This window comes from Ambystoma mexicanum, chromosome 11 (genome assembly GCF_040938575.1).
Source record: "Ambystoma mexicanum isolate Mex_15411 chromosome 11, UKY_AmexF1_1, whole genome shotgun sequence".
In the NCBI taxonomy this organism is placed as follows: Eukaryota; Metazoa; Chordata; class Amphibia; order Caudata; family Ambystomatidae; genus Ambystoma; species Ambystoma mexicanum.
The window spans coordinates 1231580961-1231725139 of record NC_090934.1 but is presented as its reverse complement, the minus strand read 5'-3'; positions in this window follow the sequence as shown (position 1 = coordinate 1231725139).

The window sequence follows — 144179 nt, the reverse complement described above, 5'->3', positions numbered from 1 at the left end:
CACCAGTCACAAGGGCAGAGTAGTGATCAGCGGGGAATGGAAAGAGGTAGAGAACAGCAGAGTTTTGAGCAGTTTCGGGAACTTGAGGGGGTCCGGCTCAAGTCTGAGAGGGGCAGGGAGGCTGTTGCAAAGGGAGGCGCCAGCCGAGGGGAGAGACCTGCCCCCCACTCTCTGCTTGGAGAAGCGTTTCACAGTCAAAGAGTTGGAGTTAGAGTAGCATAGGGCTCTACCAGGGGAGTATTTAGGGAGGGAAAGTTGGAGGTAGCATGGTCCCAGGCCCCAGAAGGCCTTGTGGATGATAAAGAGTGTCTTGAATTTGATCGTTGCAGCCACCGGGAGAGAGTGGAGAGATTTTAGGGCTGGGAAGATACTGTGCCTGAGCTTGAGGCCAGGGGAAAATCTTGCAGCCCTATTCTGGATTAGCTGGAGGGGGTAAGAGGGAGATTGAGAAAGAGGCTGTTGCAGTTGGCCTGCCTGGGGAGGACCAGAGCTCTGGAGAAATGGAGCTTCTGGGGGAAGGTGACGAAAGGAACAATGCCTCTGAGGAGGTGGAGCTGGAAGTGGGACTTCTTAGACACCGGGGGCTGCCCTCCAATATGTAACCCGCTAAATGAATACGCTGCAATAGGGAGCTCTGGAAGTTACACAATGAGACTCGTGGGCCATAATTCGGGGGCAACAGCAGCAAATAAACATAAGCTGCTGGTCGCATTGACGTGCCCTGCATTTTTTGTGATAAGGTTGCTTCACCGAAAATGTAATGTGTAACATGCTACAGCTAAAGTACATATATGTCCTGTTTTTTCGAGACGTGATGAAGTGATCTCTTTCATAGGGCAACTAATACACATGGCCAGAAATATTAGATCACACAGTCTGGGGATGCCATTGTAATAGCTCCCAAAAATGTTACTATAGGCACACATAGTAGGGCACTATATGCATATTTCTGAAAGACACCATTCTTTATATTCTTACAGAAATATCCAAAGCCGGTACGCAGAAACAATACGGCGGTCTCTCAATCAAGTTGCCAATTCCTGGCCAATGCAGATAGGCTTTTTCCTGCTTTTTTCTGTCTTTAAACTGGATAGTTTAAAAACACAACACTAAAGGAAACATGGTCTTCTCTGTTATTTTAAACAGCACAAGACCGTTTTGCAAGTTAACGCAATACTGTATTCAAGACAGTTTCCCATAAGAAATTTCCCAAGACACTCCAAGCAACCACCAGGTATGTGGTGCACCTAAAACATAAGGTTTCAGTTTTAGGACCTTACAGGTATATTGGTTTGCAATGCATTTTTATCTTGTTTTTAATAGAAATACCACCATTTGGGTCACCGTCTTGAATCAATCGGCTTACCAAAGAGCGTTTTTCACTTTGTCACCAGTCTTGAAGAAAGCATGGCAGACAGAACATACACAAATAGTCTGTAACTTTGTCCACAGACATCTCCCATGCTGGAAACACGAGCTGTGTCGACTTATAAGAGTGTACTGAAGTAAAACTGGCACTGAATTTATGTGTTACTAACCCCACACATTTGATGTATAGACAAACTACAAAATAATTGTACGAGTTGCAGGCATCAAAAATGTTCATTGTATTTCCAATAAATCTGTGTTTTTTAACGTTGAAAACAAGTACCTGATTACAGACTATTTGTTAAAGCTGTACCTGTAGGTGCATCACCATTATTACTGACGCGTAACAAAGAGAGGGGTATCCTATGTCTCACTTGCCTTATTTCTACTGGAATCGCAAGTCAACGAAATCACCAAGTAATTCCTCTTCCTCCTTTGACTTCTGAGAAGATTACTCCCCTAACTCTCCTTCCCCCTCAGAACCCTCAAATCATATCCCTGATTTTCACAAGAATTGACTACGCAAACATCCTCTACCTAGGAATGCCAGAAAGACTTACCAAGAAACTCCAAAGGGTGTAAAATACAGCAGCCAGGATCCTATTAAGACTAAGCAGAAGAGACCACATCACTCCAACACTGAAAAGCCTATACTGGTTTCCAGTAAAAAAGTGCATCAAATTCAAAGCACTCTGCATCGCCCCCAAAGCCTTGCACAGTAAAGGGACGGAATTCCTCCAAGACAAGATTAGCGGTATCGCCCAGGAAGGCAACTCAGATCCAGCAACGACCCACAAATAGAGGCAAAACACTACGAAAAAAGGAAATTCAGCAGAACAGTGTTCTCACGTCTAATTGCTAACATTTGTAACAACATGCCCAAAGAAATTAGAACCACAGAAGACCACATCACCTTCAGGAAACTGCTCAAAACCTGGATATTCAGAAGACAATGACAACCTCAAAGGGACACCCGCAACAACAACACCACAGACAAACAACTAGAGAGGAGACAGGATGGGCCAAAGAACCACAAATAAGAACCTGGCTAGATACCATCAAGTGGCAACCAAAGAGCTGCACCAGAGGCTCCAACAAATTGACTGACTTACTAACCCATTTTCCCTTCCTGCTCCTCCAACATAATTGACGACACTACATCAAACCTTGGACTAGCCACACTACACATAAATAAACAGGGAATCAATACTATGTTCACAGCCAGCATCTCTAGAGGCTGAAGCACACTTAGAGTGAACCACCCACATAGTCCATAAAACCATAAAACAACGCAACTACAAACCAAGATACCGGATTATTTTACAGCTACAGCCACCCATGTCTCTGGACCCCTTATGGACACTATCTACCCAGTGCGCACAACTGAAGCCCCCATAATCCACACAACACACTAACACCAACACAAAACACTACTACACACCAGAGGCACTAAATCTTACCTATACGGTTACAATGCTCGAGCCCTCTTGCACAAACTACCACATGCAAAACAACACTCACAGATGCCAGTTCCTCCTGGTTCTGAACCTATCCTCTCAGCATATCCCCACTAACCTCCCCACCCCGTTCTCTTGCAGAGCCACGTGAGCCTGGAGACGGTTTCTGGGTGGCAGCAGTGCGCAGTATGATTCAACATAACATAACAAAGGGAGCCATGAGTGTGGCTGGGTAGGGATTTGACAAAGTATCTGTGTAGCTGGTCCTAGACCCAAACCTGTGCTGCGCCTTGTGGTTTGTGGTCTAATGAGGCTTGCTCAGGGATTTTTCAATTAGGCTAGGCCTGTGTATAGGGCAGTGGGCAACATTTGCACTCGCCACTGGCTAGTGATATTTGACTTTTGGCGAGTAAGAAATGGTGTAAAGTGTTTATATTATTGAGATGCCAAGTGCTTTTTTATGGCTGACTAGTAGCTTGCAACTTGACTTGTTGCCCACTTGTATAGGGCATTTTAGTAATCTGTCTGTACGTCACCACTGGCAGTTTTAAGAACATTCTATCATTGCGCTGCACACGAGGGAGGAACCCACATAGTTGAAGCACTTTTCTTTATTCAACACTAATGCACTAACACCTCTATTGCGCCACATTCCTATATTTACCAGTAAATAACCAGTGAGTAATTAAGCAATTCTGGAGAGAATCATCACGTTGTAACCTAATGTCCGTTATGACACATAACACATGAAAATATGATCAGAGTTCGTAATATTTTTCCTTATGTTGCGTTTATTTTCACCAATTGGACAACCACTTGATCCACAAATAAATTCCTCCAGACAAAATGGGCCGACACGTGTTTCGCATAGCCCCCAACTTTACTTTAGTGGAGGCTAGGGAGCTTCTTCATGGCTATAACAATCGTGTGTATCCGAAGACGTTTTCATCATGTTGCATGTCCTATTTTAGTATGGTCACAACAAGTGCTGGTTAATAGCAATTAGCTGAATACACGAAAGTTGAATGGGCAGAATTCCAAACTTGATTGTTGTAGTCTGTGCCTCATAGTAAAGTACACTGTGTGATCTGTAAATGAAAAGCATATCTTCACGGGAGCTGTAACATATCCCCACAAGCAGAGCCTTTCAGCGTTCATCAGTGTTTTGGGGTGTTTCTATATCGACTATATTTACCTGTTGGATAAAAGAGGCCACTGGCTAAGAGTACTCCAAGGCGGCCAGGGTCACATAAAATTAGCTTGCACATTAGTAAAGAAGTGGCCCACAGTCGCTAATGGCAATTCATTCCTTTTGTGGCATGCTGTTTGAGTATTACCCAGGGAGGGTTGGGAGGGGGTGGGTGAGGTTGGAAAACCCTATTGCAAATTGGGCATTTGACAGAATATTTGTTTGGTAACACTGGTCAAAACAACTAGCTGTACTGAAGTAACTGGTAAAAGTGACCCACATAGACCAACATCAAAAATGGCCCACAGTAGCTTGTTGGGTTTGCACTTCAGGCATTGCCCTATAGGCTAGTCAAAGCTTGATGGTAGCGGACCTTCTCTGCTGATTTTGTCAATGGTCCCAGTCAGGGGAAAAATCTCGCGAGCTACTAGCCAGACATAAAGAATTTCCTGCCATCTCGATTCAACAGATGTATATAGCACAACATTTCTTGCTCGCCAAGAGTCAATTATCACCAGCCAATGTCTAGTGGTGAGCTCAGATTTTGAGGCCTGAGCCCAGTGATCCAGGCCAGACAGAAACTGCCATAGTCTGCGCGTCTCGTGATGAAGGTCGGTCCAAAATTCAAATCAGCCGGGCCAGGCTTTCATTGTTGCATATAAATCATGTGGTATGGGACCTAGACTGTGTCCCCGATCCCGGTTTGGGTTTTTAGTGCAATTTTGTATCATCCAAGTGGAACAGGATATTGTTTATGTTTATCATGTGTATAATTTGGCTATTAATAAAAAAAATTACATTTGGTTCTTATATCGCGCGTCGTGCCAGTGGCCAGCCTCTAAGTGCGGGACCAATTCTTTTAGCCCATGCTGCGCAAGGTTCTCTTGCTTCATTAGACACTCCCTTTGCCCCTGGTCTACCCCTGGTCTATCCTCCCGGCCAGTGTGAATGTCAGAGGGTCTGTAGTGGTACGGCTCATTGAGGGAGGATTTACTGGTGGTGGGTGTTTACTAGGTGTGTGTATGTCTGTGTGTGTGGTTATTAAGGAAGGACTGGAGTAAAGTGAGGGCTTTGTGACCCAAGCTGCCACACCTTTCTAGGTGGTATAGCAACCCTGCATGAAGCATGCTCTTGCATTTAGATTTAAGTCAAATTGGAACAATGGAATGACCTAGTTATCACACAGTTAGTAATCCAGCAGGGTGGATTATGGTTCAGGGGAGCAAGAGATAACCAGATTGGTAATCACGGAATAGCCCAATTCTAATGCTTTGATGCCATTTTCCAGAGCCCTGGTGATACGAGGGAGGCTAGGTATGTGTGATCTTTTCATATGGTCTGAGATGGTGACCCTGTGGTTATGGTTTACACTGAAGGTGTCCGTTCCATAGGAAGACATGAAACCCACCTATACCCACATCTTAGACGTCCTTGTCACTGATGGCTACAGCATCCAACACAGAGAGCAGCCGAACAAGACAGGTGGAGGCCTTGCAGCAAACTTGACGTCGACAACCTTGGCTCCTTCAAAGTCCTCTCCTGCCACTTCCCGCTCTCCCCGACAAACACAGTCACCTTTCCTCTTATCTACAGACCACCTAAACCCAACACTGCCTTCATCAGAGACTTCAACTGCCTGGTCACCAGCATGTCCCTCACGCATGCCAACAACATCTTCCTAGACGACTTCAACCTGCCAGGTAACAAGACCACCAAACCGATGAAGGAAGCTCTCCTCAGCCTTCTCGACACCCTCAGTCTCACAAAGCACACAAAAGACCCAACACACGAGAAAGGTAACATCCTCAACATAATCATCACTGTACTACAGCTCTCCTCTCCCACTTGACTGGTCTGACCACCTAGCCTTTCAACATCCTGCAAACCACCCCAGTTAAGCACTCCCAGCAGGAACCCAGCAGACAAACCTTCATGTCCTTCAAGAACTTCCCAGTGGAAGCCCTCAGAGAAGACTTTGCAAGCCTGCCCCTTACATCGACCAAACACCCCCAACTGAACAGCAACTCTCTACTGGAAGCACTCAACACCACTCTCTCAGCCTCCATTGACCAACATGTGCCTCTGAAACAACACAGCTGCAAACCAAAACCATCAGCACCCTGGTACACACAAGAACTCAACCTCAGCAAAAGAGTCATCATGAAACAAGAGAAAACCTGGTGCAGCTCCAGGACTGAATCCTACCTGGCGCTCCTCAAGGAACTCTAAACAACCTGCCGACAACTAACCAACACAGCCAAGGCCTCCTACTATCAGAATAACATAGAAGAAGCCGACAACAAAAGCAGAGCCCTCTACAAAGAATTAAAGCAGTGCATCAACCCGCTACCCAACCCTGCCAAGCCTCACTGCATCGAAAAATCCAACACCATCAACACCCGACAAAATCAGCAAGATTCATCAGCACATAGACATCATCTCTGCATCCACAGACCCACCTCATGCCCCTTCTTGCAATATGGCCACACCCTGGCCAAAATTCAAGACACCTTCGACAGGACCTTGTAGAAACCCTGGCAGCCCTCAACGCAACATCATATAAAGATGACATCCTCCCAGCATCCATCCTCAAGAGCCTCCCCACAGAAGTTCTCCTTTCCTACCTGGAGATAATCAACAGCTCCCTAACTCAAGACACCTTCCCATCGACCCTAAAAACAGGACAAGCCTTCCCTCTACTAAAGAAACCCACTCTGGATCCCAACAACCTAGGTAACTATCGCCCTATCACCCATCTTCCCTTCCTAGGTAAGATAATCGAGAAAGCGGTAGCCACACAACTGCAGCAAAAGATCGACACCAACAATCTCCCTCAAACCTACCAATCCATATTCAGACACAGATGCAGCACGGAGACAGCAAGCATACAGGTGGTCGACGACACCCTGAACATCCTTGATGACGGCCACCCCTGACTCCTGGTTCTACTTGACCTCTCGCCCGCTTTCGACACAGTAGACCATCATGTGCTTACGGACATCCTACATTGCTGCATGGGGAACAGCAACATTGTCCTACGCTGGTTAAAGTCCTGCATCGCCAACCGCAAGCAGTTTGTCAGATGGACTCCTCTAGATCGCCAATGCTATCAGTCACCTGTGAAGTCCTGCGGAGTTCCATCCTTTCCCCAGTGATCTTCAATCTATACATGGAGCCGCTGGGAGCCCTCCTAACCACACACAACATCCACATCCACCAATATGCCACCTATAAGCCAAACCGATTGAATTAGCGTACAGATAGAGAGAATTGCATATGAAGAGGGATACAAAGCTTGTAGGTGTTCTTTGGTTATTAACTCACCCATTGACTGCCCTTGGCCATTCTAATCCCTATGGCCATTCCCACCCTGTTCCTGCCCCTCCCTGCCCAAAACACCTCTTCGTGGGAACTCTTTGAGCTCCCTATAATCAAGCCGTACCATCAAACCTTGTGCTCAAAATGCCTGCCAGACTTTTTTCAAAGCAGTTTTCTGTGAGTTAATTACTTAATTGGAATTGTAAACATCACACTACTGTTATAATATAAATGTCTTAACCAGGTCTGTCTTCAGCTACTCGATTTATAAGCACTCTACATGTCCTTCACTGAAGTCCCGCTAAAAACAAGCATCAGCAAAGCCCACAGTTTGGGCGTGTGTGTAAATATTAGGTATTTAACAGGCAATGCTATTAGATGCCCAGGCACTCACATTATTTTGCACCTGCTACCATCAACCAGTTAATACCACTACATCTGTGCCTGACTAGTATATTTCCCATGCCCACACAAAACCCAAACTGTTGGCATTGCCAATACTTGTTTATATATGACATCCACCATGCTTCTTGAAGCCGAAGGACAACCCCCTGAGGTGCATGGCAACATAAACGTCAACTAATCAGCTATTATTGACACATGAGTCTCTGTCAACATGGTGCCAGATGCAAAATTCTGCCAGTTATCTCCAAGCCCAAACTACAGTGCACCATCATGTAGAACTTTGCATAATGCAGCAAAACCACTATTCTACTCGAAGGCATGTTCGTCCCATCAGTCGCCCATGGTTTATCCAACATATCCGAAAGGGTATTAGTTGCTGCGGTTGGCACAAACGTGCTGCTGAGCTACATAGCCGCTGAAGCCTTGGACTTCATTCATTTCACCTCCCAGCTACTTTCATGCCTCTGACCTAGAAGACCTCCTTGATACATTCAAATCACTGTTCTCAGGCATAGGATGCGAAAAGATTAAGCCTATCAAACGTACATCTGTCCTTCCTGTCTGCTTTCGCCATCGGCAATAACCCGTTTCACATGTGTCAAAAAGCCAAAGGAGCGCTCGATAAACTTGAAGCATCAAGGTGCTCGCTGGAGGATAGCTCAGCGGCAACGTGCTCGCCTTGGAAGCAAGACGACGCAGAGCAACACAGGTTCAATCCCCGGGTCCGCACATAGAAACCTCTGGGTATTAAGTACGTTATAAATAACCTATCATATCATATCATATCATTGGACATCATCGAAAGGGTTTCTGGTTCCGGTCCCACACCCTGAGCCTATGCAATCGTGATTGCATAAAAAAGCCAAGCAACCTGGACAGGTGCAGCTTCCAAGCAAAGCTATCAAGTGAGAATAGCGCATTGCCCTAACCATCAATGATATTGCAGCAGATGGGGCTGGGGACACATTATTTTCCATGCTCAACCACAAGTCTGGGTTCCACCAACTCAAGCTACAAAAGAGCCCCAGTGCCACTACCACATTCACTACCCACAGCAGAGTCAGGCATTACAAAAGATTGAATTTTAGCACTTCATCTACTGCATTGGTATTACAAAATGTGACCCGGAGTATGTTTGTTGGCCTAGAAGGCGTTTTTAATGTTAACAATTACATTCTGGTCTATTCTACCACAGAATATGAACATTTCCAAAGACTACAGGGTATTTCAGTGCAGCCTCATTCTCCACTGCGACACTTGTGAATATTTCAAGACTAGTCTTTGAATTCTGGGGTTATATCTTTGTCTGTGACTGAGTCAAACCCAAGCCAAAAAAGGTAAATGACATCAAGTCACCTCTGCACACGCAGTCTGGTTCATGAACTTTGCAGGTTTCTCCACATGGCCAACACCTGTGGCCAATTCATTCTAAGGTCGCCATAATCACATCACTGAACATCTCATAGGCCTGACAAGTGCCAGCTGTGAGGATATCTCGGAGTAAGACACAGGCAACAGATTCTGAATTATAAATAAAACACTTTATTAACTTAAAAGTCAGGATGGAAAAAGGCCTAACTTGTCCAATACTATGGTGGGATTTCCCTACCAAAATAAAACTGAGGAAAGTCAGAGTCAAAGAGGTCAATTTAGGAATCTGTGTGCAAAAACTATACTTGCCCTTACAACTAATCTATACAATGTGAACGATGTCAACAATCAACAGAAACAGTGTCCAACACAAAGTTCCTAGCTCCGTCCAGCTTGCAGCTTCCTTTCAGCTCCCTTCCCCAAGTATAAAACAGTTCTAACAAAAGTCCCAGAATTGCCTTCCTTAAAGTCAGGATTATATAGTTGTAACCAATACTTGGGTTCCATCCACCAAATTCCATATATCACAGTTGCAAACACCAAAAGAGTCTTGAGACTCAGTCCTCACGTCAATAAATGGGTCAAGCCTCAGGGTTCCTTCCCCAAGACTCAGTTTCAATGTCACAATAGTAATTTCAGTCTTCTTAAAGTTCAGCGCCACACTTGCGCCCTCTTGTTATTGTTGATCTTTGTACAAATATCTTGACTGATAGTTAAACTTCAGAGTTGCAGTTCATTCAGCTTTCAAAATATTTTCTTTATTATGTACGATTTTTTACCACTTTGTTATTAAACATGCCTTTCTTTGATTCACTGTTAAAGTTCACCTTCAAGGCTCCATTCACCCTAAGGTTCAGCACATAGTGGTGTTTACTTGCATTGTTAAAGTTCTGTTCACCTTAAAGTCCAGTATGTACTGGTTTCACTTAAATTCAAAGTTCTGTTCACTTGAAAGTTCAACATATATGGATTTTACTTGGATTGAAGTTTCATTCATTTCTGAGTTTGGCAAGTGGTGGTTTTATTTGAGTTTAGAGTTCTGCTTATTTATTAAGTTTTCATTCAGTTCGGAATTCAATAACTATGAGGTTGTATTTGTTAAGGCTTTCATTCGGTTATAGAATTCAATAACCATGAAGTAGTATTTGTTAAGGTTTTCATTCAATTCTGCCCGTTGTGTTTAATATCTTTGTAGGTTGCCTTTAATGAAGTGCCCAGCACTCAAAGACTTTCTAAAACCTGCTTTCTTACGCAGACGACCACTCCGCTACAAAGCATTCTTAATAGTTCAAAAGTTAACAAGGATTCAAATCAGAGATTTACGAAAAAAAGGTTTATGTCAAACATGTGCCCACTCTGGTACAAAGTAATCCTCTACGAAATTTCAAACACTCCCATACCGGGTTTCTCCTTTGATAGAAATGTACTGGTTGCGTCCATGGGTTTTCCAGCACCGCAGCTTGCTCGGCCTTCTGCTCTCTGCATCAGGGTGCCACCTCTTGCCCCTCAGGCACTCCTGTGTCGGCTCCTATCCACAGGAGGACAAGCACTGTGAACACCAGAAAAAGGGACAGCCACCCTGCATGTCTCCCTTCCCAACGTTTGATCATTACCATGGAGCCCCAGCTCCCAAGCTTCACTTCCAGGAACCATCAGCATGCTTCACAAACACAGTTCCCTGCTGCTTCTCTTGCCCTCTGTGCTGCTACTTCAACACCATTGCCACCGCCTCTCTCTTTGCTGTTGGATTTGAGCTGCTTTTGTACACCTGCAGCCCCTTGACAGGCTACAGGTGCGAATATCCAATTGAACCTGCTTGGCCATAATCAAAGGGACATGCTTGAACCTGACAGTTCTTAGCAGGCATCTTCCTCGTCCAAGTACCAGAATGGTAAAAGCACCTAGTCTTCATTACTCTTGGTTGCCTCTTATTCGTCCCAGTACTATCAATGGTCATATATGAGGAAGTGTTACGTTCAGGTATGGCCGCCGCCCGCGCGGCCCACACCACGTACCTGACAGTTCTTGGTGTTTGTATCCCAGGTGGTGCGGGCAGGCACCACGGCTTCTGGGGTCATTCCGATGCTTACAGTCACGGAAGGCACCGGTGGAGTGTCCCGCGATTGTTACGCCATCCTGTTGATTGTTTCTGGGGTCCAGACCACATCGTTCCTACGTCACGGCATGCTGCATCTCGGTTGCCTGGCAACCGCTGTTGCCGGAGACTTGTGCACTATTTAAAGTTGCCTATCCCCCGATTCAGTGCGTCTTATCTCTCCCATGGTTAGGTGTGCTTCGGTGTCTCTCCATGCTCTTTAGCCAGCCAGACTGATTCCAATCTGCTTCCTGTAATCTAGCAGCTCTTTTCTTTCTGCCCTATCTGTTCCCTCCTTATTTCATTACAACCAGTCTGCCTTCCCTCCTGCTTGGTTCCTGTTCCTTTTTCTCCTTAGTACCTTTCTAGTCTGTCAGTGTGTGGCAGATCATCGTCATCTAAGGCACTTCCTGGCCCAGCGGGACCCCTGTGGTTCTGCTGCCTTCGCACCACGTCAATTCCAGGAAGCAGCTAAACCCATGGTGTGGGGGACCAATCCCTTACCCTACCCTGGTCTACATCAGCTTGTGATGGAAGGTGGCTGGGTCTCCTGCCTGCATAGACTCTGATTCATCCTGGATAGCTTGCAAAACCCAATGCCTCCAAGAAGAAAGGGAAAGGATCATGGCAGCCAGGAACCGGTAAGCAATGCCCCAGTGATCAGGTCCTTGACAGGAAGTCAGGGGAGCTGATTCACAATAACCCACGCAGGCTGGGTAAGGGTTGGGTTTGTCATTACTAGGGAAAGGGGGATACCATGTCTCTCCCAAGGCATCCCACTCCCAGTCCCCAAGGGCCCTCCACCAAGGGGATCCTCCATTGCTTGTTCACCCCCAGGTTCAGGATCCAAAAGTGATGGCCGTTCCCTGGCCACCTGTGCAGAGGATCCAAGGGGTCTAGGAGTGAGAATACCCTCAGGTTTCTCACACAGCAAAAAGTGGAAATGGACTGAACACCCTCAAGAGGCATTTCAATGCACCAAGGATGCCCTCTTGTGGCACACAACCATGGCGCATTTCGACATGAAGAACCACAAACCTAGTAGCTGACCATGCCATGTGGTCTAGGGACAGTGCCCACAGAAGTCATCAAATAAGGATATTGCCAGACTGTAGTCTCCTCTAGCAAAGCTTATGTCAATAGAGTACAGGTATTCCCAAATAGAAATGGAGTCAGTTACAAGGCACTTTGCAGCCTGTGAGACCGAGTTAGTGGTGGGAGACAGCTGCAGGTACCAAGCGGCAGGCAGTTTCGCAACCAAGACTGGACAGAAGTCTGCAGGCTGTCCGGCATGGTGGCCTGGGGCCAAGAATCGTTGCTGCTGTGCTGGTTGGCGGATCTGGAATGCTGGTCGAGGCATCTCGGATGGCTCTAGTGACTGCAGCGTGACAACAGTCAGCGGTGCAGCGGGATGCAGTTCGAGGACTCAACTGTCGAAATTGTCCTTAAAAAGATGGACGCTGGATGATGCTTGTGTGGCACTCCCCCTAGCCTCTTCACAGTGCCTGTGTCCTTTCAATGCGGACGGCCCAAAGCTCAGGAGAGTGATTGCAGGCAACGGCGTTGTCCTTTGTCCAGATACTCTCTGGCACTTCCCTTATAGGAAGCTTGCTATCAGAATCTAGCTGGGCACACTGTGTTCTGGCTGGGTACCGGTTCTGGAGCTACTGGATGGGTTCTCTGAGCCCGGTATCTCCCTCTGTTCCCTGGGAGATGTTTTGGGGAGGGATCTTGCTTCCCTCTTGGAACTCCTGGCCTTCCTTCACTGGTGGACTGTACCTTCTGCTCGGGTCCAAATGAGTCCTTCTTCTTAATCCTTGCGAAGTCTTCAGATGATTTGATCAGTGAATGGCTCAGCCCTCTTTTAAAGCCAAATGGACCCCAGTTATTGGTGCAGGCTAAGCCCACCTTAGTGAACCAATTCTGGGTCCCCACCAACAATCTTCAGTGATGCTTCAGGTCAGAATCAGAGCACTTGGCAACAGGCAGGGGAAGGATGACAAAATCCACCCATCTCCCTGCCTGCTGTACATCAAAGTGTCTCCGTAATGAACTGAGCCCTATGTGGCGCTTGGTCACAACATGGGCCTCGTTTGAAGTAGGGGGTTGTAGGCAGACTTTTGTCTCCTACAATTCACATACTTCCCTGCTGCGAAAGTGGTTCCAGACAGGATATTCACTGCCCTTTCATACCAAGGAGGGGTGTTAGTACCAAGTTGATACATTGCATTACATTGAGCTGTTGGTAGCTGGTCTCCATTGTCACTTCCTGCACCGCGGCCTTCCCTGAGGCCTGCTAATTAACATTCTTCAGTATTCGCCACCACCAGCAAGGTGTAAAAATGGAGATGCAAATCCATGGGGTTATGAAATTCTAATCAGGCTGCCGATGGCCAATGGCTTTTGATGTACACACATCTGTCAGGTATCAGCTACACATGACAGTGGAGGGCAGCGCTGGTAAACTGTGTCCTCCCATAGTACATGACTATTTTTCTTCTGTGTGGTGAGCGTGGAAAATATGTGTGGTAATGGTTCTAGATATTTTCTGGAGGTTGATCTCCCATCATTCATTCTTTTAAATAAACAAAAATCAAAAAGGCCAGGTGAGCGCAATCGCCCTGTGCGGATGGTCGAAATTCCTCACAGACGTCTGCCCTAAAGGATGACACAAGTGCAGCGAAGAAGCTAGGAGGAGTGCCACAACAAGACTCAAACAGCATCCATCTTCTAAGAACATTTTCGAGGCAGTCGAGCGCTCAAACCGCGACCAGCTGCACCACTGACTGTTGTCATGCTGCAGTCACTAAAGCCATCCGAGACGCCTCAACCAGCATTCCAAATCCACCAACCATCACAGAGACAACAATTCTTGACCCAGAGCCACCGTGTAGGCCAGCCTGCAGCCGTCCGTCCAGCCTCGCTTCCCGAACTGCCTGCCGCCTGATCCTCGCAGCTGTCTCCCATCTTGAACTCTGTCACAGGAGCTGCAAAGCGTCCTGGAACCAACTCGACCCCGTCTAGCATCAAGATCATCTCAAGCACTAGGTACATTGTGATTCTGTCCCCCTGGTCCTTCTCCAAAGGCCCCTAGTGACGTTTATGACCTCTTGCTCTTTTGGTGCTGAAACAAAATAACCTTGAATAGTTAGGATTTCTTTACCGAAACTGTCTGTCCTCTGTGTTCCTTTACAGGGTAGGTTGTATTTTTTAGTGTGCTAGAACTATCTCTTGTAATAATAATAAAGTAGATATTTGTATACAACCTTGACTGGAATGTCCCTTTTATCATTGGGTAATAATCAGATTTTCTCTATGATGCAACTAACCAGCGATCCATGACCTTGCGGAGATAAGCCTGCCATTCCATCCATGTTACCAAAATGTGACAAGGAGGTCTGATAATTTACTTGTATTTCAATCTGTTTGGATCCCTTCTTTTCACATTATCTTGGACTTGAACTGATGCATTTAACATCTGCACAAGCAGTACTTCTGAAACTGAAATCAAGTCATAGCAACCCATGGAATAGTACAAGAATTTAAAAAACGACAATTGATCACCATTTCAAGGATATGAATTCTACGACTACATTGAAAGGCTAGGATTCGGTCAGATAAAAATAACTTCATGCTGGCCACAAGCTAAAAGCGACACAGAATACTTGATTTGTATCATTAATAGTTTGCAACATCACAGAATGACATATCTACAGATATATCAGCTCCGCTGCATCTTTTAGACCACCCAACATTCCTCCACTGGGTGCTGCTATATAGCCAAGTGGTCCACAAGAGTTGAAACATAATATCATTTAACAACGGGTTTCAATTAACCCCTCCTCAGGCCAAAACTCGATGTAAAGCGTCAAGACAGACTTTTGTTAACAGTTCAACTAGGCCAAGTTTCTCCTTCTAAAGTTACCAAGATTTCGGGGAACCCCCTCAGCACTCAGGTTTTCTATGTTTTTCTTTCAAGAGACCTCGTTCTGATCTCTTGTAGATATAGGATGAGACCACCTCCGGTCCTTCCTGCAGGTTCTTTAGATGCCACTGTGTCTCCTCCACAAGTCATAAGAACAGCTGGAGCTTCCCTTCTATTTGCAGACCGAATCAACTGAATTTGCCTGCCCCAGGTTCCAAAGAAGTATTTCTTTATATATTTATTGGGCATTTCTTAGGAACCTATACAACAAAATGGTGTTTCCATGCGCCACAAGGTAAATGGGGAGGGAGCAAGGGGAGTAAATAACAGTGGCAAATGACAGTAAACAATCGTGGTCCTACTAGGCTTTGTGGCATTCAGACATGCAAATGCAGCAAGGAGAAGTGCAGGAATGAAAGGGTGGGAGCAAGGTAAGGCAAGTGCTGGTGATAGCCCGGGAGAGAAGTGCCAGGGGGTGCCACGATGGGAGGTCACTGGCTAAGTGCTAGGGCAGAGGAATCCCAGGGGAGGGATGCACAGCTGCTAAGTGCAAGGGCAGTGCGGAGGGGGGGAGGTTGCTGGTGTCGACTAAGTGGAAGGCCTGGTAACCTATGAGATTCATGAGGGACCAGGCCGCCAATCTCAGTGGCAGTGGGAGGATTAGCAGGGATGGGAAGGAGGGAAAGATTTAGGGAAAAGCAGAGTCTTTAGACATTTCTGGAATTTAAGGAGGTCCAGCTCAAGCCTGAGAGGGGTTGGAAGGCTGTTCCAAAGCAAGGCACCAGCCGAAGAGAGAGACCTGCCCCGACTCTGTGTTTGGAGAAGCGTTTGACAAGCAGGGAGTTGGAGTTAGAGAAGCAGAGGGGGCTCTAGCAGGGAGGTATTTGGGGAGAGAAAATGGAGATAGCGTGGCCCCCAGGCCCCAGAAGGCATTGTGGGTGATGCAGAGGGTCTTGAATTAGATCCTTGAAATCACTGGGAGCCAGTTGAGATATTTTAGGGCTGGAGGCCAAGAATAAGTCTTGCATCCCTATTCTGGATTAGCTGAAGGGGCGTAGGGAAAAAAGGGGGAGGTTGAAGAAGAGGCTATTGCAGTGGTCTAGCCTAGAGAGGAGCTCTGGAGACATTGAGCTTCTGGGGGAAGGTAAGGAAAGGGAGAATGTCTCTGAGAAGGTGAAGCTGGAATGGGTCTTTTTGGCAAGGTCCAAGATGTGAGGGGTGAATGACAGAAAGGAGTCAAAGATGACCCCAAGGTTTTTGGCCTCACAGGATGGTGAGGGTAGATGGCCCAAAGAGGGCAGCCAGAGGGTGGGAAGGAAACAGGGCACTGGTGTCCCGATAAGAAGGATCTCCGTCTTGCTGGCATTGAGACAGAGATCGTTGTCTACACACCATCCCTGGATGGTGGTCAGACAATCAGGGATGAGAGAGGAGGAGGAGGAGGTAGTAGAGGGAAGTTTATCAGTCTTAATTCTCTTTACACCTCCTCTGTTCCTGGCACTTCTCAGCTCCATGCCACATGCTCATTTTTCCCCCCACCATGGGTTTTACCCATTCTGATCAGGGTCCCTGCCCTACAAGCTGCCTTGGGCTAAGCATTCCTTAGCCCAGAAGACCTCTCCGGCGAGGCAGATGCATGCTAAATACAGGTTCAGAGCGGAACCAGCCGGTACACCTGAAGCCAGCATCACCCACAAAGGACCCAGGTATAGCCTACAATGTAGCGGGCTGCTTCCCCTAAAGCGAAGAGGCTTTGATCCCAGCAGATAAACAGGGCATCCGAGGCTTACAAGACCACATACTCATGTTTTCTTTGCAATTCACACTTTGTTCATGTTTTGGCAGGGATGTTGTGTGCAGTGGCTCTGGTCCTGCCAGTCTCCCATAGGAGTAACTCGGATGCTAACATGCAAGCACACCAACACGAATGCCCCCCCGCCCTCCCACGCCCCAGCCTGCCCTTACAGCCACTGCTCATTCAGATAAAGTGCCTTCCCCCTTTACAGGAGCTGGAGAGTCTGGAACAAGCAAAGAACAAACACGTCACTCGCCTCCTTACTTATGCACCAACAAGGCCACATTGGAGCTGCATGTGTCGCATAGACAACACAGCAGTCCCCGACACTTCTCCAGGGAGGCTGTTCCGTGTATTCACTTCTAATACATGACAAAATACTTTAGCGCGCTTAGTACCCAGAGTTTTCTAAGCGCGGACCCGGGGATGGAACCTGTGTTGCTCCACATCTTCTTGTTTCCAAGGCGAGTGCATTGCGCCTAAGCTAGCCTTATACAAATTCATACTGTCACCTCTAAATGAAGGAGCACTTTGTACTGGAACACAACCGTGCAACTTCTACTGTGTTTGTTTCCTGTCAGAATGTGGCAGTCCTTATCATAGCCCTTCTTTGCCACCTGTGAATGCGTGTTTCCCGCTCCCGAGGCACTCCTCCTAGACTTGTGGTTTAACCACAACACAAGTGCCTTACTTAGGAAGGCATCCAGAGGCCCGGGGGGAGATGCTTTTATCAAGGGAAAGGTCTCATGACGTGAATTACTTCTTCGGGGAGTGACATGCTGAGCCCGTGGAAAGATATCCCTACCAGGAGACGGTACAGCTCTGTGTCAGGTTTTTATTGCTGAATAGAAATGACTGCTGCGCGCAGAGCCTGGCGCGTGGAGCATAATTCTCTGTGCGTCCTGCCCATTACAATTCCCTGCAAAAATGTGCATGTCAGCCTAGTAAGTCGTCTCCTCGTCTCTGTGTGGTTCTCGGGGATTTTTTTGGCCTCTGCTCCCAGCGCTGCCCCAGGGAAGCCGTGCCTGACACGCGCTAATAAGCTGTCTGTCACAGTTCTCTAAACATGTGTAAATCTGTCTGTCTTGTCAGAATGCTAGCATTGGAAAAGACGTGGGGAGGAGGGTCACATTTTACTCTTTGCGCCCTCTGCTACATACATTTTTTCTATGTGTTGAGTCTCCGGGGAGGGCGAAGTCCAATGTTGCGGATGGTGGTCATTTTTTGGGGGAGGGTGTTGACATTTTTACAAGGATTGAGTCCACATTGGAGCGTATTGTAAACATTGACCTTGTTGAGACGGTGATATTAGTCCAAGACTAGTGTTTGGTGTTGCAATTTATTGCCACCACCCTCACAAAACCGCAGAGTCATATCTCGCCCCAATTTCCCAAAAGGGCAAAGTCAACGGCCTATTATTCGTTAGTGTGGGGTACTGCTCCCTGCACTGTACTCAGAGAGCTGACCCTGCACTGTACTCAGAGAGCTGAGCGTCGAGGGGAGGAGGCATATACCTCTCGACTGGGAGGGTGTCACTCAGGAGGAGATCCCGGCAAGGTCAACTTGCCATCATACAAAACAAATCTGAGCACGATCAAGGCAGAATCCGTGACTTGTTTTTAAAACAGTTGGGCGCCGAATATTACTCGGGTGATTCATTTCGTCCTGCGTCACTGCCGCCTGCGGCCTGCTGACGCAGCACAAGCCCGGCGCCTTCACCTCTCGGTGTATGGTGGACGAAGTTCTTCCAGTGAAAATCTGCAGCTCTTGAGAGGGCCTCCTTTTGGAGCCCTTCTTTTATTTCTCATGCTGAAGCCTTAAATTGGCCTTGTTTTATTCTGTGTTTCGAGGGCAACCCATAACTGCACCTTGTGGAGTAGATTCTTATATTTGAAATAATTCAGAACAGACAGGTATAGAATAAAGCGTGGCTAAAGTTTGAATTATACAATTGTTATCCTGCAGTTGATTCCACCGCTGCCTGCTTTAAACAATGTTTTCCTTCCAGTTGACAAATGTAATTTCCTGCCCTTACTTACTCATAGTTGTCAAGTCTCACAAGTCCATGCAGAATCATTGAGCCAGTCCTGTTTTTTTCTCTCACACTGCATACTGGGACTTGTAAGCCCACCCTTGCAATGGGAAAAACGAAACTGGCATTGGGGGTTGGATGGCCTTCACGCCCACATTGGCTGCTGGGCACCCATGGCCGGAGGAGGGAGGATGACAGCAGATGGGGGTGATCCTGGCCCTCTGGCCTTGAGGTGTTAAGAGCTTAGCTTTTGGTAAAAGTATAAGGCATCTGGGGGGAGGGTCAGCACCCCCGATCAGCAGTGGTGTGTTAGATATTTTCTCTCTGGAGTGGGGCGGGGTGTGCAGTGACCTCCAGCATGGTTGGGTGGGGGGCAGGGAGGGAGCACTAGGGCTTGGTTCTTTTAGGATGCAAACCCGGAATGCCCCAGCCAGCCTCAGGAAGCCCTAGCCGGGACTCACACTAATGCCTTCCTATACGAGTGGGTGCCCAGCTGCTGGGTTTGGTGGAACTCTCATTCTGCTCTTGCCCTCCTGGTCCAGTCACTTTAGGCCTGACTCTGGGATGCCAAACCAGGGGGCCCTGGACTGCCTTGCAGAACCCTGGTAGCTCTCCCCTGTGACTCCCACTGGACCCCAGTTCCCGCCCAGGCCTCAGATGCTGGCCTCGCCCTGCGCTCAGGCTTGTTGGGCACAGCGGCACAGGTGCCCCCGGCCACCTCGGGGGGTTGGCTCACCGCCTTCCGGGGGCACCGGTCCGGGTGAGGAGGAGGAGGAGGCATCTGCCGCCTGTGCCACAAAGCCTCCCTGCAGGAAGACACTTCCCATCGACATGGCCGGGGCGATCGGACCAGAGGACTTTGTGGAACCCATGCGGATAAAATGTAGGAGTCAGCCAGGCCAGCCGGAACTCGGGCCATTTGATCCGACCGTCCGGCTAGATGGCTAGTCGACACAGCCACAGGACCAGATGGCCTGGTAGGCCCACCCTTACTAGATGGCCGAGTGGCCATGAGGTAGCGCCTGTCTTAAGACTACCATTCAGGGTCCAGGGCTTAAGTCGCCACCTCCACACCCTGGGGCTGTGGCCTGAGCCGCCATCCGCAACCAAGGCCCAGCCTCTCTTCCCTGCCTCCCACAGGCTAGGTCCTGCTACTCTGCCAACGGCTGGGCAAAGGCCATCTAGTCTGCTAGGCTGACTGGGAAGGGAGACGAGAGCTCCCAGCCCACAATTCAGCTGGTGCACTGATCTCATAGTCTGTATTCATACTGAATATTGAAATCAAGCAAGCTTTTGCCCTTCTGCTCCGCATGAGGTTTCTGTCCCCCCCTGAGCTCACCATAGGACACATGCATTATCGTTTGATAGGTGCACCACCCTAGTCAATCTCTCCACCTGCCACTGTACCCATAGTGGGTTGCACCCGGGTGCTTGGAGCCATAAGTAATACGAGTAATGTTATTTCACTGACGGACCGAGGGCCTCCCACTCATACTACACCTCTCATGTCTCTTCAAAGTGCCAAATTGGAGTCAAACTCAGCGGGGTCTTCTATCCCTGCTGATTCTGCCAAGCCCATTCCCTTGGTTGTGGGTTTGCTAGATAGTAGGTAGGGACAGCGGGAATCTCGTTAATCCATTCATATGTCACTAGTAAGATGACAAGACATTTGGCTACCATAAGAGAGTCATAGTTGCTCTTGCCGTTTACCTGCACTTCATTGAATTTTTTCACGTTGACATTCAGAGCACTAGGCAGAAATCACATCAAGTCAACACCCGGCGCAAGCCTTTGCAATGCATTGTTTTAATGAAACAGTCGGATTCCCCTGGTCCGCACCAGTTCTAAGTCAGCTGCTAGCCATCAGCCGAGGCAGAATGGTAGGTCCGAACGGAGGGAGGTGACTACCACAGCTGGGACGATCCTCAGGAAGGGATCTGCTCGCAACGAGAGTCAGTGCTGCCCCCCAAAGGGGGAGATGCCTCGTTTAGCTACGGCGCACACCAAGCCACGCTTTGTATCCCAGGCCAACCGACCGACCATGCCCTTAGAGACAATCCTTATTCCCAAGTTACGGATCTGACTTGCCGACTTCCGTTATCTACATAGTTCCAACATGTCAGAGGCTGCTCACCTTGGAAACCTGCTGCGGATATGGCTTAGGCATGGACGTGAGATTTACACCATCTTCCCGGATTTTCAAGGACCAGCGAGAGCTCAGCGAGCGCAACCGGAATTACGCTGCTTTCCAAGGCTCTCTCTCGGGGCAAACCCATTACAGGGTGCCCTGCCCTTCACAAATAAAGGAGAACTCTCCAAGGGCTCCTGCCAGCTTCTCCATGGGCTCCTGCCAGCTTTTCCAGGATCATTTGCGCTAACACACTGGACGCTGCAAGGGCACCCATCTCTGCCACTCCAGGTATCTGAACCCGACTCCCTTGCGATTGGCTGATGGCAACAGAGGCCATCACTGGTCCCTTCCAAACAGCGTACGCCCAGCTCTCAGGACCGACTGATCCATGTTCAACTGCTGTTCGCTTGGAAGCCTTCTCCACTTTAGTCTTCAAAGTTCTCGTTTGAATATTTGCTATTGCCACCAAGATCTGCACCTGTGGTGGCTCAACCTCAGCCCTTGCCATGGGCTTCCATGTGCACTGCAACAGCCATCCTACTCGTCGTGGCTTACCTCCTGCAGTTCTCAGGAGCCAGCGCGGCTGCGTCTGGGCCCAACGCTCCAGTGGCATCCATTTTAAGGGCTAGTTGATTCGGCAGGTGAGTTGGTACACAGGTCTTAGTGGATTCTGACTTCCATGGCCACCACCCTGCTGTCTATATCAACTAACACCTTTTCTGGGGTCTGATGAGTGTCAGCATTGGGCGCCGTAACCCGGCGTTCGGTTCATCCAGCGCACCATGCCGCGAGTCGGGCTTCATACACATTTTAATTTAGAGAATAGGTTGAGATTGTTTTGGGCCCAAGACCTATAATCATTCGCTTTACTAGATACAACTGGGGTTTCTGAGAGCCAGCTGTCCTGAGAAAAACCTCAGAGGGAACCAGCTACTAGATGGTTTGATTATTCTTTCACCCCTATACCCAGATCTGATGACGAATTTGTACATCAGGACCGCTACGGACCTCCACCACAGTTTCCTCTAGCTTCGGCCTGCCCAAGCATAGTTCAACATCTTTCTGGTCCGATCACAGACCCTGATACTTCAGCTTCCCAACAGAATGGGATAGACGGGCCGGTGGGGTGCCCGCTGCGATACTGCGATGGGATCCCACCTTAGTCGGCACGCCGTGGCGCTCATCTTCATTGCGCCTCCAGGCTTTGTTTGGCCCTGCGACTCAGGCACGTGTTAGACTCCTTGGTCCATGTTTCAAGATGGGTCGCGTGGGCCTCCTCGCCTGGCGGCACGAAGCAATCAGGACGCACTGAGGTCAGTACACCACAACCGACAGTTGCACTGGGAGCAGGGGGCCCCATTGACCACTCTTGCTTTATCAGCATCCAGTGCTTTTAGAATTCTTCTGTTGTTCAGTGTGATGCTTTCTCATTGGACTACAGGTCACATCTCCTTTGTCACCTGTTTTACGCCAGACCTATCTAGTGCTTTTATTCTGCTGATCATCTTTTTCTGTTTTCCAGTACTTGTCCAGGTGCAATTTTTCTTCCTCCGTTTTTCATTTAGCATGATCTTGAAGTCACAGACTTTAAAGCGTGAGAATGTTACCATCTAATAATGGCTTGTATTTGCGTGTTTAGTTTTCCAATTGCATTGTTTGTTGGTGGTGATCTGTTCATGCCAAGGAGTACATTGACACCTGCCTGTTTCAGCACATTTGGCACCCACACAATTTATTTTTCAAATACCTTTTTTGGGGTTTTCACAAAAAATAAGCCCCCCTCACAATACAAACAGCCACGTCCTGGGTGGTTGTAATGATAATGTTGTTTTATTTACTTAGTGCTTTCACCAAAGTGCTAACATAGAACATATTTACATACAATATCACCCAATCTAGTTGTTACTCATTTATCGACCTCGAAAGGATGAATGGCTGAGTTGGCTCTGCCGGGATTCGAACCAGTGACCTGCAAATCACAGACAGATCGCAGCAGTGAGCACTTGACCTGCTGAGCTATCTTACTGGCACTGGCTCCATCTCACAGGACAATAATAATCAAACAAGTACATGATTTGACACATATACGTCTGATTCCACCTTCCCGCCCCACGAGCAACACTCTAAGGTTCACTCGTCCCTGTAACCCCTACTTTGCCTCTCCCCTCCCCAACCCCAATCTCCCACTCTACTTTACATGATTAACAGTGGCCTTTTGCTGCTTAAGATGTCGTTCCCATTGTCCCCTCCCTGTCCACTTGTCTTGCCCTTCCTCCTCTGGCGTGCTTCTCTAGAAAGGCCAGCCACTCTGAACCCAAGATCCTTGGACGCTCCTGTAGCAAGGTGGTTAAGTTATCCATTTTTGTAGATTTCATGTGCCTTTTCCACCCATTCCCGGAAACAGTGTAACAGTGCCCTTTTCCATTATATAGTGATAGCTGTCCTTGCTGCCAGTAACAGGTTCCTAGACATGTGCAGTATATACCCACTAACCCATCCTCATCCTTTTCCCTGCCAAACAGTACTAGCAGAGGCGTTAGGGGCCTCCCCATCTCCTTTTGTAGCCCAGCACCTCTTTCCAGTATGATTGAACTCCTGGGCAGCTCCACACATGTGCCAGTATGGCCCCATCTTGCTGCCTCTCCTCCAACACATTGGGTTCACCCTGGAGAAGTTCTTGCCAATTTCTGCAGGGCGTATTGCCACCTATTCAGCAACACCATTTTGTTTTCGATCCATCTAGGTTTGAGGTTTACGATTGGGGCTGTACACTTGCTGGTTTTATCTCAGGCTATCCTTTGGTTTTACTCTGATTTATTTTTATATAATGGTACAGATTTGTTGCCATTATTTCACTAAATGTTTGATCAGCCTGATGTTGGGTGTTCGTCTTTGGAAGCCGCATGTTACTTACAGTCAGGAGCAATGGATGTTCTTCGCAACATCACATGATTTAGGCAATTGGAAGAGGCAAACAGGATGGTTGGGAGAACACATATAGGGCCTAATTCACAGAAGCATTTTATAATGGCAAAATCAGATTGAAAAATGCTTTGTGTATAAGGCCATCATTTGTTCCGAAGAAGATACAAAGAGGAGATCAAGGGTCAATGGGCAAACGTACCTCAACTTCTGGCCTTTCAATGATTGCTTGAATTGGTCAGGTAGCGTTATTGTCACTTACAAAAGCAGTGAAGGGGGAACCCTTAGGAATGGTCTTTGTCCTAACAAGTCCCAGCAGTGAGGAACCCAGAACCCTTTGTACAGGCGACTCCCTTGTCCGAGGTTGACAAACCAATGCTGACTAGGCTTCGGTCGATGAGATTTCTTCCTCGTTACACTCTGATGCCTCAGGGTTGCATGTGGATCACACTTGGGCTTAGCATTTTGGGTTTCTCGTGTTGACCACTTCCCAGGTGTATGGTAAAATGTTGGTTTCTATGACCATAATAATGGTTTGTTCTTTATGTAGTGCCTTCACCAAAGCGCTGTACATAGAACATTTACATGCAATTATCACCCAACCGAAGTTGGTACTCATTTATCGACATTGGACGGGTGAAAGGCTGAGCTGGCCTTGCCGGGATTCAAATCTGTGACCTGTGGATCACACACAGTCCGCAGCAACGAGCGTTCAGCCTACTGAGCTATCTTACTGGCTCACAAGTTCGTGAACCAGTCCAGTGCTTCTTGTCGTCTTATTGAACTGCTTCTCTCAATTTCGAGGTTGAACACCAACAACAGTGGCAGCTGGTGACATTTTTCAGTAGAGGGGCGTAACCATTTCCCACTAATTTGTGGGTCTGACAAGTGTAGCAAGGAAGCTTGAAAAAACCTATAGAGATTTTGGGGGCTTTATCCTTTTGCGAACATTTTTAAAATATGGGTTTGGAATCGTGCATCTTTACAGCAATTTATTTTTTTTGCAAAAAGAAAAGGTAAAACGACATACAAAATATAACTAGTCTTATAGCGTTAATGCATGAAAAATATTCAGTAGTTGCCAAGTAACCAACAGAACATAGGAGTATTTTACAGGACATATTCATTACACACACTATATGCCAGGACTATCACTGTAGAGCAAATAATCATGATGCATGTGTCAATATATAGCATACATCTTATTGTAAAACACTTTCATGAATTCTGGTGAGCACACTACATGCCATCATTGCCACTGTAAAACACTTTACCGAGGCTGGCGTCCACTGGCTTCACTGTCCCTGTTATTCACGTTCATGGCGCTGCTTCCCATAGTATATATGTTAGCATTGCCACTGTAGGTCAAATTCAGGATGCTGGTGCCGCAAAGTGGCCATCACTGTCACAGTTCTGCCTCACTGTCGCTCTCTATCTTTACACACAAGTATTGCTCAGTAGTTTAAAGGTGTTCCACTAGGTGCTATGCCTGGGGTAGCAGCTCTGCATTTATGTCTGGAGAAGCTATATTTATTTTCATTATTATATTAATAATATGATTTCATTAATTTAGACAATTTGGGCATAAAGTCACTTTCTCAAAGTCGCACAGCTTTTTGGTACCAATTTCGATTGGGTAATATTAGTAATGTATGTTAATATGTCGTAGGTAAAGCACTTTCTATTTAAACGCTATATACAAATCAAATTATTATAAGTGCAGAACTTTGGCGTTGAATGGTCACTCTGAAAATAAATTAAGGACATTCATAATCGGGACTATGTAAGGGCAGTGCCAACTTGATTGAGCAAATGAAGATCAAGGCAGGCATTTTTTTGAGTCAGCATTGTCTATGTCCACAGACACAATAAAAGTGCCACTAGGTTTCTGTTAGGCAATGGATTTGGCTATCCCGGCAACTCACAACACCCAAAACAAGCAGAACAATGGTTTGCTTAAATAAATGCTGTGTTTTTAAAAACATGGGTTACCCCCCCCCACAGACATACACAACCACTTCATGTATACCATATTATAAAAGTGCTATAACTTTTTGACAGTTAAATGTATAGGGCCTCATTACAACCCAGGCGGTAAGTTCCCTACTTTACCACCATGGTGTAAACTCTGTTTACACCATGGTGGATGGCGGATTTACCGCCCCATTCCAAGGTGAGTGGGGCGGTAAATCCCCATTCCCTATTTACCCTTCCCCATTCCCATTTTTGCCCCATAGGGCATAATGGGAGTGGGGAAGGCGCTAATTACGGCACCGTAAATTACGGTGCCGTAATTAGCACCAAGGCGGGTTAGCGCCTTGCATTTTAACGCCTGCTAATGGTAATCAGGCGTTAAGGGTTGTAATGAGGCCCATAGTCTCTGACATGCAGATTACATGCACAACGCTGCTGCTTGCATGCAAAGGACTGATATATTTACTCCCTTATGCAGAGTCTTTCGGGCTGTGAGGCCAGGGCAGCAGAGACGCAGAACCACGGGACAAGGGGACAGCCCCAGTGATGACGCAAGGACAACCCAACAGGGTCACAAGAAGTGATTGGTTCTGAGGTATCAGACTGATACGAGTGTGTATAACCTTAACCTCCGGGAACCAATGGCACTTGTGAGATCCTGCCTGTGTGAATGTGGGGGATTATGGAGGGTACTGTATTTGGTTAGTGTGCGAAGATAATGTGCACAAGCCTGTGGGTTCTGTGCAGTGATGTGTAGAAAATGTGCCTATGCAGATGGTGTGGCCATGGACCTCAGTTCCCCCTGCCTGCAAACCTATCTACATAGAGAAGGCCGAGTATTTGTGCAACGGTGGCTGCAACGTTGTCGTGTTTATAATGCTGTGATCTTTATTGTGCGATTTAGCTTTGTTGTTTGTGTTTTCACCCATTCAGTGCATGGTGTAGTGCTGTTTTCAGTGCAATGCCACTCTCAATGAATAATTCCACTTACCTGTTGGCTTTGAGTTGGAGTAGAATCTTTCTTTTTCAATGATTTCCTATGTATACTAGGACAAATATATATGGTCCCTCAGCTCTTTGGGCTACTGGGACATATGTCTTGTGGCGAATGTGATGAAGTCACGTGGTGCTCCACCACTTTTGAACCTAGAGGGGCTTTTGAGGCAAGGGATGTCCACTGGCTACTCATACCTTTACCTATTGGGGTAAATAGGGGATACCCCAGACCTTCTGCTCTGGTCCCAACCTTTCTTTTACCCTGCAACTACAAATTAGCACTGCACAAAACATCTCAGAGGAACAAAAGCTATTTAGGAAAAATGTGTCCTTTTTATTATAATTGCCTGTGCAAACATTCAACTCCATCATTTGTTAGGCATTCAATTCTTACAGTATTGATAACCAAGAAGCGAGGTGGCCAATATATCCCACAGACTGAATATCAGATTCGGGTATCGTGAGAATATCAGAACTTCTCCAGTTAGACTGTAGAGGAGCAGCCTTGTTCCAGCATTAGTGGTTCCTCAGAGTGACCTGAACATTGGAGAATTTCCAAAGTAGATGCCCATTTGAGAAAAAGAAGAGCGCTTGAATTTCTCAATCGGACCAGAAGAGATAATTACTTTTCAGCCAAGTCAATAGAAGCCTTTGAGTCCATTCCGTTTGAACATGGGTTGTTCAGCAAGACTGCTTCAATATTCATGATTATCTTCATTCCTGGGATCCAGATGATGGCCAGTACCAAATGGTTGCAAATTACCAGAAGGGAGCTCCTGCAGACAATTAACACTACCATAAAGGGATTCAATGCTATCAAAGAAGAGCTGAGGGCCATACGACTGATGACCCTCTAGAACAGATATGTCCTTGATATGATCACAGCGATGGAAGGAGGAGTTTGTGCCAAAATCGGGCCACCATTTTGCACATTCATACCTTCTCATGATGACGAGAATGGGACCTTGACAGAGGCCATAACGTTGCTGACGAACCTGCATACCCAGATGGAAGACGAGACAGAGGACATTGCAGATGACATTTGGTTTGCTTCCATATTCTCATGGATTCCGCAGTGGATTACAAACATCTTCAAGTTTCTTGGAACAATATTGGTGATGGTGATGTTTGGATTATGTGTGATCAGGATAATAATTCCCCAATATAAGAAGACAGTGAAGAAAGTAGTAGGAATGAAGATCATGATTAATGCCAAATCAGGGTTTGGACCCAAGGAATTGACTGATGAAGATGTCAGAAAATACATAGAGTCCAGCATTGTAGCGCAGCGCCTGTAGGAACAAAGTTTCTGTATCTAAAGAATCATAAGAAGTATGTGGAATGATGGCTCTATTGTAATCTGAATGGACAATGCAGCTCCATGACCTGTAGTGTGGATGAACATGTTAAATCAGCCAGCATTCTGAAGGGGGTGATGAAGATCTAGACTCCAAAGAAGCACTTTTTCAAGAGAAAATATCAAGATGTGGAAACCAGTGAAGAGGTGGTCGATAAATTGACCAGAGGGGGGAGTGTAGAGGAGCAGCCAAATGCTTCTGCCGCAAGTCCCACCCCCTACCTCCTGTATGTTGGAAGCCTGAGATTTTGCTGTGCTTGACACCTGCAGTTGTGACCATACACCAGAGAATATTCAAAAGAAGGTACCCTCTGAGAAAGACCTACCAAATGTATTCCTGAAGAGATGATAATGTAAGGGAGGAACTCCCTGAAGGAATATGAAAAGAGTTAAAGAGGAGCTGGTGATGTCACAATAAACAAGCATGACGCACTAAGAACACTGAATTAAGAGGATGCATGAAGCTTCTAGAAACTGATGACGAAGTTAAGAATGAAGTAAACCTTTGTATGCAAGAAGAAGATTGCACATGTGTAACGCACTGCAGAAAATGCAAGCCGTTCAATAACTGTACAGATGCTCTAACGCAAGTAGACTAATTGATCATAGAAGCCGGCTATACGTAGTGAAATACTGCAGACGGAGCCGCCATTGTATAGAAGCTGGACAACGGTGTCATGAATTTAGTAAGCCCAAACCCATGGAGAGGAAAGGCTGAGAGCTGTGTTGCAGCAAGAATTAGCTGAGATCACAGACTTGAATTATGAAGCTGTCTGGCTTGGCGTCAAGGCTAAAGGCAGCCAAGACTGGTTATCTATTCTTGAAGGCGGTAAACGTGAGAAGCTGAATCATCCCTTGTTAAGGTGCAAAGAAAGAACACCAAGCGTGTCAAGTTTTATTCATAAAAAGACATTTAAATACTGCAAAATGGTCCAAATCATGGCCTCCTGTCACGTGAGCCAAGGATTGAAAGAGAGTTGAGCTTGGAGTCCTAGAACAACGATAGTGTGAGGTCACACTCCCTTATATTCCCAGAGACAAGAATACTCCGCAAAGCCAAGTTCAAAGACAATCTTCATGGCAGAAGGCATGGGTGATGAGAGACATTGGGCTAATTGGGTGGGGAGGTAAAGTCAAGACCACCTCGTGGCACCTGCCACCTGGGAATGAGCTTACGTGCTGCGAAGTGAACCGAATGTTCCAGACATGGCACAAGCATGCCAATCAATTGTAGAGGACCCTATAACAAAGGGCCTTATAGTTTGAGAGCGAATGATATACCATGTACTTAACAGTGCTGAAGATGACTTGCTTTAGCGGTAGGCATAGAGATCCAATCACAATCCCACCCCTTATAGAAAGTATACTTAGATGATCTCCTTGAGCCTATCACAACCCTTAGTAGATTGTTCTCATTTGCCACATACTATGACATCACGTAGGACACATTTTTAATATATGAATGTGTTTTTATTTGACATGTACGAGAGCTCAAACAAACGTCCATCGATGTCCGTTGTAACTCCCTGTTTTAGACAATTGATAATAAAACAGCAAACTTTGCCATCTTCCTCAGTTGGTTCGAATAGTTGGTGTCAGAGTTATTCGGCATCCCCAACCACTGCATGTGTACTATCCAAAGGGCTCTAAGCTCAAGACCCATGTGATACCTTAGGCTGACCCATCCTGGCACCTTTACCCTAGTAGCTTTCATCATCTCTTTAAATTCACAAGTAACTATAGGAACAGCTCCCATCCATCTTGACAAAGTTATTAAGGCTTCTTTAAAAGTGATACTTATAACTGACGGGCATTCTCTTGGTCCATGCCATAAGGGGGAGTTTTACTTTGAGCCCAAAATCCTTTCCTGTAGGCCTGTGTTCCCATTCGGTCACAGGGTACTGCTGAAATATGAGCCTGTGATCTGCAAGCTGCACACAGGTCTCAGCAAGCGCACTTAGGAAAATGTGCAGAGTCTGTAAAACTGGTGAAAGCATTGGGCACACATCTATTTCTATTTTATGTATCCTTGTTGGTAAACCAAAGCTGTACTCCTGGCGTCATATGCGTGGCACCGTCACACAGTCCCTTGAGAAGAAAGAAGTGGCTGCAACAACCTTTGATGCAGTTTCTTTTCATAGCAAACTAAGGCCCCCAACGTTAAGTACCGTATTTCAGTAACCTAAAATTCTTGATTCTGGATTCAGTCAGAGCTAAATATCTCTTTTTTTCTTTATACGGGATACCATTTTGCCCATTTTCAAAAAGGTTTTTTGTAGGGCACAATTTGAAAACCTCCTACAGGTGTCTGACATGCTCCATTCCCTCACCTCAGATTGGGGCAGATTTGTATCTCCTACCTTTTTGGAATTTCACTAGCCACTGCGGCTGTAAATAAAGAAGGCAGTATGTTACCGCTGAGGTGATCTTGGCTTCTTCTGGATCTGTCATTTATTTCTTATATAAGTGCAACACGCCCATATTTGATTTTGAATTATTTATAGTGCGCACACAACAAACTTAATCGTATCCTGGCGCAGACGGAGCACAAGCTGAGTATAGTAGAAAAATTCAGCCAGAAGCTACTAAAGCCAGTGAAATTCACCAAGGACAGTGAAGCAAGACCTATTTAAATGAATAGGTCTTTAAACCTGCTCTAAAAGTCGATAGGGAGTTTGCCCTTCTTAGGTTGAGTTGAAGACTGTTCCACAGTCTTGGTCCGGCAACTGAAAAACTGCGATTTCCTCTTGAGACACAGTTCGTCCTAGGAATAGTAAGCAGTCATTGGTCTTCCGACCTTAAAGCCTGAGTAGGATGATACTGCTTCAATTTGTTCGTTAGGTAGATTGGTGCCAGCCCATTGAGGCATTTGAACACCAGACATCCTATTTTGAATTTTATGCGTTCCTCTACCTCTAACCAGTGTAGAGGCCTGAAGTTGATGTGTTCTCAGATACACCAAACGCCAATCTTACTCCAACATTTTGTGCTTTCCGTAGATAGTGAATCTGTTTGGCCGGGGCTCTGGCCAAAAGTTCATTACAATAATCTAGTTTAGGCTTCACTGTGCTGACAAAACATACGCATAACATAAGTATATATATAAGGATCAAAGTCAAAAAGCTAAACAATTAAAGTCCAAAAATGAGGGTCAATGATTCCTACAAATGAAGCAAGATATCCATCCAGAGTAATTTTCAACTTGGTATAGGATGACATATTACACAGGATGTGTTTGCACCTAGCCACTTTCTAACCACTGATCATTTTTGAAGATTGTTTCTGCAAAGCGCTATTTTGTATGGTGTAGCTGAAGCGGCTTTTGCCTCTTGAAAGCCATGTTTTCACTCCGTCACTTTCTACTTGTCGACACTGTTTGATGTACAATCACCAGGGCTCCAGATGGACATGTGATTTCAAAGTTTTGTGTAATTGGGATATGAATTGGATTATCGATGATGAATTTTACTGTATTGTATTATCTATGACGAGTGCTTTTGTTGCTGATGAGATGTACCGATTTGTATTCATTGTTTGTATTCTTGCTGTTTTTCACTTTGATGGTTCACAGCCGAATAAAGTATGGCTTTGATTTACAAACTGAAGCTTGAATTGTTAAGACCAAGAAATAGCGACTGCTTTGTTGCATTTGCTAAGTTTGGCCCAAGCCTGAACATATTTGTAATAAGCCAAGGTTCAAATATGTTTTACTGAAAACAGGTATCATTATTACTGTAGAACGCTTTCAAGACCCCTGTACCTACTGCAAAACACTTATGATGCTGGTGTCTCCGGGATATGTCAGTATATGTCTCCAATGCCAATGGTAAACAATTTCAGGATGCTTGTGCCCACAGTTTATTTATTTATTCTTAGCATTTTTGTAACACCCAGACCCTGGTTTATCACAGCGTTTGTTACTTAGACCGAATACATTTGATACAAGCATTATTAATATTTCTCAAAAAGTTACGTTTTAACAAGTATGTCATCATTACCACTGTAAAATGGTTCAATCAAAATACACATTATATGCCAGCAATGCCACTAATCAATGGACCCCAACAATGAATTGCCTTCGACCAGGAGCATACACATAAGCACATACACATGTATGGTCAATAAACACATGCATTTGCTGACACCCACACCATACACAACCATTAATTTCTGTTTTCATTTACCAGACTGCCAGTTAAGCTTGATCTCTTTGCTCCATTTCCATTGGATCCTACCAAGCACAGAGCACACTAGGAAGGAATTGGGAAGCTTTGAGGAATCAAGTTTCAAAGAACCAGGCATCCAAACGTTGCACATATCTAGGTCTCTAAAATGTTAGTGACTCAATGCTGTCAATTGGTTTTACTGTGAAAATGCAGCAGAGGAGCAACCCCTCGGGCCGCAGGGACCCAGCCATTATGCCCTACGGCTGGGATCTGCAACCTGTGACTCTTCTAATGCTTTGGACTATGACTCCAATGGTCCCTCACCATTGACAATATTGCATGGTGTTAGTAGGAGTTGTAGTCAAAAACTATGGGCATGCAAGGCATGTTGGGATTCCTGCGATAGAGTGTGCTCCTGTGCACGTATTTTGCTCTGATTTTGTTTCGGTACCAGCTCCCCATAATGGTTGCATGAGTGGCAGGGCACCAGCCAGCTGTCTATTATGGAGGAGCTTCCCCTGCTCATGGGTGCTTCAGAAACTGATGGATGGATGGATGATTTACCAGGGATAATTGTATTCATCATTGTTGATTCAGGTTTCAGAGGCCGGCGAGCACCTAGGGAATGCTTCAGGTTTCAAGACTTGTTCTGGATTCCATTGTTGACTGTGGTTCCTTGAGGTGGTTATTTTCTTCGCTTAGGTATGTGGAAGTGTCTTTGCATATATGAATGGTCCCACCCCTGGAGCTGGTTTGTTTCTCTGTTGATGGCACTAGAGGTTGTTACGCCTCCATCAGCTCCCAGGAGATGTTTACGTACCCATTTTTGCTGGATATTATGGCTGGTAGTTTTGGTCCGTATGGCAAGGCATCCTGCAGAGGTTCACGTTCTCCAAGGATGGTCCTCCTTCATGGCAAGAATATTGATTGCTGTAGTTGGCCATGGTCCCAGCAAGTGGGTTTAGGCTCCTTGGTCGGTCCTGTTTATGGTTTTGCCATTTGTGGTTCTGGGCCCCAGACATGGCTATTGTCTAGCTAGATGGCCCTGGTTTAGGTTTGGTTTCCATGGGGGTATTCAGCTCCTGGCAGGTGGTTATGGTCATTGTATATTTTCACTGTTCCTGCAGGTGGTCTTGTTCTCAGTGGCTGTTCCTTGTTCTTGGAGGTTGGTTTTATCTCAAGTTCTTCTGGATTTCAACAGCAACCCTTTTCTGGATGTGTTTTGTTTCTTCCTGGTTGGGGTGGCTGCAGTCTATCCAAATTGGTTGCGATCTTTCAAGAGTGGTGGTTCTATCCCCAGTGGGTAGTTCTAATCCCCAATGGCGATTTTTGTTTTGAGGCAAAGGATGCTTAAGCTAGTAAACACTGCTTTGGTGTGAGTGGTGATTTGTTTATCTCATGGCTCTGTCTCTTTGTCCTAATTTTACAGTTCTTGAATGCCTGTCTTCACTTTATCCAATGCTGAAAGCCCAGAACTTCAAGTCATGGAGGACCATCGTTTCCTTCTCATAAAATGCAGACATTCGAAGTCATGTTAGTTGATTGGTGAAGCTACGTAAAGCGGACAACTCAATATACTTTTCAGCACTGACGCATTTCTGTCATGTAATGCCCTATGTTACATATGTGGAAAAATGAAGGTGTGGCGAAAGTGCGTCTTATTACTGGTGTCCCCGGCTGTTCATCTAGCAGTGATAAAGCTGCCATGGTCTTCTCATAGAGACTGGCAGGGTTAGGAATCACGCCTTCCTTGTATTAAGTGGAAGGAGGTGTGGGCGTCCTCTACCTCAAATAGAAAGTGGCTTACTAAAAAATCTATGTGAACAGGTGTTCGGAATTGCAAATTACTCTTCACCAGCATAATTTCAGAGGTGCACAATGTTCTCACAGACGCACACGCACACACACACGTACACGCACACACACACACGCACGCGAACATCTTTTTTGTGTAAGATTTAAGGTTATTACCTATAAAAAGGTCAAGTCTACAAACGGTGGCAATGCCAGTGTTAAGGCACCAACATTCACTTAATAGATTGAAAAAAAGTCTACAAACGTTTTGGATGCTAAACACTCAGTCTCAATGAAGTAAGTTGATCCCACCATAACCTAAACCTCACCTTACTATGCACTGCTACTTTACAAGACACACTTTAACTATTTATTTGTTTATTGTGCATTTATAAGGCGCTTATACATCAAGTAAATTGGTTTCAAAGCGCCCCCAGGGCAATAGGGAGGAAACATGGGAATGAAAATGAAATATAACAATGAAAGATATAGACGGACCTACTAGGCCTTGTGAGCATTCAGAACGTGCAAGTGCAGGGAGAGAGAAAGAATGAGGAGTGAGGGTTGGGGGTAAGTGCTAGGTATCTCAAGAGGGAAGTGCTAGGGAGTGAGAATCTGTAAGTGCCTAGGTGGAGTGGTCAGCCACCAATAAATGAGTGTAGGCCTGTGGTGGCATAGGCCAGTGGGTGCCAAGGCAAAGTGCTGGGAGGGGTGGAGGCTATTGGCGATTGGGTGTGGGAGGTCAGGACCCAGGAAGACACATAAGGGCCCTGAACACCAATCACAACAACTGTGGGATTTAACACAGATGGGAGGAAGGGAAGGAGGAGGTGAAAAGGAAAGTCTTGAGGAGATTCTGGAATTTGAGGAGATCTGGCTCAAGTCAAAGAGGAAGGGGGAGGCTCTTCCATAGGAGGGAGCCAGCCAAGAAAAGAGATCGGCCACCAGCTCAAATTTTTGAGAAGTGCTTAACACACAGAAAGTTGGTGCCAGAGGAACGTAAAGTTCTGGAGGGAGAGTATTTAGTGACAGCAAGTTGTAGATAGTGTGGTCCCCGGCCCCAGACATCTTTGTGGATGATGCAGAGGGATTTGAATTTGATCCAGGCAGCCACCAGGAGCCAGTGGAGAGTTTTTAGGGCTGGAGAGCTGCGGCCTCTGGGCTTGTGGACAAGGATAAGTCTTGCAGCCCTATTCTGGATTAGCTGGAGGGGACGTAGAGAAGAAGAAGGTAGATTAAGGACAAGGCTATTGCAGTAGTCTAGCCTACAGAGAACCAGAGCTCTAGAGATATTGAGCTTCTTGGGAATGGTGAGGAAAGGAAGAATTCCTTTGAGGAGGTGGAGTCGAAAGTGGGACTTCTTAGCAAGATCCTGAATGTGAGGGATAATTCAAAGAGAGGAGTCAAAGATGACTCCAAGGTTTCTGGCTTCAGATGAAGGAGAAGGGGGAGAGCCTATAGAAGAAGGCCAGAGTGAGGGACAGAAAGAAGGAGCAGGAGTCCCAACAGGAAGGATCTCGTCTTGCTGGCATTGCAGGAGAGAACATTGGAAGTACACCAGGCCTGGATGGCTCATAGGCAGTCAGGAATGATGTAGGAAGTAAGGAGAGGATCAGAGGGAAGTTTGAAGAAGAGTTGTGTGTCATCTGTATAACACTGGAAGTTTGGGGAGAAGGTGGAAATGAGGTGTGCAAGTCTAGCAAGGTAGTTGTTAAAGAGCCAGGGAGAAATGTTGGAGCCCTGGGGGACGCTGCAGGTGAAGATATAGGTGGGGGACGAGAAAGAGCCCAGAGTAACCTGGGACGGACGGTCGCCGAGGAAGGAGGTCAGCCAGTCCATTGCACGCTCCAAGATACCTAGAATATCATGGAGCCTTTTTATGACGATGGAGTGGTTGACCATATCAAATGCAGTGGAGAGATCAAGTAGACTGAGAACAGCTGGAGAGTTGGAATAAAGACGTTAGATGTAAACTAACTCATATTAAAGTGGGGTTTGCCTATAATGCACTAATCTATAGCTCTTTGTCTGTCTGTCTGTCTCTCTCTCTCTTTCTCTCTCTCTCTCCCCTCTCCCTTTCTATCTCTCTCTCTCTCTCTTTCACTCTGTCTCTATCTGTGTGGGTGAGAGCCACATAGTCAGGTACGGGTTTAGCCACCCAGCCGTTGCTGACAGTTAAGAAACCAGAGAACAAACACAGAAATCTTGTGGGACGCAGGTGTTTGCAAAAGCAGATACTTAAAAAAGAGCATTATCTAATTTTACTAACATTGTAACTGCCTCTTTTTAATGTTACAATGCTTATTTCTAATTATCAACTCCAGTATATATTGTAGGCATATTAAGAATGTCACACTTAACGGTTACTGAGCAAAGCTCCTTATTGAAACTAGAGTAACAATTTCAATACATTTCTGATAGAAGGTTATCAGGCTTGCAGTCACAAAACTGAACAATGCATTTGAAAATCCAAAGAAGGAAAAGAAGGGGTTAGGGGTAGAACCAAGGAAGGCATGGTGGTGGAACTCCTCATTAAGAAAAAAGAAAAAATGTTGTGAAAAAAAGAAAGTCTATCCTTTTGCTCATTTTCAGGGAGTAACAAACATTCACACTTCTGACATGTAACCAGGTTATCATTCCGAGATGTAGAGTCTGGTCAACTTGCCCTGTACTCTTATGAATAACCCTATGAAAAAGGGGAAGGGGCAGATAAGACCAGGTAAGGTTCCAGCCTGCTTTGCATAACATCAAAGAGCGTTTTGGGAAAATAAGAATGACCGCAGAACTGTATATGTGACAATATGTCTGCGATAAAAGATTAGCTTTTTCGAATCACTAAGTTCACAATGCACTCTGGGCTTGGAGCTCATTTCATTTTGCACAACGCTCACCCTAACATTGACATGCTGGTAACATTGTCGCATATCTACTGAATTGGACAGTTGTAGGGTTTGGGTGTGAGGGTAAATTGGCTGTGGCTGTGGCATCAATCACTGGATTGGGGTTCTCTGTCGCCAGCCCTGTACTGAATTTCAGGGGGATCTTAGGGTAAGGATGGCTGGGCTCTTGCTCTTTCACAATGCACAGAGCTTCTGAAAGAATTTCATAAGGGATATGATTTTCAACATGAAATGTCTTTACCTTTACTCATGGGAGTAATTTTAGGGGGGGGGGAATGGGTGTTTGCCCCCCCCACTTTCATGGCACACCATTTTGTCCCCATTCAGTTGGCTGGGGCACCTTTTCTTCAGATGTCATGTCCCCCCCCCGCCCCAACTTTCTCAGCATAGTAACTCCACTGCTTTTACTGTCAGAATGGCATTTATTTTCATAAAGTCTCATGGTGATTCATGTGGTGCAGACACTCCATTTCCCAAAATGCAATTACAGGGATTTCTTTTTATCTAAGTCTTGGGGTAATTCTAAGTAGGGTGGTGCAGGGAAAAAGTGGTGAACACAGAATGATTGGCACTTTTAGCGCAATGCTTTTGAAGGTTAATTGGAGTAAATTCTTACAGCTCTTGGCTAGAGGTATTTTCTCAATTTTCCCACCAAAAACTGATGTTATTGTCGCAGGCAGAATTACCCCCCCTATGGTAATTCCCCCATAATCCCCATGGAGCCGGAACTCTGTGAATGGGGACTAACACTGACTTATCACTGCTTGTAAAGTTCGGGATTAACTGTCAGACTGAGTGGCAGTAACAGTAATAGAGTTTGGCAGTAATTCCACAGTTATTCCTAGCAAAGGTGTAATGAGGCCCATGTCTTTCCGGTGCTCTGGTACTTTCACTATTTCCCCAAATGCAGTGTCAAGACTTTCTTCATCTAACAATTTCCTTTTGATTGTTTGGAACTGAATGCAGCTTCAAGGCTCTGAGTTTGGTGGTAATTTGGCAGTTAATCCACCAACTCACTGCCAAACCCAATTACTGTAACCACCACTTGTTCCTGTGGAGTTTCATGGGGATTTTTGGCAGATTTAGCGCCGGCAGGATTATTGTATGGTAAATCTGCAGATTTATGGAGGTAAAGTGAAGGGTTTACCTCCAGCAACAAGGTGGTGGTGAATCCACCACCTTTCCTCCAAATATTGTCCGTAATGCTGCACAGTAATTCTCCATGCAGTAAATCCACCAAAACATATAATCTGGTGGTGCAGGAAAAAGGGGAGTAATTCTGTTATCACCAAAAAAATGCAGTTAATGGATTTACCTCCTGCAAACTTGTAATGAGGCCCTTTCTTTGAATATCTTTGGTTAAGTATTTCAACTCACGAATTCACTTAGTTGTCTCTCTGTCGTTTCGTAGCCCTCCACTGTTTCAAAATGTCCATCACATCTTTTCAGTTCTCTCAGGGGCGCTCCAAGCTCCTAGAGTGGGATCTCCATGTCTTACTCCTTCAGCAAAGCTCCCATGGTCACAGTTTCCCATCACTGTTACCAGATCTTAGACAGGGCCGTCATTTCACCAAAATTCCAGGGGTAGCAGAAGTGAAATCACGTGAACCTTGGCTTCTGATGACATCACAGGAAGTGATGTCATGACACCACCCCGAAGTGAAATCACGCGAAGCGATGGAACACAACCGTTTACCCCTTGACAAAACAGGAAGTGGCATCAAATAGCAATTTTCCTAAGTACACTATGAACAATATGGTTACGATATCACTGTAACTAGGTAAACATTTCATACAAGAATGGATCTAAAAAAAAATATCGGCAGACAAAACATGCTAGAACTGCAACTTGCGAAAAGCAAAATACATAGGCCCTCATTACGAGTTTGGTGGTAACCATGCCGCTATTGTCGGCATGGCTGCCGCCGAAATCGCATTGGGGTCCAGGTCCTCGGATTGAGGATTTACTGGGCCATTCCGAGTTCGGAAGGCCCGGTAATTCCTCCCTCTGAGGAATCGGTCACGGTCTTTCCCCATTCCCATTCAGCCCCCATAGGGCTGAATGGGAATGGGATAGGGAGCAAACAACGGGCCATTACGAGATGGCCCATTGTTTGCTCCCTCTTCCCCTCGCGGGACCCGGTAAGCATGCCTGGTTTTCCCAGGTGTGCTTACCGTGTCCCGCAAGGGGAACTCGTAATGCGGCGGTACGGAGTGAACGGCGCCGGCACCTTTTACGGCGCCGTTCACTACATACCGCCAGGGTCGTAATGAGGCCCATAGTCTGAAATGGATGCTTATTTTACTCTAAATGCTTTTTGGAGTATTTTATCCGAATTGTGAATTTGAGGTATTTATGAACAGACTAAATCAATGACTCACCCCGTGAAGTGTGCCTGAAATAAACCTGTAATGAGTCTAGCAATTATTGTATGGAATTCCAAAAAGACAAATTATATGTTATACCTATTCTTTGTTATTTAGGGTCACTGCTCAAAGTGTTACACTTGTGGAACCCCCTGTTTTTTATAAGAAGCCTGAGCAAGAAAGCCAGCCACTCTACAAACAAAGAGCCACCTGGCATTGGCCACAGCCTGTGAGCTTTAATTTGTAAAAAAAAAAAAAAAACTATTTTTTGGGGGTAGCAAGGGAGGCCACAGGAGTAGCAAGGGAGACCTGAGGGGTTGCATGTGTGACCCCTGGCAACCCCTAAACAACATCTCTGATCTTAGAACCTCATCACCAACCAAGGTCGAACTGGATCATAAAATTGTCTCAGGCACCAATGAAAAAGTGGCCCACAGTTGTAAATGGCTGTTCATTCCTTTCATGACACTGTTTGAATAGTAACCAAAGGGGAGTTTTTTTGATAAAGTGACATGCAAATTGTGCATTTTAAGGAATATTTATTCAGCAACACTGGTCAAAACTACTAGCCGTAGAGAAAATTAACTCATCAAACTGGCCCAAATTGTTCAAGAAAGTGGCCAACTTTGACCAAAGAAACTGGCCCACACAAGCATTTTGTGTTTTTGGTTTAGCCATGGGCCTTTTGCCCTACAGGCCAGTCCGAGCCTGCCACCAACAAGAATTCTCCTGTGTAGTCCTTCACCCAGGTTACGCAAGGTCAGAGCTCCTCATGCAGCACTGGCTTGGCCCACTCTTCTCTAGTCTTATGCAGCTTCCATCTGTGTCTGGTCTCGTCCAGGTCTCCAAGACTTCGGCCTCTCTGCTGTGCCACTTCTCGTAATTCTCCAGCCTTTACTACATTGGTGGGGAATCCCATAACATGCCCTCACTCTTCTCATTTTTTTCTGGTCTCTGTTTCCTCCTCTTTCCTAAACATTCGGAGTCTCTGACCTCTGACCACATGGTCTGTGGAGCTGGGGTTAAATAAGATCTTCCTGCCATCTTGGATTTCTTTACCACTGTTCTCTAGCGAAGCCTGGTCCGAGGTGCAAGCTCATTGTACTGGCTTAGCCAGGCTAACTGGCTCTGGTTTTGTTTCCACCAGGCCATTGTGCAACAAATACAGCCACCCCTCTTGAGTAGTTAATGTGGTGTAGGAAATTGTGTGTGCGTTTGTGAGGTCATCAGGCATCAACCTTTCCTCCTCTATGGCACTGTTATTCTGCTTCTTTACTAAAGTACAGTCTCCCTCCTCATCCTTAACAAAATCCCACTCCTTCTCTGCATCTTTTGCTGTCATCTCTTCCGTCACCTCCTTAATGTCCATCCTTTTCTCTTCTTCACTTCCTTCTACCACCTCCTCTTTCACATCCTTGACGTTCCACCACTCCTCCGTTTAATTTCTTCTACCACTCCATCCTCCACATTTCCCCTCTACTGCTCTCTATCACCCTCTCATTCTCATTCCAGAGGTTTCTCCACACTTCACCTCTTTAAACAATCCTTCCACCAACTCCTTATCTCCTTTCTGTAACTTCTTCTACTTTCTTGTACACCTCTCCCAGTCTGATAACTCTTCCTAGACCTCTCAGACTTTCTCTCCACAGCATTCTGGGTCGTCCTCCTCACAACTCTTTGGACCTTTCCCATCCCAGCCTCTGGGCCTTTCTCCACCCAGTCATCTGCGCCTTTCTCCTCTCAACCCCCTGGGTCTTTCGTCTCTTAGCCCTCTGGGTCTTTTTTCCTCTCAAACTTCTGGACATTTGCCCCCCCAGCCTTCTGGTTGTGTTTCCTTCCAACTCCCTAGGCCTTTCTTTTTCCATCCCACTCGGTCTCTAAATTCCCAACTCCAGGGTCTGTATTTGTCCAGCCTGGTGGACTTCTCTTGCAGCAACCTGTCTCCTCAGCCCCGGCCTTATGGCCCTCTCCTCAGGCTGCAGAGACTCCGCTCCAGTTTATTGCCTCCTTCCCCGGCACTTTCTGTTCATAGACTCCTGTCGTTTTTAGGGCTTTGGCCTCACCTTGCTTTCTACTTCAGACTATGATGCCATCCTCGTCGCCAGTGTGAAGTTCCTCCCTGACGGTGTTCCCGACAGAGAGAGAATCAAACATGGCCTGCATCGGATGGCCCAGCTGAGGGGATATGGGCGCTCACAAAAGGATACAACACGATGGGCTCGTGCTCGGAACTGCCTGCCTTCCTGCAGGGCGGGTCTTTTATTTGACGGGCGCCTCACGTCACCGCGTATGCGAGATGTGAGGCGGATCCAACATGCATCACAGGTGTCCTTTAGTAGTTAGAATGGGGAGTATTATGCCCTGTTCCTCAGAATGGCTTTTAGCCATGTTGTACAACTTAGGGGAGGCTTTTACCTCCGCGTGGTTGGTCCACTCTTTACTTGCCGCACTATGACCGCCCCTCAGAGTTGAATCTCTCAGTTTAACCAGTTCTAACTGCATGAGTGTTAGCCATTGGAAGGTGACTGGTAGATTGCTTGATTTCTATGTCCTGGTTCATGCCCCAATCTTTACCTCCATATTGGATTTCTGTATTTGCGTGAGGGGAGCTAAGTGGGCAGCCTCAGTTAGGCCCCTGCAGAATCACTGCTTCTTCTCGATTCCCTTAAAGGGGCAGGAGCATCTATGGTGGTAATGTGACAAGCCTCTGCCTCCAAACATGATATGGTGAGTATACCCCGGGGAACCTGCCCCACGCCATTCACCAGCCCAAGATCACGTGGCGTGGGGTCCCACCATCCACCACAGAGGTCAGGCAGGGGACTTAGTCACAGGGCATGTACAGCTGCAGCTATGGGGGGCACTGTCTCAACTCAGAGTGGATGTGGTTGGAGTCTTGCTCCTGGGCGATGGAACGTGTCCTCCTGGCTTTTCTAGGAACGTAGGTGGCAGGACCCACGGGATCGGGCACTGTACATGCCTGTATGTCCCTTTACTGCTAAAGTGACACAAGGTGTCGTCAGTCTCCACAGACCTTCATTGACATCTGCAGGCCCCAAAGGCACTTATTGCCAACTAGAGGGCTCTCTGGGCACTCTGGCTAGGGGCACTGAATTACTGCCAAAAGTATCCCCAACACCCAATATCTGAATATATGCTGTTGGGAGGTTGCACTGGATTCCACTTAAGGACTAAACTTCCCCTTACAGCTCTTACTTTGCTTCATAAGGCCTTGTAGGACCACTGCCCTATACTTGCAAAATAAAATAAAATGGCACTGGGCTAACAGGGAGCTTGGTTCTAAGAATAGATGTTTGCATTACAAAAGTCCTACATCTGTGGGACACTCTTTTCAGGTGCTGGTAGGAAGACTTTGCTACTATCTTCTTGATTAAGACTGATACATTTGTCACGTGATTATGCCAAAAAGAGGTTCCCCATTCTCAACTTCACTTCCTCTCCTATGTCATTTATGCCTAACTCCCAGTGTTTAAATGCCTTGACACAACTTTAGTAGCACAATAAACAACGGCTTTTAAGGAAGGAAGTCATTCAAATGATCTGTCAAACATGAAAAAACTGAAACAGAGTTAGAGCATATGCTAACATTCCGATACAAAAGAGAAGGGCCACCCGGCTCAGCGTATCTCACCCTAGAGAAGAACACCCTGTCCCTGGCAGGGATGCCTGTCCCTGGGTGGCGCGTGATGTAACGCCTAAGCCTGAGGCAGACAGAATGGTCCAATGAGCAAAACAGTAAATACAAAACTCCTAAAAATGGTGCTCTCCACATAAAAGCTTTTATTGCTTAACCCTCCAGTGGGTTCTACAGCCGGACTGTTTTGCACCCCTAACATAGTGACCTACGGGCTGTATTAAATATGAACACTTTGGATGATAAACAGTTGACCTGCTCCTCAGGTTGTACTCAAGTTTAAGATCACAGCAGTCACAGAATCTAATCCACAGCTCTGCGGAATACTGCTATACCACTCTGGAGAGCACCATTTTTAGAGGTTTTGTATTTACTGTTTTGCTCATTGGACCATTCTGTCTGCCTCAGACACTGCCACTAGTATAGAAGGTTGAGGGACAGTTCTCTCCTCTATATCTGTTAGATAGGCGTTACATCATGCGCCACCCAGGGACAGGCACCCCTGCCAGGGACAGGCACCCCTGCCAGGGACAGGCACCCCTGCCAGGGACAGGGTGTTCTTCTCTAGGGTGAGATACGCTGAGCCGGGTGGCCCTTCTCTTTTGTATCGGAATGTTAGCATATGCTCTAACTCTGTTTCAGTTTTTTCATGTTTGACAGATCATTTGAATGACTTCCTTCCTTAAAAGCCCTTGTTTATTGTGCTACTACATGCTTCTTTGTAAACGGTTAACAGGACGATCACGGCTTGACCGTGTTTTTCAGCTTTCTAAAAGCTATCCGTGTGTTTCTTTACTTGACACACCTTTAATCATAATACAGTTCCATGTCATTTCGCCGACCCCCTTTTTTCCGACGAGTGTTTTGCCGAAAAACCTTTTTTAACCTCCCTTCATTTAATAGTTTTTTATGTACCTTCCCCACTAACCCTTTATTTACCCTTTCCCAAGGCCCCCCCCTGCACCCTCCAGAAATGTCGATGGGAATTTTCAGCAAAACTCCTGCAGCAAAACACCCGTCAGAAAAACGTGCATCGGCAAAAGGACGCGATACCCATAACACAGTAGACTATGCACGCAGGGCATGGCTACAGTCTATGCCATGCTAGCTCTGCAGAGAGGGGAAGTGTGCTTGAGTGATGTTCCGGCGTCAAGCCTTTAGGCGCTGTACCTGGGGCCATTGAACCAGAGTATGCCTCAAAAACATTGCCAGCAGGGCCTGGCTTCCTGTAGGGCATGATCCTGGTACAGTGCGAGTACTGCGTCTATGTTATGTTATGTTGACTTACACAGCACACTGCTACCACCCAAGGGTAGTCTCCAGGCGCTCATATGGCTGCAGATCTTTTATTAAAGAAGTTGTAGTTGTCTGGAAAAATAAAAAAGAAGCATTGTAATGGTGCTGTGGCCAGGGATTGGGCAGATGGTGAAGGGCTTTGGTGATTTTCAGACACAGTGCCCAGAGGTCCTGGCCATAGGCCATGCCACTTGTATACTGTGCGGGTAGTGCAGTGAGTAGCCTGGAGTACCGCTGTTTTCCTTAGCTGTTTTTAGTCCTCATGCCCTGTAGGAACTGTCGCGACATGGCTGTCTTCTGTATGTCATGTGTGGCATCATGAGTGAATGCCGGTGGATAAATTATGATATCTTTAGGCCTGTGAGCATGGGCCTGTGACCATGCCCAGTAGAAACTGGGACCCAGGCATGGTCATCGGCCATGCCTTGTCTCCTCCAAGAGCCACAATGTGTAATTTGAGGAAGGCCTGCTTCCATGTCCAGGGGACACCATGCTTTTGGCACTGTATCCCCTCAAAAACACGTCCAACTTCTCAGCCATGTCCAGTTGACACGTTGCCACTGGCATTACCTTTAGCCATGCTCAGGGGCCATCACGGCTCCTATTTGCTCACTTGACCATGACACGTTGATACTGTGCCCCAGGCTATTCCTTTGGCAACTCAAAGATGTCCAAGGTGCCCACTAAGGGTAACAAGATAACATTTTTACCCACCGGGCAAGTCCTGTGACCATGCAGGTGAACACTTTGCCAGAAGCATGCCCTCCATCCCTCCAGTGCACCCATTTAGCCGGATCAGCCATGTCTGCTACTATACCCAGTGGACACTTCACCCAGGGCTTGGTCTTCAGCCTGCCCACAGGCCTCTCCAAGTCACCCATGTTGCCCATAGCACGGCTTGTGGACCTGTATAGTTGCCAATTTGCCTGGGGTGTGGCCATGGGTACCTGCATTACACCCAATGGCTCAATTGGGATAGAGCCAGCTCCACACCCCTAGACCCAGCTGAGACTCCCCTCGGGTCTATAGACAGATTGTGGCTCATCATCTCGTGACCTCTTTTTCTGCTCACGTTTCCGCCTCCCCCTTTACTGTTCAAGAAGGGTTGTTTGTGGCCCTTGCTCCCATTGCATGGGGACTCTGCCTTGACTCCTGTTTTTTAAAAAAATCGGAATGCAAAATCCACAAGGCACAGGTCTGAGTCCACAGATATGATTGTACCCCAGCTCCAGGTGCTCAGACCTGCCTCGGACTCACAGACCCTGCTTGGCACCTGTGGGCCCCACTCCCGGTTCTGTGGCCAGCACCGACCTGGTCTGGGTTTACAGACCTGGCTCTGTGTCAGTAGATATAGCTCAAAACTGAGTCCTGGTCCATAGACTGGGCTCCCATTCTCCAGAGCGAGCTCAGACCTTGCTCCCAGTATGTAAACCCAGCTCAGACTCCGCTCTGTGTCCGCAGACGCAGCTGCTCGAGACTGGCTTCGGGCCAGAAGATTTGGTTCCCTTTCCTGAGGCCTAGCTCAGACCCAGCTCAGGGTCTGCAGGCACACTGCCAGGCTTGCAGATCAAGTCCCTAGGTTCCGGCACAGACCGAGTTCTGGGTCTAAAGACATGGCTCAGGGACTGCAGACCCTACTCCAGGTCTGCAGCCCACCTCCAGGCTATCTGGTGCCAGGTCCCTAAACGCTGGCACAGAGCTATTTCTGGGTCTAAAGACATGGCTCAGGGTCTGCAGGACCAGCTCCAGGCTTGCAGATTAAGTACCAGGTCCCTAGGTCCCGACACAGAGCTAGTTCTGGGTCTAAAGACATGGCTCAGGGGCTGCATGCCCACCTCCAGGCTTTCAGATCAAGTACTGGGTCCCTAGGTCCCGGCACAGAGCTAGTTCTGGGTCTAAAGACATGGCTCAGGGCCTGCAGACCCTGCTCCAGGTCTGCAGCCCACCTTCAGGCTATCAGGTAACAGGACCCTAAGCCCTGGCACAGAGCTAGTTCTGGGTCTAAAGACATGGCTCAGGGTCCTCAGGGCCACCTCCAGGATTGCAGATCAAGTACTAGGTCCCTAGGTCCCAGCACACACCTAGTTCTGGGTCTAAGGACATGACTCGGGGGCTTGCAGACCATGGTCCGGGTCTGTAGACCCACTTGCAGGCTTGCAGATCAAGTTCCAGATCCCTAAGTCCTGGCACAGAGTTAGTTCTGGGTCTAAGGACATGGCTCAGTGTCCGCAGGCCCAGCTCTGGGTCTGTAGGTCTACCTTCAGGCTTGCAGATCAAGTACCAGGTCCCTAAATCCTGGCACAGAGTTAGTTCTGGGTCTAAAGACATGGCTTCGGGCCTGACGACCCTGCTCGTTGTCTGCAGGCCCACTTCCAGGCTTGCAGATCAAGTTTCAGATCCCTACGTCCTGGCACAGACCTAGTTCTGGGTCTAAAGACATGGCTCGGGGGCTTGCAGACCCTGCTCGGGGCCTGCAGGCCCACCCAGACCCGTCTCTTTCGGCCTGTTGATCTGGTGCTGGGTCCAGGGAGCCAGCTCTCAGTCCACTTTAGTCCACTTTGGGGCTGCAGACCTAGACATGGGAGCAATAAGTGGCTGTTACTTTTTTGCTTTTTTAGAATTATTCCAACCATCTGATACCTTGCAGCCCTGCCAAGGGTTGGAGTGTGCACCAGACGCAATTGCACAGTGGAACGCCTGGACCCACTGCTTAATCCTCTGAGCGCGATGGCGGCTGGCTCAATGATATTCAGCTTGGCCCAAACCAGGCAGAATGGCTCTCTTGCAAGTAGCTGGCATTGTGTTAGCTGTCCAGTGATTTTTGCTGAATAGGTGATTTCATAAGGGAGTGTGTAGGGGAAACACAACTTTTGGGACTCTTCTTTATAACTTTGATACCCCCCCAACCGAAGGAACTGCACGAAACCTTCCCAAAAAATAAGATTTGGGTCTATTTTCTTTGGGGAATGTTGTGTGCATATTTGTCTGTAAAGTTATAATCATCTGAAAAAAGTGCTCTTTTTATGCAATGCCCAACTTACCAATAAGTACATAGTTGCTATATATATATGAGCAAATATATTGAGCAATGATCAATATATTGAACAATAAAAAGTTTAATGCATAAGGCATGGAGCAGCGAATTTCCCCTGTGATAATGTTAGCACTGAAAATAAATTGGGGCGACACAGGATCTCTAAAAGAGCAACAAGCCAGTTGTGAAATGGTGAGCCGACTGCAACAGATAATTGGGGCTCAACTAGTGAAGTTGGTCCACAGGGATATGGGTACACAGCTATTATAAGGGCATAAGGAAGCATAAGCACGCCATCATTTCTACATGCCCTGCCTGGATCAAAACAGCGTTATCCTTCACGCTGTTTAATTTGCATCCAGAGAAATGGCAGGACATCCCTGAATACTCTCAACTATCTGAAATATATGTTGCATTTCCCTGGTAAGAAAAAGAGCAGCAGCCGTGTTCTGCATCAGTGCCCTGGCTTCTTTTCAGGGGACCTCTCGTGGTCGCTGCCCAGCAGAAGTTTGGGTCAGCCTTTATAATCGCCCAAAAAGAAGGCAAGAGAGAGGACATCCTTGTCTCATTCATTGTTGATTCCCATTTGATCGTTTGGAATTCATAATGATACTGACCATGGTCTCTTGCAGTGAGTTATTCCATCTATTGGCCACAGGTGGGATCTGTTTCGACGCTAGTATGTGCTTTAAAATCGAGATTTGTTATTTAATAAGCCGGCCTCTATCCTCTGCCCCAGCTCCTGGCATCCTCAAGGGTCTTGCTTCCCAACTGATCCCCTGTGTTAAAGGGTTAATATAGCCTCGGGGCCCCTCTGTGAACAGGCCCAACTCACTTATACCTTAGTAAGCACACAGAAACAGGTCTGCTCGTTACGGGTTCAAAGCGGCTTCTGATCCTCATGGGCTGCCCCTTTATTCACAGCGCATGCAAACAGTGCCGTCACGCACACGTACAGACACGTGACTCCATCACACCTTGGGCAAAGCCATAAACATCTGTAAAGATACAGCAAAAAGGACACTACAGTTTGGTTTCTTTATTGACAACTTTGCCAAACATTGGCACACATGTACTGGTGGGTTTCCACTGACATCATGTGATGCACAGTTTGTTAATTGCTTTTTCTTCAGTATCAAGCTTGATGGGGCATGGTGATGCTCTGGAAAACCAGTTGCTAATATTAGCCAATTTGTTGGTACTCAGTTTCTCGACCTCGGAAAATTAAAGGGCTGAGTTGGCCATGCTGGGATTCCAAACTGAGGATGATCACAGGAGAGAGCTCTTAACCTGCTGAGCTGTCCTACCTTCTTATGGGCACATATCTGCACATTTGTACTACTAATTATTTTCGAGGAATAGCTGAGCCACTGGTAGAACCACTTGTCAGCCTGATAGCTTAAAACTCCAGAATAACAAAGGTACTCATATCACCTCAGTGGATGCAGTACAACTTATGAACAAACATGTATAGAACTTCAACTGTCTCATGAACTCAAGCAGTGGGGGCAAGGTCATTTAAGGGCTCATTTTGGGAACATCTATTACCAGCTAAGCCAGTGAAACTGATAATTGATTTTATGCCTGGTATGCTGGGTTGTTTGTATTTTTTTGTATATTGCTAGCATGCGGTCTTCCGTTGCTTCTAAGCGATTTCAAGTATTAAAGAATGCTGCAATTCCATAGAAAGACCAGGTGAAAATAGATGTAATAATCTGTGCAATCATCAGTGCACCATAGGGCTGTTGCTGGGTATCTGCACTGGATGCCCATGAGAGAACTGAGCGCCCTAGAATGCCCTCCATGTCCTGTTCTAGATGGTAACTGGGTGACCCTGAGAACACTTGCGGGTTGGTGGCCTTCACACTGTAAGTTCCCAGCATAGTGCTGTCACCTGTGTCTACTCTGGTGGGTATCTGGTAATATTGTCCCTATATATATGGTTGCCATACATATGGTCACTGTGAAAAGGTTGTGGCAACATTATATATGGTGAACATATATATGGGGTCAAGGGGAGCGGGAGTTGCGGGGGTTTGGCAGGCGAAATTGTAGCAGGGACATTATCACATGGAACTCTCTGGTGGCAGTCTCCCATCCTGCCAGTATCCGTTTCAGTGTGGTGTTATGAAGACCAACCCCATTGTAAGCCAGTGCTCCCCGTGGCATCATCTGCATGCGCTACGGATTCCCAAACTCTATCCAAGGAACCACCACTGAACTCTGCATTAGAAGGACCATAATTGCTGGGGTAAATCTCCTATTTGTATGAAAAGCTGCAGGGTTGAGAAGTTTCCAAGTCTGCTTAGGGGGCAGTCACAAGTAAATCTAAGTTAGTAGTATTTCCCAGTCCAGGCAAAGACTGGGAATGACTCCTTAACTCTAAAGCTTGAGAAAAAGCCAGCAAGGCCAATACCTATGCTCTGGTTCTACAATAGAGCAATTCTAGGCAGTTGCTTCAGGCACCACCAGAAGGTGGGCACATTGAGTTGCTAGATATTAGGCAGGGTTCTAACATTTGATTACCTATTGATTACCGGTAAAATGTCTCAGCAGGTTACAACACTTGTTGCTGTGATCCGTGTTTGAGCTGCAGGTCGCAAGTTCGATACCGGCAAGGCCAACTCAGCCTATGATCCTTCCGATGTCGATAAATGAGTACCAATTTCGATTGGGTAATATATGTAAATTTTCCCTATGTAAAGCGCTATATAAAAACAAACTATTATTAATGGCCGAGGGATCAACAGCAATCTTGCCATAAAAGAGAATCAGGGTTGACTAGTGCAAGGGATATGGTAATGGGTATGTTACAGCACACGGGATGGCAGCTCCCCTTGCCTAATTATCCTTTAGGTCCTTTGTCCTCAGCCATTCCCTCTCTTCCTTGTTTCCTTGCTACCTCCAAGGTAGTCCAAAGAGTTGCTCACAGTTTCTGGGTTTTTATAGTATCTGGAGCGCTTATTTCTTTACTCTACGTCTTTCTGGGCTTCTGTTGTGGCCGTTCGGGTCTCACGTTGGTCCATACTGGACATGGTAACGATGCACCTTATATGTACCCTTTAGTTTTCCATCAGCGGTCGGGCATCAGAATAGGCAAAACAGTTGGACAACATGGCACTTTAGCCTTTTCCCTCATGTCTTAAGCTAGGGATGGTTTAGGAAATGACTCTGCCCTGCTGCTCAAGAAGTCAGGCAAAACATATTCAGTCTCACTGAGTTCCAGAAACAAACCAAACAATCCAGGCCATTGTCGGGTGCAAAGCAAATTATTTTAAACGTTCCTCAAAGTCCGGACAATAGATAAGCAAAAGATAAAGGTGCAAATGAAATAGTTCCTTTCTCAAGGAGGATATCACTGCTCCCTCAGTGTCGTACCACAGGGGGTCATCTGGTCGTATTACAACCCTTGGCTCAGGCATACACTTTCTAGTGGTTAGCATTGCCCTACACTCAAAGTTTACCTCCTGCTCCTCTCAAATCTCCTTGGGCTGCTTTTCCATACTGATAACTTCTAGGCTATCTCCATGTCCCCTGGTGTAGTTGTGCCATCTCATTCCTCTGTATTCTTCCTGGGACAAATGTGGTCCTCCGACACCTCCCTAGCCTTGGTACCTAAGCGGGTGGTCCCTCTTTCTTTCCCGGGTTACGACTGTTCACCTTATTACCCTGCCTAGTTCTTCAGTCCCTTCTCTCTCATGAAGTCTTTTTTCTTTCTCTCTCTTAAATCCTCCCTTGTCTCCAAGTCTTCTCCTTTCCCCTTTGCGCATAAAACTGCTCCTACTAGGTCTTGACTCTCTTCTTCCCTCCAGGCATTATCCATCGATTTCCTCTCAAAGATGAAACACTTCCCTGTCTTTGCTCCCAACCACTTTGTCCCGCTAACAAGCCAGGACCTCACTCCAGCTCCGCACAATGTTTATTCTCCTGCTCTAACATCAAGATCTACTTTCCTAAGGCAATCTCTCCCTCCATTTTTCTGTGTCCTTACCATGCACTTCTTTCTCCTCCTGTCTAAGGGTGGACTGACCTTTAGAGAACTCAGGAGATTTCCCGGTAGACCTCTGCACCCTCAGCCTCTTTTGTGTGGTATTTCCACATTTTCCCATAGGAAAAGGGTTGGACTTGCTGAAAATATGAATATGGGGCCACTTTTAAAATTATTTCCAGGGCCTCTTTTTGCTCCCAGTCCACCCCTGTTCCTGGCTGGTCTCTGCCATTGTACACTGCTGGCACAGAGCCTCCAAGGCACGATCCACCTATGGTCTGTTGCTCTCGATCTGCCAGATCTCCCAGGACTGTAAAATTACTCACTGGGCCTGCTGTCTTTTAAGGTATTACCCAATTTGATTGATTCCAATTGATTGAATGGTACATCTGGCCGAATTCGGCCAGTACCATTCGATCGATAAAAATTGATCAAATTGGTTCAACACTACCAAACATGGAGAGTGGGGGTTGCGAGGGTGTCCCCTGCTCCCCATATTTGGTAGTGACGGCCTTTGGGGGTAGCAATGATGTCCCCTGCTTCTGGGGGATTGGAGGCGGGGGACGGGAAAAAAAGGAAGAAAAGCGGACCCTGCAGCATCGAATCTGACCCACATAGGAGGGACGGAACTATGCTGCAGGGTCAGAAATAAAGCAGACGTCCAAAAGGTAAGTGGGGGAATGTATTGGTGGGGACAGGGGGTCAATGTTTTGCCAGATTTGGCCGTGGTAAAATTATCTTTGCGGCAAAATTGACCACAGTAAATTCCACCACAAAGATTTCTTGCATGTCCAAATTATATCCATCCATCTTTTAAAGGCTAATCAGTCCTCCTCCTGGGTGGTGCTTGCCAACATGACTTACACCTTTGTTGGTTGGGCCACATGCTCAGGTTCATGTTGTCTACAAGGGAGCTTGCCTGATGTTATATCAAGGCCAGCCACCATTTTGGATTTGAAACTTGGGTGTCGACCTCTCCCCCTGAAAGCTCTGCTGAGGTTTCTCACCTGCTTCTGAGGCTGCTTATCTGTACAGCGTGTCATTTTAGAAGTCACACAATGCTTTGCTAAACCCAGGAAGTCTTTTGTTACATTTGTAATTCCATCGGTGCACAGAATTGGATACATTTCTTCACCCATAAGACTTCCCAGAGCGCCAAAGCAATGCTTGTTTAAATGTTCCTTTGTGCAAGAGATGCAACATTGTATTCGCTGGGATCTCTGGGATCTTACGAATCGTGCAAGTTCAGCAAGCTTTCATAGATGATTTCTCTGGTAGCATTTCCCGGGGTAAAATGTGTCCAACCCATTGTTCAGGTTGTTTAAATGTGGCAACTACATTCCTTTAAAGAAAGGAGTTCATTTGATCTGTCATTAGTTTGGGTCTTGCTGGTGGGAGTTTCAGGCTTCCCCCACCGTTTAGGGGTCCCCTACCCTGGCTCCTCTTGGGGTATAGGGTCTGAGTGTGACATCCCCCTGCCCACAGGCAGAGGCTTCATCACACATTACACATCCTCTTCCTTGTGGCACTGCACCAGGGTGGTGGTAAGTGTTGGTCGAGGGGGTAGTGAACCTGACCCTTCTGGTATTCCTTTTCTCTGGTGTGTGCCTACGAGAACCCTGGGACTGGGGAGGTCCGTGGCACCTTCATATTCCTTTGGGTAATTGGGTAAGGGGAAAACTAGAGTCCCTAAGTGAAGGTCATCATGGAGTTTGGGCCTGATGAGTCCTGGGAGGATATGATATGATATGGCATTTGTAACGCGCCTATACGCAAGTGTTCCAAGGCGCGAAGATCGAGATAGAAGGGGATTAGGTTTCAGTAATCCCTTGCCTTCCAAACCTTGGCACAGTCCCCACGCCACCTAACACAAAGTAGAGCCAGTGGATTCCTCTGTATTCGGGTCTTTCAACACTTTCTGGGTGTTCCTGCCTCTTATGTCTCGGTTCTGGACAGGCCCTTCTCTTTTTCGAAGGCTTGTTCTTCTTGGCTGATCCAGATTTATTAGGCTGCACAAGCTTGCACCTGCTTTCGGGTTGAAGCTTCAACTTCCTGTAGGATTAGGTTACAGCTCCCTTTTTGCCAAGGGCTTCTGTCATCTCCCTGATTAGGAGTTCAGCTCCTCAGTTGAGGGATTCAGGTTCTTGTTTTGGGAAGGTTTTCATTCCTCTTGAAGAATGGATTCTGTCTACATAAGAGTCACGACATTTGCTGCCTCTTTGGCCAAAGCCTTTGTTTTCTCTCCTACCACGGTTCCTGCTTGCCTTTGGGTTAGTGTGTCTGCTTCCCCTTGGACCTGTGCTTCTGCTTTCTCTCCTTCCAGGGCTTCTGCCTGCCCTCAGGCCAGTGCTTCAACTTCTTCTCCAGCCACAGCGTCTGCCTTCTGCCTTCCGTTGGTCCGGTTTTCAGCCTTTTCCTAGGCTAGAGATTCACACCCTTCTCTCTGGTGAGGGCTTCAACTTCGTTTCAGGCCCGGGCTTCAGTATTCGCTTGGGCTAGATCGTCCTCCTCCTATCAGGCTAGAGCTTCATCCTCCTATTGGGCCAGAACTTCAGCCCTTCCTCAGACCAGAACTTCTGTCTCTTCTAGGGCCATATCTTCTGCCTCCTCTTGGACCAGGGCTTCAACCTTCTCTCATGCTAAAGATTTTTAGAAGGCCAGAATCGGGCATTCACTGGTTACATGAGCTAGCTCGCCACCGCAGCAACATACTCATGAAGATAGCTCAGGATCAACCAATTATATCTTTGTTAGGTTCATTGGGGCGGTAGTCTTGGACGCTCGTTGGGGAGTTTTCATGCCGTGTGCAGATCCCTTAGCCCAAAGTCTTCAGGGTGTTTCTGGTGCTCAGGTATTTTCCCATTGCAGCGTATCTTCTTGCGCTCCAGTTCTCGCATTTCTTCCTCCTAATCTTTGCGAGCTAGCTCTTTAAGCCACACTCTCTTTATGCTCAGCCTTCGACTTGTCAGAAGTGGACAATGATGGGGATTTGATATGCCACACTGAAAGCTGCTGAACATCCACACTTAGCAAGTTGGCTTCGAATGGTCCCTTTACTTGCATTCTCTCATAAATTGGTGTTCTCCCACTGCGAGGTGGCTTTTACCTTTCCCTTGGTCATGGCACCAATCTCCTCCCATGCTGTGGCTTCTCTCTGCTCATGGGCTGTTTTTTTTTAAATAAAATCCACCTCCCTCTTGCCTATGCCCTGTCCTTTATCTCATTCGAAAATTGTTCATGAGATTGGTTTATAACCTTGTTCGTATTAGGGATAGCATAGTGCATGGTCAATTCAGGTTGGACTGGAATGTTAACTCAGCACTCAAAGTGTATAGATCCTTGTCCCAGAAGTGGCATCTCTGGGTAGTAATGAAATGCATATGGACCGGTGGTCTAGTCTACCTCACTCATCCTGGCTATATATTTCCCTAAATAGTGTTCAGGGGAGTGGGTGAGTCACCTTGGCAGGTCCTCGTCTTGCTTTAGGAACCTCATTCCAGTTTCCTCTGCTTTGCAGGCCACATCTTCCTCGATCCCCTCGAGTATTCCGTCTAGAAATTCACCACTTTTGACTCACTTCCACCTTCATCCCTCCTCATCCAGTCTGTATCTTTTGTGCCAGGGTTTTCATGTGCTCTTCTCCCCAGATGGTGGCCTCTGTGGGAAGAGCAGAGCTTATGGCTGGTCTCTGGACTCCTCAAGCCTGCGGGAAGGTCCTCTCGGCAAACAGTACATATTGGCTTTGAATCTTGGAACTCTGGCTTTATTTTGGTCCTGACCAGGATAATCATGCTGGTCATTCTTTTCTTAGCAAGTGGGTGCCAAGCTAGTAGACATGGGATTCTGAATTAAAAAAAAAAACAAATCTTGGGCTAACTCCTGGGTGCAGTGGTGTGATTCTCCCACCCCACACCTGAAGATTTCCAAAGGTAACCCACTCATGAAATGTGAAGGAGTGAACATGCTTGTGTCTGTGTACAGTCTGTTAAGGGCAGAATACCTGAATGTGACGTTCTCTATCCCACCTCTGACACCACATGTGTCATGACCACTGTGAGGGGGCACAAGTTGTGCCACAAGCAGGCTCCCACCAGAACCCTGAGGGCCTTAAAACCACTGCAAAAGGGCTCCTGGAGCCAGTGCTGGCGCCTTTGGCACCAGGCTCATATTTAGGAAGGAAGGGCTGTTCAAACTAGGTCCCGTTTATGTACATGGGCCTTTAAATCCAACATGGAAGCACCCACACAGTCTAGTTCTAAGAACCAAGCCATGCGGTCTAGTGTTTTGGGTGTGGCAGACCTGGAACTACTTTCCCTGGTACTACTTTACCTGGGCTATATAAACCACACCCTGACCGCAGAAAACGCTTTGTGTTATTCTGAAGCCAGCAGCGTGACGCTCACCGTGTCCAGATCCTGGTCTTCAGCATCTTCCTGTAATCCTGCAAGAACAAGAACAAGATTATTCTGTTTTACCTGAGAAAATACCATCCAGCATGCAGCACTCAGCATCTCAACTGGGCTGCAATCTGTGGAAACCGAGAATGAGTACCAGTTTAAGGACTTCCGACGAACCGCTACCACAGCTGCTGTTCGAACATTGCGACCTGCAATAACGAGAAAGGAAAAAACAATATAGAATGCGCGCTTCCTGAACATCAAATTCAATGAGTCTTACCTGAATTCCATCACGCTATGCCACGCTTCCATCCGGAGCACCACAGCAACACCTGCAAAGGAAAAGAGACATATTCAGGTTCGCTTTCAATATTAAACAACCGCACAGCACTGTACTTACCTTAACGGATTCCGGGGGCTGTTTTTCATCACGCTCTCATCCACTCGCAGCACTACAGCGGCCTCTGAGGAGAAGAAGAAGAAAACACAGGTTAGCTTTAAAAGACAATAAAGGCACTGCGCTTTGCGCTTTCTCTTACCTAGAAACGTGCCTCTCCATCCGGCACGCCAGCATCAAGACCTTCGCACCTGAAAAGAAGGAGATAAACACATTAACGAACCTAACTGCCTACCAGCAGATTTGGGGTCACAGCAGGCCTGGGCCCAAGGAAGGGTACTGCACCAGTGAAGCAACTCGGGCAGCTCGCCAACAAACGTCCAGCGCCCCTGCACAAGAAACACAGGACAGATAGCTCACCCTACAAATAACTAAGATTCATTATTCAGCACTGAGCAACTACACATCCAGGGTTCCAGATCTCAGAGCCTTCCAGACGCCCACGGGGATATCGGGTGAGCATAACAGAACGCGAATCCGTTTAACTTTATCCACCTGGGCATCATAGAGACATCTGAAACTGATCAGTTATCCCAGCTTTTGGGACAATTAGGCGCGGAGGTAGACGCAGCCCGGCAGGAACCCAAGGCCTTAAGACGAGAGTTAATAGTCACAAAAAACCCTACTGATGAACTAAGCAAACAGCTACTACAAACACTGGCACGGCAGGCTCCATTGCCTGGATTCGCCCCATCCGTCGCTACACCATCATCAGTCAATCCAGTACAGATAACGTTGCTGGGAGCAGTACCCCTGGCACCACCAGAACGGTTTAATGGAGACCCCAGAAGGTACGCAACATTCATGAACCAGTGCAGCCTCCATTTTCTTTGTAGGCCTCGGGCTTTCCCAAACGATCAGGCGAGGGTGGCCTTTGTGTTATCATATTTGAGTAGAAGTGCCGCAGACTGGTTGGTACCTTTAGTGAGCCAGGATGACCCATTACTGCAGAACTTCAGGGGTTTCCAACAGGAGATGGAAAAGTTATTTGCTCAACACTTGCATGGACAAGCTCCTGATAACGAACTCCGCCAAGGAAATCAAGATTTGCTGACTTATATTGCCACCTTTAATAGACTGGTTGTAGAAGGGGGTGGCCAGAAGATAAAAGAACCATGTTGTTTCATCGGGGCCTACGAGCAGACCTGAAGGATGTCTTTGCTCAAGTGGTAGACCCACCTACAGACTGTGCAGAGTTTATCAACCTGGTAGTTCAGTTGTACCACAGATTACAGGATCGAAGAACAGACTGAAGTAGACTCGAAAATCGTGCCATGTACGTACGTTCAAAAGATAATGTTCAACGTCCATCAGAAAATACCACAGAACCCATGCAGATTGGAGGAGTACGACCCCCTTTAAGCAAGATTGAAAGAGACAAGAGGAGACAGCTACAGTTATGCCTATACTGCGGTAAATCGGCTCACTACCTCAAAGAATGCCCAGTGAAACCTCCAAGGAAGGTGTTAGGCGCTACAGAGAAAGAAGATGATGGAAAGGAATCGGAAAACTACCAGGCCCAGCAAGCTTAGAGGTCCGCTTGTCGAGTGAAAGGATGAGTCACAGACCTCACATTTCGCCCTACCAGTAACCTTGATTAATCACCAACGACCATCACGGATGCATGCCATAGAGGCATATATAGACAGTGGAACAGTTGGTAATTACATATATCGAGATCTGGCAACAGAAATGGGACTTCCCCTCTGCACAAAACCAACAACTGAAAAGGTAACTACTGTTGATGGCACAGAAATTGCTTCGGTACCAGTAACCCAATGCACAACAGAATTAACCCTTCTGTGTCAGGATGGACATCAAGAAGCAATCACGTTTGACCTCATCAAAGCTACTCAGTTCCGGTTGATCTTAGGGATGCCATGGTTAGTAACTCACAACCCCCACATAGACTGGCGTGCAAAGAGACTGACCTTTTCCAATGAATGCGCCCACGCTTGCTACCCGAAATCTATACCACAGCCAAACCTGAAATCTGTTCAAGGAATAGCATCGGGGATCACGGGACCAATGGACACCTTACCAAAAGAATACCAGGATTATCAAGATGTTTTTCAGAAGGAACAGGCTAACACATTACCACCACATAGGCCATATGAATGTCAGATCAACCTGATACCTGGCGCACAGGTTCCTTGTGGTCAAAATTATGCACTTACGGAAACCGAAAATCTCCACTTGAAGTCCTATCTGGATCAATACCTGGCTAATGGGTTTATCTGCCTGTCAAAGTCACCGGCAGCCTCTCCCTTATTCTTCGTACCCAAGAAGGAAGGAGATTTGAGGACTTGCATCGATTACTGTGCACTTAATCAAATCACAGTAAAAAAACGCTACCCTTTGCCCCTTATCCCGGAACTGTTGGACCAAGTCAAGGATGCCCGAATCTACACCAAACTAGACCTCAGAGGAGCATACCACCTTGTACATGTTAAGAAAGGGGATGAATGGAAAACCGTGTTTCGCACCAAGTACGGCCAGTACGAATATCAGGTAATGCCCTTCAGGCTGTGCAACGCTCCTGCAGTGTTCCAATACTTCATGAATGATGAATTACGGGAATTAATCGATGTCTGTGCCCTGCTCTATATTGATGACATCCTGGTGTATTCCCCCTCTGAAAGAGATCATGTGGAACATGTTCTCTCAGTCCTTGCAAAACTTCACCAGCACAAACTGTACGCTAAACTCGAGAAATGCTCCTTCCATGTCACCGAAGTTGAGTTCCTCAGTTTTGTTCTCTTGCCAATGGGAGTCAAGATGGATTTACACAAAGTAGATGCCATCCTTAATTGGCCATCACCTTCTTCACTTAAAGGAACCCAAAGCATGCTCGGCTTTGCAATTTTTTTTCGCCGATTTATTCCAGATTTCTCATGGATAGTCCACCCAATCACATCGTTACTGAGAAAAAACAACAATAAATTCCAATGGACTGAAGAGGCGCAACAGGCCTTTCAAGAACTCAAGAAAAGATTCACCGCCGCACCAATTTAACGACATCCTCACCTGATCTCCTCTCACGTAAATTCTCACCACCAGAACTTAACTATGCAATTACAGACAAAGAATTGTTGACAATAAAATCAGCCTTCAAAACCTGACGGCAGTATCTGTTAGGTGCCAGACATACCATCACAATAATCACAGATCACCGAAACCTTCAATACCTAAAGTCAGCAAAAGCCCAATCGTCACAACAGTTGCGGTGGGCTCTATTCTTCGCAGAATACGATTACATAATAACATACCAACCGGGAGTTCAGAATGGGAAGGCCAATGCCTTATCTTGTATGGGTGTTGAAGAGAAAACAAACAGTACATTGGACCCTGTTGCCATCATCCCAAGTGATAAACTACTTGGACTCACCACCACATTGACTCTGAGTGAACTTCAAGATAAGATTCGAACCTTAATGAACCCCGAGATCATGCAGAAATGGAATTCCCAAAACGAACATCACAGGGTTCTGGATGGTTTACCCTACTTCAGGGAATGACTATATCTACCAAGTAAAGATCTGCAAGAATTGGTCATGTCTGGTTATCACGATTCCCTGATCGAAGGCCATCCCGGAATTGCTAAGACTCTAGCCAAGGTTAAACGGAATTATTGGTGGCCAACCTGGTGTAAGGACATTGCTCGGTTCGTTCTATTCTGTGGGATATGTGCACAGAATAAAACACAAAAACAGAAACCAGCTGGCCTCCTACAACCACTGGATATTCCACCGGCTCCCTGGCATACTCTTTCTCTTAATTTTATTTCGGACTTACCTCCCTGTCAAGGTTTTAAAACCATTCTGGTGGTTGTAGACCGTTTCTCTAAAATGGCACATTTCATTCCATTCAAAGGACTTCCTAACGCTACCCTTCTGGCAAAAGCATTTCTTGAACAGATTATAAAACTGCATGGTTTCCCCTCAGTCCTAATCTCAGATCGTGGAAGCCAATTTGTATCCAACTTCTGGAGGAAATGTTGTACCGTGGCACAAATCGATGTTCGATTATCCACTTGCAATCACCCCCAAACGGATGGACAAAGAGAAAGAACAAACTAGACATTAGAACAGTATCTATGTTGCATGCTGCATCAAGTGGAAGAGAATTGGAAAGACTTGTTATGGATAGTGGAATAAGCATACAATAACTCCATACACACCAGCACGGGACAAAGCCCGTTCTACACAATATACGGAAGACATCCACGTACCTCTGAACTAGACTCCCCCACGACCTTGGAAATGCCAGCGGTAAAGACTCTACGCACAAACATAACCCAAGCCTTCAAAAGGGCAAATGAACATTTACTGCAAGCCAAAGAGAGACAAAAAAAGTCTTGGACCGGCATCGAAAGAAAGCTCCTGATTACCAAGTTGGAGACAAAGTCTGGTTGGCATCAAAACATGTGCCCATAAAAGGTACCCAGACATTTTGTCCAAGATATCTAGGACCCTGTACCATCAAATCGGTGATAAATCCGGTGGACGTCAAGTTAGCCTTACCACCAAGCATGCAAATTCATCCGGTGTTCCATGTGTCACTTGTAAAACCTGTTCAACCAGGAACCCGAGTCTTAACACCACCAAAACCTGTGCTAGTTGATGGAGAGCCTAAATTTAAAGTTAAAAACATCTTGGATTCGAAACATACCAGATCAAAGATATACTATTAAGTGGACTGGAATGGGTACGGGCCTCAAGACAGAACTTGGGAACCAAGTGAACATATTCACGCACCATGTCTGATTAAGAGGTTTCACCTGGATAACCCAACCAAGCCCGGACTGGACAGGAAGGGTACCATGAGCGGGGCTTTGGGGGGGAGTGCTGTCATGACCACTGTGAGGGGGCACAAGTTGTGCCACAAGCAGGCTCCCACCAGAACCCTGAGGGCCTCAAAACCACTGCAAAAGGGCTCCTGGAGCCAGTCCTGGCGCCTTTGGCAGCAGGCTCATATGTAGGAAGGAATGGCTGTTCAAACTAGGTCCCATTTATGTACATGGGCCTTTAAATCCAACATGGAAGCATCCACACAGTCTAGTTCTAAGAACCAACCCATGCGGTCTAGTGTTTTGGGTGTGGCAGACCTGGAACTACTTTCCCCGGTACTACTTTACCTGGACTATATAAACCACACCCTGACTGCAGAACATGCTTTGTGTTATTCTGCAACCAGCAGCGAGACACTCACTGTGTCCAGCTCCTGGTCTTCAGCATCTTCCTGTAATCCTGCAAGAACAAGAACAAGATTATTCTGTCTTACCTGAGAAAACACCATCCAGCACTCAGCATCTTAACTGGGCTGCAATCTGTGGAAACCAAGAGTAGAAGAAACATCACTCACCTGTGAGTACTAGCTTAAGGACTTCCGGCAAACCGCTACCACAGCTGCTGTTCGAACATTGCGACCTGCAATAACGAGAAAGGGAAAAACAATATTAGAATGCGCGCTTCCAAAACATCAAATTCCATCAGTCTTACCTGAATTCCATCGCGCTATGCCACGCTTCCATCGGGAACACCACAGCAACATCTGCCAAGGAAAAGAGACATATTCAGTTTCGTTTTCAATATTAAACAACCGCACAGCGCTGTACTTACCTTAACGGATTCCGGGGGGCTGTTTTTCATCACGCTCTCATCCACTCGCAGCACCACAGCGGCCTGTGAGGAGAAGAAGAAGAAAACACAGGTTAGCTTTGAAAGATAATAAAGGCGCTGCGCTTCGCGCTTTCTCTTACCTAGAAACATGCCTCTCCATCCGGCACGCCAGCATCAAGACCTTCGCACCTGAAAATAAGGAGATAAAGACATTAACAAATTAATAAACTTACCTGCCTACCAGCAGATTCGGGGTCACAGCAGGCCTGGGCCCAAGTAAGGTGTACTGCACCAGTTAAGCAACTCTGGCAGCTCGCCAACAAACGTCAAGCGCCCCTGCACAAGAAACACAGGACGGATATCTCACCCTACAAATAACTAAGATTCATTATTCAGCACTGGGGAACTACACATACAGGTTTCCATATATCAGAGCCTTCCAGACCAGACGCCCCAGGGATATCAGGTGAGCATAACATATCTGACAGGTTGGTGTAAATTCAGATGATTACCTTGTTCCCAGAGTTTGTGATTGAAGACTGGATTGTGATATAGTGTTTGTATGCTGCTCTGGACCTACGCTACAGTTATTTTTTCTTTATCAATGCAAAGCTGAGGGAGATTGTTGAACTTGATTTAAGGTCGGAATTCCTATTGAATTCTTTAACAGTATTTAATTATTTAATAACATGTGGCTATTTAAGGACTTTATTGATTAAATTATTCTCTATATATTTCCCACTGTGAGCGGCTTTACATGCACTTTTGTGAGGAACAGTTTTAAGAGTTTGTGTGAATTCAATTGTATGAATGTATACCTGTATTTGGAGGGTTGGTTAATGTTCCTTTAGCAGTTGGACAAAGTCAGGGAGTAAGCCCTACATTATCACTCCCATTCAAAGCACTACCATCACAAAAGAATAAACAAGTGGTACACATAGTTTTATTCCCAGACTCCTGATAAAAAAGAACTCAGGTACACTGATAGTCTGTAGCCCATCCCCTGTTATTCCAGCTGTAGGTAATTTCTGTCAATGTTATACATCAGGGAACACATGTTAGGCCTTTTATACCAAACAAACGGGTATAATACGGTACTTATTAGGTGTATACATACATATGAGACAGGGATTACATAAAGAGATCCTTTGCTGAGTGTAGAATCATAAAGACAGCACTAATAACATGATACTCCTGTCTCAGGTTAACTCTCCCCCTTTTGCACAGGCCTGTACTAATCACTCTCCTTACACAGTTGAAAGTGTAGCAAAGTCTTTTCCAGAACTATCCTAGGTTATTCGGGAAGTCCATCTTAGGTTCTTGTATAGCCCCTTGGGTTGCCTCTAGAGGCCTCTCCTTCCTCTTTCCTGGTGTGTCTGCTGGAGAGAGGATTGAAATGCATCCCCAGCTTGCAGATCTGTAATTTCCTCACAGCAATGTCCCTGGTTTAAATAGACTTCATCTGCGCCTGTCCCAGGGGCATTTATACTCGCTGGCACAGAATCGCTACAGTGATTCTGGTCGTACCACGTGAGTGGCATCTCTGAGTGTGCCAGCAGTGGGATGCTTTGCTAAAATATCCCAGGTACTCTTGTTGTAGCTGTAGATTCTTTTTGAGCAGGTTCCACAATGACTCCCAGAGGTGAGATTAGCCAGGAGATTGTCTAGGTGCCTGAATGTCTCCTGGTTTATCTCCCGGCCTTATTGTCTTTAACCTATCACCACCTGACCCCATCTTACACAACTTCTTGCCAAAAAGATGCTGACACACGTTTATGGACCCATCTCCAGGCTACGTTTCTAGTCCTCCAGCTGGCTATTGCCTAAACTCCTTGATGTCCTGCCACATGCTTGTTCCCCCTCCCACTTCTTCCAGACCACCAGAAGGCTTTGGTTGTCTTACCCTCTGCCTGGCAATTTTCCTATGCCTCCAGGAATCTCTCAAAACAACCCCTCTCTCACTTTCGGCTTCTCCTCTTCACCTAATTTTATCTTCTCACTTCAACTTCTCCACCTTCATCTCACCTGCTGAGTTTCTACTTACCCCCTTCTTCACCTCCTCCACCTTCTGATTCCTTCTCCCCCCCCACAGTGTTTACCTCCACCAATCTCTCGTGATTCCTCCCCTTCTTCTGTATATTTACCTGCTCCAATCTCTTGTGCTCACTCCATCTCCTTCTATACCTTCAAGTCTTCTTTTACCTTTAGCTCCCCCTACACCTTTTGCTCTTTCAACTTCCCCACTCACTGCTCTGCTACCCAAACTCCCCGATTCCTCTTGCAAATGTTTTTAATGCAGTTCCTTCCCTCCTCCTGCACCAAGCTCTCGGTAAGTACTTGCAGCTATGCATGATCCTTTCCCCCCTCCAGAGAACAGCTTGGCCGCCACAACGTAACAAGCCCATGGTCTATGTAATTCCCTTTTACCAGGCTATCCTCTTGATGCGAACTGACCTTCTAAAATGACCGGACCGCCATCTGGGATTTGCCAAAGTCGTGCGTGAGAGCTGCAAAGCTCTGAGGGCAGAGACATCAGGACACGCACCTCTGCATTCTGCTGCTCCTTTTTCATGGTAGGGATGAGCGTGATAGAAATTAACTTCACCTACACTTCATTCTCTTTCACCTCCAAATATGTTATGGTAATCCAACACGCCAAGTAGGGGACTTACTTAAAACCATCAGTAGTCCATTCATTAAGTCGCCTGCCTCCTAGGGTGCCAAATACCCTTGAGAAGATCGGCCAGGACTAACCTTGACAGGCTCACTGTTGGTTGGTTCTACGAACGGCGTATATTTATGCTTTCTATTATTTTGTTTGGAAACGTAGAAGGGGAACCCCTCCCTGCCTAGCAGGGAGGGTACACAGAGCACACGTTAAAGAGGAGGTCCCTTGCCTATGCATTGAATTGAATTGATATTTTATTTCTATCGCGCTCATACACAAGTGTTTCAGAGCGCGACAAGGCAAGGGAGGGGAATAGGGGAGAACACAACAACGATCTTACTAGGCTCAGTGACATTGAGAATGCGCAAGTGCATGGGGGAGTGGGAGGGGAAAAGTGCAAGGAAGGGGGAGAAGTGGAAAGTGCAGAACAAAAGGAGAAAATAATAAATAATAATAAATAAATAAATAATAAAAGCAACAAAAGTGGTAGTGCAGCTGGCAAGTGCTGAGTTTAAGGCAGCAGGCAGGGTAGGTCAGATAAGTGCAGGAAGAAGAAAAGGGGTGAGGAACTGTATGGGTACAGATATAGACCCCAATCCGAGGGGTGGCCCGGAGGCAGTGCGGGAGCGTGGCAGGGTGAGCAGGAACCTGGGCCTGGAGAACAGAGGGTGGCCAGGTGCACTGTGCCAGGAGAGAACACATCAGCAGGAGAGAGGGGGGGCAAAGGTGGAAGCAAAGAGGAAGGTCTTGAGGTGCTTCCAGAACCAGAGATGGTTCTCCTCAAGTCCTCCTCATGCATGTGCAGGGTTCTTTACCTGGAAAACCACAGAATCTGTCTGGGGTATAAACAGCTGTGCACCCTCGTTCTCCTCTCCAGCCAACTCCTTTCCTAAATCTTCACTGCTCTCTCGTCAATAAACCACTAATTTCAATCAACCTCCCACCGGCTGGGCCACCACACCCAGCTTCTGGAACTCTCTTTTCTGCTCTGCCACTTATGTCTTTGTCCGAGTCTCTAGGCTATTAACAATGGGACAGTGTCAGAAGTCCAAATCAGGGCAGAAAGAACCTGGGGAACACGTGGGACGCCTGCAGCGATTACATGTTCAAAACATACAGATGAAACAGACAAAACATAAGCACACTTTGTGACCCCCCCAAAGGGGGTCATCCCCAGCATGTAGATAGAAGTAAGCCCCTCTTCTATGTTAAGGGAGAAAACTGTCCCACGTGTATAGTATAGCACGGTTAGGAATGCTCAGTGGCAACGCCATCAGCTTGGAAGCAAGACGACGCAGAGCAACACAGGTTTGAATCCCGGGTCCGCTCTTAGAAACCTCTTTGGTATTAAGCACGTTATTTATTACATTTTTATTGTATTTATTTGTTTCTATAGCGCCGAAGCCCGCAGGCAGTATGAGTTTAGCCAGAGTTCTTTTTTTAAATAAATACAAGCTGCACTCACCAGCAAGGGTTTAAATATTCCTTATTTAAAGACTGCACTTGTGTCTGGGTGCGTTACAAATGCCATATCATATCATGCAGGCATCAGGCCTCCCCCTTTGGGTATTGAAAATCTGGTCACTTAACTTTAGATTAAATGTTTCATCGTAGAATGTCTACTGGAACCCGATTGCCATGTCTGAGGACAGCTTTTTCCACAATCTAAATTTAATTTTAGACCTGGTAGCGATAGCGCAAAATGTAAGAGCTCTAGAGGTAGCAGGAGATTTGAATCTAAACTGCCTGAGTGATCTAGGCAGTAAAAATAAAGCTAGATTTAGAAGGTGGTCCTCTTTAGTGAAAGCAAGAGGCCTTACACCCCTTAATGGGGCGTTTGAATCAGACATCCCCCCGGCTCCGACATGGCAAAAGGGCAAAAGTCAATCAACTATTGATTATCTATATGTGAATGAAGTGCTGTGGCCGGCAATCACACATTTTTGTGTGAACAAATCTGAAGCTAGCGACCATAATATCCTTTTGGCAAAATGGGTGGCTGGGTCCGTTGTGAGTAGTACTGAGCAAGTTTCTATGGAAGGAGTGTGTGTAGTGAATGCTGCAGGGAACAGACTGTGATGGTCGGAGAATGAAGTAATTAAACTGGAGCGACTGTTGAGACTGGACCTTCCGGGCCATGGCTCATTGGTTGGGAGCGTGAGTACCGTTCAATCTGACCTATTTCAGGTGTTACAACAACCAAATCGAAAAATACATCAAACAACACAACATCTCCATTTTTAGGATAAGGTTGCAAAAGAAAGGAAAGCGTGTTTGCGCGCAGACCTCAGACTTGTGCAGAAAGAACCTGTGAATTTGAGGCAAAAATGTAATCAAGAGGTTGAGAACTACTTACAGAAATTGGACAAGAGGTCATCGTGCGGTACTATATCATGAAGATGGAGCCAATATGTTGAAAATCTTGGCTAGCAACAATATTGCGAAGATGTGGTCTGCTATAAATTATTCAGCTGTGGCCCAGCAAGTGGTTTTGCAGGCAAGTGCAGTGCAAACGCATGTTTGGGTGTCGCACTTTACTCAGCTCTATGCTTTAGTTGGATCCAGTGAAAAACCTGAGCTAGCAATTCCACCGCTGGCCTTCCATCTACAATTCAAAATGTCTGATATTTTATCTTTGATCAATAGGGCCAGCAACTCAAAGGCTAGAGGTCCTGACGGGCTTTCTAATTTTGATCTTAAAAAGCATCCGGAATTATGGGCGTCCATCTTGTATAAAATCTTTTCGCTAGTAAATGTGACTCAGATGTTACCGAGTTCATGGACACAGGCGATTACAATCCCAATATATAAAAAGGGCAACAGACGGGACCCGAGCAGTTACAGGCCAATTTCTCTTCTTGATGTGTCAGGTAAACTGTTCTCTTGACTAATTTTTGGGTAAGCTACATTCATGGGTAAAGAGTAAAAAATTAATTTACCCCCTGCAAACTGGGTTTGTAAAGGGCCTGGGAACTATTCCCAATACAATTACATTGAACATGATCAAATCCCAGTATATGGTTCAAAGACATCCTTGTATATGGGGTTTATTGACTTTAGAGCTGCATTTGACTCTGTCGATAGATCCGTGTTGTACCAAAAGCTAAAAAGGTATGAATGTCCCCATTCTCTCCTATACACTAATAATCTTTTTTCACTCAAAAACCTCAATGAGAGTGCGTATCTCCTTAGATGGAAAGTTATCTCCTGAAATTGGGACTCACCGAGGCCTAAAACAAGGCTGTCCACTGGATGTGTTTCTATTTCATTTCTTTATTTTAGATCTAGGGCATGAATTTATGGATTGTAACAGTAATGCCCCGAAAAAAGGAGATCAGAAAATACCATATCTGTTATATGCGGATGACCTTGTTTTAATGTCTTCAACGCATGTTGTTAAGGTTGGGTGAGTATGTTTAGGTGAATAATCTTGTGATTAATATTTCAAAATCTCAAATAATAAGTTGTAGTGCCAGGCCAGGATCGTTGAGACACCTCCCCTGTGTTTCATGGAAACTTCAGGAGACCGAATTAGTCTGTGTGTCTCAGTATAAGTATCTAGGGGTGGCCATGAATGATAGACAGATGAAGAGTGAGGTGGTGGCGTGTGCCCGGAACAAACTCCAGCACTTAATTTCTCGGTCATGAATTTTAATTAACACATTTGGGAAATTTTCCTTGAAGCATGTGGTATCTTTCTATAAAATGAAGGTTTCGCCGATCATCTTATACTGTGTGGAAGGTAGGCTATTGGAGAAACAACAGCATTGGGAGGTACTGGAATCAATGTTTTGGAAGCAGATTCTAGCCCTCCCGAATAGTGTCCCTATTGCGATGATATGCTTTGAATTTGGGTTGCTATCCTTCTATTCACAAGCCCTGTGGAGGCAGTGTGCCTTTTTACGTAAGTGTCTGTTGGGCCTAAAGAGTGGAAGTATCCTAGAGGTAATTGGCCATAACCTGTTAAAATCGGCAAATGTATTCCCTAGGACATGGCGGAACGTCGTGATGGACAATTTGGTGGAGGCAGATGTGACCATCGAATTGTTGATCTCGAACCCCGACCGAGCTAAAGTTAAGATCTTTCAAGCAGACTGGGTTAGGAATACAACAAGGTGTACCCAATATAAAGATTTCAATATCTGGAGTTTTGGAATGAAGCGTTATGGAAGTATGGTACCTTATTTACTGAAATGTCCGTCTCCGATGGTCCGCACACAAACAGACTTTTTAAGGTTTAGATTCAACCTATGGAGTATGCGGGAGGTCCTGTCTAGATGGAAATCTTTACCAACTGAGCGAAACTATTGTAGATATTGTTTATCACAGCAACAAATTGAAACGTTACAACATCTGATGGTGGATTGTAGGGCTTTAAATGGGGTCCGTGCAAGATGCTTTGACAAGGTGTTCAAAATCTGTACGGCACTAACAAGCGATCAAATTTGGCAAATGCTGTTCTCAAACCCAAGGGTGAGGGTACAGATAGCGATTGTCCAATTTTTACGAATGATATTACCGCGAGTGAAGGAAACATGAAAAAGCATTGCGATTAGCAATTGATAGTAGTGAACAGTTGTCTATCTACTGATTTAGTAGCTGATTTACTGATCTTTGTTGCATTATGATCGATTTATGTGGGGTTTGTTTACCTTTTTTTAAGTATGTTTTTATGTATTTTGTGTATATAGGTTTATGATAAGACAGTACAAAGTATTGACTAGAATTGTGGTTTACTTTTAAGATAGTTAAATTGACTTCACAGAATTGTTTTATCATTACGATTATTATGAGTGTTTAATTCTGTTTTCCTCATTGTGTCTTTTTATGTAAAAGATGGATGTTAGACTGATGTATGTTGTATAAAATATTTGAAAAGTTGCTTTGCAACTAAAACAAATCAAACATTTTTTAAAAAATGTTCTTTTTTTCTTGCCCGTATATCAAAAGTTTTAAATAGTAGAATGGGGAGGATATAGGTAGTAGCAGGTGTTGAAGTTTGTGGAGCAATTTCAGATGTCATGCCTGCACTTTAAACTAATGGGTCATTGAGTTGCACGTTTGCTTCCTGCAACACTGCAGTATAGGTTGCCTTTGCAATGGGATCTGATTGCCTTTTGCAGGTGCAACAGAGAATCAAATTGAATATGAAGTGATTACATTATTTTCAGCATAAAGTCTACTCTTAGAATGTTATCCCATACCTGGACTTCGGTCCCCAAGGGTGTTCCAACCACAAAGCGCATTGAGGCCATACAAATGGGAAAATGGCGCTATATAAATGACGAATACAATTCAATATGCTACTGGCAATGCAACCAGTCTTAATATGAAGCTGGAAGAACTATAGAGCACGCAAAGCATTTTGTGTTTTCCAGCAGCCCCTGAAAAGTTTTATAAAGTCCTCCAGTTTTGAACAACTGGCAAACAAGAATTAATATGAAATTCTGTGCTATTTTTACACTCTGGGCCCCATCACGAGTTGGGTGGTATCCTGGCGGTATTGCCGCCAGGATACTGCCCGGGCTAATAGTGTTACCGCCACCCGGTCCGGCTCTATTAGCGCCGGGTCAAGGGTTGGGCGGTAATGGGTATTTCCCATTCCCCATTGGGTCCATTAGACCCAATGGGGCATTTTCTGTGCAATTAGCACGCGCTGAAAATGGGCGTTAAATTGACGCATTTACCTCCAGCTTAGAGCTGGAGTTTAATGCTGCCAGACTCGTGATTGAGCAGACCCTTAAATGCAGCGGTAATAGCGTTGCTGACGCGTTTAAGGGCTACCGCCCAACTCGTGATGAGGCCTTCTACTGGAAGGTAAAATTAGGTGTTTTATATATGTCTTGTATGGGTTTCATAGGAAGCAATTGGCAACTATTTTAGTTTCTTCCTGGTGTGACGTCGTAGAGTATCATGGGAGTCAACCTTTTCTCTGAAAGTATTTTTTTTTCTTTTTTATGATGTTGTGGGTGATGCATGCGGACTTCAGGCCTAGTCACAAGTATGGTTGAATATCCTGTGGAAACACTACCGGTAATGCTTATAGTCCCGCCACTCATAATCACGGTACATCTCCCAGACAGGCAGTGTTGATCCCCATTCCTGGAGTCCTTAGAAATCCCTGGGGGATTTAGAGGATTTAATGCTGGTACTCATTCCTACTACAATACATCATCTATTCTTTAAAGATAAAGTGCAGGAAAACCACCAGCAAGTTCTGGTATTTCCTCCACTTTATCCCCAAACTCATAATTTGACGATGCTCAGAAATTGGTGTTTGAGTGGTGATGATCAAATTGCTGCAACTTCCCTGAGCTGCAATGAGGCCCTACACATGTATTATGTTGTATTTAGTCCCTCGTGCATGCACTCCACAATCCCTGTAATCCCAGTCTATAAGGGACAGCACAGGAGTTAGAAAAAGGGGGCAGGCGGCCCATACAGAACATAACATTGTAGTTGGATAGCTTTCAACTATGGGGTGCATTTCACCTCGGGTTCCAAGTGATATCACAGATAACACATGTTAAGCATTCATTGTTTATTAGATGTCACTCGGAACCCATTGATGGAATACAGCCACGTGGCTGACAGGCATATAGATCCCATTCTATATGGACTATGTGAACATTCTTAAATATTTATTTTTTACCAGGAAGGGTTTCCCTTAAAAGAACCAATTTCTTTTTTTTTGTCTAGTAATTTTGTATATTTTTGCAATGAAAACACACGGGGAACACAAGGGGAAAGATGAAAAGGGGTGTGAAACTAAGGGACACCTGTGGTGAAATTAAAACAAATATTATGGCGGGGCAGTCCTTTTCCGGTGCCTTGACGCAATCTTGAAGGCACTCTTATACTGCTACCCCTGCAGAAGAGTGCACTGCAGTATATACAGAGTCAGTGGTCTTTGCTAGTTAAGGGTCCACTAACAGAGGTATTGCTTCCACCATGATGGCAAGAACCCTCTTCACCGTGCTTAATGTGTGGGGGACGGGGCTTGCCAGGGCTCAGCCCCGGCACCTATTACTAATCCTAGCTTGATTATGTTGTGGTGTTTTGGCAATTTTATTATTTTATCTGTCCGCCAGTCATTGTAATATATAAACAACAGCGTGCACTGACCTGGGTCTCTTCATCCTGGGCTTGCTCATTGTCATTCACTAACTTGATAACCCAGGTTGGCGGGGCATGGCTATTTATCCATTTTCATGAATATTAATGAGTTAGAAGGTGATGGACAATGTTAGGCACTGATGCTGGCCATGCCCGCACGCTGATCCAATCAATTTGCATAACATTGCTGCACATTCTCCACTGTAACTACCTGCAAAGTGGGTTGACACCAACAAGACAGTCACCAGCCAGCAGCCTCAACACAGGGGAAAGGTCATTGAAAAGGCCAATATCAGAGGAGTGCATGAGTGCCAAACCAAGGAAGATGATCTTGCTGCAGTGGTTGACAGGCATGTTCACCAGTTCAGTAATGGTTTTTCCTGCATTTGTCCAATAATTTACCATAGAAGGAAAGCATATTGGCTCTTTGTTTCTATTGGTAGATCATTACAATGTTCCACTTGCCACTGATAGTATCAGAGCAAAATATAACTATAATGGGCCTAATTACGACCCTGGCAGACAGCTGTGCCTGTAAAACAGGCACAGCTGCCACCAGAGTTGTGTTTTTTCTAGCACCCTGGAATGGGAAATTACAGGGGTATTAGAACCCCGGCGGCCCCGGTAATTGTCCATTCCAGGGCGCCGGAAAGAATTCTTCCCCACTCCCATTTGAGCCTGATAGGGCTCAATGGGAATGGTGAAGCCGCATGCACCGGCACCATTTGTGAATGGTGCCGGTGCATGCGGCATGCTGTGCTCGCGGGTGCCGCTCTGCCTGCCAGGTCCGACCTGGCAGGCAGAAAGGCACTCACAAGCACAACTCGTAGTTTGCCAGTCCGGGTGCTACGATACCGGCAACCTTACTGGTACAGTAGTTCCCGGACCGGCAAACTTGTAATGAGGCCCAATGTGTTTTAGAGAACCACTTAAATTTTTATATTATTTCAAGACACAATGGGGCTCATTCCAAGTTTGGAGGTAGCCATGGTGCTGTTAGCGCCATGGCTGCCTCCAAAATTGGTCCGACTCCGGTCTGGTGAAGGGAGTACTTACCGGTCCAGTCCGAGGTCGGCGGGACCGGTAATTCCCCAATCACCAGAGCCATTCCCCATTCCCATTTGAGCCCCCATAGGGCTCAATGGGACGGGGGAAGGCGGCAATAACGGTACCGCAAGTTGCGGTACCGTTATTGACCCCAGTATCCCTTCGCGGGTTCCGTCCATAACGCCTGGTAAAACCAGGCGTTAAGGGAGGGACCCGCAAAGGGACCTCGGAATAGGGCGCAATGGGATTACCGGCACCGGTGTCATTACTGGTGCCCGGTATCCCTTTGCGCCAAGGTCGTAATGACCCCCAATATGTTATGTCCATTGATATCTGTAAATCACACCATGCCTCCATCACCTTCAATGAACCGGTGGTATTTGCAGCCTTAACACCAATGATGTTGGCACTGTATGGAGCAGGCATGGGTGGTGTAAGTGGGCTGGGAGTTGCCCGCCCGATGTGTCAGTGACGTGTAAGAAAATATGTGGGCCTTGGCACTTATTTTTTTTATGAATCACTTCCTCTTCACACACGTAATAGTGTGCTGGTGGGGTAGGCAGAGGTGGAGTGGGAGGAGCTGGTGGAGGAAGTAGTTAGAGTCCCAGTCTAGGGGATAGCCTTGTGGTGGTGTGGCAGTGCAAGGTGTATGAAGGAGTAGCCTTGCTTGCCATGACTGAGTGCGATACTACAATCAGTGCAGCATGCATAGGATGCATAGGCCTGCGACACGTCCCCCGTAGTAGTGAAGACCCGCCACACCCAGGACTCCCCCATATTGCTAACAGGTTGAGCCAATCACCTCATCTCCTCATCCTCCTCTCCCTGCCCTTCCCGCGCATTGCCAGTTCCCACCTCCTTTCCCTTCTCTGGTTCCTCCTGGTGCTGGTTGTCCCTTGGGAGGTATGGCCATTATTCCTGCTGAACAGACAAAATGCTAGTCTAAGATCTATACAGAAATGAAGGGAACAAAATGAGAATGTCTCCTGTGTGAGAACTGTCTGGGGATAATGTTCCTGCCCATGGAGCTCTGAGGCTAAAAAAAGGAAGGAAAAGTACAGGAAACTCTAGAGAACTCTAGAGAATGGTTTGAAATGTTTTTGACACCTGTAGGGGACGAGACACTAGATACAAGCTGGTAGGAGTTAAGTTAAATCGATGTATTTATGTCTTCCCGTGTAGTGCACTGTCTGCAGACACCTGATGCTGGCGGAAGTGCGTGACACAGATTCTGACATCTGTGGCCGTCTAAGATCACGTCATTTCATCCACAACACAAGCACATGGGTGAGGGCGTCATGAAGCGGACGTGGCATTATAGCAGTGATCGCGGTACTTGCCCGACATCCGCGGCCGGCGGCCGTGATTACAGTGCCAACCCTCTGCCCCCCACAACATAAACACGGTCGTGCTGGCATCTCGAAGCCGGCAGGGCATCATAGCAGTGTCTGATTCTGTGACGTGGGTCCATAAACCAATTAAAAGTGTGTTATCTGACCGCGGACATTGTTACCCTTTCGTGGTTGGGACATTGGTCGAAGGAAAGATGTGATCGTGAACAAATTGTGCACACACAAGATTCCGATGCTGCTGCCTTAATGCGAACATGTTATTTGTCCGTGAAAAAACCGAATGGGCGGCTTAGAATCTTGTATAGAAACAGTGAAATGAATCAAAAGCATATGTATATTTGTACAGTAACGTGTAAGTGAGATAAATGACTCGCTCTCTCTCTCTAGTACAATTCAGCAAAAAAAGTTACTAAAAGTGCATTTCAGTTACAGTGCAAAATGTAAAAACCATAGAAATTCAGCAGTTATGGTAAGCTACACAACCATAACTTGCACCCCCACCATGCGCTGCTCATGCCGACACATGACATCACAGACCACATCGCAAATGGATGGCATCACTGATGACATCACTAAACACAATATACGTACATGGTCACACTTTAAGAATACTATGCAAAGAGGTTCAACAATACATGTTCTGTGAGGATTTTCTTGTTTAGTGATATTAAGCAGAGGCCTTCTCCTGTAGATATTGCATGGGGATCATGAAATAAGTATATCATGGAAGTGCTGTATATACCATTAGGGAATGGAATTATGTGAATTTCCCAATGGTTTGGCCTGTACTCATGATACACGCACACTGAACCTCTAAGCAGGACACACTCGGAGATAATGCCATTTCTATACCTTATATATGTGTTAACAGACACTAATCCTAGGTGTATGTTCTGTACATCGTATTTGATTTGATTTGAGGAATTTGTAGCGCGCTCTAAACAGACCTAACCGTATAATGGCACAGATAGTATTACTTACTCAGGAAAGCTATGACAAAGTATATTCATAAGTGTATTTAAAAGCAAGAAAGAGCTCTAATTTATCCAGTGGCCAAGTTTTATTTGAACAAGAAGGTCTTTAAGGCCTTCTAGAAATTAAGCAGGGTGTCTGAATTCCGTAATTCCCTGGGTAGACTGTTCCAGAGTCTGGGACCATACACCGAGAATCTTCTGCCCCCTCTAGAAACAAATGTAGATGGGGGGATGATTAATAGTGCTTGGCCACTTTAGTGAAGGGGTCTTGATGGTTGATAATATCTAAGCATATCCTTAAAATAGTCTGGTGCCAAATTATTCAGACATTTAAAAATCAGACAGGCTATTTTAAATTTTATGCAGTCTTCAACTGGTAGCCAATGGAGTTGACGGCGGAAAAATGAAACATGGGCTGTTTTTTTGAGCCCATAGATCAACCTGACCGCTGCGTTCTGAGCTTTTTGAAGTCTGCTGATTTGTTTTTTTGGAATGTCCACCAGTTGACTATTACAGTAGTCCAGGTGAGCATTCGTAAGTGCACCCACTACTTGACGATAGTCTTCCTGTGGAATATAGGAAAGTGTTTGTCGTAGGAGCCAATACAGCCAAGGTTTTTCACCTTTGTGGAGAATGTAAGTTCCACTCCTATTAGCTTAGGAAGAGGTTGAGTTTTTATTGTAGTCATGAGATGTTCCGGACCAAACATAATGAATTTTGTCTTGGAAGCATTCAGTTGCAGTTTATTAGAGGCCATCAACTCACTGATTTCCTGAAGGCCTTCTCCAATTTTAATAATGGTTTCTTTAACCTTATCGATTGTGATGAAAATCTGAGTGTCATCGGCGTAAGACTGGAAACTGATTCCACGACGTCTCAAGATTTCCATGACTAGTGGAAAGTACAGGTTGAACAAAAGAGGCGACAGTGAGGAACCCTTTGGGACCCCACAGGAGCCGAAGTAAAAGCACCCAGTTTGACACACTGTTGACGTCCCTCCAAGAAGGACCTGGACCATTGAATGGCTTGTTCTGAAACTTTTCCAATTGTCCTCAGTCGTTCCAAGAGGATCTCATGATTGACCGTGTCGAAGGCAGCTGACAGATCAAGCATCAGTAGAAGTGGAAGCTGGCCCTGGTCAGCTACCCTCAACAACTCATCATCATAAACTAACAGCAATGCTGCCTCCGTACCAAATTTAGGACGGAACCCCGACTGCAGGGGATCAAGGAGTGATTCCTCTTCAACAAAGGCCTGGAGTTGGGAAGTCACCACCTTTTCCAGTATTTTCCCTGGCCAAGGGATACCTGCAATGGGACGGTAGTTTTGAAGGACTAAAGGATCCAGATTCGATTTTTTCAGAAGAGGTATTAGTGTGGTGTATTTGAGCAATGATGGTACTAATCCTTGATATAATGATTTGTTAATAGATAACGTAACAAAGGGCGCAAATTTCCACCACCATACGTTTGGCTGCTACCGCTGGCAATGGAAATAGGCAATCATTACTTGGCTTCAGATTCTTCATCAGTGCACAGATTTCCTCTACTATTACATGGTGAAAGTTAAATTGATTTTGTGGAGCACTAACTTGATCATATTCCTTAATATCATCCACAGAATTTAGCAATTTTGAAGAAAAAGGAGTAGGATCTAGGGCTGAAATGTTATTCTTAATCGTAGCAATTTTCTCCAGAAAGAAATTATTAAAGGCATTAGCTTGTACCAAAGATGCAGGGATGGAAAGGTCACTACAGCTTGGGTTATGAAATTTAGAGATAACTGAGACATTTTCTCTAGTGTGATTACCTGCATCACTTATTTTATTGTGGAGAAATATTTGTTTCGCCTCAAAAATAGCTCTTTTTGTAGAGCAAAAGCACCCTTTTAGCTTTAATATTATTTTCTTCAGAACAATACCTTTGGCCTGTCAAACTAACTTGCTTCTGTAGAGGAATCAGATTATTGGTAAACCATGGTTTAGAAATCCTCTTGCACCTAGGTTTTTTAGGAGCCTCCCTAGAGCAGATTCCCTCCATTACTTTAGTTCCGGCAAGGAAGAATTCTTCACTAGGCAGTGTGTTATTGATCTCTGAAAGTGCATTCATCACTTCCTGTGCTGATATTTTATCTAGGTCTTTATGGCGCCGAGAAAGTATCCCAGTGGCCTCAATAGGACTTTGAGTATTTGTTGATTTGGCTACTAGAGCAAATAGTTGAAATGAGTGGTCTGACCAGTACATTGGTGTGTTATTGAGTAATACAGTACAACTACCTCTTGTTACTATCAAATGAAGGCAATGACCCTTATTATGAGTAGGTAGTGTACCTAAAGGGCTGAGGCCATGGGTGTCGAATAGCTCCCAAAGTTCTGCAGAGCCTGGGTGGCTTCGATCATCCAGCCATAGGTTCCAGTCCCTCAATAGTAGGACCTCTGCCTGTTTACTTGCTACTGTGGCTAGGAAATGGTCCAGATTTTCTAAAAATTCCTTAAAGGCACCTGGGGGTCTGTATCCTAGAATTACATGAACAGCAGATTGTGAAGATAGCTCAAATGTAAATTGTCCCACTTGTGAGTCACTTCACCAATCAAGCAGCTTGAGGTGGGAGATACGTAGAGTTTGCCTGTAAATATTGGCAATGCCTCCACCACGTTTTCCCACATGATCAATGTGTTGAATAAGAACATTTTCAGGGACTAAATTATGAAGGACTGCCTGAGAGACCTCTGTAAACCAAGTCTCTGTTAGGAACAGAATATCAAGTCCTTTATCTTCAATCAGTGGCAATATTTCTGTAGAGTGGGCGCATGCCGATCTAGCGTTAGTTAGGCCTGCTTTTATACCCTATGATGGTTTTGACATATTAGAGTTTGTCGCTGAAGGAAGGTTAATACCTAGGTTTCGGATTTTATTTAAACTTTGTAGTGTAATGGCCCCCATATTATTGTCTAGGGCTTTCTAAACATCAGATCCATCCCCCCAATAGAGTGGCTTACCTAGTCTGCTGGTAACACTAGTATCATTGAGTCTGAGATCAGTCTTTCCCGCCGACCGCCGGTCCAGGCCGTAAACAAGCCAAAACTGACACGAGTCAGTTATACCCTGCATCGGCAATGAATGAAGTGTTCAAGCCGCGTCAGGAGCAGGGAACAATGGGAAATGAAGTTCCTCTACCCGTGCTTGATCTAATGATTAGTGACACAAAGTAAACAGCCCAATGGACCGCTGTGCACTTCTCACACTTTATAATGTTAAAATGTCGTATAAAAGCACCAACAATACTAATCTTGTAGTGTCTATTTCCAATTGAATTTTGCAGTATAACGGTAATTTAGGCACAGAACAAAACGATTTAAAAATTGTAGTTGCAGCAATCATAAAAGTCTGCTTGCAATCAAGATTTAAAAAATACTTAAATATACTTAAAAAGCAACTAAACCAGTTACAATGCTAGCCGAAAGTTCTATGAAAGTTCTATTTGTTTCCCCTTTAACAAATGTTACCTGAATCGTCAGTAAATTTGCATACACCAGTGCCCTAGGCCCACTCTCTGTATCCACACATGTGCTCAGTGCTTGATGGGTAAGTAGCCCTTGACACCAAGCTTAACCTTCTGAGAGTTCTGATCGGTCTCCACCTATCATTTGATTGTCTGAGTATATCCCATGAGGCATGCTCTCCTCCTATGCCGCATGCTGTTGCTACGGGTCTATGGTGACGCATTTCAAGATTGGTGAGTTCTCCACAGAACTTCAGTAGACATTCCTCTTAGGCTAAGTACATTTTGTGAAACAAGTACTTGTTTATGAGAGGCTCACCGGTCACCCTGCTTATGTTGGCTGCCGTAACCCAAACAGAACTCATGGTTGGCACGTTCGGTCAGGCTGTCTAAAGATCGGTGATGTCATTCATTATGACATTCGGATGGCCATCTTGGATGTCAAGTGTGTCGCCATGGGCAGGCCATGGTGGGAGTGCGAGTTATGCTTGCGTAGCTTTCCCCAAATGGTGAATTTCTTTTGTTTTTTTGCACGTGTTGGGCTGCAGCTATGATATACCTATAGAAAGGATATGTAACACATATTCCTTAGTGGACTTTGAACGAAATTGCACACATTCTCGAGTGTTTTCAAATCACTCAACTTGAAATTCTGTTGGTTCGGTTGACCAGCCAAATAAGTTCACCCAGGACCAATCGTACCCCTAGCACTATGCAATTCTATATGTAGAGCACTCTTTTACAAATATACCATAATAGTAATCGTCTGTGCCTTAGGTCTTCCTTCGTCATTAGGTCACCCCAGCACTGTCTGAAAACACATCCCACCTATGCTAATGACGTTTAGCTAACAATTGCAAAACACACCAGACATCCAGTGGGAATTTTGTGTATACTATCAAAAACACGAATGTAAATATCCTTTTCCTGCATGCCTTATGATATGGAAAGATGAATCCAAATTACACGGTGTAATCCATAGACTATTTGCTTAATGTGACTCTCTTGCTCCTGCCTGCTGGTCTGTTTGAACAGTTACAGAATGTAATTTAGAGAGCAGGAAATGCTACACTGTAGTAAAACATGGAGCAGTGTAGCCTTCCCTGCCTCGTTTATCACACTGTCAGTGCAATGTACATAGGTCAGCCAGCAGGAACATTAGCTGATTTAAACAAGCATCGGCCAAGCCATTAGGTTACACCCAGAATATCATTCTTTGTTTACACATTTTTTTTGCCTTAACCACCTGGAGGATGCCATCTCCTCGCTGCCATGAGTCAATAACAGCACCAGGATACCAGTACTTCGGTCATTACCAGTGCCTTTATCAGTGCCAATATAACCGCTGCCATAGCCATTCAGAGGGTACCCACTGCTTCAGCCACTATTAATGTGAATGCGGCCATTGTCCCAAATGCTTAGCTCTGTTAATGCCCCATTGCCTACCTTCCTAACTCCTATCACTACCAGTGTCCCTAATTGCCCAGTGTCACTAGCATAGTACCAGAAACATGATCAGTGCCATTGGTTAAGGATTTCAGTTATGTTTGCCAATGTGTGTAGTGCCAGTGTCCTATGTCACAATCAGTGCTAGTGTCCCCAGTGCCTCAAGTCACCATCCGTGCCAGTGTTTAGAGTTTCCTGTCTCTATCAGCGCCAGCAACCCCACAGCCGAGATCACTATAAGTACCACTGGCATCCTGGCCCCAGTCACTAACAGTACACATGCCCCCGGTATCAGTGCTCCCAGATGCTATGAATGCCACTCTTCCCAGTTACCCTCATTGCCACTGTGTCCATCACCACTGCCTGTCACCTTTGGAGTCAGCAAACCGTTCAACATCAACACCAATATCTGCAGAGCCAGCTCCCCAAGTCGCCATCGGTACCAGCGTCCCCAGAGCCAGTGCCTTTGTCCCTTGGCACCCCATGGCACTTCCCTCGAGGGCAGAAACTAGCTCTTGCCCATACCTTGCCCCCTCCACCTCCTCTCCCTTCCCTATCTCCAGCACTTCCCTTCACTGCACTTGCACGTCCGAATGTCACAAGGGCTAGTAGGACCAGGATTGTATATTTACTGTTATTGCCACTGTTATTTAACCCCCTTGCTCCCTCACCACTTTGCCTTGTGGCGACTGGAAACACCATTTTGTTGTGTAGGTGCCAAACAAATGTTAAATAAATAAACAAATAAAGTCACCATCAGTGCAAGTTCAGCTTTGCCGGTAGTTTCCGGAGTGGGTAGTAATGCTATTAGCGCCCAGGGTTGCCTATCCGGTAGAGTCCTTATTCCCAGTCACCATCAGTGCCAGTGTTCCAGGTGCAAGTGCACAGAGTCACCTGTATTGCCAATGTTAGGTGTGGCTCGGTCAGCATTCCTGCTGCTGCTTGTATTTACAGTGATCATTTCCCCATGTAAGTATCCCAGCCACCCTCACTCCTTGTTCCCTAGTTGCCTCCAGTGCCCCATATCCCTCACTACCAGTGCCCTAGTTGCTTACAGAGCCCCAGTGCATTGTTTTGGATGATTTCCTGTGAAACTAATGGAGGTAAATTGAATAATGACATTCATTCAGTGAGGCTTCCATATGCCAAACCTTTATTTCTGTCGCATTATCCTTTTTTCTCCTACGCCTGCCATTATACCATCGTAACCTACTCCACATTTTGACATATCCCAACAATATGCTCTCTTCTTGTCCTTTACCCCCCACTTTGTGTCTCATCCCACTGCCTGGTCTACTCCCTCGTCTCAAAATATGTTATCTGCCCAGCTAACCGTATGGACCTCACGCTTCTGATCTCCACCGACAGCGTTGCATCTTCAACGTTGCCGAAGCATGATTTAAGACAAAAAAAACCTGTAAATTGATGTTTTATATCATTTTGATGGATGCTTACTAAGAGGACCCGAGAAGAAAGGGTTAAATCAGAACACCTAATATAATTTTTTTTAATTCATTGATGTTGGTTTGTAAAGCGCTTATACCAGTAGGAGATTATTTATTTAGGCACTTGTAGGGCGCACTTAACCCTAAGGCATCTGGGTGCAGATATTCTTAAAGGTCCAGCTAATCATTAATAGCACTGCTGAGGAAATGTTAGAGGGAGGAAGGGTGGCTGTGCAGATATATGGCCAATTTTCCAAATGGAGCAGGTGAGTTTTCTTGGCCCTTCTAACCCTGAAAACAATCCAGTTCTAGTCAGTGATGTAGAGGACGAGGCTTCATGAAGGTTGATCCTTGAAAATAAGGGTTTTGCCCATAAAGTATTTGTATGTGGGAGAGCCTTGGAAATAAAAGGATTGATTAGTATATCAGGGAGATGAGAGTGCATTATCCAGGTGCAGGTCCTGTTAACCTTCATGGAAATATCCCTTATGTGTGCATGCCGCAAGCCCAGACAGGTCTAGATCAGCAACTGCGATCTGGATGCACCTGAGCTTTTCCCATGCTGATCACGACAGTTCACCGTAGCCTCTTCCAGTGGTCCAGGTGTGATTGGTTTCTCTTCTGGACTGCAGGGTACATCTCCCCAAGATAGGAAGCATCTTTCAGGTTTCTTGGCTCCACTGAGTGTGTCAGAAATAAATATGATATCTCCCCTAGAGATCTGAAGTAGAACATACTGGACATGTGTAGGGATAGTGTAACAATTAGTGTAACCTAACCACCTTATGCACACAATTTATTGATCATCATATGATACATACTGCTACCAAATTGTACTGTGCATAATTGTAGCAACCAGTGACAAAACCGCCCCCCTTTTGTAAACAGCACACCTCGCGCTCACGGCTATACACACTTGTAACTGAGCACCAAGATGGTGATCCACATTAGGCATAGCTACAGGCACAGAACTCTGGATTACTGCGCAACTTGGGGGTTTGGTACCACGGAAGTGTAAAATAATTACGCACTTGTAACTGGGCACCAAGACGGCGATACGCATTAGGCTAATCAACAGGCACGGAACTCTGGTTAACTACACAACTTGGGGGTTTTGATGCAACGGTACCATGGAAGTGTTTAAAATAAATGGACACAATGCATGCACGCAATTTCCGAGGATCACAGCGCTGAGTTCCAGCAGCCATTTGGAAAACATTGTCCTGAAAGCAGTTTCGTACCATACCACGAATGAAATTCCATAACCTGCGTCTACGTTCAGGCCCAACAGGGCATGCATGCTATATTGACCAAGGCAACACCCAACCAGGGGGGCACCACAAATGGGCCCACTTCGGCTGCATATAAGCACCATTAACAAAGTGATTGAGCACTATAAGCGACACTAATTCACTCGAGCGGCTGACACAAAGGCCTCAGCACAGGATAAATGAATCAACGCACTATGGAACCCCACAAACACCATGTAGGACCTTCCTCACAGTTTAACTATTTATTGTTGGATATAGGTTAATCACTGAACCAGTGGGCACACCCACTCTTTAGATAACCAACTAACACAATGAATTAATAATGATTGATGGTTTATTAGGCTCCTTTGCCCCCAAACTACAAATTCATGTGATTCACACCTAATGGAGGGATCAATAAACCTAAGCTAACTGTGGTGGTTTTAGCAATCGGACATGCATAGGAGATTTCCTAATGGCAACAATGTCTCTGCACGTAGGCACCACCCTCAACCTTTGCTGACTATAGGAGATGCACTTCCAACCATCTGGGAACACTCTACCTTGCAATTGGTACGCCTCACACAACCAATATCATGAGTTTATGTAATTTCTATATAAAAAACAGACAATGGAACTAAAGAAATGTTTTTCTCTCTCCTTTACCTCCCCAAATATATTTTTCCTCACATCATTCTATGATTAACCCCTTGTACAATATAAATTACATGAATATGACTAAAACTGACTGACAATAACAATGAATGTTTCTCTATCACCACTCACTTTGCACATTTTCACTCATGTCACTAATATACAGCCTTGAAAAAGACCTCATAGGTTGAAACATGTGTCGACACTAATGGAATAGAAGTATATCACATACTCCGTAACACATGTAAAGATTAAGCAAAGAATATGCTTGTCACAAGAGTGACATCCCATGTTTGGAAAGAAATTTTGTTGAAGGAAAAAGGAATCAGCAAGTGCTGCAAACACCTAACGTATGTGGTAATTGATACTCATTGGATACTAAGGAACCACTGTCCAGCACCCATTTACAGATATTGGATATTGGATCTCAATCAACCAGAACAACCTTTACAAACACTGGGACGTTTGGAGCTTTGTCCCTCTGGTTTCCACCTGACAGGCGGCGGGCAACACAAAGAGGAAAACAACACACACACTAGCGCAAGACCCACAGTTCCCAACAAGCTCTCAAATCACTTTAACTAAGGAACAGGAGAGCATGAAATACAAGGGCCAAGTGAGACCTGGATAATTGGAAGGCATTGCTAATCGATAATATCCTTATTGTGGGAATTCCTTATGGGATCCACCAAGATTGAATCCTGAGGGAGAGAGAGCTACGTTAGTTGCCTTCAATCAAGCTTAGACAACCAGACTTTTAGATAGTAGGGTTACCAATCTCTAGTGAACATCTTGGGAATTAGCGACACCTGTGCTAGGGAGATCCAAGCCCACGGAAGATGGGAGAGAGAATGATGGCCCTTAGTGAGATCCCAATAAAAAGTAAACAATAAGAACCAGCGAATGGTCTTTGAGAGTTGGTTTCTTCTTGAGACCATCTGTGACAGGAATAAGACTTGATTGAGGGGTGACATCTTCAGCAGTATGTTAGATCTGGAGAAAGCGGAGTTGCAAATAAGAAGTGGTTGGTGGGATAAGATTTGGTGGAGGATCTAACACCTGGTGGAAGAGGTTAGAAGTGGAGGATGAGAAGGAATGGGTAAGAGGCAGTTTGAGGACTAAGACTTGGTGGAGTATGTGATAACCGAAGGAGGAGGAGGTGATAATTGGGTGAGGTGGGTAGATTGTAGAAGAAGAGGTCACACTCTGGGGGGAACTGGGGACCTAGAGAAAGATGATGAGACTGGCAGAGAAAAAGAGCGGAACGAGGAGGTAACATCAAGAGCAACGAGGAGGGAAGATGCAATACTAGAGTCCAGGAACCAAACAGAATCTATTGGGAGAACAAGGGAAAGTGGCATAGAGTAGATGGAAAGAGAGAAGAAAGCAGGAATACTAGGCAAAGTGGCAGGGACTAGCCAGTCAGGAATAACTAGGTTCTTGTAGGCAAGGCAAGCCTTCTCTCTAGCTTTTCCAGCCTCTTTGACTCAAGATCCACATTTGGAAAGTGATTTGTTATACTGGTTTCGTTAAAATCACTGTATACCCCTTTAGGGCAACACGACTCAGAAATGGGAAGAAAACTATTGTGAGGGGTTGAGCACCTAAGAAGACCCTATAGAAACGCCTCAGAATCGTATGCAACTCACTCTGCAGCTGATGAAAACCTTGTATTGAGACATTCCATGTTGTTTGCAGTGCCAACCAAACGTGCTAGCCAGCAGAATAAAGCCCACTCCTAATAGTGCACCGCTCGCTCTGCACTCAAAGGAACAAAGCTGCAAGGGGCCCAGTTTCCCTACTGGCGGTAGGTGAAATCATGATTAGGCCTTCTTGAAAACCAGAAGAGCTCTCACACACATGTGCTACCAACTATAACAACACATCGACTGTCGGAGGTACAAATGAATTTTCACTGCCTTACCAGCACACAGACTCTCTTGGAATGCTGCTGGGAGATCCATGAAATTAGCAGGAAAAGGGAAGAGTTGAAGACAATCCCAAGTTTCTGCATTCACACTTCCAAATGTCCCAGTGTCTTCCAGTCGGCTGATGGCACACAGTTCTGATGCTCAAAGCCTGACAAGCTGTCTGAGCGAATTAAACCAATGGATGGAGACTAACTGACTGAAGTCGAATCAAGACAAGATGGAAATAATGACTGTGGGTTCAGGGAGAAAACTGATATTGGGTAATGGTGAGTGTGAGCTTACATTGATTAATGTCTCCTGCACACAACCTTGGAATGGTGCATGCATGCATCTATGTATGTATGTATGTATGATCACAGGGGGAATCGCACAGAACACCTGAGATACAAAAACAGCTTTATTGTTCTTACAGGGAGGATTTTAAGTAATGTCCACATAGCCACCTAGCTAGACATATTCTTAACTTAAGAATGATATGATGGGTTATTTATAACGTAAGCGAGGACCTGGGGATCGAACCTGTGGTGCTCTTGTCATCTTGCTACCAAGGCGAGCATGTTGCCCCTGAGCTATCCTCCTGAGACACGGATAATGAAGGGCAAGCTTTTGTAGTAGCTGTGCCAGGATGGAGGATGAAATCAATCGGATTCACATGCCTAATCCAAAGGACCCAATGCCCACAGTCCAGTATCCGTCTCCCAAATTAGCAAGGTACCAGGGTTTCCTCAGCCTGGCAGTACTCAATAGTTACTCACATCCTCATGGAGTTTAAAGTGCCCTAGCAAGCTTCTTTCTTGTGGGTGGAACTCGATTCCTCTCGGCACGTCATCATCCTGGAGTCTGGGCTTCAGTTTCTGACACTCTTATACTGGGGCAAGACCACTAGAGTTTGCCCCTTTTCCTTGGGGCTCTAGATGTCGATCACCTACCAGTGCAAGAGGTTATGATTCTCCATCATGCCCCAGGTGATGCTTTGTGTAGGATTCTCCCACCCAACCCCCCCCCCCGAGGGTCCTTTTCGGCTGTTGTCATTTTAACCCCCCAAACAAGGTGGCTTGAGACCACTACAAGCCTTTTCTACTGCTTCTTTGAGCTCTCGGTGCCTACCAGGCTCTAGATGTAGCGGTGGGTGGGGAGGGGGGGGGGGGGTTACACCTCTCTTTCTCCTGTTCTCCAATGCTGGTGATCTCGGAGCCCCCACCAAGGTCTGGGTTGTGAGACTCAACAGGCCATTCCAGTTGCTCCCTCTTAGTGCTTCCTAGCTACTGCCAGTCTCTGAACTAAAACCCCCAATAGGATTCTTCTACCTTCTCTTAAAAGCTTTTTGGGGTTTGAACTGTTTGGCTTAGCCACCTGCTGTTCTCTCCTCCCAATGATGTAGCTGTTAAATGATTAACTCTCTGGAGAACAGTGTAGGCCGGACTGAAGCGCAGTGGCATTTATTCCAGAAGAGTTTTTGGAGGTTGCAGGGTGTTTTGAGTCAGATGTGCTTCTCTATGGACACTGTTTTTGAAGGTGGAGAAACATGGCCGTATTATTTTAAGTCCAAAAAGGAATCTGGGGTCTCTCTTCTGCACCACTTGCAGATGTCTGAGGAAAAGCTTCAAAAGCCCAGTAGAAGGCGTGTTAGTACTCGAATTTGCTCCATATTAAGGCCTGTACTGGTTTAGCCTTGTGATTTGTGGCTCAGACAGGGAGGATTTTCTGGTTGGTGTGAAGCTGTGTCAGTGTGCATTTTTTTAGTGATCACCTTTATTTGGTGATTGAAAAAGTGTCACATGTAATCCACATGTTTTGTGACACGTGGGGTTGCGGGGCTCGGGCTGACTGACAACTAGAAGGGCCTATCCCAGCAGGGATTTATGCCAAATTGAGGGGGATTGTTCTTCCTGCATTAAAGCAGTGTTCCTTGTTTTCTAAAGGTGGATTTCATGATAGAGGTGTGTATGGGCCGTGCTGTTTCTCTTTGTGCTCACAGGCCCGAGTATTTCCAGGCTCTGTTCTGTGGTCCATGCTGGGCCCCTGTTAATCTTTGGGAGCACGGCTCGGAGTTCAGGGAGTGAGTCCTCATACATGATGAGTTTGCCACACTTGCTGAGTTCCTGCCTAAATTGGAACTAATTTTCGAGCCCCAGCAGTGCAAAAATAGGTGTTAAAAACTAACATAAAAGGGTTCTGCCAATTTGAATACTACTTTTTGCACTCTGGGGTCCTTTGCTATATTTGCAGGTTGAGTGCTGGTACGGAACGGGGGTTGCCGCTTCCACACTGCATTCCTGCTACACCTGCAAAAAAACGATTGGTATTATACCAGCATGACATTTTCTAGGCATCTGCTAAAAACGCAGGCGGATTCCATAAGAATTCAGTTTAAAAAATGCATCCCTTAAGCGTAAATCTCGGCCGTCATTTACACTTTTTTGTTGGACAAAGGTCTTGGGAGGATATCTGAGGGGCAACCTGCTTGCCTTGGAAACAAGACGACACGGAGCAACATAGGTTAGATCCCTGGGTCCGCGATACCCAGAAATCTCTGGGTATTAAGTGCTATAAATAACATATCATATCATAATGCAATCCCACCTAATAACACGTTTTTTTGCACTTATTAGTACAAATGATGAAAATTGAATAGAGCGATGGGACTTGAGGACATGAATGTGCCATGCAGGCAGATCCCTCTATGCAATTTAAACTTTCTTAAGTCCATTGGAGTGCTGTGTACCTTGTTCTACTATGATGACTTCTCCCATGATGGCCGACCGGAAGGACATCGTCATTCATGGTACTGTATCACATTTGGGAAGGGGATACCAGTGGAGAACGTCTTTGATTAGAAATTCGGGCTAGGAGTTGTGTGGGCTGTGAGAGAAGATCAGGTAGGGTTCAGCAGGAACCCCCATATACCACCTTCCATCACTAGCAGGAGCTCTGTTGTTCTATGTTCCCAAGGCAGGGGGTGAAATGAGTCCCAGTGTGGATACTCACTGATATAATGTCATTACAATAAGAAACAGATATCTGGTGGCCCTAATATCGCTTCTAATGTATCAATTATGGACTGCCTAGTAATTTCCGAAAATAGACTTGGATCGGGAGGATTGTTCAGGGGCAACGTGCAAAAAGACACAGAGCGACACAGGTTCGATCCCCGGATCTGCGCTTAGAAACCTCTATTAAGCACGTTATAAATAACCAATCATAATATATCATTATCATATGACTTGAGAGGGGCGTTTAGGCTTGTGAGCATCAGAAGTTGGGATGAGCAAAAAAGGCCTTCAACACAAGATATGGGCATTTCGAGTATCCAGTTGAACCTTTTGGCTTATGCGATGCCCCGAGCCACAATTCAACACCTCATACATTATATTTTGGGGGGATTTGTTAGACACCTTCCATTGCATTTATTTGGAATGTGGCCACCACCTGTTGAAACACATTGTATACATGCATGAGAGGCATCGAGCAGGCTCAGACAGAACAATCGAACTGTAAAATTTGAACTTTTTAAATTTTAACCATCAGTATTGGACTTAATGGGACTTTGAATGTCATCATCATAATGTTTATTTCGGAAATGTACAAAACGTTACGTAAAAAAGGCGCAACTATCAGATAAAATACATAACAATACAGATGCCAGAAATAACACTTCAAATAAAAAAGGAAAAACATCAATCATCATATCATAAAATCTTTAGCAACCATAAAAAGCCACATTTCATAACAAATTCCTGAGCAGACGCTTTCTAATATAAAGATTTTGAACATCAGTAGAAGGAATACCCATGGATGAAACAAAGGTGAAAGCAGTAACTAATTGACCCGGCCCGGCTTCTGTGCGTCTGAGGTTCTTAGGCTTCTCAAGCTTCTGCAGAAGATTTATTAAGATCCCGTCTGAAATAGTGCAATCCATCAATATGCTATGGAGGAAAAAAGCTACATTTACGTGAGGTGAGCAGCAAGAACAGGCTTCCAACACTCTAAAGAAAGCATTTACTCCCACCCACAAATTGCAGCATCCAGACGGGCAGGCGGAAGCACTGCACAAGTAGCTTTTTTCAAGATCCCCAAATAACATTGATCAAAATTACACAATCGATAGCAGGTAATTATTAGCCATTTAGGTTGCATGTGTACAACTGGGACATTACTTGAAAGTATCAGTAGGGCCGGCATAAGTATGAATGGACCCTAACAATGTGGGATTTCATTGAAAATGTGCCAACCTTACACGTTTGTGGTGGATGCTCTTTTTTTTTAATCATGTTTTCAGTTCACAATTTTACACTGAGCTGCAAACAGATGTTGGATGGGGAGGTCTTATTGCCAGCGGTTGAGCCTAGTTTTCAATCCACAAGTACGAGAAATGCAGCAACATCCAATATAAGGATGGGATCCTTTCAAAAGATGCCCCAAGACGATGTAGCAAAGGATCAGTGTCCATTAACGTAAATATATATAGGAGTAAGTAAAGTATGGATTATTTCACTATATATTATAGCAGAGCTGGACCAAGTAAGGAAGGCCTTTTCCAGTGTGTCGCAGTTGAGAAAAGCAATTGAATTACAGAAGTGAATCTCAGGAAGGCGAGGCTGGACCAGCCCCAAGAAGCCAAGGTTGTGTTAGACTGGTAGGATCTGACAATAGTTACAATCGTGTGAAAGAATGAAACTCCGGTTCAGAAGACATGCACGAATAAAAGGAAGACATCTTAGGTTCATTAAATAATAGTATTTTAAATGCACCAGAGCTCAAGTTTGTGGTCTTCAGTCACGTGGAGGGCTGAAGCTAGACAAACATGATGAACCACACCTATGCAAGGAGACAGATCGTGCCTCCACTCCCTCATATTCTCCAGAGCAAGGAACATTTCCAAGGCCAAGTTCAAAGACTTAATTGACTTGCAGACCACTGAGGTGATGATAGATGATATGCTAATTGGTGGGAAGCAATGGTTATGACCAACCAGCCAGCACCTGGAAGTCCAGCCTGCATGCTGCTATTATGGGTGGAAAAGTACTGACGGATGTAAGAGTGCCAGCCAATTATAGGGGGCCGCGTAGTTAAGGGCCCTATAGTTTGTGTAACCAATGGGACGTTGTGTATTTAGTGACGTTCATAGTGACCTGTTTGAGGGGAGGGCTTAGTTGCCCCACCTGATATTAGAGACCCTATCACTTTCTTAGACTAGTATGGAATGTATACCTAGATGTACCCTCTAAGCCTATCACATTTGCCACTAGGTTTTCGTAGTTCGCCACGTAGAATGATGTTAGCAAATATGTAGGTGAACGTCAGCAATGATGAGTTTTTGCTATAAAGATGATTTTTTTTATGAATTTCGTGGAGATCGTGCTATGAGACATCCAATGATATCTGTTTTACTCCCTGAAAATTGACATTAAAACAGTCAACTTTGCCAACTTCCTATGTCGTTTTGATCATTGACGTTTGAGTATCTTCTGCATCCCCATCCATCTCAAAGTATTGCTACTTCATCTTAAAGAGCTGGGTTGGCTGTTCCGGTTTACCTTCCTGTGATGTCACTTGGGGCGGGGTCAAATTGCTTCACTTCCTGTGATGTCGCTTGGGGCTTGGTCAAATGACATCACTCCCTGTGATGTCACCGGGGAGGTCCAGGGTCATGTGATTTCACTTCCGCTACCCATGTCATTTTGTTGAAATGACATGCCTGAAGTTGTGAAAAGGCAGATTCAGGCTGACCGATATTGTGGGAGGGACTGCATTACTAGCCAAATGCACAATCAGGTGGCAGTCGGGACTGCCCCCCCAACCTCCCTCACTCCACCTCAGGGGTAGGATGAGCTCTGGTGTACCCCCTGGTACATTGTCTACCCCAGGTCCAGTGGGGTCCCTGTTTCCAACTGACGGGGTCATGACCCTGAGCGTTTCACACTTCAAAGTGGTGTCACAGCTTAGCAAGGGCCAATTATAGACACAGGTAGTCTGGTTTTAGCCTTGTATTAGTCATGGAAATCACTGGGGTTTGAAAAAGGATTAGGGAAACTAGTGGGAGAAACAAAAGCACAGACGTGGTGTAGTTAACCACAACAGTGCAATTCTATAGGTGAAACACAATACAAGTGAGAAGGTTTGCCTTCTCCTATAATCAATGCTGGATCAAATGTCCTCAGTCCAGGTTTCCCTAAACGAACAACGTTCAAAATCAGGGCTGTATCACTCTGAAGCTGTATTCACACAGTCCCTCACAATCACAGTGGGGGAGGGGGGTGTCTTCAGCGCTACAGCACGCTTCTTTACTTTAGACCGAATGACTTTGAATAGCCCTCCTGGAAAGGTGGGCAGCTCCTCACAGAACGCTGCAACTGCCGTGCCACAGGATGGTAGATGTCCGCAGGCTTGTCATGGGTCAATTGTCAGGCTACAGTCATTCTTATTACCTTCCTAATCCCCAGCCAACGGCCTGTGGCAAATGCCCTCTGCCATCTTGGGATCAGGTGGAATTGTCATGGCATCTGCCTGGGCCTGATATAATAACCATGACTGTTTTCTCCTGCAACGCATACCTGTGGTTTGCAGACCAGCCACTGGTCTGCCAGCAGTGGTCACACTGACTGTCTTACGGACTTCTTAGTCTTGACCTGCATCATGACAACAGCATAGTTTGTGGCCCCAACTCTCAGGCCCTCTATTCGAGGACACATGAGTTTTGCTGTCTGAATTGTCTTTGTCAGCAGGGAAGTATCCAGCATTGCGAGAGCGAGGGAGGGTGGGGGGCGAGCCACAAAAAAGAAAATCCTGCTATTCCTCCCCCAAATGTAGTGTGCGCAATTCCATATGGTCTCATTCACACCCCAAAAACGCCCACCCCTGCCCCAATCTACTTTTTGGGTAACATTAGTGGCAGATGGCATTTTAACACATAACAAACAAAAATAAAACTGCAGGATCATTACAGATGCAGGAAACACATCTATTAGAGCAATGTCCTGGCGCTCTCGGGCAAAATACATGCAAACCCGTCTTTGATAGGAAGCACCATGGAATTGACTTTAGAATCAGTTGCCATAAGTAAACCAAGTGGCAAATAACGGTATGGTGTAAAATACTAAATTGCACTATTATTATATATGGAGTAACTCTATAGTCATTAGGCTTTTTGTTATAATAGCACGATTTATTAGCATAAGCTATGAAGTGAATCAGAATAATTTAAGAGCTGGAGATAAGACACAGTGAGATTAAAGGATTTGCCCAAGAGCACACACTTTGGTTAAATGGTGAAACCAGGATGTGGACAATTTAAGTAACTGAACACATCGTTCCAGGGTTAGTTGATATAGATATTTATTAAGGTTTTCCTTTGCAATACAAATGCTTAAATAATACTTTATGGCAATGCCTTGAAAGCAAACCACATTATATAATAAACTAGCCTTTCATAGTAAACTAACTATACACTATATACATTGTCATAGAAATATGTTGTGCAATAAGGAGATGACCAGCCCCCAGAGGGGACGATAGAGGGACAGCCTGCATAGCGGGCCACCCCTTTGCCCCTCACCCCCGAGGTAGACAACGCCTCTCCTGAGGGAGGGGGAAGGTGCGTTTATCTGGGCCGACCAGATCCCTTAAAGGTGCTGCAGGACATTGTGCTAAAGGAGGCTGGGACAACCCCCATTTTGTTTTCTGACTCTAATAAATGTAATCTGTTGTTTCCAAAAAGTATAAATTATCACTGTGGTTTATTATTTTGAGAGTACTTATTGCCTCTGGGTCTGTGGTGGGGGGAACAAAGTAGGGGATGGCCCCACTAAGAGTATGGCTTTAGTTTTATTCTCCCCATCCTGCATGCAAAGTCACAATAGCATCATGCATATTCATGTGAGCCTAACAAATCCTCCTTCGGTTTAAAAGCCATAGTCATTATTTCATAAAGCGTGCAAGATTATGCCCCCTTCTTACTTCTGATCAGTCCCTTCCATTCACATTTCTAAAGGGACAAAGGCACCTGCTAATGCCCCCCCATCAGTGGCTCACATTGTAATGTTGACAAAGGACGACCTGAGACGACCCCTGCTGCCCAGAGCTTCTTGGGACATTGTCCTGGCAGCGGGAAACCTCTCCCGCTATGAAAGGACAATGAGCGCTGCTGAGCAGGAAGTGCTTCTCACGCAGGACACCATTCCCGTTGGGCACCTTCACTGAGGTGCGGCACGGGAGAGGTGCCCCTCTGAGAAATGTCCCGGTCTGGCTCTCAAAAGAACCACTGGTGGGCAGCTTGCCACCTTCCCGCTCGGTACGCCACTGGGTGTCAGGCCTATGGGGTTAGCGTGGCTGAGCACTGGCTGGGGAGGGGAGACAGGCGTGGGGGATCCCTCATTTACATCCTCCAGGGGTTGCACAGCATAGCGGGTGGCTTCCCCTGGCACCCAGAGCCTCCTGAACCCCTACCTCGTGCTTGCTTGGGAGCTTGCAAGACTGCATCACACAGAAGGGGCTGGTAATGCAGAAGGTTCTTGCTCCTCGAATCTTCACACGTGTTTCATTCTTAAAACATGTTAGCTACATTCTGTCATCGTCCATGTGATGTACACGCTGAAAAATCTGGCCTTTAAAGCTTTACACAGAGCTGGGGCAACTTATCTGCAGTTATGAGTATGGCATCCGGTGCTGGGGTCTCCAGTGTGGCTCTGAAGGTCTGGTCCGCGGTGCCCTGTGCCCTTCACTGATACTTTTCTGGGCGCGTTGCACGGCGCACATTAATTCTGTTGGGCTTTCTGATTACTTTGACTTTGTTTTAATTTTGATATTTTAGATTTGTCATTGTGCACAGTGTTTTTTTTTACCCCCTTGAGTGTTACAACATATTTGAATTGCTAAAGGATGCAAAGAACAGCATATGTGATATTCCATAGGCATTTTTGTAAGACTCCAATACGTCTGCCGTCCTTCCATTTTGTGAGATGTCTGAAAACAAATCGCCAGAACGATGGTAATCCATCTAACCGAACAGAAGGAATCGGCGTGAAGCATCTTTGGATGTTTATCGGCCTGCCTACTTCTGCAGACATGTAAGCCTGGCCCATTTTTATAGACATGAAAGCACAGCCGATGTCAGCACCCGGAAAGAGCATCTCTTCTTTCTGAACTCACACAATACCATTCGGAATCTCATTAAATCGAGAAAATTACCTCATTACTAAGCAGCAGTGGCAATGTTCTGACAGTAAACATTCTTTCCCTACAGCGTTGCCTGTGAGGGGAGCACCCATGTGGTACATGTGATTAAGTAAAGCCTATTTATGACACAGTATCCCCTTGTGCAAATACAACATAAAAAAGGCAGCCAGGCAACAGTAGCATGACTATGGGAACATTGGAGGTGTAACAAATACTCCCTTCAGAGCCAATTAGATATCTGGCTCAAGGCGGCGTGGGGTCTCTGTCCATTCCCAGGGATCCCTCCTTCACACGGGGCTTGCCAGAAGTGGGGTGCTATGCCGGGCTGCCCCATGGACAGGTGTGAAGTGGCCAGAGCACAAGGACCTCTGGAAATCCATGGCGTGCATACCGACCCAAGGGTCACCTCTTGCCCTCCACCCTCCAGTGTAGTCCGACTACTGTGTTGGGAGTGGGGTACCCTTTTCCCGACGAACAAGAGGGCACATAAGCCGCTACTGTGTTACTCTTTGCAGTAGAGCAACTTTGTTGAAAATGTTGCTGGGGACATGACATCTAAATGAAAGGGGGCCCTGCGAAATGAGTGGGACAAAATGGTGTGCCATGAAAGACAAACACCCCTTCTAATATTACGCCCACGACTCTTTGCCTCCAGTGTTTTTTCTGGTTTACCTCGTTTAGCCTCCGTAGCGTAGTGGTGGCGCAGCGTTCGAGAGCTGTACAACGCCTGGTCACTACAACGCCCCTTGTTTTTGCGCTCGATCATGAATATGAACTGGTGGTATCAATAATTAGCATCCTGGGCAGGGCAGCAAGACACTGAGGAAGCTCTGAACACGGGCTGTATTCAGAGGTACAAGAGGCATTGCGAGATTCCCATGTGCTTCACGCCGCTTGCCATGTGCCCCACATGCCCCCCTAGCGCGTTCATGCCACATGTACCACCCATAAAATTGCAGCGCAGGAGCTTAAAGCTCACACATTTTTTTTTAAAGGACAAAATAACTTACCTTGTACCTGTGACATGAGGCTGCAGTCAGAGGAAGCCCCTTTTCAGTGTTGATTACTTTCCTGCAATCAAAACTGAAAACGGACTCCCTGCCACCAAAGTAACATTGCTGGATCCAAGGTAAGTATGATTTTTCCTAGTCTTTCTCTTTTGAGTGAGAACTAACAAACAAAAAGTTAGAGGTACTTTATTTACAAATTCTCTCTAACGTGGTGAATCTGGCCTCTCACCCTATGTTTTCGTACTCTGCGGTGGCTGCAGCCTCATTTTTCCGCAAAGGTGGCATGTCCTCAGCTGCTTCTTTAACTTCCTCCTATAATCCTCCTGAGAAGGAGGTTAAAATCTTTGATTCTCTGGTTAAAACGATTTATGCCAACTCAGCCTTGCAAGGGATCTATGCGAACACTGCGACCGTCGTATTTACGCTCGCCGAAAATGCCGACTTTTTTTGGTTCTTTTTTTTTTAAACCTCCTTTACACCATGCAGGGAGAGACCCCCTGCAACCCTCCCATATTAATATTATATCATACACCCCCCCACATATTTATGTAGTGTAAAGGAGGGTCTAAAAAAAAGAAAAGTCAGGATTTTCAGCCGTCGTGATAGTGAGGGCGACGTTTTTGGCCATTACCCCTTGCAACTGCATCAGGCCAACGTTAGTGCGTTGTTAGCTGTGGCCAACTTAAGCCTATAGTAGGAGTTAGCCAATTTTCAAGGTGATCTTCCTCTGGACAAGCAGAAGGTTCATAAATCTGGACTATCTGATGCTCAGGTCTTTCTGGAGGGTTCACGCCCTGTTTGGATACAGCCTTTAAGGACATGGTATTGGTGCTGACATACAGAGGATGGAATAGTTGCACAGGTCATTCACGACAAGAAATTGGACCTCTTATTCGAGGGTTTGGAGTTATTCCAAAGCTCAATGGATGGGAAGCTTCAAAAGAATAGGACCTCTTTCCTTATGACAAAGTCCTTAGCCATTCTAATTAAGGCACCTTAAATCATTTCAGTGATCATTTGTGAGAGAGGACTGTAGGTCAAAAACTCAGCAGAGTCAAAGAGATAATTCTCCTAGTATTCAGAGGAAGAAGAAGTGGACTAACAACGGGGGCTTCTTTAGAGAGTCCTGTACAGCGAGATCCTCGGTGGAGCAGAAGCAAACATTAGGGTGGCGTTTGGGTACACAAATCTCAGTTGGAAACATGATCACAAAGTTTGCAGCAGGATACGTCCACATTTTAGAGGTTTCCTGGGTCAGGTCAGCTGGCTCCAGGGGCTACAGACTGGCTCCCCACCATTTGCCTCCCTCATTTCTCCCTCTCAGACCGAACTGGCCTTCTATGCCACATCAGTAAGTACAGAAGCTCCTGGATATGAGAGCTCTGTAACAAATTCCCCTGTTAGGACGGGGCGAGGGTTTCTACTCCAGACTTTTTATCATTCTGAAGACGAACCAGGCAAGCTTGGGAACGGTTCCGGACCAGTCTCCTCTCAACTATTTCCTTTCTCTAGAAAAATTCATGATAAACACGCCTGCTCTGATTCAATCATCTCTAACTCAAGGGGATTGGTTCTCTGCAGTGGATCTGAATGACTCATACTTCTGTGTTCCTGTATGGACTCTGAACAGGAGGTTCCTTCGTCCGTTCTCGGGAGATGTGTACTTCCAGTACAGAGTGCTTCCCTTAGGCCTGAATGCACCCCCGAGAGTATTCACGAGACTCATGTTGGTCATTGGGGGTCATCTTCAATGAAGGGGGATACATCTATAGCAGTACCTAGACAATCAGCTTCTTCATGCTCCTTTGGCCGAGGGAGCATCTAAAGCTCTCCAAAAATTGCTTAAATCACTGCTCAACCTGGGGCTATCAGTCAATCAGGACTAATCACAGATGGCCCCACTCTGAACATTCACTTTATTGGTTTTCTGTGGGATTCCAACAAACCATGATATTTCCTACAGTGCAAAGAGTAAAGGACATCAAGGAAACAGCTCTCTGTTTCTACCTAAAACCAGTAGTCAAAGGGGGCACTAGCGGTTGGAAGCGGTGCTCCTCTACTTTAAAACATTTTTTTTACAGTTCCTATACTTTAATTTAAACAATAAACCCTTCCGGAAGTGTTCAGTTTTAAAATAAAAGTGTAGGAAGAAGTTGGAACTTGCACTTCAGTGAACTGCACTGAACATTCCCTTAAAAAGCAGGTGTGTTTATTTGGTGGTTTGGAGTGCGTGCAGGAGGGGGGGTGGTGATGGGATTTGTGGGGGTTGGTGGCAGGCCAGCAGGGAACATAGTTCCACTTCTTCTTTTCATACACTTTGACCACTGCGTAAGACCCATCTTTCACCTTGGTGGTTTCAACACCAGTTAGGTCTTAAGCCTTCATGCGTTCTGGCAGTGGCTCTAGCCAGGTTAAAGATGAAATGCATCAAATTGCCACTGGCGGAATCCTGGAACCAAGCTCAGGATGAGCAATCCATTTGTATACCAATTTCTGAGGTTCTCCAGGTGGATCTCATTTGGTGGAGTTAAAATGAGAATTTTTTGAGGTTAATGTTTCATGAGATAGTTATTATGGAAGACTCTCTGACAGGTAGGGGTAATTCTGTAGGACCTGGCGGACCATGGGTTCTTGTCCATCGTATATGGGATGGAGCACATTACCATGCTGGAACTGAAAGAGGTTTTCCTGGCTCTGCAAAAGGACAAAACAACTTGCATGCTCTTTATCATCAAACAGGGGGGTACCAGGTCTCGACTCTTCTGCAGACTGGCAGTGGAGATTTGAGAGTAGGCCACAGTTAATTGAATTATCATCAACATTGTCTATCTTTCTGGAGAAGAGAATATGGAGGCAGACAAGCTAAGCAGAATGTGCCACTACAATCACGACTAGTAGCTCCACAACTCAATTGCCAACAGCTTTTCTACAAGTGAGGTTGATCGCTCATGGATATGTTTGCCAAAGTGGACAACTTGAAGTGTATGAACTTCGCATCGTGGGGGCCGAGGCCTCAATCAATGGGCAGGGCTCTCCTTATTTGTTGCAACAACCAATCTATGTATGCATTTCCGCCTATTCTGCTGATTTGCAAGGTCATGCATGACATCAAACTCCTCTACGATACTGGTTACTCCACTCTGGCCCACCAGAACATGGTTATCAGACCTAATGGAACTAGCCTTATGGGGCCCGTTCTTTCTCCCGGTGTTTCCAGACATTCGAGTTCAGCACAGAGGAGGTGTTCTTCAATCCTCTCAATCATTGAGCTTGGTCGGCTCGTTCCTGATGAGCTGGTCCTGAGTAATGTAAGTCTTTCAGACAATACTTTAAAGATTATTGAGGCGTCAAGAAAGCCTTCCATGGGCTCCCAATACAGGAGCAATTGGCTCAGGTTTTGCCATGGATCTTTACAAATAAATTTAAATCAGCTCAAATGCAACTCGGATCAAGTGCTTTCTTTCATCTCTCATTTAGCTGAAACAGGGAATGTGGTGGAATCCCGTCACTCCTGTTTTGTGGTGATAGGAGCACACAGAAGCATCCTGGTACTGGTGTTTTCTACCTCCAATCTAGTCATCCGACAACATGTAGGTTGATTGGACTAAATGGAGAGACTGCAGTGATTATTTCCACCTGTGAGAACACTAGACACTTAATGTGACCTTAACTTGGCTTTTTTCACCATTGCATATAAGCCTTTTGAGCCCATAGCTTCAGTGAATATTGGTGTAAAGTCCTCTTCCTTGTGGTGGTGATAACATTAGTGAGATACAGTCCTTATCTTTAGAATCCTCAACAGTATTCCAGAAGGACAAGGTGCTATTTCACGAATGCACCTTAAGTTCTTTCCCAAGGTGGTGTCATCATTCCATATTAATGAAGACATTTCACTCCCAGTCTTCTTTGTGAGACCTTAGTCAGAGGCTGAGAGAACATTACATGATCTAGATGTTTGGAAGGCACCTAGGTTTTATTTAGATAGGACTAAAGACTTCAGAAGTGGAGACAACCTGTTTGTAACATTTGGAGGATCGCAGCTTGGATCTAAAGGCTTGAAACCGTCCATTGCTCGCGGAATAGTAGCCTGAATATCGAGTCCTACTCTTTTGTTAAGAAATCTTCTCCGGAGGGTATAGACGCGCACACCGTTGGAGCCAAGGCGGCTTCGGTGGCCGTCCAGAGGCAGGTTTCATGGGTTGTCATTGCAAAAGCAGCCACATGGTCTTTGCTGTCCGCTTTATGCTGACACTACTGTATGGACACGTGCTCAAGGTCAGGCACTGGGTTCGGTCAGACAGCCCTACGTAATTTGTTAACTTATTTCAACTGTGTTCTCCCAAGGAGCTTTATGCTTAGTAATCTCTGATAAGTATGGAGGAAAGGGGACGAGACATAGGAGTAAGTAAAATGTACTCACCTTAGTGACTTCTTTACTCCTAGACTAACGTCCCCATTCTTCCATACTCCTACCCTCTATCCCCCTAAAATAATGTAGTGAGGTCTGTAACGCGGGGGGACAAAAGGAGGACTGGTGGACATCGCTGATAGACAGAGCTTGTGAGCACCAAGATGACGTCACACACGTGTGCTGGCTCTGCCCTCAAAAAGTAAGTTTAGGGAGGAAGATTTATTTTGCTGTGCAAAAGTGTGTGGTCTTGTTTCACTGGGACGGACACCCTTAACTATGGAGGAAAGGGAACTATAGACTAGGAGTGCAGAAGTCACTACAGTGAGTAGCTTTATACTCTCTGTGATGTAATGTGTGGGCTCTTACTGACATGCAATTTAGGTTTCACTGGACAATACACCCCCTGGTGTCCTGCCTTGTAACTGTTTCACAATTGACAGTTTCATTTTTTTCACCAGTATTTTTCTCACTTATTCTCCTTTTGTGTTTTACTTAAACCCCTCTCCCATTCACTGTCAACTTGATAAAGCTGCTTTACGCAAAACACTTTTGTGTATTCAAATTCCTTCCTTCCTTGCAGTGTATGGGTAGAATGTTTTGTTTAAAACAAGGAGACAAGGGACAGTGACTTTACCTTAAGGTAAAGTCTACGTTCTCAGACTCCTCGAAAGCGGGACGCTGCCATCTTTCCTGCTGGGATGTAGGTAAGTGCTCCCCTGTACCCTTTCCCTCCACCACCAAATTCCACCTCCCTCAACCCCTCTTAGACACCCCGCTCCCGCCCCACTTACCAGCAGTGTCCATGTCCCTCGCAGCAAAACAGAGCGTTCCCGGCGCTTCACCTGTCGCAGCAATTGCCACCATGGAAAGGGAGAAGGTATTACGTGTAGTTGTCTTGTCCCTTGTCTGTGGTGGCCATTTTCTTTTGTAGTTTTTTTCCTAAATTGAAAAAAGACAATCACACCTTTTCTCAACTTAAAAAAAAAAACTATTAGTAACCCAGGAAAGCATTCATAGCATCAATGCCAGAGTAAAACTCTGCCCCGGGGCATTACCGTCGGGGCTTATTGCTTAATTAATGCTCTCTGCCAACGAATTGTCTGCAATAGAAATTTCAACATTCCAATGTTCTAATTAAGCTTTATAGACTGGGTCCATGGTCTGTATCTGTAGACAGCCCTGTAGACAGAATAAAAGCCTGAGCACAGCGAGTGTGTTCATCACGGGTTTACAGAAAACGGAAATATCGATACGGCACAGGCCGGCCATGTCGGAAATGGCCCGCTGCCAAGTTAATTATTGGTGGCAGTGCCGTTATTGGCAGGGCCGGCCTGCTGCCGAGGAGCATATTGCCATTGGCACCTGTGTAGATTTTTTACACGGGTGCTAATGGTTTGTATTTATTTTTTAAAAGAAGCTGTTTTCAGTGTTGATGGTGGTGACGTTATCAACACTGAAAATGGACTTGCTGAAACCTCGGCGCTGCACCGTGCCACTCCTCAAGGTCCATTTTTTTTTATTTTCAAAAATACACACTCTTAGCACCCACGTAGGAAACCACACAGGTGCTAAGAGGTGATGGGGGGGCAGGGAAGGGAAGGAGGGGCACTGGCCAGCTTCACCCACGCTGATCGGAAAGTTGGCTTGTATCATACAATAGAGCCTGCATTCTGAGGATCCTGAATGGCCAGCACCCCGTTCCAGGGTCCTAATGATTCATATAGCATCTTTGAGCATTCCAAGGGATATAATATAGCACTAAGACCGGCATTCTGATGTGGCCATGAGTGGTAACAGCCGATGGCCCAGCAAGGTAGGCCCAAGTGAAGTGAGGTCCTTGTGAGGGCTTAAAGTCATTACTGCCCAAGCCCACCCCAGAATGCGGGGTTTAACTCTGTATACAGGGAGATTCAGCCTTGTGTTCCAGGATTCTGATGGGTTAAACCTCCCCAACCCCTCTGCCACCTCCCACGACCGGTTGCCCAGAGGACAGCAAATAAGGGCCTCATTACGAATTGGCCAGTGCAGAATTAACATTCCGGTTTTAACGTTTACTGGGATGTTTCCGCATCGGCCAAGTACAAGTTTATAGGTGAGGTGCCCGACTTAAGTCAGGCACCTTACTGACAAATATCGCCGGTATTACCAGCTCCAGTATTACCGGCGCCAGTAATACTGGCACGATCCCCCATGGAATGGGGATTTACATCCAACAACGGTAGTGCTAGTATCGGTATTTCAGTTTGCCGGTATCCAAGCGGATTTACCACCAGTATACTGGCAAACTTGTAATGAGGCTCAAAGTAAGCAGGCATCCTGGAAACATGGAATGGTAACAGATTGGAAAGTAAGAAGGCTTTCTTATGATGTGGGGGCCTCAAGAGTGGCGACTAATAATCCGATCTAATGACAGAAATGGAGATAGAGACATCCAAGCCTCGATGGACACATCGGGAAAAAACTGAATACAAGTGATGGCAACTTTAAGGTGCCTGGATGAGACCCGGGCAAAAATATATTATTTGTTCATTTTTTAAAGGATCACCATTACCACTTTGGGTAGTGTTGCAATGATGCACAGTGCTTCATAATAAAATTAATAATATCAGTCATAAGCTGTTTTCATATGTAACAGGATGCAGACAATTGACGACGTTCAAGCATCAGTCTGGGAACCACAATATGAGAATGCATACATTGTTGCATTGATAGGAACCACCCTTAGAGCTAGAGGCTCCACACTAAGGAGCACCCCAACACAACGCGCCCTTTTTGACCCTCGCAAAGTACAGTAGGACGCACATATTGCCATGGATATAAATAAGGGTGCAGGGACAGAAGGACACCTCCTGGCACGACTACGACGGGACCGTTTGACTGGCAGGCGTGTTGTTTCCAGGGTCCGTTATTCTTGGTTACCGACAGAACACTTGGCAGTGAGTGGGCAAGGACTGAAAGTGTAGCTCATGTGGGGCTCCCCGCTAGGCTTCCAGTTGTCAGCAAGAGCACCACGCCCCTCAACATACACACAGATTGCCTCCCGCCTAAGCCAAGAGTGCCAAATATTCCTGGTGCCCCTGGGTCCGCCTCCAAGTCAGTCCAACTGCTAAGTGTCCTTTGGCGCAGGTAGGAGAGGCGCGAAGACCTGACATGCCCACATATAGCAACAATGAATAAGGCCAGAGTGGCTCCTCTTCCTCTCGCCACCAAACACCTGCTCTTGCCTATGTCCAGCCACACTGCCTACCACTGATGCTCTTGGGCCCTCCGCCTGGCTCCAACGACTAACGCTGAACTTCAACATGCTGACTACAAGGCTCAAAACAGAAGGGAAGTTCCACGTGTCGAACTGTGCAGTCCATCACAAAATAATCCAATAGCAATCCAGGGAGCAAAGGGACACGTTTTTTTCCATAAAGCTGCGCAGAAATGGACAGAGAAACTGGAATAATACCCCTATCTAAAAAATGTTGCCCCTCAAGCATTGACACCTCGGGGGTTATATGGGGTTTTCCATTATAAGCCATATATATAAAAAAGTCATTATTATACATTTAGTTGGTTATATTAGCAATTAACTTCCTAACGGTGCATTCTCTGGCCATGAAGGGGCGTGGCTTACAGAACGCTCAATACCCTTATAATTCTGCTTGGCCTACCGATGTGATATGAACCACTGTCGTTAGCGAATCGTTTCATCGGACGTAATACAGCCGATTCGGCATCTAATGCCCATGTGATTCTCGTTCCAGTTCTAATGATGCTTGACTTGCCATCAATGATGAAGTTGATCCATAAACTGGGCATACCTGTGCCGTGGATAGAGCTTCTTGTAACATTCACTTGGCATTACGGGCTCCCACGTACAGGTCAACGACTTGGCTTCCTCACTGCACCACCTCCTTAAATATGGCTGCTGACACTGTACCATGGCTGCGGCTTTGCTCTGTCTATGGGTCATTGGACCTGTTGACTAGCAGCTAGTTCAGAGCAGGGGTGCCGACTATGCAGGTGCTCCGGGTCCAGGGTACCCGCCCGGAGAATTAATTTGGGGCTGAGCCCCCTCCGGCACAGAGAGAAGACCAGAGAAGACGCAGTATGTCCCTGGTTTCTGCAGAGTTTTATGGACGTTGTTGCATTTTCTGTACACTGTCGCTTCTGCGCATAGCACAGGCATTCTGTAGCTGCCTCTGCTTTTCTGATACTTCCCAAACCGTGTAAAATTATCCATTGTTGTTCAGTGAGGAGTGCTTGTGTTAGAAGGTTTCCACAGTGGAAGCTAGTGCATGCTTTTGCATCTTGCATCCCGCCAGAGAAGTGGACTACCTGCCGGTTTTATTTCCTAGAATTAGAAAAATACTCTGAATAAAGAAAACCGAGGAGTAACAGATGAGCTGGTGTCTGCCTCTTGCGCAGATGTGTCGATGTGCTCATCCACAGCATGTGACGCCCTGAGGAAGGAACTCTGCTATTGACCTGGGAAGGGCCTTTAAGAGGAGCAGAGATGTTATTATATGGTTAATATTAGCCTTAAATAGACTGAGGGAGGGGTCGTTTCACCTTGGACCATTACCCCAGTCAATAATGACCAATGTCACTAAAGCTATTGGCACAAGATGGTTGTAACAATACATATTTTGGAGTTTTTTTATTTATTGGATATTTGTAAGGGGTCTATCCAACAAATGGTGGGTGGTTCAATACGACACACGACAAAAAAAGGGGGGGTAAGGGAGAAAGATAACAATAACGGTCCTGCTAGGCCTCGGATTGTGCAAGTGCAGTAACAAGAAGGGAGAGGAGGTGGGGGACATTGCCGGAATGCGCCAAATGCAAAGTGCTAGGGTGGGAAGTGGAGTGCAGGGCAAAGAGGAGAGAGTACAAGTGAAAAAGGGAGGGGTGGAGGAGGGCCACAGGGGCTAGGCGAGCGCTAAGGGGAGGGCAGGTGGACAAGTGCCAGTGATTACGTGTGGACCTTCACCCCCTACACCCCATACAAAGTGCGAGGAAGGGGGTGGAGTGGCCGGGGGTGGCGGGGCTGGTGCCCTGTAGAACTTAGAGGGAAACCAGGCAGCCAGTCACTGTGGCAGATAGGGGTGTTAGCAGGGGAGTGGGAGAGGGAAAGAAGAGAAGAGAAAAGGAGGGTCTTGAGGAGCTTCTGGAACATAATGAGACCCAGCTGATGCCTGAGAGGTGCAAGGAGACCATTCCAGTGGAAGGCTCCTACACAGGAGAGAGATCTACACCCCCACTCTCTGCTTAGAGAAGCATTTGATCAGCAGAGATTTGGAGCTAGAAGAGGGAAGGGCTCTAGTAGGGAGGTATTTAGGGAGAGCGTGTTGGGTGTTGCGGGGTCCCAGTCACCAGAAAGCCTTGTGGGTGATGCAGAGGGTCTTAAACATGATCCTAGCAGCAGCCAGGAGGCAATTGTGAGATTTTGGGGCTGGAGAGATGCGGTCCTTGGGCTTGAGGCCAATGATAAGTCTTGCAGTCCTATTCTGGATTAGTTGATGGGGGCAAAGGGAGGATAAAGGAAGATTGAGGAAGAGGCGTTGCAGTAGTCCAGCCTACAGAGGACCAGAACTCTGAAGACATTGAGTGTAAGGAATTAGACCATCCACACAGCAAGTGTGTGCTCGCCTGGGCTTTTTTGAAATTTTAAATGATATGGACTGAACCTCCAGAAAATGTGTGGGGCTAATCTGCATACATTTTCCTATGCTCACCACATGACATACACATAGACCCATGCACTCTGGGTGGACACAGCCTAAAGGTGCCATTCCCCTGTCATATTTAGTTGAAATACGAGAGCCAAAGTACATCAAGACATCTCAGAAGAGGGAAGGCAAAACCTTTCTATTGCCATGGCCTGCCTAATTAACTAACAAAGGCTCCATGGATCCGCCCTTTCCTTTGTTAGCTTCTGGTGGCAACCTCGCATACTAATCAGAGTTCATTCAAACAGGCCCGGGGGGGGCCTGGCCGAAGCACTACAAAAAAAAGAGGAAGACACCAACAACCTTTTGATATTCACTATGTAAACCTGAAGCCAGCTCCTGCCTCTCGGTATCAATGGCAAGTGACTTGTCATGTCTGGAACTATGTATTTACAGTAGTCATCCCCACAGGGGGACCACATTCAGAAGCTATAAGTAAGTGGATTGATGGAGACAGAAAGTCTGTTCTCGCCATAGCTTCAAGGGAGACCTGCTGCTTTTTCAGAAACCACAGAGATCTCAATTAACCAGAAGAGACCCTTTGATCCACAACAGACAGGAAGATGGGTAGGACTTAGTATTACATGTTTTCACCCCTTTACCTTTTCTGTTGCACAGCACTCTGGTTATGACCTCAGGCATACAGTAGATTGTTTGTGCAGACCCAGGACTGGTTAAGTAAGGTAGGCTTAGCCTACACCAATCACTGTGGCCCATTTGGATTTAAAAGAGGGCTCAGCTCCTCTTTTGGGCAAATCATCTGAAGACTTCACAAGGAGTAGCAGGTAGAACTCAGCATTGGATCCTGGCTGAAGGTAGAGTCTGCCTTACAGCTTCTGCCAGTGAAGATAGGCCAGGACCTCCAAGAGGGAATTAAGATCCCTCCTCTAAACCCCTCCCAGCGAACAGAGGGAGATACTGAATCTAGAGGACCCTCCAGCAGTTCCAGAACCACCTCCCAGCCAGCACACAGCATGCTTCCTAGGTGGGAAGTGCCAGAGAGTCACTGAACCAAACTAAGGACAAGGCAGCTGCCTGCAACACTCTCCTCAACTTTGGGCCATCCGCCTTAAAGGATGACACAAACCCAGTGAAGAAGCTACTAGGAGTGCATCGACAAGCATCTACCCACATTTCTGAGCCGTTGAGCCCCTCTAGGTGCAACCGTCTGCATGGCTGACTGTTGTTACGCCGCAGTCACTAATGCCGTCCGAGACACCTCGAGCAGTGCTTCAGACCTGCCGGCCAGCACTGAGACAATGATTCCAGACCTCGAGCCGCCATGTGGGCCACCATGCACTTGTCCATCCAGCCTTGCTCGTTGAACTGTCTGCCGCCTTCCACACGCAGTTGTCTCCCGTCTTGACTTTAGCATATGCAGAACGTGCTAGCCAATGTTTCCACTGTTCTGCGCCCCTCCCTTTTAGCAAGTTGGCGACTAAGTACAAATGTGGTGATATCTCTGCCAGCGATGTCACTTCCTTCTATCTGGGCACCCCCCGGGAAATTCATAAATTGGCTCCCCTGGTTCATAGTCTATTTCATTAAGGGAAATAAATATACTGTGTGACATATCCAGAGTCTGTTATTCTCTACGATCAACCAAACAGAAATGTAGAGAGCTTTTGTGCAGAACTCTGTAGTTGGCTTCATAGTGGGCGACTATGGTTGATGGTGCTGAGGGGTGTTAAAGGTCAGTGAGAACAGGCAGGTTTTAAAAGTTTCTGTTGTGTTTCTTGTGCGTGGGGGGGGAGAGTTTTAGTGCTTCATCATTTGGAGTTGTTCGCAAAATAGTTTGAAATGGATTTGACATAAAACTGCTAACACAAACCTGCAACCTTTTATGCTAAATTAGCATCCTCTCTTGTTATTTAGTATGCTTAACAGGTACTTGTAAACTGCAGGGTGTCAAGGCTGAAGCAGAGCTTTAAAAGCCGAGATAATCACGCAGGAAATTATACATAAGGTCTCCTTTCAGTTGCTGGTACTGAAAGAGTGTCCACGAGGCATGAAGATAGCAAATTGCTGGAATGAAATGCTGTCAGTAGGAATGTGGAACTCAAATATCAGGAATGAAAAAGTGTCAGTGGATAGTGTGGATTAAAAAAAGTCAGGAACGATACTGTGTCCGCAAGGAATGTGGATCTCAAATATCAGAACACAAACTGTGTCTGCGAGGAATGTGGATCTTAGATTTTTGGGAATGAAACAGCGAAAGTAGAACATTTGAATCTCAAAAGTAGGGAGGTAACCATTGCTGTTTGGAATTGTGGATCTCAAAATTTGGAAATAAAACAGCATGTTCAGATAATATGGATATCAAATGTAGGGAATTAATTGGTGCTATCCCGAAGCGTGGATCTCAAAAGTCAAGGCTGGAGCAGTATCACCAGAGAATGTGGTTCACAAACGCTGGGAATGAGGAGTGTTAGTGGAGAGTTGATTTCAAACACTGGCAATGGAGGCTTGTTAGTATGGAAACTGGAGCTAAAATGCTGGGAACTGAAACAGCGTTGATAGAGAAAGTCACAGTGAGGATATAGCGCCAGAACAGTGTTGGGGTTCCAATCTTACATTAGTGTTGTGATGGCAGCCCCTGGCCTATTCTGAGCTAAACGCCTTACCTGTCCTGTGCTCTTTGGGGAGCTGTGGTGCATTTTGGCTCCTGCCCCAATCTCTCAGCTTTCCCCCTAATGAAGCCGGCTCTTCCATAGATGACTGTGAACGCTCATGCTTCTTGGCCTTGATGTTGGCCCATTGCCTGCTTCCCTTTGCACCTGTACATTAGCTCTTTCATCTGGTGGGGTGGGCTGCAGCACTGACATGGGGGTCCAAGGATGACCCGTTCCACCTGGAACTCTCTGCTGTGTCATAAGAGGCCACCGTGACTGGCCTGCAAAATCTTGTCAGTTACTCACAACCGTGGACAGTCCTAGCCCAAGCTATCCTAACCAGCAGCCTGGAAAGATGTGCCAAGGTTTTGGTGCCAAAAGGTGAACCCTGAAAAAATGCATCGTTTATTCTTTATACATACTTTAAAAAAAAGAAACAACCATTTACAAAACGCAAAACTGTCACGTGTGTTTTGTTATGCGTTATGATATGGTTTATCTTTAGATTCAATTTGTGACCCCCATTTGTAACTTTATGAAGCTTATTTATCACTGATTGTATTGTAAACTTTATTTGTGTGAAAATAAAATATTTAACCTCAAAGTACTGTCTCTTTCTTTTCACATATGCTATGCATACATGAAAACAACATTTGCATATTGGTGAACATTTTCGACATGTGACAAGGTTCTTATTAAGTCATGTAACAACGTAAATATGTTTTTTAATTGTTATTATAAAAATATATACAAGAGGCAGGCGAGGCTCCGAGTCCAAGGGTGGTCTCTATATGCTTGCCTTCAACCTTGAAAGGGGCTCCCACTTCCCTGACCCATGTTCCCTAATCCCAGAAGGCTTGCTACAAGAGTATCAAGTGGTGTCCCCTGATGGCAACCATTCAACACTGTTGCCACTTCTCCCAGGACAACATGACTACCCCGAGACAGTGGCAGACTTCTTCACCCAGAAATTCTGCCTCTCTTCCTGGGGCAATGGGATTAGTTGCAGGTCTCAGTGGGTGCTCCCCCCTTACGTCGCACTACCAAAATCTTACGTTTAGCTTTGGGCTTGGGCTCTGGGTCGGCTTGTAAGCTGGATAGGAGGGTAGACTTGCAGAGGAAAAAGTGGAGGAAAAGGTAAAGGGGGTTGGAGCTCCATTATTAGGTTTCCAACGTTACAGGCAGCAAGGAAAAGAACCGTCACCCACCTCAGTGGTCCACAGTGCCCTCCGCACCAATGCCTGTTTTAGCTCGCTCTCACCTTACTTCACGAGGGGTTGGTGGGTGATCTTCTGACCCAACAGCACATCGGGGGTATGCCCTGCAATACCGCAAACACCCTGCGGGACGCCAACACCCGCCACCCTTAGTCCCCGCCGGGCTTCAGCCCTGTTGGGAGAGTCAGCTGCTTAAATGGAGGAGGGAGCATGGCCAAAACAGCACGGCAGCAGTAGCGGGCCTCCAAGCCCTGCGGGATCTCAATACATGCCGCCCTTATTCCCTGCCAGACTTCAGCCCTGTCGGGAGAGTCAGCTGATTAAATGGAGGAGGGGTCGTGGCCAAAACAGCATGGCAGCAGTAACGGGCCTCTGTGCCCTGCGAGACGCCAACACGCACTGCCCTTAGTTCCCGCCGGGCTTCAGTCCTGTCGGGAGAGTCAGCTGCTTAGATGGAGGAGTGGGCGAGACCAAAACAGCATGGCAGAAGTAGCTGGCCCCCAGGCCCTGTGGGATGCCAACACCTGCCGCCCTTAGTCCCAGCCGGGCTTCAGCCCTGTTGGGAGAGTCAGCTGCTTAAATGGAGGAGGGGGTGTGACTAAAACAGCACAGCAGCAGTAGCCGGCCTCCAGGCCCTGTGGAATGCCAAGACCCGCCGCCCTTAGTCCCGCCAGGCTTTGCAGTTTCTGACCTTTAAAAAAACACAAAATAAAATGGGCGCCACAGATCGGGGAGATGGGAACTATACGTAGTCCCTTCTGCCTTTCAATGGCGGCTAGTCGTGTATCAGGGATGCACCAGGAATACTACTGTTCCTGGCACCGGTGAGGGACAGCAGCGCAAGGAAGGTGGGGCAGGGGTGGGGGGGGGCTAAATATGTGGAAAAAGCAGTTTGGGGTGGGAGGGTGGGGATGCAGGGGAACACTTACCTGATTATCCGGCAGGGGAACATGGCGGCCACCAGCTGCGAGGAGGCTTGGAGCGGGGGCTTTAGCATCTGGCAAAGCCCCCAGTCAGACCCTCCTCATTGGCTGGGCGGCCAAAACCACACGCCACAGGGTACTAGTTGTAGATAATGTCATCAAAAGAAAGGCCAAGAGCTTCCCTTTTTGGGTAGCAGAATTTTCATAGAGGCCATAATGAGTGTGGTGGTATTACATTAAATCATGTTGTGGATTTGTGATGGCCTTGAGATATATTCAGGAAGAATCTGTGAAATTTGCCCGTTGACTACTTTTACAGACACCCACTTTCCAATTTTCAAATTTTCAGATTTGGCGCTGAATAGGGAAGGCCAGAATACGCCTCCCGTCCCGGAGGACCCTCCAACAGGAAAAAGCACCAAAAGCAACATGGCTGCCGATCATATGAGCTCACACCAATTCCCACTGCTCCCCCAATGGACAAATATCATGAGAATTACCCTCTCACCAGACCCTACAAACCAGGAGCAGTACGGACGCTACCCCAGGTGGACGAAGATACACAAGATGAAGCTGGAGACAGCTGCATGCACAGAGTCGACTAAAGCACTAAGAGGTCATGCCGCATGTCGTTAGAGACATCACGATGACATAGTTGCATCAACACGAAGCACATGTGCCATCCGCATTTTTGGGACACCCACACATCCAACCACACGAAGAATATCTGCATACAGTCCTACGGGTTAGAAGGACAGTGGCATTTGCATTCAGTCTGCACGTTTATTATTTTGTCATTAGTTTGTCGCAGCAGCTCAGAAACACAAGAAGCAAGCGAGACATGTGTAAAATGCTTGCAAATGCTTACATGCAAATAACCCAATCGAATGACAGAAGCACCCGGGTGACCTAACAGTCATGAACGCACTAACCTATGGACACTACATAAGACACATATAGTGGAAGCAAGACTATGGGCCTCATTACGAGGTAGGAGGTAGCCATGGTGCTATTAGCACCATGGCTACCCCCTTACCGCATTCCGGGTCCGTGTTCTCGCAATAGGGACTTACCGGGTCATTCCAACCTTGGAGGACCCTGTAAATCCCCATTCTGAGAACCATTTCCCATTCCCATTCGAGCCCCCATAGGGCTCAATGGGAATATGGATGGAGCTAATGACGGGCCCGCTAATAGCGGGCCCGTTATTAGCTCCCTGGTCCCTTAGCGGGTCCCGCTAAGGGCGCCTGGTAAAACCAGGCACCCATAGCAGGACCCGCTAAGGGACCTCGTAATGCGGTGGTAAGGGTTTAACGGCAACGGCACCCTTACAGTTGCCGTTAACCCCTTACCACCGACCTCGTAATGAGGTCCTATGTCTTAGGAAATCCTGGTTGTCCATGATCGTTTTAGAGAAACCTGAGGCTATGCAGGACGCTGTGTAATCAGAATCAGTGCAGCCGGAAGGAAGCCACTGACAAGGTTGCAATGTTGCAAATGACATACTGCAACCTGAACTGAACTAACACCTGTTACAAGAAAGGCCTATTCCTCGTAAAACACAGAATAATTCAGAGCTCCTGTGCTCACAAATGTGGTCTCCAAGCATGTGATCCAGACGAACTGATGAGGTGCCAAGATCTGGTGGCTGGGAAGAACAAACTATCTCACGGACCAGACAATGGTGGCAACAAAATTGCGCGCTCACGACAATGATGGTCCACACACGGTTATGACACCGACATATAGTTGCACCTCACCGACACATAATTGCACATGCACCGTGAATACGTGTCTTACGGGCTGGGAACTGAGTTTGTCCCAGGTTTAGGGGCCTGCGGCTGAACCAATCGGAATCCATAGCCCAGGGGGAGATAGCCGGGACCACTAACCATTCACGGGGTCTGCACACTGTAACAATTGTAGAGTAACAATTTTCGGGGTTGATCCAAACCTGACACCTGACATGGCCTATATGGGATCCTATAGGGGAACTACCACTGAGCAGCATATATGGAGTGGGGTTAGGTTTTTGGAGAAAGGCCCGGAGTGTGATGCAAGCTGTGACACCATTCATCACCAAAACTGGCCTGCGAACCAGAGTTCTTCGAGAGGTGCATGGAATCGCTGCTGTGCACAGGTTCCCTCTGGTTTTGCTGGCTGTAATAAACCTCAGTTGTACCTTGCTTCTTGTGTGGACCGTGCGTTCCTTTGGGCTGGCAATGCGTTAGGCCTTCCACGAGTTCCGCACCTGCGGGATCCTAGCAGGCGGCTCTGCCTGACTCGGGGTCCACCCTAACAAGTAGGAGGCACTGCTGAGATCGGTTGTGACGTCGGCACGGCCACAAGCTGCCTCCTTTGCCGTCAGACCTGGAAGGCTACAGGACCCTTGCGGGAATTCTGAGATAACCGTCCAGCGCAACCGGAAATAGGTCGTCGGGAGCCGCCTTCAGAAATTATCCCACCCGCAGTTGGCGAGGTGTCCACGCAGATCAGAAGGGCGAGATGAGCGGTTGACAGGGAGCCAGCGGCTGAGCAGCAGCGACAAGCGCAGAACGTAAGTAGTGGCCCACACAATTTGCAATGAGGTGTGAGGGTGCGTGCAATGTGTGCGGGAGGGGGGAGGTATTATTGCATTGAATAGTATTGTGTTGTACTAGAAGGTATCGATAGCAGGTGCTTCTTGAATAGGGAATTGGAGCAGAGGTAGAAGTCCCTTTTCTATGTCTAGGGATCCTTCGGCCTTCGAGACAAAAGGTTTTTGATAGACTTGATAGGCTTGGACTTCAGAGGTATATACATAAGGTATTCCTATGAATTAGGTGTTTTAGCTTGAAGCATAGATGTTGGCATTCCTGTAGGTTAGTTGGAGCTATCCTAGATTGCAGTAGGTGTATTAGCTGGTTAAGTCTCTTGGAGTGAGGCGTTTCACACATTTGGCGACGCAACGGGTGCAGTTAATCACGAGAGATATAAGAGTATATTCCACTCCGGAGAGGTGGGAAGACAGCTGTGGGCTTGTGGGATTTTGTAGGGCTTGTCGGATTTGTGGGGCTTGTGGGACTCGCAGGGCTTTTCTTTTGTCATATTCTGTGAAATCAAAACAGCAGGTTCTTATCGTCTGTGTGTATAACTTGTCCATTCACGTGTTCGAACTTTACTTTGGTGACGTCACCCATAGGCTGTGCATAGGACGGAGTGTTGTGATGGCGAGAAGCTATTATTGTGGTCTTGGGAATGGTATCGAGGTGAACGACTGGCGGTGCACAGGAGGCGCATGCACAGAATTCAGGTGGGGTGCTGGAGAACATCAGGGCTGGTGAAGGGGGGACTGTACATGGAGTATGCCCTGTAAGATGCAGAGCCGCTGGGGCTCGTAGCGATTGAAGGCAATAACCACTGAATTGTAATTTTCTCCCGTTGACAGCGGATTATCGAAACTCTCGACTAGAGGTCAAGTAAAAACACAAAATTCATGATGTATCCTGTGTACAGCGGGGCGGCCCCCATTCAGTATCTTATGTACAGTATAACGGTAACTCCCATACAGCACCTCTGTAAAACCCTGCCCTCGCATAAAGATAAAATAGTAAAGTTTGAGCATGCAGTGGTCCAAAGAAACAGAAGGCAAAATTGCAACACCATGGCCGCCTAACGGCAGTTTCTCCAGAGGCGTGCTGTAATCACTGCTGCCACATTTACAGAACACATACAAGGGAAAGAAGCTAGCCAATCGCATGTCCGTATTCGAGCTGTGGCGCATGTTGTAGGAGGACAGGCTATGGATGTTGAGAATGTAGGAGGTAAAGGAGGTGGGGTAGGATCCCTCTACTCCGCCCCAGCACCAGCTAGTGTACTATCTGATGATACAGATGATGCAGAGCAGGAGGAGCAAGGTATATAACCATTAAGAGAGCTAAAGGCAGCAGAGGGATATTCAAACCCTACGTATAAACCACCCCATACACAAAAGATGAACAACAGCGAGGAACAGGGCAGGGGGCCAGTAGCTCCGTACCCGATGAGGAGGAGCTGCGGTGCGCAAAAGTAGAGTTAGCTGGAATAGGGGCGGATGAATGGATAGCTGCACGGATACTCTTAAAGTTAAAAAGGAAGACAACTGGGGCGGCCAAAGGGGCAACAAAGGCAATAGAGAGCTGGGAGCTGGGACATGGATCCCATGGTAGCATCATGCAAGGGGAAAAGGAGGGGCAACAATGAAAGGACAAAATAATTCGGTTCGAACGGGAGGATAGGGAGCGAGGGAAGGACATAGAAAAGGAAGTAGAACTTCGGGAACAAGGATTGAGGGAGCACTTGGCAATGTTAGAAGGGGAACAAAGGGACATAGTGGAACGGGACCAGAGGGAGATAAGACAAAAGGAAGAGTGGGAGAGGAAGAGAGAAGAATGGGAAAAGAAGGGAGAGCAGGTGAAGGAGGTAGAGATCTAGGAAGAAAATACTACTGCAGGAAACATGTAAGTATGAAGTGAAAAGGAAAAAACAGTTTATGCTGGAAAGAATGTTGAGGGAACGTGAAAGGGAGGATGAGGAGGCAGGTAAGTGAACAAAATTGCACTAGAATTAGAGCGGAAAAGACTGAATAAGGAGAGGCAAAGAGAAAAAGAAAGCACAAATGCCCCCAAGGAAGGTCCAGCAGGCAACGGTGCATGCCTGAGAATACGAGAGGGAGAGAACACATGCAATTTAGCCGACATCGATCTCAATCCAAAGCCTAGCTCTAAACACATAACACAGAACTTCAACATTTCAAACAGGTTCTGTAGCAACATGGACGAAGAGTCCGACCATGACGACACCCAAAGTGACGAAGAGAGGGAGGGGCCCAACAAACTCTACCTCACTAGAACAGGTGAAGGGGCATCATGGCAGTGCAGATTAGAGGAACAAAGGGAAGGAGGACACAACACAAATGAACCAACACAAGACACCACAAGCAGGGTGACCTCACAAAGCCCATAGACTAACAGGCTACGGGATCTCCCAGGGTGCAGGAGGGACGAGGCAATGATTGGTACAATCAAGGGGGCACTCCTGCTCCAGGGGACGACTGCACAGGGCCCATGATCAACCATAACAGACTCCTAGAATAGAACCTATAGACGCATGTGCAGACATTGAGGACGAGAGAGGATCCACGCAGATTAGGCGGTACAGACGGCCCCCGGAGGATAGAACAGCATACTCCCAAATGCTGTTATTAGAGCGGGGAGGGGCAAGGCCACAATATGTGCCCTGGAAGCACACAGATAAAGACAATGTCAAGTACCGACTGCCCTTAATAAGTGCTGGGGGGGCAAGTGGATTTATGAAATGGAGAAATTGACTGCAGGGCACAGACTGGCAGTGGGTGACGTCAAGGGCCTACTGGTTTCCATATTGGGTGACACAGCTGATGACATCTGAAAGAGGGTGGGGTTCCCAGGCGTGACCATCCACAACACTGAGCACGAAGGAGCACCATTTGAAAATTGCAGGGCAGCAGTGGGCAGGCCCTGCGGACACAATACCCCAACACGTCAGATATAGGAGCTATTAGGTCACGCAAGATGTGTGACAATGAGGACTCTGTTACTTATATTCAAGACATCCAAGGCCTTTGGTGTCTCGAAACACGAGAGCCGTGGGACTAAACCAGGGGTGCACAACTGATTTTGACAGAGGGCCGAAAGTACCTTACATGAGGGCTATAGTGGGCCGAAAAGTAAATGTGGGCGGGGCGGTAGGAGGGGCGTGGCAGGAGGCTTTTTAAACCCCCAAGTTGTACTAAACACATGGAAAAAGAATGTTTTTGAGGGGTAACGATTTTTATTTGCATTTCAAACTTACATTTCGTACTACACATTTTCCATTGTTATAATTTATTTCTATTTAGTTATTGTATCTCGCCTGTTTAATTAACTTATATATATTTTATTGACCCTAGATTGGACATGCCGTTATTTTGGACTGCTACAGTTTGCTCTTTGGGTTGCCCAAGAGGAGTATGGCCTTCGTTGAGTCAGGTTTCCTCAAAAAGCCAAAGATGAACATCTCCTAACTGTGCCTGTTTTAGCTTTATTATTGGGTTCACTCTTGGAGTGCAACACTATGCCCCATGGCCCCCTCACCCCCAACCAAACACTATGCTCCAGGGCCCCCTTACCCCCAACCAAACACTATGCCCCATGTCACTCACCCCCAACCAAACACTATGCCCCATGTCCCCCTCACCCCCAACCAAACACTATGCCCCATGTCACTCACCCCCAACCAAACACTATGCCCCATGTCCCCCTCACCCCCCCAACCAAACACTATGCCCCATGTCCCCCTCACCCCCAACCAAACACTATGCCCCATGTCCCTCACCCGCAACCAAACACTATGCCCCATGTCACTCACCCCCAACCAAACACTATGCCCCATGTCACTCACCCCAACCAAACACTATGCCCCATATCCCACTCACCCCAACCAAACACTATGCCCCATGTCCCCCTCACCCCCAACCAAACACTATGCCCCATGTCCCCCTCACCCCCAACCAAACACTATGCCCCATGTCCCTCACCCCCAACCAAACACTATGCCCCATGTCACTCACCCCCAACCAAACACTATGCCCCATGTCCCCCTCACCCCCAACCAAACACTATGCCCCATGTCCCCCTCACCCCCAACCAAACACTATGCCCCATGTCACTCACCCCCAACCAAACAATATGCCCCATGTCCCCCTCACCCCCAACCAAACACTATGCCCCATGGCCCCCTTACACCCAACCAAACACAATGCCCCATGTCCCTCACCCCCAACCAAACACTATGCCCCATGGCCCCCTTACACCCAAACCAAACACAATGCCGTGTGGCCCCCTCACCTCCAACCAAACACTATGCCCCATGGCCCCCTCACCTCCAACCACACACTATGCCCCATGTCCCTCACCCCCAACCAAACACAATACCCTATGCCCCCTCACCCCCAACCAAACACTATGCCCCATGGCCCTCACCCCCAACCAAACACTATGCCCCATGGCCCCCTCACCCCCAACCAAACACTATGTCCCATGGCCTCCTCACCCCCAACCAAACCCCCCACCCCATGGCCCCCTCACCCCCAACCAAACTCCCACCCCCAAATCAGCACACACAAACCAGCACCAATACAGACCCGAACCCCCACCCCCCAACTCAGTACACACACAAACATGCACCCATAAAGACCCAAACCCCCCACTCCCCTAAATCTGCACACTCTCAAACAGGCACCCATACAGACCCGAACCCCCACCCCCCAAATCAGCACACTCTCAAACAAGCACCTATACAGACCCGAACACCCACCCCCCAACTCAGCACACACACAAACATGCACCCATAAAGACCCGAACCCCCCACCCCCCAACTCCAAACCCCCCACCCCCCAACTCAGCACACACACTCTCAAGCATGCACCCATACAGACCCGAACCCCCACCCCCCAACTCAGCACACACACAAACATGCACCCATACAGACCCGAACCCCCCACCCCCCAAATCAGCACACTCTCAAGCAAGCACCCATACAGACCCAAACCCCCAGCCGCCAACTCAGCACACACACAAACATGCACCCATAAAGACCCGAACCCCCCCAACTCCAAACCCCCCACCCCCCAACTCAGCACACACTCTCAAGCATGCACCCATACGGACCCGAACCCCCCACCCCCCAACTCAGCACACACACAAACATGCACCCATACAGACCCGAACCCCCACTCCCCAACTCAGCACACAAAAAACATTCAAATCAAAACATTCATACACACCCGACAACCCCCCCACCCCCGCATCTCAACATGCACACAAAATACATTCAAATACAAACATTCATACACATCCGACAAACCCCCCACCCCGCATCTCAACATGCACACAAAATACATTCAAATACAAACATTCATACACATCCGACAACCCCCCCACCCCCGCATCTCAACATGCACACAAAATACATTCAAATACAAACATTCATACATATCCGACACACACCCCCACCCCCGCATCTCAACATACACACAAAATACATTCAAATACAAACATTCATACACATCCGACACACCCCCCACCCCCCGCATCTCAACATACGCACAAAATACATTCAAATACAAACATTCATACACATCCGACACCCCCCCACCCCGCATCTCAACATACACACAAAATACATTGAAATACAAACATTCATACACATCCGACACACCCCCCCACTCCCGCATCTTAACATACACACAAAATACATTCAAATACAAACATTCATAAACATCCGACACACCCCCCACCCCCGCATCTCAACATACACACAAAAAACATTCAAATCAAAACATTCATACACACCCGACAACCCCCCCACCCCCGCATCTCAACATGCACACAAAATACATTCAAATACAAACATTCATACACATCCGACAAACCCCCCACCCCGCATCTCAACATGCACACAAAATACATTCAAATACAAACATTCATACACATCCGACAACCCCCCCACCCCCGCATCTCAACATGCACACAAAATACATTCAAATACAAACATTCATACATATCCGACACACACCCCCACCCCCGCATCTCAACATACACACAAAATACATTCAAATACAAACATTCATACACATCCGACACACCCCCCACCCCCCGCATCTCAACATACGCACAAAATACATTCAAATACAAACATTCATACACATCCGACACCCCCCCACCCCGCATCTCAACATACACACAAAATACATTGAAATACAAACATTCATACACATCCGACACACCCCCCCACTCCCGCATCTTAACATACACACAAAATACATTCAAATACAAACATTCATAAACATCCGACACACCCCCCACCCCCGCATCTCAACATACACACAAAATACATTCAAATACAAACATTCATACACATCCGACACACCCCCCACCCCCGCATCTCAACGTACACACAAAATACATTCAAATACAAACATTCATACACATCCGACACACCCCCTCACCCCGCATCTCAACATACACACAAAATACATTCAAATACAAACATTCATACACATCCGACACACCCCCCACCCCCGCATCTCAACATACACACAAAATACATTCAAATACAAACATTCATTCACATCCGACACACCCCCCACCCCCGCATCTCAACATACACACAAAATACATTCAAATACAAACATTCATACACATCCGACACCCCCCACCCCCGCATCTCAACATACACACAAAATACATTCAAATACAAACATTCATCCACATCCGACACACACACCCACCCCTGAATCGCAACATACACACACAAACATAAAGCAAAACAAACCCGACACACAAACAAAAACAGAGCACTTACCAGAGACATGCTGGAAGGCTGGAAGGCAAGTAAGCTGGAACGCTGGAATCGTACTGCGGCTGGCGTGGTCCAAGGATGAAATGCCTTCCGGCATCAAGCCTTATGGACCACGCCAGCCGTAGTGCTGGCCCTCCATTGGTGCAGCACACATGCATTACGTGGCTCGTAGGAGCGACGTGGTGCGTGTGTGTGCTTGGCCAATGAGGGCCAGTGCTTTGTCCGGCCCAGAAGACAACAAACACTTTCCTAATGGAGGGCGGCCGCAGGCCGCCCTCCATTAGGAAAGTCTTTGTGCCTCACAGGCCGGACAAAAGAGCATGGCGGGCCGCAACTGACCCGCGGGCCGTATGTTGTGCACCCATGGACTAAATGATAGCAATCTTTTATCACATCTTGATACAAGGGTTACCAGAACCAGCACAGAAAAGTTTGAAAAAATTAGTGGGGATGGAGGCAAAGGGTTGGCCAGAAATACATCTCACCATAGTGCATCATTGCAGGCTATGGCAAGAGAAAATAAAACAAAAGGCAGAAGAGAGAAAAGCTGATGAAGCAAAGTTAGTTCAAAAGAAGCTGTCAAAGTATGCACTGGAAGGAACATTAATAACAAGCCCTAACCCACAGACACAAACAATGACAACTCAACCCAGCCGCAGTACCAACAACAGATGCCATATGACCCCACACAACAATACACACCGCCCATGGGAGGAAGGTTCATGGGAAGGGGTGGATATCAACAAGGTTATCGAAGGAAGGGATGTTTCCAAAGGGGGCCTGGATTTGTGCTTCAATCACACCAGCCCATTGGGGGGTTTAGGGGATACCCACATCAAATGTCACAAGGACCAGGAGAGGGAGGGTGAGGATTCCCATGGCAAGCGAGAGAACCACCCCAGTGCTGGACATGCGGACAACTAGGACACATTTCCTGTGCATGCGATAGCAGGGGGATGTCACAGGGGTGGGGAGATAAAGGGCAGCAGTGTTACCAAGGAGGACAAGATGGCTACTACTCCCAAGACATGCAGCAACAAGGACAGTTACCAAACATACAACAGCAGGCCACAGCTCCAGCACAGATGCAGTATCAGACCGCACCAACAGCACCGCCCATGACACCAACCCAGGCACAGGTACCTCCCCAAAACTCACAAGCAGCACAACAGCTGACACATATACAGGACCGTTACTCCCCTGAGCTCATGGACACGATGACAACAGTACCCGTCCGAAGAATGGGAGGGGTTACCATAGTGGAGAACATTACACAGGGAACGGATTTTCGTACCCACAATAGGACAGCCCATGGATGAACATGTTGTGTCCTATCCTGTCGGTCACACCTAATCCTGTGGAGGAAACTCACATAAGAGTTGTGATAGGTGACAAAATGTTTTCCCTTCCTGTTGACACTGGGAGATTACCTCATGCATCCGGGAAGGGACATTTGCGTTGTCAGGCAAAGCCATGAGCTCTCAAGGATTCTCTGGGGGTTGAGAAGTGGTTCCCTCTACTGATAACATCTCCCTATCTATAGGAGATCATGACTTATCCTTACCCTTCTCTTAACAAGCACCTGTAAACATATTGGGGCACGAGATAATGAGCAGATTGAACATGACCACCTCATTCACAGACAAGGACATATTATTCTCTACACCAGGAATACACATGCTAACTGTAGGACAGATAGTACAGGCATATTGTGGGAGCATAGTACAGATGGGGTAGCCAGCAGACCCTGGAATGTTCCAGTATGGGACAGACATGGCCCTTGCATGGATGCCAGGAATAGCAGGGAAGGTCTGGTGGAGACTAGATGAGTATCTATTCAGGCCGGAGACACCACTAGACAAGAAAGAAGGATCAATTGTGTCTATAGACATCTAGGAAGTGGTGGCAAGAGAGGATTGGGTGGCAGTACATACAACTGATGGAAGGGGAAGGCATGAAGGGCAGTGATTGCAGTGGCCGGGGGATGCAGGTTAATGCAGGTAACAGATGAGGAGCTATTTTCAGACGATAGAGGGGAGACAGAGATTGTGTACAACATACAGAGAGATTGCACAGAGAATGGCAATGGCACTAGAAGCACCACCACTGTTCTTTGAGGAGGATCTCGCCATGGTACCCGATGCACTATGAACCATGAGTCCCTATGATGTGGGGTGCATAAAGAGCATAGGAGGAGTGAAGGTAAAATTGAAACCTGGAGCAATCATGCCACGAGCAAAGCAATACCCCTGACTAAAGAAGCAGATGAGGGCATTTATGAAAATATCAGTGCCCTCATTGAAAGAGGAATTTTGGTCCCATAAGAGTCTCCATGTAACACTGCAGTGTTGCCTGTGTGCAATGCAAACGGGGGGGTCATGGCACTTCATACAAGATTTACGCCCTCTTAAACAAATTGTAGAGGCAAAATACCCTGTTGCAGCAAACCCTGCAATGATCTTATGTGGCATCCCTGCAGAAGCCACATGTTTCACTGTTATTGATCTCATCTCAAAAACACCTGTTTCTCAATGCCATTACACCCAGATTCACATGATTTGACAAGCTTTATGTACCACAACCAGAAATGGAAGCACACTCGATTATCATAAGGGTACTGTGAATCACCATCTATTTTTTACCAAGGTGATACAGATGAATTTAGGGAACGTGCAGACAGAGAGCACGGTCTTGCAGTATGTAGGTGATATCCTCACCTGTAGCCAAACAGAGGAAGAATGCAGAACGGATTCAGTACATATGCTCACAGTACTGGCAGAAAAAGGGTACAAGGATGGCAAGTTCAAACTCCAGTACTGCCAAAAGGAAATGGTGTACATTGGACAATTGATCTCCAAAAATGGATGGTACATTGCCCCAAAAAGAGCTCATTCAATATGCGACATCCCGCAACCTAAAACACTGAGAGAGCTGCAGAGGTTCCTTGGCTTATGCAACTATTGTAGAGCGTGGATTTATGACTACAGTTCCTAAACATGCCCACTCTTAACTGCTCTCAAGGAAGCGCAGAGAGAAGCAAAGCCACTTGGTTGGACAAGAGAAATGACAGAAGCATTCAATGAGCTGAATGAGGCAATATGCACAGCTCCGATATTAGGAACCCCAGATCACAAAAAGAATTATTCCTGTTTTCACACGCTGACAGTGTGGTCATGAAAGCAGTATTGACAAAAAAGACAAGCATGGGCCACAAGCCAATTGCTTACTACAGAGGACAACTTGACCCAATAATGAGAGGACATTATCCATGCGAACAATCATTGGCTGCTGCAGCATTCACAGTAGAACGGGCTTCAACAATAACAATGGGGTGCACCACCATCCTCTTTGCGATACTGCACAAGCCAAAAACCATGCTAACGACACAAAGAGCATCAGGGTATGAGATAATATTATCAAGACCAGAGTTAAAGATTGTCAGATGCAAAAATGTAAACCCAGCGCTGTTCTTAGCAGATGTCTACCAACCAGGTGAGTGGGCTCATGATTGCACCAAAACAATTGAGCTATTCACTGAGACACGCAAGTTAGAGGAAGATGCCCTTGAGGGGGGGAGATATACTGTACATTGATGGTTCTTCCACTATTGATCAAAGTGATGGCATCAGGAGAACTGGGGCTGCTGTAGTAAGGATGAAGGACAATGGGAAAAGAGAGGCAGTAGCAAGTGTTTGATTACCTCCCCATTACTCAGCAAAAGCAGCAGAATTAGTGGCATTAATATTGGCCCTGCAAAACAGCATAGGGAAAAGTGTGACAATATACTCAGACAGCGGCTACCTCAACAGTACATTCAGGATTAGCAAGATGGCTCTGGAGGGGTTTCAGGAGAGCTGACGGAACCATGGTACAGCATGCCCTGCTGTTAGGAGAACTGATAGAAATAATTACATACCCACAGGAACTAGCATTAGTGAAGTGCCAAGCACACATTAATGGGGAAGACACAGTATCGAAAGTAAATGAAGCAGCAGATCACGAGGCACAGTGTGCATCTTACTTTGGGGAGATGAGGGAACTAAAAGGGGGAGAAAAAGAAAGGGGGTGAGGCAAATGCTGTTGAAAGAAGGATACATTAACCTCCCAGAAACTCAGATAATGGAGCTACAGGAAGCTGCACCCAGGGATGAAAAGGAACTCTGGGTAAAGAGAGGATGCTCAATGTCCCCTACAGATGCCCTGTAGTGACAAAACAACACAGGGAAAGTGGTCATGCCACGTGCATTACTGAAAGCAGCACTGGCACAGTTGCATCATCCTACACACACAGGGAAAGAAGTAATTGCTGCACGCATTGGAGAATCATGGTTCTGTATCAATCTAAATGAGCATGTGGCGGACTTTATCAGTAATTGTTTGACGTGCCAGCAATTCACCGCTTGGCACACCCTAAGAGTAGTACAAGGAGCAATACCAAGACCCGAAGGCCCATTCCTACACCTCCATGTTGACTATGTGTACATGATCCAAATATGTCAAGGATACCGGTACATGATAGTGGTCGTCTGTCCATTTCCAAGATGGATAGAGGCCGGACCCTGTTCCCATGCTAACGCCCTCCAAGCTGCTAAATTCCTAGTACAAGAAGTGTTCCCGAGATCGGGCGTGTGTGAGGTCCTCAGGTCCGATTATGGCCCTCACTTCGCAAATGGGATATTCCAACATATTACTTGCTAGGGATAAAACACAAATTTGCACGTGCGTACCACCCGCAAGTGAACGGGAGGCATGAACGCGTCAATGGACTACTGAAGGAACAAATTGCAAAAACCCAGAAAAGCACTAAGAAAAACTGGTTGCATTGCTTACCATTAGCCCTATTTGAACTGCGCAACAAACAAGGGTCCGACCACCATTTAACACCCCACGAGGTGGTGACAGGATGACACATGCACCCCCCATTGGCCTCCCCGATAGGGCGTTGAAAGAACTATGGCTGATGTACTGGGATAGGAAATGTATAACTACGTAACTTCACCGGTTTCTAGCGCTTCTTTTATCTCTCGCCAGATACAGCAGACACAGGGCAGGTCCGGAAGACAACATATATGGAGATACTAACACCCCTGAACAGGAGGCACACCAGGAACAACGTGTACACGTAGGGGATCTAGTTCTTCTTAAGAACTTTGTGCGACCCTGGAACTCACCTTGCTTTACTGGTCCACACATCGTTGAAGCAATAACAGACTGTGCAGTGAAATTGCAAGGAAAATCGGTCTGGGCCCACCTCCAGGATGTCAAGCCCTACAGAGCATCGGCCTTGCCCCAACGTGGCAATACAGAGATCGACAGGGCCAACGCTAGAACTATCGACAGTACACTAGTAACAGCAAATGTCCCAAACATCCCTGAACTAGAGAGTAGTGGCCACCCAATGGACAGGCGATCCCAAACTGAAGTTCCCACAGCAACATTGGTGCACATTGACCAATGAAGAACACTGCATTGTTCCAACCAACCTCACTCTTTCATTATCACCTTATCCAAAACAGACTCCCTTTGGAAGAAACAACTTGGCAGTAAACGCACATTGACAGCAGTAACACAATTTAACATTTTCTATAGCAGTAACGCAATTTAACCTTTTCCATTTTGCATACACGCAGGTCATGCATGACTACAGCAATAACACTGTCTTAACATTTCTCTATTTCGCACATGCAGGGTGCTGCGACTGTGATATAATTGTTAGAAAGGAATGTCTGATGTTACCGCCTATTGATCGCCCTGAAGCATTTTCCAACCAATTTGTCCAAGCTACAAGAAGACCCCACCATTTTAGAGCCTGTTCCCCTGAAATGTACTACCTAGTATTCATAGCATACCTGACCAAGTATACGCACAACTCGAACACAGTGCATACCCTGTCCTTCCAACTCTACGAAACGCCTCTGAACAGAAAATCTGGGAAGAGATATCTTACTCAATGCATCTTATAAAAAACAGAGGTTTTAAATTCAAAATTCATCATCAGTGACGTTAACCTGCAACACCACCAACATCTTCCTACGTGGCAAACTACAAAAACCTATGGGCACTAGTGATAGGTTCTAAGTGAATATCTAAGTGTATGATCTGCACTAGTATGAGACAGTCAGTGGAAGTCATAGGGAACTTAACATCAGGTGGGGCAACTAAGCCCTCCTCTCAAAATGGCCACTATGAACATCACTAAATGTATGATGTCCCATTGGCTATACAAACTATAGGACCCCTAATTATGCAGACCTCTAAAATTGGTTGGCTTCTATCTTCCGTCAGTACTTTTACACCTACGTCTAGCAGCATGCAGGCTGAACATCCAGGTGCTGGTGTGCTCGTCTTAACACTAGCTTCCCCCCAATTAGCATACTAATCCATCATCACATCAATGGTCCACTGTCAATTAGGGCTTTGAAGCTCGGCCTTGAGAGTATTCTTAGCTCTGACAAATTCAGGGAATAAAGGCACGGTCTGCCCTCGTGTGTAGGTGTGACCATCTCGTTTGTCCAACTTCATCCTTCCACGTGACTGGAGACCATGGAATCGAGCTTTTCGTGCCTTTAAAAATACTATTTTCTAATAGACCTCTGACGTCTTTTGTTTTGTTCATGCCTTCTGAACAGGAGTTCTGTTCTTTCACATGATTTGTATCCAATGTCAGTTTGCTCCAGTTTGATGAGACCTTGGCTTCTTTGGCTCATCCAGCTTTGCTTCCTGAGATTCATTTTGTAATTCAAGCTGCTTTTTAACTGCGACACACTGAAATGATTCCTTCTTGCTAATATCCTGCACTGCTATAATGCATAGTGTAAACATCCATCCTTTACTTGATCATCTGTATATATGTATATATTGTTGCTTGCCACAATCTATTCACTATAAAGCTAGCCTCATGATTACTTTGTCTGCTTGCGTTTCTTGCAACTGTACACATGTAAAATGACTTGATATCTTCGTCAGTTCTGTGGCATAAGCTTCTTCACCTTGATCCCAAGATGTCACTTTTCCTCGATACTTTTTTGATGCCTTGTAGAATATCTTCATTCTCTTATGTCTCTGCATCCTTTCTGTACTTCAGCTCGGCTCAGTTGTGATGTCACCATTCATCTGTACCGTTTATCTGCTTTGCTTCTTCAGGAATCTCATTTAAACAACTTTCATACTTCTTTGTGTGCAGGTATGGTTTCCTCAATGGGAATCTTGCTTCTAGGATTCTCTTAGGTATTGAGATACCTAAAGGTACTGCACAGTTTTCATATTCTGTCCTTTGTCGTTTTAACTGCTCTGTGTAAGTCACATACTCTGGTTTCCAATCTACAGGCAATATAGGCGAAGTGGTTGAGGTGGGGCTACTTGGCTCCTCCTCTACAAGAGCTTAAATATTACTTAAAAATACTAAAACAATAACGCTTTTTCTTGCGGTTTTAAGGCGGGCAACTGTATCATCTCATCAGCTGCTCAATAGCGGCGTAAGTAATTATGGTACAAACAATAAAAATTGTCATGACTATTGTGTGGTTCTTGCTATCCACTGGGCTCTTGGATACTGCCTTCTGGCAACTATATTTTGCTTTGCATGCCACTGATGTATCCCATACTAACATTTACCCGACCCAAGCAGCAAGGATGACCATGTCAGGTGGAAATGAAGACACTCAGCCTTGGACTGGCCTATAGGGCAATAGGCCCAGGGCCGAACCAAAAACACAAAATGCTAGTGCGGGCGAGTTTTGGGGTCAAAGTGGGCCACTTTTATGGCCAGTGTGGGCCAGTTTGCTGAATTAATTCACTTTGTGGCTAGTAGTTTTGACCAGTGTTGCTGAATAAATATTCTTTAAAATGCACGATGTGCACCACATTTTATCAAAAAGCTCCATCTTGAGTAATATGCAAGCAGTGTCACAAAAGGAATGAATTGCCATTTGCAGCTGTGTGCCACTTTTTCATAGGTTTTGTGGCCCAGTCCGACCCCGAAGACACTGCTGATAAGGTAAGCGCAGTATTGCCACGAACATGAAGTGAGTTGACACATACATCACAGACACAGCGCACGTAACAAACAACATGTGGTACAAACACGTCCAAAATTGGTAGGGATACCACCGGGGAGAGCTGTTATGTCTGCTCATTGATTCCCCTATGCCATGAGCGCCTCCAGAACCTTTGTAGCAACAGGAATACCTGCAGCAACAGCACAATGTCTGATGTATCTACCAATGTTGCAAACTCGAGGAAGATTCCAAGGGAAAACGACCACATTGAGATGGATATCCAAGACAACCTTTCCATACCAGGACAGTTATATTAAAACATTACCTATGATGAACAATTACTGGCAACTCAGTGAAGGGCTACAATACACAACAGAGGGACTTGAGAAAGGAGAAACAAAGACAATCAGGCTGCAATACCTGCCATGCAAGTGGAGAGTGAAGGAAGAAGGAGGAGAGCCAGGGTGCTGGGCAAGATCACAGATGCTGATCTATGGGAAGGTCTACACAGATGATGGCTGGGAAGACAGAGTAGTGGGAACTAAGGCACTAACCCTAGCAAAGGCCGCAGTGAATAAAGTGCAAAAAAATGACAAGTGCCTCAAGGAATGGGACAGAAGTGCAAAATTGGTGACGTGGGTTGACAACGAAGCTGGACCCACGCCAATAATTCTGCTGACAAAACCAACATTGTGATATCAAGACAATGGCGAAGAGGAAGTTGGAGAAAACGTTGGATGCAAGAGAATAGAAACCATACCAGAAATGGGAGCAGGGACAGCAGTACTGATGGATCACTACTGGCCTTGTGGAGCAAAGGCGCATTACAAGCTGCCACCGAACTGGGGAGGGGAATGCTCCTTAGCACATGTCAACATGCCTTCTTTAGTGTTACTGAAGAAGGAGATCAAACTCGATGAGTTCCCAAAGATGCAATCCAACAAGAGGAAGAAAAGATCACTGAACACTTTAGCAACTGTACAGCCAACCAATGCCGACCAGCACAAAATACTTAGCAGAATGAAAAGAGAGGGAAATTACTTATGGGGATGATCGGAAGAAGCACTGGACGAAGTACCAGCCTCTCACAGATTGTTCAGCAGAACACAAATGTTCTTTGCATCACTATATCCTGGAATATAAGCATATGCAAATTCCAAATGATTGCAGATCACTCGCTGGGAGTTGATGGTAAGCATAAACTCAACGATGAACGGGTTCAATGAAATAAAAGAAGAGTTCAGAGCAGTAAGGTTGGTGGTGCTCCAGATTAGATATGTTCTGGATCTTCTCACAGCTATGGAAAAAGGATTTTGCACAAAAATAGGGAGTTCCTGTTGCACGTTCACACCTGCCAATGACAAAGACAACAGAGCACTCTCAGACGCAGTAGCCCAATTAGCTCAGATGGACGCAAAAATAGAAGAAGTGTCCAAGAGAATGGGGAAGGACCAAAGCTGGTTCGCCTATCTCTGGTCATGGATGCCTTCCTGACTGTCTGATGGACTTAAGGTGATAGCAGGAGGATTAGTGCTGGTAGCGGCATCTCTGTGCGGGATCAAGATATGCATTGGAAAATGCAAGAAGACGGCGGAAGAAGCAGTCGGAATGCAAGTACTAATGGAACTGGAGAAAGGAGAAGCAATGGACAGCATTGTGAAGGAAAGAGAAAGACTAAGACAGAAGATAGCAGAATCTGACATATTCTCACTTGGAACAAAAGTAGAAAACCCACAGAACCCAAATAAGTATGTAGGGAAGTGGGTATGGTGCAAACCTGAAGATGGATGCGTCTACATGTACTGGTCATTCGAAGATAACGTCAATTACCATGGACACCTGGCAGGGATAACAAAGTTATTGCACCTGATAGACGACAGAAGAGATTTTGGTGATGCGGTCGACAAGTCGACCAGAGGGGGGACTTAAGAGGGAATGCCAGAATACGCCTCCCGTCCCGGAGGACCCTCCAACCGGAAGATGCACCAAAAGCAGCATGGCCGCTGATCATACGAGCTCACACCAATTCCCACCGCCCCCTCAATGGACAAATATCATGAGAAATACCCTCTCACCAGACCCTACACCCAGGAGCAGTACAGACACTACCCCAGGTGGACGAGATGAAGCTGGAGACAGCTACATGGACAGAGTCGACTAAAGGACCAAGAAGTCATGCTGCACGTCGTTAGAGACATCACAACAACATAGTTGCATCAACACAAAGCACACGTGCCATTTGCCTATTCGGGACACCCACACACCCAACCACTCGAAGAATATCTGTGTACAGTCCCACGGGTTAGAGGACAGTGACATGTACATACAGTCTGCACATTTATCATTTTGTCATTAGCTTGCCGCAGCAGCACAGAAACGTAAGAAGCAAGAGAGACATGTGTAAAATGCTTGCAAATGCTTACATGCAAATAACCCAATGGAATGACAGGAACATCCAAAGGACCTAACAGCCATGAACGCACTAACATATGGACAATACAGAAGATGCATATAGTGGAGGCAAGACCATGGCTTAGGAAATCCTAGCAGGCCATGATCATCTTAGAGAAACCTGAGGCTACGCAGGACGCCGTGTAAGAAGAATCACTGCAGCGGAAACAAAGCCACTGCCAAGGTTGCAATGTTGCAAATGACATTCCGCACCCTGAACTGAAGTAACACTGGTCGCAAGAGAGGCCTATTCCTCATAAAATACAGAATAATTCAGGTCTCCTGCACTCAGAAACGTGGTCTCCAAGCACGTGATCCAGCCGAGCTGATGAGGTGCCAAGATCTGGTGGCTGGGAAGAACAAACCATCTCACGGACCAGACAATGATCGCAACAAAACTGTTACAGACAAACTACAGTTCTGCACTGGGAACGGATCATGCTCCCGACAATGATGGTCCACACACGGTTATGACACTGACACATAGTTGCACCTCACTGACACATAATTGCACATGGGTGTTTTGCGGGCTGCAAACCGAGTTTGTCCCAGGCTTGGGGACCCGCGGCTCAACCAAACAGAATCCATAGCCCTAGGGGGAGATAGCCAGGAACACTGACCAATCACAGGTTCCGCACAGTGTAAAAATTGTAGAGTAACAATTTTCGGGGATGATTCAAGCCTGACACCTGTCATGGCCTGGACTAATCATTCAACACCTATATGGGATCCTATAGGGGAATTACCACTCAGCAACCTATCCAGAGTGGGGTTAGGTTTTTGGAGAAATACCCTGAGTGTGACGCAAGCTGTGATGCCATTCGTCACCAAAACTGGCCTGCAAGCCACAGTTCTTTGAGGGGTGCCCAAAATCGCTACCATGCACGTGTTCCCTGTGATTTTCCTGACTGTAATAAACCTCAGTTGTACCTTGCTACTTGGGTGGACCTTGCATTCCTTTGGGCTGGGAAGGAGTTAGGCCTTCTACGAGTTCTGCACCTGCGGGCTCCTAGCAGGTGGCTCTGCCTGCCTGGGGGCCCACCCTAACAGCGCTGCGGTCAATAAACCTCTGTTCTCCCGTTCCCTTCTGCGACCATGCTGTTGTGCAGGGGACACCCTTGCAGCCCCTGGTCATCATCCCCTCACTTCCTCCACCCCACCTGGACCTTTCCCTTAAGCAGGGGATGCTCCCGGTCTCTTGTTAGGCCCAATGTACAGCGTCCCACAAGCTTGTCCCTATTTCACTCTCCATCATGCTCCTCATCTTACAAAACTTCACCTGCCCCAGTCCGACCTCAGTCCTTAACTCTACCTGTTCCACAGCTCGCCGCTGACCTCTCACCTCTCACTATGTCTCCCTCTCAATGCAGGACATGCGCATGTTGCAACTTTGTCTTCCAGCACCATCAGCCTAAAATCTTCCCACGGCCACCTTTGAAGGCCAAAATGCCCAAACAAGAGTACAAGTTTTGCTCAGAGATCATAAAAGCAAGAACAAGCTCTTAGCCCAACAAGGGAACAGCGATTGTTCATTGAAATAAGTCTACATCTCTAAATTGGATAATATGGGGTTTTAAAGAGAACCTACTACCCAGATCCCAATTGGGGTACCTGACTTTATCAGATTATAACTTCACATGAAACCATTCTGAAAGACCAGTGCTTCATGCATATGTATGATGTGTTATAGCATGCACAGAAGGGGCGCAGAACAACTCATCTGGACAGAAGCCAAGACCAGCTTTTGGAACGCGCAGATTACACGTCAGAGTGATGAAGAACTGCTTTATTTGCAAGCCAGTGATAATTTATAGATGGAAACAGCCAGTGGCATGTCCTATATTTTAAATAATAAACAACATGGCGATCATGCATGCAACTTTTACTTCGAAACTGAGAACATCTGCCATTATCTAAATATGGCCTTACACTTTTGCCAAATGGTTGCACCTTCCAAACTAGACAGTTGTGGGGTCCTTTCTCTGCTCTCTTCTCCGTGAACTCTCCGCTTATTTGTCAAGATGTTTGTCCAATCATTCCTCTCCTCGCCCACGGCCGGCTCTCTGCCTGGCTCCTCTTTATGCTGGTTTTGATTGAAAGATTGGGTATCTTTTCCCATCAGTGTAATTGTTCACTATTGGACTATCCTGACCTGGTAAAAAAAAATCCTCGTTGTTCACCAGGTATGTACGGTCCTTACAGGTCATTGCCAATGCTCTAGCCCTGGCCAGGCCATAGCTATAACTGGGTGTATCTTGGAGTCCTCTGGGGCTCTCTCTACCCACCTTCCCCGTACAAAGGTGAAAAATACAAGTACCAGAATCCTTAGAGACGCTATAGTCAATTAACCTGCTACACCTGAAAAGGAAATGAAGACACGCATGAAAAGGTAAAGAAACACAGCCTCCCTGAAGATTGATGGAGTCATGAAAGCGTGCGTTTGGAGGAGAAGTCAATGCAGGAATTCTTGACTAGCAACAGAGTGCGCGCCTTGTCACTAATTCTTAACTCATACAATCACAGTCAGTGATGTCCTTGCAGGTTCACCCTGTCCTGGTGTTTCACAGCCCATTCAATTGACAGAGGGTTCATATATCCCACATCCAGGTCTCGTAATACTGCAGACTGAAGTGCTGACTGTGACATTATCCCAAAGGGTACCCACCAAGGGTGTGATTGTAGTGATCCTGCGCCTTTCTTTTGTGGTCTAGAGTTCGGGTCGAGTTAAATAACTTGTATCACATCTTGACAGTCTTTGCCATAGGTTCCCTCCAGAAGGAAATCTCACGGCTCTTGGGGAAACATTGTTGCCATTTCCAGGGATTGCTTCATAGAGGTGGTAGCACCCCATTGCCAGCAGAGCTCTCCAATCCTCCTTACTGGCCACACAACAGGTGACTTCATTACAACCCACCCCCCACAAAGAAAATGCCACAATGCATCATATGTAGTCCACCATTTTTAATATACAGCACTCACCTGTTCAGTTCCTAACATTGGGCCTCCTTACAAGTTATCTGGAACATGGTAAAAGAGCCAGTGATAATGTTTACCGGCACTTTTAAAGGACCGGCCAACTACAACTTTGCTGGAAGGCGTTAAGGATTTACCTCCAGCTAAGAGCCGGAGGTAAATATGACCCCTAGCAGACAAAAACTGCCCTCATTACCGGCATGGCCGGTAATACTGGCAAAATCCCCCATGGAGTCCTATGGAACTCCATGGGATGGGGATTAACCGCCCTTACTGGCACTTGTAATATGCCGGTTATTCCGGCAGACCGAGTGCCAGTAAAGGCAATTCTGTTTGCCGGTATTCCGGCAGATTTACCACCCCAGAATACCAGCAAACCTGGAATGAGGCCCATTGTATGACAAGCACAGATTCAAATCCCCCTGTAATGACCTCTACGGCTACTAGCAGGTAATATCTCATATTCACGGTATTGCATGATATGATATTCATGGTGCCCTATAACTGCATCAGTATCCTCCTCTTCACCTATACTACTTGCTGCCCCTCCATTTCTGTCTCTTCTCCCTGTCTCTTGTGATGAGCTACTATTTAGAAGCCCTGTGCAAGGCCTGCAGGAGCCTGTGGGACCCAAGAGAAGCCACAGTCTACACAAAGCGACCCCTACAGGTGGTAAATGGTGAATGCCACAAAGCCACTATTCCGTCAGTTCAGCCTCTGAAACCCTGGTACTGTGTGGCCTGCAAGGCAGGAGCGTGAACAGATTAAAGAAAGAGATGAAGGCTTCGTGCACACGGACCAAAAGCCTGTCCCTGGAAAAACTTACTGCGCTTGTTGGTGGCGGAGCACACACTGTTGGGGAGTCAGCTCACGAACCATGATTCCAACACCTGTGGCACTACAGAGATTCCAGCTTGTGCCTACAGGGACAGCACGGCAAAGTCAGACAGGGAAAGCAACCATGCCGTCTGATGTCAAAATGGCGGATCCACCTTTTTGAAAGCTACAAACGTGTGGCCAGAGCATGATCAGGCTCTTTAACCTCTATAAGGACACACCTAAGGGGATAGTGGGAAGGGCTGACAACACACCAATCACAAGAGTCAAAGCTTCTATGGCACCACGTGATCAAATGCACTTCATGAACACACCCTTTTCACTGAGCCACACACTATTAAAAGAGGCTCACGAAAGCTAGCACTGAGGGAGTTATATGGGTGATTCAAGGTGCACAGTGGTGCATAGCAAGCTGGCAGAGTTACAGAAGAAGAGAAGAATAAAGGTCTAGCGGAGACGTAGGAGAAGGAAAAGAATGCGGAGGAGGAAAGTGTAAGGGATAGGTTGGATTTGGAGATGGTAAGCAACTAGGACGAGGAGAGGTAAGTTGCCAAGGAGAAGTAGGAGGGAAGGAAAAAGAAAAAATAGAGCAGATTTAAGGAGGAGGAGAGAGAGAGAGAGAGCAGAGGGAAGAGACTGAAGGAAGCTACCCAGTATCTGTGATGGCCTGTCCAATAAACTGGTATCTTCTTTTGAATATTCGCTGCAGTATTGGCACAACTGCTGGTGTCAAGCATGGCACAATCTCAGGCTTCTAACATACAGAGGTAGGGGCCGGGATTTCCTGCAGAGGCATGTAACTGCTCCTCTACACAATGGACCGTCAAATGTGATTTCCATTTGTTTTAAAAAAAAAGAGGCAGATCTAATTAATCACAACATCAACGAAAGGGGAACAGAACAAAACTGGCAGCCCAATCAAAACCTGGAAAAGAACTGCCACTAAATGCAGCCAGGGTGAACCACAGGGCCAGAAAGCATTGAAGTAATCGTTACAGTCCATTTAGTTGGGGGTGCTCAAGAGAAAGAATCTGCCTCTTCCCAAGACGCTTCCATCTTCCTCAGGGTCGGACTGGGGCATACAATGTTCTCGGGCAGCAATGAAAAAGTGGCCCACAGTTGCAGATTTGCAATTCATTCATTCCTTTTGTGACAGACTGTTTTAGTAGTACCCAAGGGGGGAAGTGTTTGATAAAATGTGATGCAAATTGTGCATTTTAAATAATATTTATTCAGTAACACTGGTCAAAATGACTAGACGCATTGTGAAATAACCTATCAAAAAGTGTCCCACTTCGACCAAAGAAACTGTCTCAAACCAGCATTTTGTCTTTTTGGTTTGGGCATTGCCCTATAGGCCAGTCTGAGCCTGAGGTAACTTCACAGTGCAAGAAAACATGCTCAATGGTTGCCACCAAACACTCACCGCCCCAAATAAACTTTTTGCAGCCGTGTTGCTTCTGTGGGGAAGAGAGGTTTTCTATTTGAGTGGGCCAAATGGTCCCTTCTCCAATATTATTTGTCTTTTCCCTACCATCTGCTTCCATAATCCAGGCATGGAGGGACCAACGTGCATAATGTCTGCTCTGCCAAGCTTCTCCTTACTGGTCCATTAAAACAACAGAACTACTCTCACAGCTGCACCATTAAAGGGTTTAAACAGCTCCATGTCAGTTTGTTCTGTGCCCACTCCATGCTTCTCTCTAGAATCTTCCCCAGCACCACAACCTGGATCATAACTCAATGGATTACTTTGACCCTTTATAAAGCACCCTGTTTACGTTTTTCTTTGTTCAGAGTTCTCTTCCTCATGTACAGTGCTTCTGGTGGAAGCATACATCTTCTGTTTCAGTAAATACAATATGATTTGTGTTATAATGAAATGGAAATTGCATGCAATGTGATTGGACGTCAGTCTGCCTTAGCACAAGACTATACCAATAGAAATTAAGCACTTCACAACATACATTAGAGCCAACTTCAGAATTGCTTTACGTTCACAACATAGATGGATCCTAGGGAGTCTCATATCCCTATAGTGACCGTGCAATGGATCTCTTGCATCCGGCAGATATTGTGGGTCACGTAGATCACGCATGTGAAGAGGGTTCCTCAGATCTCTCAGTGCTCTTGGATCCAATACGTCTCTGGGATCATGCAGATCTCTAGGATCATGGAGGTCACTGACATCCCGACCAGGATGATTATCTCTGCATCTCTTCTGGGGGTTCCATGAAAGGGAGACTGATCTCTTCTTCCATCACACCCATCTTCAAGGGTATTTAGAGCTCTTCGTGGTGGACTGGGCAGCCACTAACTAGGTAGCTTGCAAACTTGAATTGATCTTCACAGAGTGGGCAGCTGGGGCCACTCCATTGTAGCTTGCATTTCTTCAGACATCTGTAGAGGAGAAGCCAAGTACCTTTACCAGAAGTCCTGCCCCAATTCTACCTATATGTTGGCAACCGGAAAATGCGACATGCGCAAAGCCAATAATGGTACCTATAACGCAAAGAGTCCTTGAAACAAGCTATCCATTGAGAAAACCCTATATGTAACCACAGAGAAATTACGATCTTTTGGAAGTTCCGGAAAAAGTGTGAAAGTGAATGAAAGAGAAGACTGATGTTGTCACATGAAGCAGAAATGACGCAGAAATGTCAAAGAAGAAAGAATATAGAGTTTATAGAATCTGATGACAAAGTAACAAAGTAAGCAACATTTTGGGAGCAAAAGGAAGTTGTATGTGCGAAGAAGCACTGAAGAAAAATGCAAAGACATTTTACAAATGTACAGACGCAGTAACGCTAATAGACGAAGTAATCATGAGGCTGGCTACGTAGAGAATGGATTGTAGGTGATGCACCAATGTATATATATAAGAATGTATAGAATCTGGATATTCCACAACACATTTTAACAAACTTGGACCCCGTGAATGAAAGGGCTGGAAGCGTGGCCCAGTTGAATAAAATAGCTGACGGCGAATGAAGATTTGAGAAGGCTTGTCTGGCCCAGTGTCAGGTGTTGTGGCTGCCAAGAGCCTGGATATCTATTCGAGAAGATACATGAACCTGAGAAGCAAGCCAAGTTCCTGTTTGAGGTGTAATGGAAAAACACTGGAAGTTCACGGTTTCTTCATTTAATAGTATTTAATACAACAGAGGAGCTCAGAACGTGGTCCCTAGTCACATGGTCAGATGAAAATAGACTTTGGGGCGAGCTACACCGAGACCAGAAGATAAGGCCATTCCTTCACTCCCTTTTATTCTCAGGCAAAATGAGCCTTTGCAAGGCCAAGTTCAAACAAAGTAATTGAATGGCAGACCGCAGAGTGATGATGGATGTTGGGCTAATTGGATGGGGAGGCATCACCAGGACAACCCCTCAGAATCTGGGGTACCAGCTTGCATGCTGCTAGCGTGTGGAATATTCCAAAAGGGTACAAGCGTGCCTACCAATTGTAGAGGGCCACGTATCAAGGAGCCCTATAGTTTGAGAAGCCAATAGTATATTGTGCATTAGTCTTACACAGAAGATGACTTGCACTTGGTATTGGCTTAGTTGTCCACCTGATCTTAAAGACCCAATCACAACCCTATACCCCATAGAAAGTATATGTAGATGTTACTCTTAAGCCTATCACATCCCCTAGTAGGTTTTCGTATTTTGCCACGTAGTATGACGTCACGTATGACGGATTTTTAGTATAAAGCTGTGTTTTTATGAAATGTTTTTGTTGAGCGAGCTGTGCAGCATTCCTTGATGTCCCTGTTTTAAAGACTTGTTATTAAAACAGTTAATATTTGCCACTTCCTGAGTCAGTCAGATTATTGATGTATGAGTAAGATCTGCATCCCCATCCATCTCAGATGCTGTCACCTCATCTTAAAGGGCACGCACGGGTTCACATCCAATGGTTATTATATGCCTCATCACACCGTGCTGACTCCTGCCATTACTAGCACTCCAGCCTCCGGGCACCTGAGTGAAATACATTGATTCATTTGTATCAAAGTAATTTAGAATTGTTTATCTTAATTCTTTTCCACAAGGGACTTTATTATGCTATTTATGAGCGAGTGCTGGCAGCAAATCTTTCCTCTGTTCAAACCACTTCGTCAACCTTACATTGTTTAGCTTATTGGTATGCACGGGAGCAGTCCTGCGGGCTGGCGAAACCAAGAATTTACACTGTGCACCAAAAATGTCGGCCTACTTTCCTTAACGAGTCTGTCATTGTTGTGTGTTACATGTAACATTTCCTACAGGTCCACTAGCAAAGTAATTCTGCTCATTATACAGTTTGTACCCCTCAATATAGGTAACAGTTATTTCCTTCATGCAGGAGGGGTCTTCATACAAATTGCCCAGCGAGGGCTAAGGGCTATAAGAGTGTTTAAGCCATGCTGGCTAAGGGTTGGATTTCCCTTTTGGAAATTGGATAAGGAGGCCATGGTTCATCTTCTTACCCTCCCAGGGTACCAGGAGATGTCTGTGGGAGCATGATAGGCCTTAGGTGCGCCTGAATCTCCCTTTACCTTACTTTCTGGCAAGCAACCTTTCCTTGTTCCCTAGACAGTGTAGGTCTTGGGAAAGCAAGTCCTTGGCCTATCCCAACATATTACAAAACAAACATACCTGATGTTCTTAGGTTTCTTGTACGCATAATTTAATCTGAGGCTCGTGGTAGATTAGGGAGTTTGAGGGATGCTGAGTGTACACCTCCAGGACCAGCATCACAGAGCAGGTGGTGATTACCAGCCCAGTTCCATCAAATCATCTCAGTGCACCGACAGAAAGCCAGCTTGTGAATCTAAACCTTAGGGCACGCTTGAAACGAAGACCAAGACACAACATGGAGCCATGGCAAGACCGGGAAAGCAGCAAGAATTTTGGTCTGACCTCAAATTGGAAGTCCTCCCTTTCATCAGCTTCAAATGAGAACAACATCACAAGGTGGATTATGGTGTTCTTAACCCGATCCATTGGGCATACCTGGGGAAATGGTGCGGCAGGCACGCTCGGGCCGTTAATGAGGGCACTGGGATTTTGACCCCGGTATGGCACGTGGAACGGGTTAAGAACGCCATTAGCACCCCGCGTTACCAAATCGATAACCCGGGGTGTTAAAAAAAGCATTTTTATTAATTGAATCGGACTCTGCGCATGTCTCATTTAATGAATGAAAATGCTTTGCCAAGATGGCTGGGGAGCTGCTGCGGCGGCGGCGGGTGGTGCCGCCGCCTTAATCAGGTATGTGGGGCTGGGAAGGGAGGTTAGGATCATAGAAACAAGAAAAAGGGAACAGAGGGTGAGGCGAAGGTGGCAGGCTGTGGAGCCGGCCATATGCAGCTTGCAGTGCAGGCTAGATCGGGAGTACCAGCCCACGTTTCAAGCCATGTGATTAACCGGCTCCCACCCACAGGGTGCTAATAAAGAAAATTGCACAAGGTATACTTGATCACGGGGGTTGGACAGGCAGAGAGCCAAAGTCTTTACCACTCACCAAGCAGTATAGCAGGGAGCCAACATAGAAGGAATTTGGAAGGCAGTGGAAAGAGTGGGTTGTGTGGAGTGAGAAGCCAGAGTGAGGAAGGAGAAGAGCAGAGGTGTGAGGAAAAGTTGGTAATGAAGTAAGAAGAGCCTGAGGAAGACAACAATAGTGTAAGGTAAAGGTTACCATTGTAAGAGGAAGAATAACAATGGGATGAGGATGAAGACAGTACTAGCAACAAAGAGGTCCTGGCCTGTGTGGCATACCCAAGTTGAGAGAGGGGGAAAGAAAGTAGGTGTAATTCCACTTTTTGAATGTACATACATCCCAGGACGTTCAGGACATGACAATATAGATTGCAGCCAGAAAATACAAGACAGACCGAGAAGAAATATAATGTCATCATCTCAACCCCATAGCAGCAAAGTTATCAGACTCAGAACCAGTCATTGTGCTACAAGCACAGGTGGGAAAACTCACCTTAACACTATGCATGACTCGTCCTGAAAACCCTATGACCCTCAGTTAATGTGTTGTATGAACCACCCAGGTTGTGTCAACCCTTACCACAAACTGGTGTACACTATAAAACATGGACTCACGACCACGGTCCTATCTTACACTTGTGTGCAAAGATCCCTTTTACTAGATTATGTTTTCCTTGAACCTATGCACCATTACATTCACATGTATCCTTCTTATGTTAGAGCATTTCTCTGTTAGACCTTATATGTCTTGCCCCAACCTATATTGCTTGTATGAATAAAATGAAATCCTATCCCAATTATTCTGCCTCAAGTCACATTTGGCTGTGACACTGTGGTGACACTTCATGGAGGAAACTAGTGTATGAGGATTGTGAAAACGTGTGGGCTGGGACCTGTTCCTTGTTGTTGGCCCTGGAGGTGGTAGATGGGGGATCCCTCATAGCCTCCATCGCATCCTTGGCCTCGTATGTCCGGTATATCCTAACGCCCTGAGACCCCCGTTGGGGGCCGAGCATAGCATGACCAGTGTTCAAAACATAGATGCATGGGGAATCCAGAAGATGACACTCCCAATCTCAAGATCGCAGGCCTCAGTGTGCAGTCAGCCTCATTACGAGTTTGGTGGTATCTCTGCGGTAAATACCATCAATCAGAATTACCGTTACCACCACTAAGTCCAGCGGTAATACAGCGGATTACAAGTGGTGCTAGGTGCTGTTAGTGCCCATTAATTGGAGTTCATAAGACTCAATTAGGATTTTGTAATTCCACTGAAATTGCTGTTTTTTGGCAGAAAGGTGGCAGATTTTCTTGCAGCTCCTAGCTGCAGGTGAATCCTCCAACGTCCTGCCAAACTTGTAGTACGGCGTTGCAGTAATGGGGCAGTAACAGTGTAGTAATTCCATTAGATCTGATTCTTACTGCACCATTGTACCCGTAATGAGGCAGAGTGTGTTGTCATTAGCAAATGTCTGCTTGAAGCAAGGCACAGTTGATGAGTGTAGCTCATTGGATGCATTCTGGGCCCAGCACATACTGAACTGGGGGAATTTGCGGTCGTCCAACAAAAAGAGACCATACAGCAGAAGAAATTCAGTATCTTTCTGATGTTGGGCAGCCAGCAGGGAAGCGCCACCTTACTCCAAGATGGCGGACAGTCATAACATAACCATGTTGCACTGAGCACTGGGAAAATGCATTGCAGAAACCAACTGTTGAGAGGCAGATGAATGCATCATCCATAGCACCGGCTCGTCCCGCCTTAATATTGTAGGGATGGAAGATGTGCACCATTTATGGAGAGTGTCCCTTCTCCTCCGCCGTAGTGCAAGCGTGGGAAACGATATTCTCTCAGACAACCTTACCGACCTTATCCCGGGATGATTGAAGAAGTGATGAATCTGCAAGCTCTAGCAGACATGGACATGTAACCAAGAATGACAAAAGCAAATGACACTAACGCCGAAACTGATGCACGTTTACACACGAATCATATACGCACTCACCATGAAGTCACCCTGACACTAGGCTAAACTACATTTAGACACGAAGAATGTTACCTGCATTCAATATACACTAGAAGACATATAATCAATATACACGCTGAAATGCAGGATGCATAAGAATACACATAATGCTTGCGTAACCGAGACATGCAACAGTAACAATAGGCCATTTTGGATAAAGTTCAAGTGAATGGGAAGCATCAAATAAGCCTCAAAGCTGCAAAAGAGTAGGCTCGCTGAAGCAGTTGAACCAAAGGCTTGTGCAGGCCAGACAGAGGTTCTGCTGCCCCCTTCCAAAGATAGTGTAAGAAAGGTGGGGTCGGCTAGCTATAAAGCAGAACAATACATAACAGTTCCCAAGCGCAAGGCATATTTCTCTTTGATTAGGTAAAAGATCAAACAACCTTCGGATGCCGGGTTCCAGTTAATTAAAAGCTTAAAAACACATGAAGAATAACTGGATCAAGTTTCTAGAGGCCAAAGAAAGCAATAGCACCCATATTAATAATAAGAGCTAAATTCATGGTAAAAGTTGAACAGGGTCAATTGAAACATGGTCTCCTCACACGTGACTCCTAAATAACGAACAGTGTCTAGTCATTAGCACCAGCTATGGAGACACACTTGCTTCAACTCCCTAAACATTCTCAGAGAAAAAAAGCTGGTTAAAGCGAAGTTCAAAGTCAGAAGCCCTGGCCTGTGGCCTAGGGGAGCAGGGATGATATCTTAGGTAATTAAAAGAAGCAGCTCTTCAGTGCCTCTCCTCCTACCACTATATTTTGCTCATGTGCTGATGAACTGCCAAAATGTCCAAGGTTGGTGAAGCCGGTACCAACTAATAATTTCTCTCAGATAGCGCTATCTTGCAACTGTTGAAAGCACCAATTAATTTTTGTTATAATGTATCCCTCACCCTATTGCTTTTAAATGGTGCCCCGAGGTGGGGCCACCAGAGGTTCTGTATCCAATAATAACAAGGACCAGTATGTATTGTATATGTAGATAATTCCTATCCACCAAGCCCACCTTTGCGTAGGTTTCAGTAAATGCAGCATCACTTATGACATAATTTTCAATTATAAGCTAATGTTGTGAATGAAATTCTTGGTGAGCACTGTGACAAATTGTGTTTGTTGATGTCCCTGTTTTAGAGTAATCATTAATAAAACAGGCCTTTGTCATTTACCTTGACTCTTCTGTTTCCGGGCTCTGGATTTCTCGGCCTATTTGGTCTGCTCAGGGATGGGATTTATCGCCCCCCCACTCGATTACATATGGTAGCATAGCCGGATGGCTACATATGGTAGCATAGCCGGATGGCTGACCAGGTCCCCCGGAAGGCCGACTGTTTCCTGACGTGAGCCTGAGGACTGTGGAGCAACCCGTGGAGACCAAAGAATCATGTGTGAACCCTAAGATGGTTATCAGAAGCCCCCTTGGTGAACAATCCAACCCTGATCCCTACAGAGGTGCCCCGCAGGGAAAAGGCGAGTGGCTGGTTAAGGGAGGAGCGATACCGGAGGCCTTGGCTGATTCACCAATGTAAGTATAAGAGCATCGAAGTGACAAATGAAGGTGGGAGAGAGTTGTTTCTAATAATGGGGGAAATGGAAATTGTGCTATTTATGAGGAGATTACCTGCAACAAGGTGTGGAAGGTGACGTATTAAACCTCGGAATGAGGTTGATAAAAGATATCCTTACTCAAGGGGTTAGGAAGAATACGCTTCAAACATCCCTTTGGGGTGTAAGTAAGAGAAGGTTCCCTTGCCCGGTGATAAGAAAACGGCCGTGGGATTTGGGGGTTTTGCTTGTAGGTTTTTGATGTTGCACCTATAAGAGTAGGACGCAAGGAGATTGAGGAGGTGGTGAAAGGGTTGTCTGCCAGCGGTAGGTGGTGAGGAGATTTTGAGAAGCAAGCGGGAGAGTAAGAAGTTATTTTAGGTTGCGAAAACAAGAGTTTGTTAATATTGGTATATATTGTATAGTACGTGGAACTTTTGTTTGAACTTATGGGGCAGAAATGTTTGCGCGGGCGGCGTTTGTGTTACGCACCCAAACATTTGTTGGTGAAGCAGAGAGGCTGGGAAAGAGGCATAGGAAGTGACGAAAATTGGAGAAAATATTGATCATGAGAGCTTGTTAAAGAGGAGTGGAAAAGGAATAGATTTGAAGGATGTGTTTTTAAACTTTGGGAAGTATCAGCAGTCAAGAGCGTGACGTGCCATTATGGGAGGAGACACTCTCCTCATGCATTTAAGTAAATCCCTGCTGTGGTGCAAGGACAACATTCAAAAGTATTATGTCCAGTGGGTCCAAGCCACAGCAGATCAAATGTTTTTACCTTGGAACCAAGAGGACACTCTTTTGAAATCAGTGCTGCAAAACATGACCACATTTTTACATTCTGCGTATAAGGGAAAAGAACTGTACAAGAGATTGGCTATTTTGGAGCTATTGAATGAGGTGAAAGAGCCACTGCCGAAAGAATGGATGCTCAACCAGCATGAAGGAGAGGGCACAATGCCCTCAGCTCCTCCTCCAACTCCCCAGAGCATCAATCCACCCAAATGAAGGATAGGGATTTTATCCATTAAAAGAATTAAAAGCACTGGCAGGGTATACTAACCCT